Raw genomic sequence first — 144,179 nt, 5'->3', positions numbered from 1 at the left:
AAATAACACAAAGTGTCTTCTCAGACCATATGGAATTAAACTAGAAATCAATAAGAGTAACACAATAGGGAAATTTCCAAACACTTGAAAATTAAACTATGCACCTTTCAAATAATCCATGGGTCAAAGAAGATATCTCAAAGGGAATTAGAAATATTTTGAACTGAAAGAAAATAAAACTATTCATACATCTCAAAATGTGTTGGGGGAGACCTTCCACATGGTGGAGGAGTACGACGTGGAGATCACCTTCCTCCCCACAATACATCAAAACTACATCTACAGGGCTTCCCTAGTGACACAGTGTTAAGAATTCACCTGCCAGTGCAGGGGACATAGGTTCAAGCCCTGGTCCGGGAAGATCCCACATGCTGCGGAGCAACTAAGCCCATGTGCCACAACTGCTGAGCCTGTGTTCTAGAGTCCACGAGCCACAACTACTGAGCCTGTGTGCCACAACTACTGAAGCCCACCTGTGCTCCACAACAAGGGAAGCCACTGAAATTAGAAGTCCATGCACCACAAGGAAGAGTAGCCCCTGCTACCTGCAACTAGAGAAAACCCCACACAACAATGAAGACCCAACACAGCCAAAAATAAATAAATAAAATAAATAAATTTATTTAAAAAAATACATCTACTTGTGGAACAACTCCTACAGAACACCTACTGAAGGCTGGCAGAAGACCTCAGACTTCCCAAAAGGCAAGAAACTCCCCACGTACCTGGGTAGGGCAAAAGAAGAAAGAAAAATCAGAGACAAAAGGATAGGGACGGGACCTGCAACAGTGGGAGGGAGCTGTGAAGGAGGAAAGGTTTCCACACACTAGGAAGCCCCTTCGCGGGCGGAGACTGCGGGTGGCGGAGGGGGAAGCTTCAGAGCCACGGAGGAGAGCGCAGCAACAGGGGTGCAGAGGGCAAAGCGGAGAGATTTCCGCACAGAGGATTGGTGCTAACCACCACTCACCAGCCTCACAGGTTTGCTGGCTCAACCACCGGGGCAGGGAACTGAGGCTCGGGCTTCAGAGGTCAGATCCCAGGGAGAGGACTGGTGATGGCTGCATGAACACATCCTGAATGGGGGCTAGTGTGCCACAGCTAGCCAGGAGAGAGTCCAGGAGAAACTCTGGACCTGCTCAAGAGGCAAGAGACTATTGTTTCGGGGTGCACGAGGGGAGCGGATTCAGAGTACCGCCTAAACGAGCTCCAGAGATGGACGCAAGCCGGAGCTATCAGCAAGGACACCAGAGATAGGCATGAAAGTTTAAGGCTGCTGCTGTAGCCACCAAGAAGCCTGTGTGCAAGCACAAGTCACTATCAACACCTCCCCTCCAGGGAGCCTGTGCAGCCTGCCACTGCCAGGGTCCTGTGATCCAGGGACAACCCTGGAGAACACACAGTGTGGCTCAGGCTATTGCAACCTCACACTGGCCTCTGCCACTGCAGGCTCACCCCGCATTCCGTACCCCTCCCTCCACTCAGCCTGAGTGAACCAGAGCCCCTTAATCAGCTGTTACTTTACCCCGACCTGTCTGGGCGGGAAACAGATGTCCTCAGGCAACCTACATGCAGAGGTGGGGCCAAATCAAAAGCTGTACCCCAAGAGCTGTGTGAACAAAAAAGAGAAAGGGAAATCTCTCCCAGCAGCCTTAGGAGCAATGGATTAAATCTCCACAATCAACTTGTTGTACCCAGTATCTCTGGAATACCAGAATAGACAATGAATCATCCCCAAATTGAGGCAGTGGACTTTGGGAACAACTGTAGACTTGGGGTTTGCTTTCTGCATCTGATTTGTTTCTGGTCTTATGTTTATATTACTTTAGTATTTAGAGTTTGCTATTATTGGTAGATTTGTTTATTGATTTGGTTGCTCTCTTCCTTTTTTATATATAGATATATAGTTTTTTCTCTTTCTCTTTTGGTGAGCGTGTATGTGTATGCTTCTTTTTGTGATTTTGTCTGTATAGCTTTGCTTTTACCATTTGTCCTAGGGTTCTGTCTGTCCTTTTTCTTTAAAAATAGTTTTTAGCGCTTGATATCACTTGTGGATTTGTTTGTTGATTTGGCTGCTCTCTTCTTTCTTTCTTTCTTTTTTTAAATTACTTTTTTTTTTTTTTTTGAGGTACGCGGGCCTCTCACTGTTGCGGCCTCTCCCATTGCGGAGCACAGGCTCCAGACGCGCAGGCTCAGTGGCCATGGTTCATGGGCCTAGCCACTCCACGGCATGTGGGATCTTCCCAGACTGGGGCACGAACCCATGTCCCCTGCATCGGCAGGCGGACTCTCAACCACTGCGCCACCAGGGAAGCCCTATTTTACTTATTTTTAATAATATTTTTACTTTTTATTTTAATAACTTTATTTTATTTTTTCTTTCTTTTTTTCTCCCTTTTATTCTGAGCCATGTGGCTGAGAGTGTCTTCATGCTCCAGCCGGGTGTCACACCTGGGCCTCCAAGTTAGGAGAGACTAGTTCAAGACATTGGTCCACCAGAGACCTCCCAGCTCCATGTAATATCAAACGGTGAATGCTCTCCCAGAGATGTCCATCTCAATGCTAAGACCCAACTCCACTCAATGACCAGCAAGCTACACAGCTGGACACCCTGTACCAAACAACTAGCAAGACAGGAACACAACACCACCCATTAGCAGAGAGGATGCCTAAAATCATACTAAGCCCACAGACACCCCAAAACACACCACCAGACGTGGTCCTGCCAACCAGAAAGACAAGATCCAGCCTCATCCAACAGAACACAGGCACCAGTCCCCTCCACCAGGAAGCCTACAAAACCCACAGAACCAACCTTAGCCACTGGGTCAGACACCAAAACAACAGGTACTACGAACTGTAGCCTGCAAAAAGGAGACCCCAAGCACAGTAAGTCAAGCAAAATGAGAAGACAGAGAAACACACAGCAGATGAAGGCACAAGGTAAAAACCCACCAGGCCAAAGAAATGAAGAAGAAATAGGCAGTCTACCTGAAAAAGAATTCAGAGTAATGATAGTAAACATGATCCAAAATCTTGCAAACAGAATGGAGAAAATTCAAGAAACGTTTAACAGGGACCTAGAAGAACTAAAGAGCAAACAAACAATGATGAATAACACAGTAAATGAAATTACACATTCTCTAGAAGGAATCAATAGCAGAATAACTGAGGCAGAAAAAAGGATAAGTGACCTAGAAGATTAAATAGTGGAAATAATTACCACAGAGCAGAAAAAAGAAAAAAGAATGAAAAGAATTGAGGACAATCTCAGAGATTTCTGGGACAACATTAAACGCACCAACATTCGAATGATAGGGGTCCCAGAAGAAGAAGAGAAAAAGAAAGTGACTGAGAAAATATTTGAAGAGATTATAGTTGAAAACTTCCCTAATATGGGAAAGGAAATAGTTAATCAAGTCCAGGAAGTACAGAGACTCCCATGAGGTTAAATCCAAGGAGAAACATGCAAAGATACATATGAATAAAACTATCAAAAATTAAATATGAAGAAAAAATATTAAAAGTAACAAGGGAAGTTCTCTGCCATTGGGTGAGGCGCGGAGGGAAGTGGAAGGCCGCCCAGGTGGGGCCCGGGGGACCCGGCCAAGTGGGTGCTGGGAGTTGCGAGAAAAGAAACGTCATCATACTCTTCAATGTGGAAGGTGAGCTTTTCGAGTTATCGAAAGTGTTCAGAGAAGACGCATTTCCTATAGCTTAATCATTCAACAGGCACTTATTAAGTGCAAAATAAAGATGGGTACTTTGATGCTGAATATGCGGAATCTGTTTGAGCAGCTTGTATGCCGGATGGAGATTCTCAGTGAAGGAAATGAAGTCCAATTTATCCAGTTGGCCAAGGACTTTGAAGAATTCCGTAAAAAGTGGCAGAGAACAGATCACGAGCTGGGCAAACACAAGGATCTTTTGATGAAAGTAGAGACTGAGCGTAGTGCTCTGGATGTTAAGCTGAAGCATGCACGCAATCAGGTGGAGGTAGAGATCAAACGGAGACAGCGAGCTGAGGCTGACTGTGAAAAGCTGGAAAGACAGATTCAGCTGATTCGAGAGATGCTCATGTGTGACACATCTGGCAGCATTCAACTAAGCGAGGAGCAAAGATCAGCTCTGGCTTTTCTCAACAGAGGCCAACCGTCCAGCGGCAATGCTGGGAACAAAAGACTGTCAACCATTGATGAATCTGGCTCCATTTTATCAGATATCAGCTTTGACAAGACTGATGAATCGCTGGATTGGGATTCTTCTTTGGTAAAGACTTTTAAACTGAAGAAGAGAGAAAAGAGGCGCTCTAGTAACCAACAGTTCATTGATGGTCCCCCCGGACCTGTAAAGAAAACTCGTTCCATTGGCTCCACAGCAGACCAGGGAAATGAATCCATAGTTGCAAAAACTACAGTTACTGTTCCCAATGATGGCGGGCCCATTGAAGCTGTGTTCACTACTGAGACTGTGCCATGTTGGACCAGGAACCGAAGGAAAACAGGGACTTTACAGCCTTGGAATAGTGACTCCACCTTGAGCAGCAGGCAGCCAGAGCCCAAAACCGACACAGACGGCTCCAACACTCCACAAAGCAATGGAGGGATGCGCCTGCATGACTTTGTCTCTAAGACGGTTATTAAACCCGAATCTTGTGTACCATGTGGAAAGCGAATAAAGTTTGGCAAGCTATCTCTAAAGTGTCGAGACTGTCGTGTGGTCTCTCATCCAGAATGTCAGGACCGCTGTCCCCTTCCCTGCATTCCTACCCTGATAGGAACACCTGTCAAGATCGGAGAAGGAATGCTGGCAGATTATGTGTCCCAGACTTCTCCAATGATCCCTTCAATTGTTGTCCACTGTGTAAATGAGATTGAGCAGAGAGAGCTGACCGAGACAGGCCTGTATCGGATCTCAGGTTGTGACCGGACAGTAAAAGAGCTGAAAGAGAAATTCCTCAGAGTGAAAACTGTACCCCTCCCCAGCAAAGTGGATGACATCCATGCTATCTGTAGCCTCCTGAAAGACTTCCTTCGAAACCTCAAAGAACCCCTTCTGACCATTCGGCTAAACAAGACCTTTATGGAAGCAGCAGAAATCACAGATGAGGACAACAGCATAGCTGCCATGTACCAGGCTGTTGGTGAACTGCCCCAGGCCAACAGAGACACATTAGCTTTCCTCATGATTCACTTGCAGAGAGTGGCTCAGAGCCCAAGCACTAAAATGGATGTTGCCAATCTGGCTAAAGTCTTTGGCCCTACAATGGTTGCCCATGCTGTGCCCAATCCAGATCCAGTGATAATGTTACAGGACATCAAGCGTCAACCCAAGGTGATAGAGCACCTGCTTTCACTACCCCTGGAATACTGGAGTCAGTTCATGATGGTGGAACAAGAGAACATTGACCCCATGCATGACATCGAAAACTCAAATGCCTTTTCAACACCACAGACCCCAGATGTTAAAGTGAATTTACTGGGGCCTGTGACCACTCCTGAGCATCAGTTCCTCAAGACTCCTTCATCCAGCTCCCTGTCACAGAGAGTCTGCTTCACCCTCACCAAGAACACTCCCAGATTCGGGAGCAAAAGCAAGTCTGCCACCAACCTAGGACGACAAGGCAACTTTTTTGCTTCTCCAATGCTCAAGTGAAGTCACATCTCCTCTTACTTGCCAGCGTTTACTGACTACAAGGAAGGGCGCACCTGTACTCTCTGCTCTGCAGCCTCCTGTACTCATTACTACTTTTAGCATTCTACAGGCTTTTAATTGAGTTTAATTGTGCATGGGGGTTTTATGAAAACTATTTATATCTCCTTCTCCTCAAGTAATGTAATATCAACACCTTGTGCTGTCTTCGGGAGCTTTTAGATGGGAGGTCTTTACAGGGGTAGAAGTGGGGTATGGAATTCGCTGTGATTCTTTTGGGGGCTGGGGATACATCCCTTTGGCTTAAAGCCAAATTCTCTCATGTAATGACCTTTCTCTGGTGTAATTTCCATGAGACAGTGGTAGAAGCCCTACCTCTTTGGTAAGATTGACTTGTCTCAGGGTGGGGAGTGGGAGGGCAGGGTAAAGAAAGGTTTTGACAGAAGATTTAGGATGGCTCCTTCGAGAACTTGGAAATTCCCCTTCCCCCATTATGAACTGAGCTATAACACGGAGCCTTCATAGAAATGGGGTACGGTGAGGACTGAACTAATAATGGGAGTGTGCTTAGCTTTAATTTGGATTGATTAGGTTTAATAGTGTTAAGTGGCACAACCTTGTAAAAGTGATACTACAATTTATATTTATTTCTAATTGGCCTCTGGCTGGACTTTGGGTTTGGTTGGGGTCAAAGCCAGTTTGTTCTTAAGTTGAATTCATTCTGATGCTTGACAGCCCCCACCCCCTTGTCCATTTAGAAGCCCTGCTTCTAAAAGTCAGTGTTCCATCTGTTTGGCACTCAACTAACAATTAAGAGTAGGCTATAAGGGAGGATTGTCAATATTTTGAGTGGCAAGAAAAGCCACAGTCATTTTGTCTTTGCACTTTGGATACTGAAATCTTCCTGTGTAACATAGCTACATCTAGATAAATGTGAGCTTTTTCTTCTATGAAAATTATTTCCAATGTCTATCAAAATGCTTTCTTTTATAGAATGTTTCTGACCCGTAGTGGCCTATAAAACATGTATTTGGAATAATATTTGGAAAAAAGTAAATAGTTTTTTTTCAAAATGAAAAAAAAAAAGTAACAAGGGAAAAACAACAAATACCATACAAGGGAATCCCATAAGGTTAACAGCTGATCTTTTAGCAGAAACTCTGCAAGCCAGAAGGGAGTGGCAAGACATATTTAAAGTGATGGAAGGGAAAAACCTACAGCCAAGATTACTCCACCCACAAGAATCTCATTCAGATTTGACAGAGAAATTAAAACCTTTACAGGCAAGCAAAAGTTAAGAGAATTCAGTACCACAAAACCAGCTTTACAACAAATGCTAAAGGAACTTCTCTAGGCAGGAAATACAAGAGGAGGAAAAGACCTACAATAACAAACCCAAAGCAATTGAGAAAATGGTAATAGGGACACACATATCGAGAACTACCTTAAATGGATTAAATGCTCCAACCAAAAGACATAGACTGGCTGAATGGATACAGAAACAAGAACAGTATATATGCTGTCTACAAGAGACCCACTTCAGACCTAGGGACACAGACAGACTGAAAGTGAGGGGATGGAAAAAGATATTCCATGCAAATGGAAACCAAAAAAAAAATGGAGTAGCAATTCTCATATCAGAGAAAATAGACTTTAAAATAAAGATGAGGGCATCCTTGGTGGCACAGTAGTTGAGGGTCTGCCTGCCAATGAAGTGTACATGGGTTTATGCCCCAGTCTGGGGGGATCCCACATGCTACGGAGTGGCTGGGCCCATGAGCCATGGCCACTGAGCCTGTGCGTCCGGAGCCTGTGTTCTGCAACAGGAGAGGCCACAACAGTGAGAGGCCTGTGTACCACAAAAAAGAAAAAAAATTTAAAAATAAAGATGATTACGAGAGACAAAGAAGGACACTACATAACGATCAAGGGATCAATCCAAGAAGAAGATATAAAAATTGCAAATATTTATGCACCCAACATAGGAGCATCTCAATACATAACGCAAATGCTAACAGCCATAAAAGGGGAAATTGACAGTAACACAATCACACTAGGGGACTTTAACACCCCACGTTCACCAATGGACAGGTCATCCAAAATGAAAATAAATAAGGAACACAAGCTTTAAATGACACATTAAACAAGATGGACTTAATTGATATTTATAGGACTTTCCTTCTAAAAAACAACAGAATACACTTTCTTCTCAAGTGCTCATAGAACATTCTCCAGGATAGATCATATCTTGGGTCACAAATCAAGCCTTGGTAAATTTAGAAAATTGAAATCATATCAGGTATCTTTTCTTACCACAACGCTATGAGAATAGATATCAATTCAGAAAAAATCTGTAAAAAATACAAATACATGGAGGCTAAACAGTACCTACTAAATAACAAAGAAATCACTGAAGAAATCAAAGAGGAAATCAAAAACACCTAGAAACAAATGACAATGAACACATGACGACCCAAAACTTATGGGATGCTGCAAAAGCAGTTCTAAGTGGGAAGTATATAGCAATACAATCCTACCTCAAGAAACAAGAAACATCTCAAATAAACAGCCTAACCTAAAGCAATTAGAGAAAGAAGAACAAAAAACCCCAAAGTTAGCAGAAGAAAATAAATCATAAAGATCAGAACAGAAATAAATGAAAAAGAAAGGAAGGAAACAATAGCAAAGGTCAATAAAACTAAAACGTGGTTCTTTGAGAAGATAAACAAAATTGTTAAACCATTAGCCAGACTAATCAAGAAAAAAAGGGAGAAGACTCAAATCAATAGAATTACAAATGAAAAAGGAGAATTAACAACAGACACTGCAGAAATACAAAGAATCATGAGAGATTACTACAAGCAACAATATGCCAATAAAATGGACAGCCTGGAAGAAATGGGCAAATTCTTAGAAAAGCACAACCTTCTGAGACTGAACCAGGAAGAAAGAGAAAGTATAAACATACAAATCACAAGCACTGAAATTGAGACTATGATTAAAAATGTTCCAACAAACAGAAGCCTAGACCCAGATGGCTTCAAAGGCAAATTCTATCAAACATTGAGAGAAGAGCTAACATCTATACTTCACAAATTCTTCCAAAATACAGCAGAGGGAGGAACACTCCCAAACTCATTCTACGAGGCCACCATCACCCTAATACCAAAACCAGACAAAGATGTCACAAAAAAAGAAAACTAGAGGCTAATATCACTGATGAACATAGATGCAAAAATCCTCAACAAAATATAGCAAGCAGAATCCAACAGCACATTAAAAGGATCATACACCATGATCAAGTGGGGTTTATCCCAGGAATGCAAGTATTCTTCAATATACACAAGTCAATCAATGTGATAAACCATATTAACAAGCTGAAGGATAAAAACCATATGATCATCTCAATAGATGCAGAAAAAGCTTTTGACAAAATTCAACACCTATTTATGATAAAAACCCTGCAGAAAGTAGACACAGAGAAAACTTATCTCAACATAATAAAGGTATATATGACAAACCCAGAGACAACATTTTTCTCAATGGTGAAAAACTGAAACCATTTCCTGTAAGATCAGGAACAAGACAAGGTTGTCCACTCTCACCACTATTATTCAACATAGTTTTGGAAGTTTTAGCTGCAGCAATCAGAGAAGAAAAAGAAATAAAAGGAATCCAAATTGAAAAAGAACTAAAGCTGTCACTTTTTGCAGTTGACATGCTACTATACAGAGGGAACCCTAAAGATGCTACCAGAAAATTGCTAGAGGTAATCAATGAATTTGGAAATGTAGCAGGATACAAAATTAATGCAGAGGAATCTCTTGCATTCCTACACACTAAAGATAAAAAATCTGAAAGAGGAATTAAGGAAACATTCCCATTTACCATTGCAACAAAAAGAATAAAATACCTAGGAATAAACCTACCTAAGGAGACAAAAGACCTGTATGTAGAAAACTATAAGACACTGATGAAAGAAATTAAAGATGATACAAAGAGATGGAGAGATATACCATGTTCTTGGATTGGAAGAATCAACATTATGAAAATGACTATACTACCCAAAGCAATCTAGAGATTCAATGCAATCCCTTTCAAACTACCAATGGTATTTTTCACAGAACTAGAACAAGAATTTTCACAATTTGTATGGAAACACAGAGGACCCCAAATAGCCAAAGGAATCTTGAGAAGGAAAACGGAGCTGGAGGAATCAGGCGCCCTGACTTCAGACTATGCTACAAAGCTATAGTAATCAAGACACTATGGTACTGATACAGAAATAGAAATATACATCAATGGAACAGGATAGAAAGCCCAGAGGTAAATCACACACATGTGGTCACCTTATCTTTGATAAATGAGGCAAGAATATACAATGGAGAAAAGATAGCCTCTTCAATAAGTGGTGTTGGGAAAACCAGACAGCTACATGTAAAAGAATGAAATTAGAACACTCCCTAACACCATGCACAAAAATAAACTAAAAATGGATTAAAGACCTAAATGTAAGGCCAGACACTATAAAACTCTTAGAGGAAAACATAGGCAGAACATTCTGTGACATAAATCATAGCAAGATCCTTTTTGACCCACCTCCTAGAGAAATGGAAATAAAAACAAAAATAAACAAATGGGACCTAATGAAACTTAAAAGCTTTTGCACAGCAAAGGAAACCATAAACAAGACGAAAAGTCAACCCTAAGAATGGGAGAAAATATTTGCAAATGATGCGACTGCCAAAGGGTTAATCTCCAAAATATACAAACAGCTCATGCAGCTCAATATCAAGAAAACAAAAAACGCAATCCAAAAATGGTCAGAATATCTAAACAGACAATTCTCCAAAGAAGATATACAGAATGCCAACAAATACATGAAAGGATGCTCAACATCACAAATCATTAGAGAAATGCAAGTCAAAACTACAATGAGGTATCACCTCACACCAATCAGAATAGCCATCATCAAAAAATCTACAAACAATAAATGCTGGAGAGGGTGTGGAGAAAAGGGAACCCTCTTGCACTGTTGGTGGGAATGTAAACTGATACAGCCACTATGGAGAACAGTATGGAGGTTCATTAGAAAACTAAAAATAGAACTACCATACAATCCAGCAAACCCACTATTGGGCATATACCCTGAGAAAACCATAAATCAAAAAGAGTCATGTACCACAATATTCATTGCAGCTCTATTTACATTAGCCAGGACATGGAAGCAACCTAAGTGTCCATCAACAGATGAATGGATAAAGAAGATGTGGCACATATATACAATGGAATATTCCTCAGCCATAAAAGAAACGAAGTTGAGTTATTTGTAGTGAGGTGGATGGACCTAGAGTCTGTCATACAGAGTGAAGTAAGTCAGAAAGAGAAAAACAAATACCGTATGCTAACACATATATATCTAATCTTAAAAAAAATTAAATGGTTCTGAAGAAACTAGGGGCAGGACAGGAATAAAGACGCAGACATAGAGAATGGACTTGAGGACACACGGAGGGGGAAGGGTAAACTGGGACAAAGTGAGAGAGTAGCATTGACATATATACACTACCAAATAGCTAGTGGGAAGAAGCTGCATCGCACGGGGAGATCAACTCGGTGCTTTGTGACCACCTAGAGGGGTGGGATAGGGAGGGTGGGAGGGAGACACAAGAGGGAGGGCATATGGGGATATACGTATATATGTATAACTGATTCCCTTTGTTATACAGCAGAAACTAACACAACATTGTAAAGCAATTATACTCCAAAAAAGATGTTTAAAAACATGTGTTGGATGAAGGTAGAATAGTGTTAATGTGGAAATTTATAGCATTGAATGGTTATGTTTGAAAAGAAGAAATGTCTGAAATCCATCATCTGATCTCCAACCTTGAGAAACTAGATTAAGAAGAACAAAATAATTCTAAAACAAGGAGAAAGTAAACAATAAAGATAACAACAGAGGGAACATAACTCAATATTTTGTAATAACCTATAAGGGAAAAGAATCTGAAAAGGAATATGTGAATCACTTTGCTGACCACCTGAAACTAACACAACATTGTAAATCAACTATTTCAGTTTTAAAAAAGAAAAAAAAGATACAGCAGAATTCAAAGAGATTGAAAACAAAAACATTAGAGAAACGTGATAAAACCAATAGCTCGCTCTTTAAAAATATTAACAAAATTTTGAAAAATTTAGGAAGACTGGCAGAGAGAGACAGGAGATGTAAACAACCAACATCAGGGATGAAAGTGGGACTATAACTACAGAACCTACAGACATTGAAAGAGGAGTCAGAAAAATATTATCTTTTCTTTTGAAGTATAGTTGCTTTACAGTGTTGTGTTAGTTTATACTGTACAGCAAAGTGAATCAGCTATATGTACACATATATCTCCCCTTTCATGGATTTCCTTCCCATTTAGGTCACCACAGAGCACAGAGTAGAGTTCCCTGTGCTATACATTAGGTTCTCATTAGTTATCTGTTATATACATAGTATCAATAGTGTATGTATGTCAATCCCGATCTCCCAGTTCATCCCACCCACTCTTCCCCCTTGCTATCCCTACTTCTGTTCTCTATGTCTGTGTCTCTATTTCTACTTTGCAAATAAGATCATCTATACCATTTTATTAGATTCCATATATATGCATTAGTATTTTTTTTTCTCTTTCTGACTTACTTCTCTCTGTGTGACAGTCTCTAGGTCCATCCACATCTCTACAAATGACCCAGTTTCATTCCTTTTGATGGCTGAGCAATATTCCATTGCAAATATGTACTTCGTCTTCTTTATCCATTCCTCTGTTGATGGATATTTAGGTTGCTTCCATGTCTTGGCTATTGTAAATAGTGCTGCAATGAACATTGTAGTGTATGTGTCTTTTTGAATTATGGTTTTCTCTGGGTATATGATTAGTAGTGGGGTTGCTGAGTCACATGGTAGTTCTACTTTTAGTTGTTTAAGGTACCTCCATATTGTTCTTCATAGTGGTTGTATCAATTTACATTCCCACCAACACTGCAAGAGGGTTCCCTTTTCTCCACACCCTCTCCAGCATTTATTGTTGGTAGATTTTTTGATGATGGCCATTCTGGCCAATGTGAGGTGATACCTCATTGTATTTTTTATTTGCATTTCTCTAATAATTAATGATGTTGAGCATTTTTTCATGCATTTGTTGCCATCCATCTGTCTTCTTTGGAGAAATGTCTATTTAGGTCTTCTGCCCATATTTGGGTTGGGTTTTTTGGTTTTTTGATGTTGAGCTGCATGAGCTGTTCATATATTTTGAGATTAATCCTTTGTCCATTGCTTCATTTGTAAATACTTTCTCCCATTCTGAGGGTTGTCTTTTCGTCTTGTTTATGGTTTCCCTTGCTGTGAAAAAGCTTTTAAGTTTCATTAGGTCCCATTTGTTTATTTTTGTTTTTATTTTCATTACTATTAGCGGTGGGTCAAAAAAGATCTTGCTGCGATTTAAGTCAAAGAGTGTTCTTCCTATGTTTTCCTCTAAGAGTTTGATAGTGTCTGGCCTTAACATTTAGGTCTTTAATCCATTTTTAGTTTATTTTTGTGTATGATGTTAAGGAGTGTTCTAATTTCATTCTTTTACATGTACCTGTCCAGTTTTCCCAGCAACACTTATTGAAGAGACTGTCTTTTCTCCATTGTATATTCTTGCCTCCTTTGTCATAGATTAGGTGACCATAGGTGTGTAGGTTTATCTCTGGGCTTTCTATCCTGTTCCATTGATCTATATTTCTGTTTTTGTGCCCATACCATACTGTCTTGATTAATGTAGCTTTGTAGTATAGTCTGAAGTCAGGGGGCCTGATTCCTCCAGCTCCATTTTTCTTTCTCAAGATTGCTTTAGCTATTCGTGGTGTTTTGTGTTTCCATACAAATTGTGAAATTTTTTGTTCTAGTTCTGTGAAAAATGCCAGTGGTAGTTTGATAGGGATTGCATTGAATCTGTAGATTGCTTTGGGTAGTATAGTCATTTTCACAATATTGATTCTTCCAATCCAAGAACATGGTATATCACTCCAGCTGTTTGTGTCATTTTTGATTTCTTTCATCAGTGTCTTATAGTTTTCTGCATACAGGTCTTTTACCTCCTTAGGTAGATTTATTCCTAGTATTTTATTCTTTTTGTTGCAAAGGTGAATGAGATTGTTTCCTTAATTTCTCTTTCTGATCAGAAAAATATTATCTTAAAGACAGACAGCAATAGAGAACCTCAAAGGACTAATGAACTCCTATCCACCCCACAAATTCAGGGGGAAAAGCTGTCTGTCCTCTAAAGCTTTCCTTCAATACAACAGCATTTCATTCTTCAATACAACAGCATTTCATTTCATTCTGACCCCCCAAAATATGTTTTATCTATCCTACTTTTTAGCAACTTAACTACCAATACAAGGCACTGCAGTGAGCAAACAAGTCTTAGGTTCCAAAATGGCTTTTATTGTTCTTTTCTGTATACCTGTATCTCCAACAGAAACTGTTTAAAACAATGTTTCTCAGATATTGGGGACCAAAAGTGATTTTAGTTGAGTAGAGGGAGGTGGCACTTCAGTAACATCAAATCATTTCTCATTTATCCTTCTGATTAAGGGGAAAACCCTCATGTTAGTGTGAACTTTTAACACCTAACACTTGTCAATCACCCCTTCTTATTTTAATTAACATCAAGCTTGAGACCCACCACCTTCAGCAGACAGTACTAGTTAGCAAGAATAAAACCATTACTTTGCTTCATTTATATATTCTTTCTCTCACTTCTATTTGTGGAAGTGATATTAGTTTTTCATTTCACTGTTGGGATATAGCTTCTTTTTCTTTCTTTCTTTCTTTTTTTTTTCTTTTTTTTTTTTTTTTTTTTTTTTTTTTTGGATATGTTGGGCCTTCGTTGTTATGCACAGGCTTTCTCTAGTTGCAGTGAGTGGGCTGCAACCAGAGCACTCTAGTTGTTGTGGTGCATGGGCTTCTCCCTGTGGTGGCTTCTCTGGTTGCAGAGCATGGGCTGTAGGTGCAGGGGCTTCAGTAGTTGCAGCATGTGGGCTCAGTAGTTGTCGCACACAGGCCATAGAGCCTGCAGGCTTCAGTAGTTGTGACTCACAAGCTCTAGAGCACAGGCTCCATAGTTGAGGCACATGGGCTTAGTTGCTCTGCTGCATGTGGGATCTTCCCAGACCAGGGATCTAACATATGTCCCCTGCATAGGCAGGTGGATTCTTTTTTTTTTTTTTTAACATCTTTACTGGAGTATAATTCCTTTACAATGGTGTGTTAGCTTCTGCTGTATAACAAAGGGAATCAGCTATTCATATACATATATCCCCATATACCCTTCCTCTTGTGTCTCCCTCCCACCCTCCCTATCCCACCCCTCTAGGTGGTCACAAAGCACAAAGCTGATCTCCCTGTGCTATGTGGCTGCTTCCCACTAGCTATTTATTCAACATTTGGTAGTATATATAAGTCCATGTCACTCTCTTTGTCACTTTGTCCCAGCTTACTGTTCCCACTCCCCATGTCAGCAAGTCCATTCTCTACGTCTGCATCTTTATTCCTGTCCTGTCCCTAGTTTCTTCAGAACATTTTGTTTTCTTTTTTTGTTTTTTTAGATTTCATATATATGTGTTAGCATATGGTAATAGTTTTTCTCTTTCTGACTTACTTCACTCTGTGTGACAGACTCTAGGTCCATCCACCTCAATACAAATAACTCAATTTCGTTTCTTTTTATGGATGAATAATATTCCATTGTATATATGTGCCACATCTTCTTTAGGCAGGCAGATTCTTAACCACTGCACCACCAGGGAAGTCCCTACTTTCTTTTTAAAATATGTTGAAGTAAAAAACAGAGAAACATTTAAAAAAATCATCCCATTTCCGTACAAATAGTACTTGGATATGGCAAAATTATAAAGGTACTTGAAGAAAAGTTGGTGTAAGGAAATAATTGAAGTCTGTGGAAAATTGAATTAAATAATATTATCAATATGTCAATTTTACCTAACAGATATTTAAGTCAATTAAAAGGAAAGTAATATTTAATAGTAGGGCTTCTTTCTTTGTCTCCCCATTAAGTTGGAATAAAAATCAAACGTACTTGCTGAGTCTTTAGCATTTCATTAAAAGACACTGGAGCAATAGTGAAAATAAGTGATTTTAAATGTCTTTCCAAAGAATTCTGGAGAATCTGTGTTAATTTGCTATCTTGATAGCTTATAAAGCCACTTGACATTATCCACAGTTTTAGTAATCAATCTCTCTAGGTAATCTATCCTAGATCAAAAACCTAACAAAATTTCTTTTTGAATTTTATTTTATTTATTTTTTTATACAGCATGTTCTTATCAGTTATCCATTTTATGCATATTAGTGTATATATGTCAATACCAACCTCCCAATTCATCACACCCCCACCCCCACCGGCTGCTGCTTTCCCCCCTTTGTGTCCATACGTTTGTTGTCTACATCTGGGTCTCAATTTCTGCCCTGCAAACTGGTACATCTGTACCATTTTTCTAGGTTCCACATATATGCATTAATATACGATATTTGTTTTTCCCTTTCTGACTTACTTCACTCTGTATGACAGTCTCTAGATTCATCCACGTCTCTACAAATGACCCAATTTCATTCCTTTTTATGGCTGAGTAATATTTCATTGTATATATGTACCACAACTTCTTTATCCATTCGTCTGTCAATGGGCATTTAGGTTGCTTCCATAACCAGGCTATTGTAAATAGTGCTGCAATGAACATTGGGGTGCATGTGTCTTTTTGAACAGTTTTCTCTAGGTATATGCCCAGCAGTGCGATTGCTGGGTCATATGGTAATTCTATTTTTAGTTTTTTAAGGAAGCTTCATACTGTTCTCCATAGTGGCTGTATCAATTTACATTCCCACCACCAGTGCAAGAGGGTTCCCTTTTCTCCACATCCTCTCCAGCATTTGTTGTTTGTAGATTTTCTGATGATGCCCATTCTAACTGGTGTGAGGTGATACCTCACTGTAGTTTTGATTTTCATTTCTCTAATAATTACTGATGTTTAGCAGATTTCATATGCTTCTTAGCCATCTGAAAGTCCTCTTTGGAGAAATGTCTACTTAGGTCATCTGCTCATTTTTGGATTGGGTTGTTTGTTTTCTTAATATTGAGCTGCAAGACCTGTTAATATATTTTCGAGGCTAATCCTTTGTCCGTTGATTCGTTTGAAAATAATTTTTCCCATTCTGAGGGTTGTCTTGTCATCTTGTTTATAGTTTCCTTTGCTTTTCAAAAGCTATTGTTTCATTAGGTCCCATTTGTTTATTTTTGTTTTTATTTCCATTACTCTAGGAGGTGGATTAAAAAAGATCTTGCTGTGATTTATGTCAAAGAGTGTTCTTTCTATGTTTTCCTCTAAGAGTTTCATAGTGTCTGGCTTTACATTTAGGTCTCAAATCCATTTTGAGTTTATTTTTGTGTATGGTGTTAGGGAGTGTTCTAATTTCATTCTTTTACATGTAGCTGTCCAGTTTTCCCAGCAACACTTATTGAAGAGGCTGTCTTTTCTCCATTGTATATTCTTGCCTCCTTTGTCATAGATTAGGTGACCATAGGTGCATGGGTTTATCTCTGGGCTTTCTATCATGTTCCATTGATCTATATTTCTTTTTTTGTACCAGTACCATATTGTCTTGATTGCTGTAGCTTTGTAGTGTAGTCTGAAATCAGGGAGTCTGATTCCTCCACCTCCATTTTTTTCCCTCAAGACTGATTTGGCTATTCGGGGTCTTTTTTGTCTCCATACAAATTTTTTTTTTTTTTTTTTTTTTTTGCAGTACGCGGGCCTCACACTGTTGTGGCCTCTGCCGTTGCGGAGCACAGGCTCCGGATGCGCAGGCTCAGCGGCCATGGCTCACGGGCCCAGCCGCTCCGCGGCATGTGGGATCTTCCCGGACCAGGGCACGAACCCGTGTCCCCTGCATCGGCAGGTGGACTCTCAACCACTGCGCCACCAGGGAAGCCCCTCCATACAAATTTTGAGATGATTTGTTCTAGTTCCATAAAAAATGCCATTGGTTATTTGATAGGGATTGCAATGAATCTGTAGATTGCTTTGGGTGGTATAGTCATTTTCACAATATTGATTCTTCCAATCCAAGAACATGATATATCTCTCCATCTTTTGGTATCATCTTTAATTTCTTTCAACAGTGTCTTATCGTTTTCTTCATATACCTCTTTTGTCTCCCTAGGTAGGTTTATTCCTAGGTATTTTATTCTTTTTGTTGCAGTGGTAAATGGGAGTGTTTCCTTAATTCCTCTTTCAGATTTTCCATCATTATTGTATAGGAATGCAAGAGATTTCTGTGTATTAATTTTGTAAACTGCAACTTTACCAAATTCATTGATTAGTTCTAGTAGTTTTCTGGTGGCATGTTTAGGATTCTCTATGTATAGTATCATGCCATCTGCAAACAGTGAGAGCTTTACTTCTTCTTTTCCAATTTGGATTCCTTTTTTTTTCTTTTTCTTCTGTGATAGCCGTGGCTAGGACTTCCAAAACTATGTTGAATAATAGTGGCAAGAGTGGACATCCTTGTCTTGTTCCTGATCTTAGAGGAAATGCTTTCAATTTTTCATCATTAAGGATGATGTTCGCTGTGGGTTTGTCATATATGGCCTTTATTATGTTGAGGTAGGTTCCCTCTGTGCCCACTTCCTGGAGAGTTTTTATCATAAAAGGGTGTTGAATTTTGTCAAATCTTTTTCTGCATGTATTCAGATGATCATATGGTTTTTATTCTTCGCTTTGTTAATATGGTGTATCACATTGATTGATTTGTGTATATTGAAGAATCCTGGCATCCCTGGGATAAATCCCACTTGATCATGGTGTATGATCCTTTTAATGTGTTGTTGGATTCTGTTTGCTAGTATCTTGTTGAGGATTTTGGCATCCATATTCATCAGTGACATTGGTCTGTAGTTTTCTTTTTTTGTAGTATCTTTGTCTGGTTTTGGTGTCAGGGTGATGGTGGCCTCATAGAATGAATTTGGCTGTGTTCCTTCCTCTGCAGTTTTTTGGAAGAGTTTGAGAAGGGTTGGTGTTAGGTCTTCTCTAAATGTTTGATAGAATTCGCCTGTGAAGCCATCTGATCCTGGACTTTTGTTTGTTGGAAGATTTTTAATCACAGTTTCAATTTCATTACTTGTGAGTGGTCTGTTCACATTTTCTATTTCTTCCTGGTTCAGTCTGGGAAGGTTATACCTGTCTAAGAATTTGTCCATTTCTTCCAGGTTGTCCATTTTATTGGCACAGAGTTACTTGTAGTAGTCTCTTAGGATTCTTTGTATTTCTGCAGTGTCAGTTGTTACTTCTCCTTTTTCATTTGTAATTCTATTGATTTGAGTCCTCTCCCTCTTTTTCTTGATGAGTCTGGCTAATGGTTTATCAATTTTTTTTATCTTCTCAAAGAACCAGCTTTTAGCTTTATTGATCTTTGCTATTGTTTTCTTTGTTTCTATTTCATTTATTTCTGCTCTGATCCTTATGATTTCTTTCCTTCTGCTAACTTTGGGTTTTGTTTGTTCTTCTTTTTCTAGCTTCTTTAGGTGTAAGGTTAGATTGTTAGATTTGAGATTTTTCTTGTTTCTTGAGGTAGGCTTGTATAGCTATAAACTTCCCTCTTAGAACTGCTTTTGCTACATCCCATAGGTTTTGGATCGTCATGTTTTCATTATCATTAGTCTCTAGGTATTGTTTGATTTCCTCTTTGATTTCTTCAGTGATCTCTTGTTTATTTAGTAATGTATTGTTTAGCCTCCATGTGTTTGTGTTTTTTTCGTTATTTTCCCTGTAATTCATTTCTAATCTCATCTCTCTTGTGTTCAGAAAAGATGCTTGATATGATTTTAATTTTCTTAAATTTACTGAGGCTTGATTTGTGACCCAAGATGTGATCTATCCTGGAGAATGTTCCATGTGCACTTGAGAAGAATGTGTATCCTGCTGTTTTGGTTTGGAATGTCCTATAAATATCAATTAAATCTCTCTGGTCTATTGTGTCATTTAAAGCTTGTGTTTCCTTTTTAGTTTTCTGTTTGGATGATCTGTCCATTCGTGTAAGTGAGGTGTTAAAGTCCCCCACTATTATTGTGCTACTGTTGATTTCCTCTTTTATAGCTGTGAGCAGTTGCCTTATGTATTGAGGTGCTCCCATGTTGGGTGCATATATATTTATAATTGTTATATCTTCTTCTTGGATTGATCCCTCAACCATTATGCAGTGTCCTTCTTTTTCTCTTGTAACATTCTTTATTTAAAGTCTATTTTATCTGATATGAGTATTGCTACTCCAGCCCTCTTTTGATTTCCATTTGCATAGAATATCTTTTTCCATCCCCTCACTTTCAGTCTGTATGTGTCCCTATGTCTGAAGTGGGTCTCTTTTAGACAACATATATATGGGTCTTGTTTTTGTATCCATTCAGAAAGCCTGTGTCTTTTGGTTGGAGCATTTAATCCATTCACGTTTAAGGGAATTCTTTCCAAAGAATTCTGGAGAATCTGTGTTACTTTGCTATTTTGATAGCTTATAAAGCCACTTGACATTAGCCACAGTTTTAGTAATCAATTCTCTCTAGGTAATCTCTCCTAGATTAAAAACCTAACTAATTTTTTTAAATAAAAAATAAATTCAATAGCTGAGACACATGTATTAGAAATAATACATGCTCAAAAATCACAAAAGTTTTCTACAATATAGAGAAATCAGTACACTTATTGAGCCTTCCTGAATATTATAATTTCAATCCAATGAAAATGTCACACATTAAAAGGTAAGTAGAGGGCTTCCCTGGTGGTGCAGTGGTTGAGAGTCTGCCTGTTGATGCAGGGGACACAAGTTCGTGCCCCGGTCTGGGTGGATCCCACATGCCACAGAGCGGCTGGGCCCGTGAGCCATGGCCACTGAGCCTGCACGTCCGGAGCCTGTGCTCCGCAACGGGAGAGGCCACAACAGTGAGAGGTCCATGTACTGCAAAAACAAACAAACAAAAAAAGGTAAGTGGAAATGAAACAGACTTACACAAATTATTTATCCCTGAATTTCTTGATCATTTCCCCCAAATAAATAAGATTTGATTCACATTATAGTATTATTTTGAGTTGCATACCAGAATTTATTGAACAGATATTTATTAAAACTAGAGTTATTTGTAAGTAGAGTTCTCAAAATTAATCTATTAGTTGATGAACTTATTTATCAGTAAATTATGTGAAAAATTAAAAATGCCCACTGCTAAATTCTCTGCATGGCTCACGACTGAGCCCCCCTTCATATCAGTGTCTGTTATTCTTCCCACCTATTAAGTGGAGGAGAAAGGTAATAAGCCAATAGAAAAGACAGACAGAAAAAAGGAAAATGTGACTGAGAAGAGAATGACACCAGAAACTTCATGTCTCCTAGAAGATCTCCTTTAACGCCTCAGTTCAAATCCTTCTTTTTAGAAACCTCTTAAATGTAGGGGACCCTGGACTTTGAACTAAATTAGATCCTAACTTCTTATTTTTTAGTTATATATTTACTTGTTTTTACATCATAAATATACCACACACTTCAAACATCATTTTTTTTAATTTTCAAAAAGATATAAATTGAAAAATATTCTCATTGGCTTTGCTGATAATTTACTGACAAATAAGTTTATCAACTAGCAGATTAATTTTTCCCACCCACAATACAAATTTTAAAATCACCTTAAATAGTTAAAAACAACAACTACTACAAATATTCCTAATGACATTTTTATTTGAGTTGAGTTTAATCTAGGAAATTACCAGAGAAGTTTAGTATTTTTATTATTTTGAATCTCCCTATTCAAGAGCTTAGTAACTTTCCAATAGTACAAGTATTTGTTCTTTTTTTCAAGTCTGCTTAACAGTTTTCTTTATAGGTCTTTGTGTTGGGGGGCTCCCCACGACCACGATCAGGTTAATGATTCACTAGAATGACTCACAGGACCCAGGAAAGCTGTTATACTCATGGTTACTGTTTATTACAGCAAGAAGATACAGATTAAAATCAGCAAAGGAGCACAAAATAAGTCTTAATAAATTTTAAAAGACTAAAATCATACAGATATAATTTCTGTTCAAAATGAAATAAAACTAAAAATTAATAAGCATAAAGAAAACTGAAATTTTCAAAACCATGTGAAAATTATAAAACACACCTGTAAATAAACAGTGAATCAAAGAAGAAATCACAAGGGAAATCAGAAAATACCTTGAGACAAGTGAAAAACCCAAAAAACGCAGCATAACAAAACATATGGGATGCAGTGAAAGCAGTGTTAAAGGAAATATATGGCTCTAAATGTGTACATTAAAAAAGAATAATCTAAAAAAATCAATAAACTAACAGTATATTTTAAAGAAAAAGAATAAACACAAAGCTAGGAGAAGGAAGGATATAATAAAGAATAGAATGGAGCGAAACAAAACAGAGAGTATGATAGGATATCATATGATATTGCTTATATGTGGAATCTAAAAAAATGATACAAATGAACTTATATACAAAACAGAAATAGAACCATAGACATAGAAAACAAACTTATGGTTACCAAAGGGGAGTGAGGGGGAAGGACAAATTAGGAGTTTGGGATTAACATACACACTACTATATATAAAATAACAAACAAGGACCTACTGTATAGCACAGGGAACTATACTCTCTCTCTCTCTCACTCTCTCTCTCTCTCTGTCTATATATATATATATATATATATATATATATATATATATTTTTTTTTTTTTTTTTTTTACAGTACACAGGCCTCTCACTGTTGTGGCCTCTCCCGTTGTGGAGCACAGGCTTCGGACGTGCAGGCTCAGTGGTCATGGCTCACGGGTCCAGTCGTTCCACACTGTGTGAGATCTTCCTGGACTGGGGCACAAACCTGCATCCCCTGCATCGGCAGGCGGACTCTCAACCACTGCGCCACCAGGGAAGCCCTATACTCAATATTTTGCAATAACCTAGAAGAGAAAAGAATCTGGAAAAAATATATATATATATATACATATATATATGAATCACTTTTTTGTACACCTGAAACTAACACAACATTGTAAATCAACTACACTTCAATTTAAAAAACAAAAGGGGGCTTCCCTGGTGACCCAGTGGTTAAGAATCCATTTTGCAATACAAGGGACACTGGTTCAATCCCTGATCGGAGAGCTAAGATCCCATATTCTGCAGTGCAACTAAGCCCGCGTGCCACAACTACAGAGCCTGAGTTCTGCAACTACAGACCCCATGAACTCTGGAGCCCATGCACCACAACTAGAGAGAAGCCCGCCTGCCACAACGAAGAGCCCATGAACCACAACAAAAGATCCCCAATGCAGCAACTAAGATACAGTGCAGCCAATAAATAAATAAATAACTATTTAAAAAATTAAAAATGAAAGGATATGGTTAGCCCTAAAAGAATAAACCACTGACAAAATCAACAAAGTTGAAATTTGGTTCTTTAAAAGATCAACAGAATTGACAAATTGACAGAATCAACAAATGTTTAGCTAGACTGACAAAGAAAAAAGAGAGAAGACAAATTACTAAAATCAGAAATGAAAGTGAGGACATTACTACTGACCTTACAGAAATAAAAAGTATTATAAGAGAATATTATGAACAATTTTACAAACAACAAAGTGAATAACCCAGATGAAATGGATAAATTCCTAGAAAGAACTATGAAAACTGACTCAAGAAAAAATAGAAAATCTAAATAGACCTATAACTAGTAAGGAGATTGAATCAGTTATCGAAAACTTCCCAGAAAGAAAAGCCCTGGACATAATGGTATCACTGGTGAATTCTATCAAACACTTAAAGAAGAACTAATACCAATCCCTTTCAAACTCTTAAAAATAAAAAAGGAGGACACACTTCTTAACTCATTCTATGAGTCTAGCATTACACTGATATTAAAGCCAGAAAAAACACTACAAGAAAATTACAGGCCAATATCCTTTATAAATGTAAATGGAAGGGAAGAGATATGGGAATATATGTATATGTATAACTGATTCACTTTGTTATAAAGCAGAAATTAACACACCATTGTAAAGCAATTATACCCCAATAAAGATGTTAAAAATAAAATAAAATAAAATAATTCATGAAAAAAATATATATAGATGCAAAGATCCTCAATAAAATACTATCACGTTAAATTAAGCCGGACTTCCCTCGTAGCGCAGTGGTTAAGAATCTGCCTGTCAATGCAGGGGACATGGGTTCAATCCCTGGTCCAGGAATATCCCACATGCCAAGGAACAACTACGCCCATGCACCACAACTACTGAGCCTGTGCTCTAGAGCCCGCAAGCCACAACTACTGAGCCCATGCACTGCAACTACTGAATCCTGCGTGCTCTAGACCCACGTGCCACAACTACTGAGCCCGCATGCTACAACTACTGAAGCCCATGTGCTTCGTGCCTGTGCTCCACAACAGAAGAAGCCACTGCAATGAGAAGTCCACACACCACAAGGGAGAGTAGCCCCCACTCGCTGCAACTAGAGAAAAGCCCGTGTGCAACAACAAAACCCAATGCAGCCAAAAATAAAATTAAAAATTAAAAAAACCTAAATTAAGTCACATTTTAAAAGGATTATATACCATGTCAAGTGCAGTTTATCCCCAGAATGCGAGGGTGGATCAAAACATGAAACCCAATCAATGTAATACACCACTTTAATAGAATGAAGGGAGGAAAAAACACTTTATCATCTCCATTGATGCAGAAAAAGCATAGAAAAAAATCCAACACCCTTTCATGATTTAAAAAAAAAAACCCTCAACAAACTAGAAAGAAACATCCTCAACATACATGAAAAACCTACATTATACACAATGGTGAAAGACTGAAAGCTTTTCCTCTAAGATCAGGAACAAGACACAGATTCTTATTCTCACCAGTTCTATTCAACATAGTACTGGAACTTCCAGCCAGAGCAATTAGGCAATATAAAGAAATAAGAGACTCCCTCTTGCGAGAACACCAGAATCACAACTAGCTGCTGGACAGTCATCGACAGGAAGACACTGGAACTCACCAAAAAAGATACCCCACATCCAAAGACAAAGGAGAAGCCACAGTGAGATGGTAGGAGGGGCACAATCACAGTAAAATCAAATCCCATAACTGCTGGGTTGGTGACTCACAGACTGAAGAACACTGATACCACAGAAGTCCACCCACTGGGGTGAAGGTTCTGAGCCCCACCTCAGACTTCCCAACTTGGGGGTCTGGCAACAGGAGGAGGAATTCCTAGAGAATCAGACTTTGAAGCCTAATGGGAATTGATTGCAGGACTTCGACAGGACTGAGGGAAACAGACTTCACTCTTGGAGGGCACACAAAAAGTAGTGTGCACATCGGGACCCAGGGGAAGGAGCAGTGACCCCAGGGGAGACTGAACCAGACCTACCTGCTAGTGTTGGAGGGTCTCCTGCAGGGGCAGGGGGGAGGGCTGTAGCTCTCAGTGGGGACAAGGACACTGACAGCAGAAGTTCTGGGAAGTACTCCTTGGCATGAGCCCTCCCAGAGTCTGTCATCAGCCCCACCAATGAGCCCAGGTAGGCTCCAGTGTTGAGTTGCCTCAGGCCAAACAACCAACAGGGAGGGAAACCAACCCCACCCATCAAGAGTCAAGTGGATTAAAGTTTTACTGAGCTCTGCCTACCAGAGCAACAGTCAGCTCTATCTACCACCAGTCCCTCATATCAAGGCCCTTAGATAGCCTCATCCACCAGATGGCAGAGAGCAGAAGCAAGAAGAACTACAATCCTGCAGCCTGTGGAACAAAAACCACATTCACAGAAAGATAGACAACATGTAAAGGCAGAGGGCTATGTACCAGATGAAGGAACAAGATAAAACCCCAGAAAAACAACTAAATGAAGTGGAGATAGGCAATCTTCCAGAAAAAGAATTTAGAATAATGATAGTGAAGATGATCCAGGACCTTGGAAAAACAATGGAGGCAAAGATCAAGAAGATGCAAGAAACATTTAACAAAGACCTAGAAGAATTAAAGAACAAACAAACAGAGATGAACAATACAATAACTGAAATGAAAACTACATTAGAAGGAATCAATAGCAGAATAACTGAGGCAGAAGAATGGATAAGTGACCTGAAAGACAGAATGGTAGAATTCACTGCTGCAGAACAGATTAAAGAAAAAAGAATGAAAATAAATGAAGACAGCTTAAGAGACCTCTGGGACAACATTAAACGCAACAACATTCGCATTATAGGGGTCCCAGAAGGAGAAGAGAGAGAGAAAGGACCAGAGAAAATATTTGAAGACATTATAGTCGAAGACTTCCCTAACATGAGAAAGGAAATAGCCACCCAAGTCAAGGAAGCGCAGGGAGTCCCATACAGAATAAACCCAAGACACATAGTAATCAAGTAGGCAAAAATTAAAGACAAAGAAAAATTATTGAAAGCAGCAAGGGGAAAATGAAAAATAACATACAAGGGAACTCCCATAAGGTTAACAGCTGATTTCTCGGCAGAAACTCTACAAGCCAGAAGGGAGTGGCATGATATACTTAAAGTGATGAAAGGGAAGAACCTACAACCAAGTTTACTCTACCCAGCAAGGATCTCAATCAGATTTGATGGAGAAATCCAAAGCTTTACAGACAAGCAAAGGCTAAGAGAATTCAGCACTACCAAGCCAGCTCTACAACAAATGCTAAAGGAACTTCTCTAAGTGGGAAACACAAGAGAAGAAAATGATCTACAAAAACAAAGCCAAAACAATTAAGAAAATGGTCATAGGAATATACATATCAATAATTACCTTCAACGTGAATGGATTAAATGCTCCAACCAAAAGACACAGGCTTGCTGAACAGATACAAAAACAAGATCCATATATATGCTGTCTACAAGAGACCCACTTCAGACATAGGGACACATACAGACTGAAAGTAGGGGATGGAAAAAGATATTCCATGCAAATGGAAATCAAAAGAGAGCTGGAATAACAACACTCATATCAGATAAAATAGACTTTAAAATAAAGAATGTTACAAGAGACAAGGAAGGACACTACATAATGATCAAGGGATCAATCCAAGAAGAGGATATAACAATTATAAACATATATGCACCCAACATGGGAGCACCCCAATACATAAGGCAACTGCTCACAGCTATAAAAGAGGAAATCAACAGTAGCACAACAATAGTGGGGGACTTTAACACCTCACTTACACCAATGGACAGATCATCCAAAATGAAGATAAATAAGGAAACAGAACCTTTAAATGACACAATAAACCAGATAGATTAAATTGATATTTATAGGACATTCCATCCCAAAACAGCAGATTACACATTCTTCTCAAGTGCGCATGGAACATTCTCCAGGATAGATCACATCTTGGGTCACAAATCAAGCCTCAGTAAATTTAAGAAAATTAAAATCATGGCAAGCATCTTTTCTGATCACAACGCTATGAGATTAGAAATGAATTACAGGAAAAATAATGTAAACACAAACACATGGAGGCTAAACAATACATTACTAAATAACCAAGTGATCACTGAAGAAATCAAAGAGGAAATCAAACAATACCTAGAGACTAAAGATAATGAAAACATGACGATCCAAAACCTATGGGATGTAGCAAAAGCAGTTCTAAGAGGGAAGTTTATAGTTATACAAGCCTACCTCAAGAAACAAGAAAAATCTCAAATAAACAATCTAACTTTACACCTAAAGGAGCTAGAAAAAGAAGAACAAACAAAACCCAAAGTTAGCAGAAGGAAAGAAATCATAAGGATCAGAGCAGAAATAAATGAAATAGAAACAAAGAAAACAATAGCAAAGATCAATAAAGCTAAAAGCTGGTTCTTTGAGAAGATAAACAAAATTGATAAACCATTAGCCAGACTCATCAAGAAAAAGAGGGAGAGGACTCAAATCAATAGAATTAGAAATGAAAAAGGAGAAGTAACAACTGACACTGCAGAAATACAAAAGATCATGAGAGATTACTACAAGCAACTCTATGCCAATAAAATGGACAACCTGGAAGAAATGGACAAATTCTTAGAAAGGCACAACCTGCCAAGACTGAATCAGGAAGAAATAGAAAATATGAACAGACCAATCACAAGCACTGAAATTGAAACTGTGATTAAAAATCTTCCAACAAACAAAAGCCCAGGACCAGATGGCTTCACAGGCGAATTCTATCAAACATTTAGAGAAGAGCTGTCACCTATCCTTCTCAAACTCTTCCAAAATATAGCAGAGGGAGGAACACTCCCAACTCATTCTACGAGGCCACCATCACCCTGATACCAAAACCAGACAAGGATGTCACAAAGAAAGAAAACTACAGGCCAATATCACTGATGAACATAGATGCAAAAATCTTCAACAAAATACTAGCAAACAGAATCCAACAGCACATTAAACGGATCATACACCATGATCAAGTGGGGTTTATTCCAGGAATGCAAGGATTCTTCAATATATGCAAATCAATCAACGTGATACACCATATTAACAAATTGAAGGAGAAAAACAACATGATCATCTCAATAGATGCAGAGAAAGCTTTTGACAAAATTCAACACCCATTTATGATAAAAACCCTGCAGAAAGTAGGCATAGAGAGAACTTTCCTCAACATAATAAAGGCCGTATATGACAAACCCACAGCCAACATCATCCTCAATGGTGAAAAACTGAAAGCATTTCCAGTAAGATCAGGAACAAGACAAGGTTGCCCACTCTCACCACTCTTATTCAACATAGTTTTGGAAGTTTTAGCCACAGCAATCAGAGAAGAAAAGGAAATAAAAGGAATCCAAATCGGAAAAGAAGATGTAAAGCTGTCACTATTTGCAAATGACATGATACTATACATAGAGAATCCTAAAGATGCTACCAGAAAACTACTAGAGCTAATCAATGAATTTGGTAAAGTAGCAGGATACAAAATTAATGCACAGAAATCTCTGGCATTCCTATAGACTAAGGATGAAAAATCTGAAAGTGAAATCAAGAAAACATTCCCATTTACCATTGCAACAAAAAGAATAAAATATCTAGGAATAAACCTACCTAAGGAGACAAAAGACCTGTATGCAGAAAATTATAAGACACTGATGAAAGAAATTAAAGATAATACAAATAGATGGAGAGATACCATGTTCTTGGATTGGAAGAATCAACATTGTGAAAATGACTCTACTACCCAAAGCAATCTACAGATTCAATGCAATCCCTATCAAACTACCACTGGCATTTTTCACACAACTAGAACAAAAAATTTCACAAGTTGTATGGAAACACAAAGACCCCGAATAGCCAAAGCAATCTTGAGAACGAAAAACGGAGCTGGAGGAATCAGGCTTCCTGATTTCAGACTATACTACAAAGCTACAGTAATCAAGACAGTATGGTACTGGAACAAAAACAGAAATATAGATCAATGGAACAGGATAGAAAGCCCAGAGATAAACCCACGCACATATGGTCACCTTATCTTTGATAAAGGAGGCAGGAATGTACAGTGGAGAAAGGACAGCCTCTTCAATAAGTGGTGCTGGGGAAACTGGACAGGTACATGTAAAAGTATGAGATTGGATCACTCCCTAACACCATGCACAAAGATAAGCTCAAGGTGGATTAAAGATCTAAATATAAGGCCAGAAACTATAAAACTCTTAGAGGAAAACATAGGCAGGACACTCTATGACATAAATCACAGCAAGGTCCTTTTTGACCCACCTGCTAGAGAAATGGAAATAAAAACAAAAATAAACAAATGGGACCTAATGAAACTTAAAAGCTTTTGTACAACAAAGGAAACCATAAACAAGACGAAAAGTCAACCCTCAGAATGGGAGAAAATATTTGCAAATGAAGCAACTGACAAAGGATTAATCTCCAAAATTTATAAGCAGCTCATGCAGCTTAATAACAAAAAAACAAACAACCCAATCCAAAAATGGGCAGAAGACCTAAATAGACATTTCTCCAAAGAAGATATACAGACTGCCAACAAACACATGAAAGAATGCTCAACATCACTAATCATTAGAGAAATGCAAATCAAAACTACAATGAGATTTCACCTCACACCGGTCAGAATGGCCATCATCAAAAAATCTAGAAACAATAAATGCTGGAGAGGGTGTGGAGAAAAGGGAACACTCTTACACTGTTGGTGGGAATGTAAATTGATACAGCCACTGTGGAGAACAGTATGGGGGTTCCTTAAAAAACTACAAATAGAACTACCATATGACCCAGCAATCCCACTACTGGGCATATACCCTGAGAAAACCATAATTCAAAAAGAGTCATGTACCAAAATGTTCATTGCAGCTCTATTTACAATAGCCCGGAGATGGAAACAACCTGAGTGTCCATCATCGGATGAATGGATAAAGAAGATGTGGCACATATATACAATGGAATATTACTCAGCCATAAAAAGAAACAAAATTGAGCTATTTGTAATGAGGTGGATAGACCTAGAGTCTGTCATACAGAGTGAAGTAAGTCAGAAAGAGAGAGACAAATACCGTATGCTAACACATATATACGGAATTTAAGAAAAAAAATGTCATGAAGAACCTAGGGGTGAAACAGGAATAAAGACACAGACTTACTAGAGAATGGACTTGAGGATATGCGGAGGGGGAAGGGTGAGCTGTGACAAAGTGAGAGAGAGGCATGGACATATATACACTACCAAACGTAAGGTAGATAGCTAGTGGGAAGCAGCCGCATAGCACAGGGAGATCAGCTCGGTGCTTTGTGACCACCTGGAGGGGTGGGATAGGGAGGGTGGGAGGGAGGGAGTCACAAGCGGGAAGAGATATTGGAACATATGTATATATATAACTGATTCATTTTGTTGTGAAGCTGAAACTAACATACCATTGTAAAGCAATTATACTCCAATAAAGATGTTAAAATGAAAAAAATAAAAGAAAAAGAAAAGCTGTTACAGTGGAGGATTACTGGACTGAATGTCAATATTATGACATAGTATGAGTGTGTTTCGTGTTTGATAATTGCAATCATTGTTGCTTTTGTTGTGGTCATCCATTTACAATGCTTGGTGTCTGTTTATTTATCTCTTGTAAAAATAAAATACAGTGTGTGTGTGTGAAAAAAAAATAAAAATAAAGCCAAAAAATAAATAAATAAATAAAAGCCACCCAAATTGGAAAGGAAGAAGTAAAATGATCTGTGTTGATGGTATGATCTTATATGTAGAAAACCACAAAGATTAAATAAATAAATGCAGAAAAGTTTTAGGAATCAAAACCAGGAGTGAATCAGGGCTGATCCAAACTCTGGGATACTCAGAGTTAATCCTTTACTGCACAGGCCATCCCCTGACATTTAGCCTAGATTCTCTTACAACAAAATGATCATATTTGTCTCAGCATCTGTATCTAGTATAGCATTTATGAACCAGATAGCAGAAGTCTCAATACAAATATGCCAAACATTTGGGGGAGTCAGTGTGGGGTAAGGATAGATTGAAAGAACAACCAACTTATTCTAGAAAGCCATTACATACATTTTCAAATTTCTGTACTAATTTACTGACATTTCTCCCGTTGATCCACCAGTATTTGCACCTTAAGATCATCTGAAATAGACATTTAGCATAGAAATTAGCTTATAGCTAACTAAATCCAGTTCTTCCTCAAGCCCATCATTTTTCATTGGTATTACATCTTGAGGAGGTTTTAACTCAATGTCCCAATACTTTTGATCATCAATATGAGGATTATCACATGATTTATCTGAGTACAGTTGTTGAATCTTACCAACAATGCCAGTGTGACACCTTATTGCAGTGTGGATGTAGTACCATTCAGTTTCACTAAAGAACAAACAGAGTAAGAATTTCAGTGGCATTTACTAAGCCTTCTCAACAAAATAGGCCCATGCCCGCATACCAGATAACATTATGGACAGGCATCATTACAACTGGCCATGACTCAATTATTTCTGGGTCCCAAATCAACGAGGATGTTGTGGGTCACTCTGCCTCCGTTGACAGACTAGACTGAGACTGGTTTCCATTGCGTGCTTTTATTACTTCTTTTCTTCTTTTGAGACTAGTGTGATCTTTTTCTTCTTACTGAGGTATACCTGATTTACAATATTATATAAGTTTCAGGTGTACAACAAAGTGATTCACAATTTTTAAAGGTTATACCCTATTTAAGTTTTTGTAAAATATTGGTTATATTCCCTGGGCTGTACAATATATCCTTGTAGCATATTTATTTTACACATAGTCGTTTGTAGCTCTTAATTCCCTACATCTATCTTGCCCCTCCCCCTTCCTTCTCCCCACTGGTGACCGCTACTTTGTTCTCTATATCTGTGCTTATTGTGGATGAAGACGGTTTTACTACTTTTTCTTTTACTCTTCCTACTATCTTTGTGCATAGATGGTTTTCTACCTTTTACTGTATATTTGCCTTTACCAATGAGTTTTTTCCCTTTCATAGTTTTCACGTTTCTAGTTGTGGCCTCTCCTTTTTCACTTAGAGAATTCCCTTTAACTTTCTTGCAAAGCTGATTTAGTGATGCTGAATTCTTTTAACTTTTGCTTGCCTATAAAACTTTTGATCTCTCCATCAGACCTAAACAAGAGCCTTGCCAAGTAGAGTATTCTTGATGATAGGTTCTTCCCTTTCATCACTTTAAATATATCATCCCACTCCCTTCTGGCCTGTTGAATTTCTGCTGAAAAGTCAGCTGAGAGACTTATGGGAGTTCCATTGTATGTAACTTATTGCTTTTCCCTTGCTGCTTTTCATATTGTCTCTTTAGCTTTAATTTTTGCCATTTTAATTACAATGTGTCTTGGTATGTTCCTCTTTGGGTTAATCCTATATGGGACTCTCTGTCCTTCCTGGACTTGGATGTCTGTTTCCTGTCCCTGGTTAGGGAAGTTTTCAGCTATTATGTCTTCAGGTAGGTTCTCAGCACCTTGCCCTCTCTCTTTTCCTTCTGGGACCTCCATAATGTGAATAGTAGTGTGCTTGATCTTGTCCCAGAAGTCTCTTAAACTGTCCTCATTTCTTTTTTTCTTTTTCTGTTCAGTGTCAGTGATTTCTATTACTCTGTCTTCCAGCTCAGTGGTCTGTTCCTCTGTATCATTTAATCTACTGTTAACTCCTTCTACTTTATTTTTTATTTCAGTTATTGTATTCTTCATCTCTGTTTGATTGTTCTTTATATTTTCTAACTCTTTGTTTAAAACTTCTAACTTCTTGTTCTGTGTATCCATTCTTCCCCTGAGTTCTTTGATCATCTTTGTGATTATTACCCTGAACTCTTTCTTGGGTAGATTGCCTATCTCCACTTCACTTCTTCTTCTGTGATTTTATCTTGCTCCTTTGTTTAGAGCATGTTCCTCTGTCACCACATTTTGCCTAACTTGCTGTTTTTATTTCTATATATCTGGAAGGGTCGGTTATGTTTCCTGACCTTGGAGAAGTAGCCTCTTGTAGGGGACATCTTATGCATCGCAGCAGCACACTTCCCTCTCATCACCAGAGCCATATGTTCTAGAGGTGCCCCTTATGTGGGCTGCATGGGTCCTTTTGTTGTGGTGAGCTGACTACTGTGGGCAGTCTGGTAGGCTTTGTTGGCCCCTGGTCTAGTTGGTTGCCAGGCCTTGCCTTATGTGGAGGCTGCCAGCTGCTGTTTGGCAGGGGCAGGTCACAAGGCAGCTGACTGCAGAACCCCAGGGGAGTCTGGGGCTAGTGCTGGCTCACTGGTGGGTGGAGTTGGGATCCAGGAGATCCTGGTGCTGGTTCCCACCCACTGGTGGATGAAGCCTGGAGCTAGTGCCTGCCCACTGGCAGGCAGAGCCAAGTCCTGGGATCTGGCTGCAAGGCTCAGGGGTCCCAGAGCTGGTGTCACACTGCTGTGGGTGTGGCTGGTTTCTGACACAGCTGGTTGTGGGGTCCAGTGTGTCCTGAAGCTTGTGTTGGCCTGCTAGTGGGCAGGGTCAGGGCTCAGCCAGTCCCAGGGCTGGCGCTGGCCTGCTGGTGAGTACGCTGGGTCCATAGGTTGTGGGACCATGTTTGTCCTGTGGCTGGTGTCTGCCTGATGCTGGGTGAGGCTGGCCCTGAGACTAGAACAGGTTTGCTTATTGGGTGGAGTCTGTGCCCAGCTGGTCCCAGAACAGTCCCAGAGCAGGATTTGGCCTGCTGGTGGGTGGGCTTGGTCCACAGGTTACGGGACCGTGTTTGTCCTGCAGTGAGTGTCTGCCCACTGTTAAATGAGGCTGGTTCAGAGGCTAGAAGAGGCTTATTGGTGGGGGCAGCGATCTGGAGCTGGTACCTGCCCACTGGTGGGTAGAGCTGGGTCCTAAGTTCTCTGGCTGCAGGTCCCTGAAGGTCCCAGTTCTAATGCCTGTGCACTGGTGTGTGGGGCCAGATCCCGGGCCCTCTGGTAGCCAAGGCTGTGTCCAAGGACAGCTGTGGGCTCAGAGAGTCTTCAGGCAGCCTGTTTGCTGGTTGGTGGAGCTGTGTCACCAACCAGTTAGTTGCTTGTCCTGAGGCATCCTGGTACTGGTGCCTACAGGCTGTAGGGCAAGGGTGGGGCTTGGTCTGAGGCTGCTAAGCCAGAGGGAAGATCCAAAATGGCACTTGGCAGCAGCAGTGTCCCAACAGAATAAGCTCCAAAAAGGGGCTTCCACTGGTGCCTATGTCCTCAGGGTGAGCTGCAGTTGCCTCCTGCCTCTCTAAGAGACTCTCCAGATCAGCAGGTAGGTCTGGCCCAGGCTCCTTTCAAATTACTGCATCGGCCCTGTGTCCTGGGGCATATGAGATTTCGTGTGCACCCTTTAAGTGTGGTGTCTCTATTTCCCCCAACTCTCTGGGACTCTTGAAAGTAATCTCCACTGGTCTTCAAAGCCAAACATTCTGGGGGCTCATCTTCCCAGTGCAGGACCCCCAGGCTGGCCCCTCTCACTCTTTTGGGAGGACGTTTGCAATTGTAATCATTCTCCTGTTTGTGAGTCACCCACCCAGGGGTATGGGACCTGACTACATAGCAACTCTGCCCCTCCTACTTGTCTTGTTGTGGTTCCTTCTTTATATCTTATATCTTCTTTATATATTATCTGATAGGTTGTGGTCTTTTTCATCAATTGTTTTTCTATAAATAGTTGTAATTTTGGTGTGCCCATGAGAGGAGGTAAGCTCAATGTCTTTCTATTCTGCCATCTTGGCCAATCCCTCTTGTGTGTTTTTACATACCAGGGCTTTTCCCTCCTACAGGAACAAAGAACTATCAATTCACTATTAAACCGCTGTTCTGAGGATTGTATGCAACATTACATGTCCACTTATTGAGGCGTCTCTTTGCTTATGTGTGTCGTAAAGTGAGTTCCTTGGTCTGAAAAATGTGACTTGGCAGTCAAAATGGATACAGTATCTTCTGTTTGGTTCCTTTATGGTATTTTGAGCATTTGCATCTACCAAAAGGTAAGAAAAGCCCAGTCCAGAGTCAGTGTCTATTCCTGCCTGGACCCATTTATACCCCCTGAGAATACTGGCAGTGATCTCATATAGTCCACTTACAGCTGCATGTGGGATCTCCAAATGGGCATCAACATGTTCTACTTTAATGTGCCCCTTTAGTTCCTAGAGTGGTTTCATAGGGCCATGCCCTACATTAACATACATTTAATAGTCCAATTTTCCATGGCCCTTCTGCCTAGTTATATGTCAAGTTTATTGTCCACTGCCCATGAGTCAGTAAAAACCCACGTTGAAGGGCTTTTATCATTTGTGTTTCAATTATTTCATTACAACAAGAGAACAGCATGCGGTTCAGCCCATTGAGCTGATTTGTTCTCCAACTAGAGTTTTTCCATCAGTCAATCGTAGTGCACTGACCTTCCAGCCACTATGCTGTCTGTCTACCTTGGCACTGCCATTTGTAAACTAAATGGCTCTTTATTAGTCAATAGAGAGCTGTGGACCCAGCAGGTGCTCAGGTGGTTCCAAAGCTGCCTTAAAGGAAAGAAGGCCACCTGCCCATGAATATGATGAGTACTTCCTTCCCTTCCCCCACAGCACGTTCCTGTATAAACCATTTCCGTATTATTTTGGAACTCTTCTGGGCACTGCCTTTCTTGTATTAGAGTGTGTCTCTAATATCACCCAACATATTATGGGTATTTCAGGTTTCAAAATTATTTTATACCTTCACTCATAGGGGTAGCGTCAATTAATAACAAATCACAAGCTAGTAATTGTGTCTCAAACAGAATACATGGTACCACCATGCCTGGAAATTTTCCAGTCCAAAATCCCAGTGGTTGCCACTGGGTGGCACTCATGGGCTTTTGCCATGAGCTCCAGTCTGTGTTAATGCTCCATGAGCAAGCATGCCATCCTCCTTCTCCATGGGCCACACAGGGCTATTGTACAGAGAATTTTTAGGTACCAGGACTCCAACTTCTAATACGTCCCTAAAGTGGTCATCTCTTTGTCCACCAGACATCCAATACTGTTTCAAATTAACAACCTGTATGGGCTCAGACAATTCCGTATTTCCCATTAATACAGTTTTATGTCTTCTGTTTTACAATACTAGGTAGGGGAAATGACTTCCAGTCAGACATACTATCCATTGATAAATGCATTTAGGTAAAAGAGATGCAACAACTTCACATAAAGTCCATTCAAACGTTCCAATTTTCCTCCAAATTTTCATCTATCAAACTATCAATCATTTCTTCCTCTATCCTCCCAATCTAACTGTAGCCCCCATCAGGACCTCACCACCAAGTTTTGAATCACAGTGCACAGGGGTCCCAATGTCAGGATGTCCCAGAAAAGTTTCTTCTCCAATGCCCGGCCAATTTTCCCCCATATATCTGCATGGCCTTGAGACCCTAAGTGGGGACTGGGTCAGAAGACACTGATCAATACTGATCCAGAATAATTTGCTGGACCATCACCTCCAGTGACTCAAGATTAGATTTCTCATAGTCATCTTTGTCTTCTGGTTTTTAATTCCTCCAAAGTAGAGTAAATAGAGCATATTTGTTTAGGTCTCTTCAATGTTGGGGGAGTAGCAGGGGTTCCTGTTGGTCCATCCAACCTCCATTAGTGTTGCATTAAGACTTTTGTTTCAACTCCATCAATGTTCATTTTATTCATTCTATTTCTTAACTGTTTAAAGATTTCCATGCTTCTGGGAAAAATCCCTTGACTATCCCCAAATTACTGGTTTCAATAATTTCTCTGTGTTGTCTCCCTGCCACCTGGACTACCTTCTTGGTTATCAGGATTCTTAGAAGTGCTTGTTATTTTTTGTTCCAAAATAATTTTTCCCTTTGGTCATGTCCCTGAGGCTAGTAGCCATAGCTCAGATCAGCTGAAATACAAGCTTGACAAACAGCATCAGGTTCCCCATTCAAAACTTTCCTTTAATTTCATTTTAGCTATTCAGACAATTGTATAATTAACTTGTTTTTCTCATTATTTTGCATTTTCTTATATATTTAGTAAGCCAACTTCTCAGGCATTGGGTCTATCAGCTCTAAATTCCATTGGTAACTTTTACCTCTAGTAATTGATCACAGCACAGCTACTGCTTCATACCATGGGTATCAAAGTTTCATCAACACCACTCCTTCAGCCTTCCTCTTCCAAAAGGATGCTTTCATAGTGTTTCAGTAAGTCAGGATCACTACAGCCCAAACCCCACTTCTGATACCAAGTGTGTCAGGGATTTCCCAAGGCCACCCTCAGGTTTGGTGATTTGCTAGATGATCTTACAGGACATAGAAAAGTTGCTATACTCACAGTTATAAATTATTATAGCAAATAGATACAGATTAAAATCAGCAAAGGAAATAGGTACATAGGTAGAGTCCAGGAGAAACCAGGTGCAAGCTTCCAGTTGTCCTCTCTCAGAGGAGCTGCACAGACAGCACTTAACTATTCCTGCAATAATGAGTGACAACATGTGTGAAGTGTTACTAATCAGGGAAGTTCACCAGAGCCTTGGTGTCCAGGAATTTTATTGGATGTCTGTCATGTAGGCAGGGAGCACCTTAGTCTTCAGCCCATCCGGATATCAGACTGACATAGCATATCCCAGAGCCCCAGGCAAACAAAAATAGCATTCACTATAAACCACACTGTTAGCATAAATTATCTAGCATGGCCCAAGATCCTGGGTAAACAAAGACATTCTTATCAGACAGGATAGTCCAAGGGCTTAGAAGATATCTGCCAAGATCCAGTCAAGGGCTACTCATTTCCTTGGAATGTGCCAAGTTTAAGCATCCCAAGATTTCTGAGTTAACCCCTTACTACACAGTATTGAATACTTGTGGTTAGCTTCCTACTAGGTATTATATATTTTTATTTGCTAACTCTATTACTTATATTATTAAAGCTATTTGTGCATATACATTAATATACCACACTACTTTCTGAATTCCCTTACTAGTTGTTAAATCTGGTTTTCATGGGTTCCCCAGGTACACAATTCTGTCACTTCCAAACACTTATAGTACAAGTTTTCTGATTGCTGCCATAGGCTAAAGTAAAAAATCAAGAAAGTATAGTTCCTGATATTTATGTTACAAATTCTTGTCATAAGATTATTTTATAATCATTGATATTCTATTAATTTCTAGAATGCCAGATATCACTTTCATTCTTTAAAAGTACAGGAAGGCGGGCTTCCCTGGTGGCGCAGTGGTTAAGAATCTGCCTGCCAATGCAGGGGACATGGGTTCGAGCCCTGGTTCGGGAAGATCCCACATGCCACGGAGCAACTAAAGCCCGTGCGCCACATCTACTGAAGCCCGCGTGCCTAGAGCCCATGCTCCACAACAAGAGAAGCCACTGCAATGAGAAGCCTGCGCACCGCAACAAAGAGCAGCCCCCCCTCGCCGCAACTAGAGAAAGCCCACGCACAGCAACGAAGACCCAACACAGCCAAAAATAAATAAATTTATAAAAAAATAAAAAAAAAATTTAAAAAAAGTACAGGAAGGCATTGAGACCAACACAGTTCATGAGTTTTCACTACCTTTAGCTCCTGTGTGAATAACATTTTTGCTGCTTTCAGGTTCAACCAGAGTCTGTATATTTAATGTTAGATGGATAAAAATAAGGCTCTAGAAAGGTTACCTTGAAAATAATAAAATCTAAACCTACAGAAGAACATTTTAAATACACAGATGATTTGACCATGCCATCTGCATCCTTGTCTCCTTCTCCAATGTCTTGGCTCACCCCCTTTCTAGGAAATCAAATCATAGCCTTAGCCGGCCTCTATTTCTCTGGGCCTTTACATCTAAATAATACTCCTTTATGCTGTATCCTACATGTATTGCCAGAGCATCATTCTAAAACACAAGTCTGATTATGCTCTGAATTCTCTATTTCTTATGTAAAATTTAAATCTTAGCACAGTACAGAACTTTACAACCGGACACTAGCTTTGTCCTATCCAGTACCTACTCTTATCATACAAACCTACTCGATATTCCCCAAACATTTCATGCATGTTGCTATGGACTGGATTGTGCCCTCCCCTATATTCATATATTGAAACCCTAACCTCCAAAGTGATGGTTTTGGAGATGGAGCCTTTGGGAGATAATTAAATTTAGATGAGATCATAAGTGTGACCCTCACAATGGGATTAGTGTTTTTACAAGAAGAGACACCAGAGCATTCTCTCTCTCTCTCTTCCATGTGAGGACACAGTGAAGACAGCCGTCTATAAGCCAGGAACAAAGGCTTCACCAGAGAGTAACCATGCTAATACTTTGATCTTGGGCTTCTAGCCTTCAGAACTGTGAAGAAATAAATTTCTGCCGTTTAAGTCACCTAGTCTATGGTATTTTTTTATGACAGCCTAACAATTTTCTACCAATTTCAATGTGTGTGTGTGTGGAGGGAGAAGAGTGGTTTCACCACCAACAAGCAAATCTTGGACACCAGCTGAAAGTCCTACAGTTTAACCCAATTCTGACACTATTTACTTGGAGATAGCATCAGATTCCACAGGGTAAGAGCTCAGTCCCACATGACCGCCCTCTAGTTCAGCTGTCAATTGCAAGCCCGTGTTGTCACCTGCACTTCTAACCGTCTGGCTACAGAATGGAGGTTCCCATGACTCCCTCCTAAGATTTGATTAACTTGCTAGAGTGGCTCATAGAGCTCCAAAAACCTGCTTATTCACTGGATTACCAGTCTATTACAAAGGATATAAATCAACAGCCAAATGAAGAGATACATAATGTGAGGTCCTGAACAAGGAAGCTTCTGTCCCCGTGGAGTTTGGGATCCAGCGTGGTGGCATGTGGAACCATTCTGGTTCTCCAACCCAGTTCTCCAAAGCCCCTCTTTTTGGGTTTATGTGGAGCCTTCATTATATAGGCATGATTGATTAAATTGTTGGTCTTGGGTTTTTCTTATAAATCACAATATTGCACAGCTGAAGCTGACCAAGAAACACGTTTATATCCCCCAGAAGGAGTGTTTGCTGTTCCTCCTGTTTATTTCTGCCTAGAGGTCCCTACTCATTTTCAAGACCCAGGTCAAATGTTACCTCCGTGATGTAGCTTTCCTGACTTTATTTTTCCTCCCACACATACAAGGACCTGCAACATAACTGTGGCCCAGTACAAATGAAAATTCATGACCTCATATTCAGCAAGCAGCAAAAAAGTGCTGTGAAAGGTACCAATACAGAAAGTGCTTTTCTTTCTTCTGCTTTCTCTTGCTTGTTTTTATTTGCTACCTAATGTCATTCTAAGTAAAGAAAAAATAAATTTTAAAATTATAGTATGAATTTTACCATTTGTCTTTATATTATGTGATGCCAGTTTTAAATGCAAATATAAGAACATTCAGCTCATATGCAGGATCACTGAAATTACACAATCCATTGCTCATACGTGCGTACAGATTCCATTCTTACCTGGGCAGAGGAAATGCTACACAAACTTAGGTCAACTGTTTCTATTTCACTTCTTGATACACTCACATTCTGCCAACTCTTTCATCTTTCTAGTGAGTGAGGGAAAACTAAAAGAAAAGCATCCGTGAGCAGCCCTGTCTTCCCCTTTCCTTCCATGGCATCATTTTCAGCTAAGTGGTTGGCCAACGTGGGGGAAGAAACACAGATAAGAAAGAATAATGATAGGTCATTGATGTTCCCTTGAAGCCACTGTCTTCTTTCTGTGTTTGAAGCAAGTTCTGTATTTAAAGAAAGTTCTGCTTGAAGTAGCTCTCAGGCAGTTCCCCCCAAAGCCCAGTTCACCCAGCTGTAGCCTTCACAGGCTTACCTCATACTTCTCCACTTGGCTCCTTTGGCTGTACACCCAAGCCCTCTCCATGCATGACTACACCAGACTTGTTCTGTTGGGCAAGAGATGCGTCTCTCACTGGGCTTCTCTGAGGGCCTGGCCCTGTCTTTCCCTTCATGTGCCAGGCACTGTGCTAGGTATGGGCATGCAGCTGTCAGCAGCATGACCAAGGCCCTGCTCTCATGGGATTTGTGTTCTATAAGGACAAGCTGGAGGTCGATGGAAAGGAGAAGAGAGAGAAAATAGATAAACAAAAAAGCATGGTAAGTGCAGTACCACTGCTCCCCAAACCATGCAGGGTGTCAGGAGGACAAGGCAGCAGCAAGAGGTCCCATGAAGCTCGGACAGGAAGGCAGAGAGGAGGAGCCATCAGAAAGGTTGAGATGAGCATCCTGCTGGAGGAACACAGCACCCATATCCCTAAGTGAGTGGCAGCTGGTGAAGTGGAGCATGCAGGAGGAGAGGGGTCCGTCCAGGCCAGGCAGGACCTCTGAATAAGGATAGGACCCTCAAGCTCCTTCTCAGAGCAGTGAGGGCACTGAGGGATGTAAGCTTCAGGCCTTCCACCTGCCTTATTTTTTGTGTGTCACGGTAACTCCTGGTGGGGAAAGCATGGAGAGTCAGCTCAGGAGATCTTGATGGTGAGCTGGCTGAAGAGGTGGCAGTGGAGATTAGAGAAGGGGAAGGAATCCTGTAGTCAGCACACTGTGGGCACCACAAATACTCTGAGTGCATCGCAGTAAGGTCAGAGCTGTCAAGCACTTCTCTCTGGGTAGACTTTCTAAGTTGGGCAGGTAGTTATATACTCCTGTCTTCAGTCCTCCCTCAGATGCTTCTTCCTCCAAAATAGGGGTTGGCAAAGCACAGCCCAGGGCCAGAGCCAGCCTGCCACCTGTTTTGGTTCTACCTGTGATATAAAATGATTTTTACATTTTAAAATTGTTGGAAAAAATTAAAAGAAGAATATTTCATGAGGTGGGAATTATATGAAATTTAAATTTCAGTGCCTTTAAACAGTTTTATTGGAACACAGTCACACCCATTCATGGACGTACTGCCTATGCCGCTTCGTGCTAAAAGGACAAGTTGAGTAGTTTGTGGTCCACAAGGCCTAAATATTTACTCCCTGGCTCTTTACAGAAAGTTTGTCAATGCCGCTCTAAAACCCTGGGAGAAGGCAAATCTTTCCTTCTCACTTAGTAACGACCAGAGATGAACATAAGGAAAGAACACAGTGGTACAGAGGACACCATGCAGATAGGAATGAGGTCAGTATCCACACACACCAAGAGCTCACTCTGTAAGAAAGACCCTGTGGGGACTTCCCTGGCAGTCCAGTGGTTAAGACTCCATGCTTCCAAAGCAGGGGGCACAGGTTCAATCCCTGGTCAGAGAACTAAGATCCCACATGCCACAGGGCATGGCAAAAAAGAAAGAAAGAAAGAAAAAAAAAAGATAGGCCTTGTGGAGGAGGGAATGAGAGTAGATGGGGTGAGTGGGCCATGTCTTTTCAGGAAGGGGCAGAAGAAGGTGTTGTTGTGGTACCATTTGCAATCTGAACCATGGGCTTAATGTGGAAGCCAAGCCACAGAAGGTCTCAGGAGGCCACTATGTCATTCCAGCAAGATGTGAGATCCTAAAGGGGCAGATGAAAGATGTATCCAAAAGTGGAAGCAATAAGAATTGGTTCATCTTCAAGGAATTCATGGAAAAGACTCTGACAAGTACAGGTTTCTGGTAACTGACTATACTGCTGAACTGAATGAATAAGCATTTTCAGAACTCTAATGGAAAACTGATGAATTCATAAAAGTGCTAACAGAAGATCAAGATGAAAAAAAAAATTAATTACATGAGACTGAGTGAACTGATGAGGATGATTATAATTTTTGTGACTTTCTGTTTGAATAAAAAAAAAAAATCCCACAAGGACTCAGAGGCAAAAACTATACAAATCAATTTTCACTGCAAAGTAAAGGCGCTGTTACAGTGGAGGGTTACTGGACTGAATGTCAATATTATGACATAGTATGAGTGTGTTTCGTGTTTGGTAATTGCAATCATTGTTGCTTTTGTTGTGGTCATCCATTTACAATGTTTGGTGTCAGTTTATTTATCTCTTGCAAAAAATAAAATACAGTGTGTGTGTATGAGTTGTGGAAAAAAATTTTAAAAAGGTTAAAAAAAAAAAGAATTGGTAACTGACTGCTTAAAGGGAAAGAGAAAGAATTGAGTCAAAATTGACTCTAGTTTCTAGCCAAGTTTGAACTGGGGAAAAAGGATTCGCCACAGAGAGAAGAAATAAAACTGGTTTAGGTACAATGGAGGTGAGGTAACAGTGAGACAATTAAAAATATCCTTTAAGCAGACATGAACTAGAAGTCAGGACAAAGAGTCTAGATAAAATTCTAGGCAGCCATCAATTAAGAAACAAATGCAGTCTCCAGGGCAAGAACTTGAAGCAAGGAAAGCCACAGAATAAGCCCCGGTTTCTATTAGAAGGTTAGAGGGGAAATCCATAGGAGGAAAGAGAAGAAGCAGAGACCAAAGAATCTGGATATTATCACAGCACAGAGGCAGAGGGAAAAGACCCTCAAGAAAGGGCCATCACTGTAGGGGTCAGAAGGCATCCTGCAAGGAAGACTTCCTGTCAACACCTTGCAGTTAAGTGTGAGAAGGAAGGTGGAGCAGACAATATGGAGGTAGATAGTCGTGACCAATGATGGCACATGGAGAAGAATAAGGGGGAAATCACCAACACGAATGCAAGTGTGTGAAAAGAATATTAAAGTTAAATTACTAAGTGAAAAGTTAAAATTGTAGTCTAATATCTCACAGTAGAGGAGAAAAGCAAAACAGATTAGAGTTTTTGTTTTTTGTTACTAAGAAAAAGATTAAAGTCACACTATAACAAATTTTAGACTTCCATAAGAAAATAACTGACAGAGATGAAGGTTGAATTGAACATTACATAATTAAGAATCCAATTTTACTGGACCTGATACGAATAAATAAAACATATACCAGGTTTATTACTTTTTTCCCTTAAGTTTTCAAATTGAACAGGGTAATCTTAAGTTATATCCCACATTAAACTAAAGAATTTAGGTTTAAAAGCTGGAAAATAAATTAACAAGTGATAAGGGATAGGACAGAGGTCAAAGACAAAGAGAGAACACTGATATCACATAGACAGATGGAGAGGGATCACTCACATGGAAAGCAGAGTATTTGCATAATGCTTACTTGCTCTCAACACACATTCACTGAATGTGAACTACACACAATGTACAAATTAAATGAGATATTGCTCTTCCTTCAATAGATTTACTGTCTAAAATGCTGTATTTATAAAACAGAACCTATTTTCTTAGTGAATCTGAGAAAGAACTCTAGTAACCTGATTTACTTTATAATCATTCAACCTAGGTTTTTGTTGACTCCATAATAGCAAATCTACTGGTTGGAACCAAGGGGGTAAAAAAAGCACAGTCTAAAACGTAAATTCCATAATGATTTTAACTCTCAGCCGTGTATGAAGAAAAAATCTTCGTTTTGTGCCAGGAAAAGCCTAAACTCCTAAAGTTCTTACATCTGAATTGTGGAAGACAGAAGCCCTGATGTTATCCATATTCAGCAAGAGGAACATCTTGAGAGCTCCTTCCCAGTTAGAAGCTTTGCTCTTCTCTCTACTTCTCAAATACAGGCAGAAAAGATAACTTGTAAAATGTAAAAACTAAGTAATTGGAAGAGAGAGAGAGAGAGGAAGGGAAAAGGGAAAGAAGGGGGAGGAGGAAGAGAAGGAGAAAAGAAGAGAGAACACTACCTAACACCCTAAAATGATCTGACGAGGACTTTTCCTTAGATTTATTTTTGTTTCCTTACCATTTCTGTGGTCTTCAAAAATGAGTCATAATTCAGCTGCACACATTAAAACCCCCACAAAAACACTACATTTTATTTCAGCTTGAAAGTAGACATGTGATTTGGAGTTTTAAAGTAATATAGAACCAAGTCATACTTTCTCCCTTCAAGATCCACTTCAAAGCTATTTATGATGTGTCAGCTCTGGTGTGAGGTCAGCCATTTGCACATCATATGACACAAGTTTAATTATGGGAATGTTAGAGAAATATAAGTAAATTAAAACTGTGCATCTCAGAAAGAAGGTGCACATTCCCACAGAATTCATTTATGATTCTTTTATGGAAGTTATGTCACTGAGTCCAAGCTCACACTGCACGCTGCATGACAGGCCGATAAATCGGGAGATGAGGTGTTGAGGCAAGGAATAGGACTTTATTTGGAAAGCCAGCAGACCGAGAAGATGGCAGACTAGGGTCCCCCACAAAAAAATCTTACGGGTTCTGGATGCCAGTTTCTTTATGCGGTGAATAAGTTAAGTAAAAAGGGCCATCAGTCTTGCAAAACATCTCCTGGAATGGCCAGCCTTGGGGAGGGGATGTGTTAATTTCTTCCTTTCCGCAGCCATTCACAGGTGGGCAGGGTCAGATTGTCTCCCTGTGAGCTGAACAAAGGCACTTTAGTTTCATACTCAGGCAGAGGGGCAGGGTTCCCTGAGGCAGACCATTATGTATGATTATAATAACAAAAGGAATGAAAAGCAAAGGTTAAAGTCAAAGAAACAGATCCAACATGGGGTCGAAATTGGCTCATCCCTGTTACAGTTAGACATTGAAAATGGGATATATTAATCTGTAGAAAGATAATTGTCCAATCTATGAATAGTCACAATTTATTTCCTATACTAAGGAATGCCAAATCCTAATTAGATGCTCCCCTTTTGCTGTTTTTAGGCATTTATACAAAAATACTAAAACTGTCAAGATTTTTTTAAAATGGAACATAATTTTTAAACTGTGCTTAGCAGCTAGATCTCTGAAAACACCTTTCAAAATAGAAATAGGACATTTTTGAAAAGTGATATAGAAATTAAAATTAGCTGTTTAAAGAATTATTTCTGCTTCTAAAATGGAGTAACACAAAAACAGATGAAGTATATGAAACAATTATTTTTCTGACATTGGCTCTCAAAGGTGAAGGAAAATGACCCTGAGAGAGGGGAGGCAAATAAGGAGAGACTTATGACTGTCCACAGTTCACTGCCTGGAGAGACCATCCAGGGTGCAGCAGGAGGAGGTGACTCCAGGGGGCACAGGTGGTCCACCTGAGTTGAGGAGAAGGAACTGAGAGTCTGGGGAGAACCAAGCCACTAGAGTTTACAGAGCACAGTGCACAAGAGGAGAGAACTACATGGAGAAAGAGCTCTGAAGAATTCCAGAAGGTTCCCTTAGAATACTGAGAACTGAGCAGTGTGTGAGTGTGGGGATGCCAGCCAAGACTAGGGAAAGAAGCACGAGTGAGGAGTGAGAGAACAATCACCAGAGATTTGCAAGCCTGGGAATAGTTCCTGCTCCACCAGTCAGAAGAGAAAACATTGCAATTCTCAGGCTATTAGATAGGGTACTCAGGAGGGTACTTCCTTGGTGGTATAGTGGAATCAGCCCTAGAACAAAGGTTGCTCCGGTTGTTACCGAATGCAATTCATGTGCCTGACTCACAGTGAGGCCAAATATACCAATACATCAGCATTTAGAGCAGAGAAAAGTTTATTGCAAGGCCAAGCAAGAAGAATGTGTGGCTCATGCTCAAAATCCCTGAACTCTCTGATGGTTTTTAGGGAGAAGTTTTTATAGGCAAAATTTGGAGTGAGGGCTGCAGGGTGTGTGACTTTCTTCTGACTGGCTGGTGGTGAGGTAACAGGGCAGTGTTCCAGGAATCTTATGTTTAGCCTGAAGTTACCATCCTCTACCTGGGTGAGGGCCTTAGTTCCTACAGAAGAACTCAAAGATATTGTTATGTATATTCCTTGAGGAGGAACCAGGACACTTCCCCAAGGTTACACTATTGTTTCTTGACTGCTCCTCCTTTCTTTCTGCATTCCCTCCCTTCCCTAATTAGCAACAATTTGAATCTTCCCTTTGGAACTCAGGGAAAGTCAAGGAGGCTGAAGCCTTTTGCCTGCAAATAAGAAACGGGGGACACAGAAGGGATTTGTACCAGGGAAGGTCCCACAGGGTCTTGCTCCATTTCATGGTCTTACATAACATCTCTCAAGAGCAAACCTTGAAAGATCAAACTGTTACCAAGTGACTTAGCTGCATCTCTAAACAATGTTCACTAATGTTCACAGGAACCCAAAATTAGCCAGCATTCAGCAAGGTAAAACTCACAGTGTCTGGCATGCAAAGAGTTAGGAAAATATGACCCATAATGAGAAGAAAAAACCCAATTAATAAAAATAAGCCCAGAGATGATACAGTTATTAGGATTAGCAGATAAGGACATTGAAATAATTATCGTAGCTGTATTCCATGTTCAATGTTCAAGAAAGATTGCACAGGTTATTAGGGATAGGAAAAATATGAAAAATACCAAAATCAAGCTACCTAAAATGAAAATACAATCTCTGAGATGAAAAATACTGGATGGGACTAACAGCAGATTAGACAATAAAGAAGAAAAAATGAGTGAACATGAAGAAATAGGAGCAGAAACTATCCAAAGTGAAACACAAAGAAAAAAGATTGAAAAAAATTAATGGAGCATCAGTGAGCTGTGGGGCACATTCAGTCAGATTAATACACATATAATCGGAATGAAACAGGAGGGAAGGGGGCAGGGCACAAACTTTAAAGGAATGACATAGCCCAAGGACATGACATAAACTGATTAGAACAAAATGGGTCCAAGATGGCCGACAAGTTGACTTCCATTAGACCTGAGCCTCAGTATATGCTCACTGTAACACATCAGCAAGCTAAATGACACACCCACAGGCACCATGACAGTTCCAAGGCCTACCATAAGGATAAAAAAGTGGGCAGTGCCCCATTTGCTGGAAATCCCCACCCCTTCCCAAAATGGCTGGAATACTCCTCCCATTTATTAGCCAATGAAATTACCCACCCCTATAAAAACTGAAAACCCCATACCCTAGTGCCTTTCTCACCTTCTGAGATGGCCCACATTCTGTCTGTGGAGTGTGTTTCTCTCTAAATAAATCCACTTCTTACCTATCACTTTGTCTCTCACTGAATACTTTCTGAGATGAGACATCAAGAACCTGAGCTTCATTAACTCCTGAAACCAGGTGTGTGATTTCGGTTGGCAGACTGTGGGTTTTGGCCGGGTTCGAGCCCCAGTCAGGGTTTTGGCCAGGTTTGCGTCCTGGCCACATGGGTTTGAGTCCCAATCAGGGTTCTGGCCGGGTTAGAGTCCTGGCCTCGTGGGTTCAAGTCCCAATCTGAGGTGCACAGTTTCAGGAGTCCCTGTAGGAAAAAAGAGGTAAGGGGAACATTATTGGAAACAATAACATCCCCCAAATTTCCAAATCTGATAAAAACTCTAAACCAGTGGTGCTCAACTGGGGGTGACTTTGCCCTTGAGGACATTGGCAATGTCTGGAGTCATTTTTGGTTGTCACAGAGGAGAATAATACTGGAATCTAGTGGGTAGAAGCCAGGAATGCTAAACATCCTATAATGCACAGACAGCCTCCACCAGGCCCCATAGTGCTGAGACTGAGAAACTCAGCTCTAAATCCGCAGGTCCAAGAAGCCCAATCAGCCCCAAGCACAGAGAGAGAGTGGGGGAAAGAGAGAGAAGAGAACAACATGAAGGCATGTCATAATTGGATTGCCTTAATCTGTGATAAAGAGAAATCTTAAAAGTAGCCAGAACAAAAAGGCATATTATGTCACAAAATCAAAGATAAGAATGATAATGAACTTCTCTTCACAAGCAATGAAAGCCAGAAGATAGTGCAGCAACATCTTTAAAGGACTGGGGTCTAAATGTGGGGCTGTAAACCTACATTTCTATAATCAGCAAAAATATTTAGAAAACTTAGGCAAAACAAAGACTTTTTATGATATAGTGAAACTGAAAGAATTCATCTCCAGCAGATTTGTAGTATAGGACATAATTTTTAAAGTTCTTCAGGAAGAAGAAAATCATACCAGGTTGAAATCTGTGAGGAGAAATAGACAAATCACAATTGTAACAAGAGATTCCAACACCCCTCTCTGAACAACTGAAAGAATGAGTAGGCAGAAAATCAGGAAAGGCATAGAAGACTTGAACAATATTATCAATCAGCTTGACCTAGTTGACATTTATAAAATACTCCACCCAACAACAGCAGAATACGTATTTTTCCAAGTGCACATGGGATGTTTACTGAGACAGGCTACATCTGGGCTATAAAACAAGTCTTGATAAATTTAAAATAATTTAAATCATACAAAGTATGTTCTCTGATCACAATAGAATTACCTTAGAAATAAATATTAGAAAGATATCTAGAAAATCACCAAATACTTATGAAACCAAGCAGGACCCTGTGGGACTCTTGGGCACAAAAGACTATCTATGTCCCCCATTTCTTGTAGGGAATAGACTCCAGCCTCCATGACCTTACCTGAGTTCCAAAGGGCAGATTCGAACAGTTGCTAATCTGGGAAGGGAGGGGATGCAGAGACAAGGGAGGAGCAGCCAAGAAACAATAGTGCAGCCTTGGGGCAGGGTCCTGGTTCTGCCTCAAGGGACACACATAACAACACCTTTGAGCTCTTTACAGAGCTAAAACCCCCAACAGGTAAAAGATGTTAGCATTCTTCATTCCAGAGAAGACCACCTGAGGCCAGATTAAAGGAACCAGAGAAGTTCATCAGGAGACTACCTGAGACCAGATTAGAGTGCAGGCCCCACACACACCCTAATCCTTATCAGCAACCCTGCCCTTGAACCGTTACTATAAAACTCCTCACCAAATCCTCCTGGGTTGGGACACACAGTTTTGAGAGGCATGAACCCACTGTGTCCCCCTTTTCCTGGCAAAGCAATAAAGCCATTCTTTTCTACTTCACCCAAAACTCTGCCTCTGAGATTTGATTCGGCACTGGTGCACAGATGCCGAGTTTTCAGCAGCAGTTCTAAGTCAAGGTTAATTTTTTCCTATGGATATCTGATTGCTCTAACACCATTTGTTGGAAAGACTATTTTTCCTTCATTGAAATGCCTTTGAATCTGCATTAAGAATCAGCTACCCATACTTGTGGGGTTATTTCTGGAGAATCTCTTCTGTTCCATTGACCTATGTGTTTATTCTTGCACCAGTACCACACGGTCTTGGTTACCATAGCTATGTAAAAATCTTAAGATTGCTTCCCAATTTATTCTCCTTTTTCAAAATTTTATTAGATATTCTAGTTCCTTTGACTTTCCAAATACATTTAGAATAATATCATCTATATTGACAAAATCTTGCTGGGATTTTGATAGAAATTGCCATAAATCTGTATATCACTTTAGAGGCAACTGACATCTTTACTATGTTGAGTCTTCCAAACATGAACATATTATATCTCCATTTATTTAGATGTAGTTTGATTTCTTTCTTCAGAATTTTGTAGTTTTGAGCATTGAAGTTCTGTGCATGTTTTCTTATGTTTACACCTAAATATTTCACCTCATCTTGAGCTATTGTAAATGCATCCTTAAGTATGATCCTGTCTGTAGGTTTTGTAGATAACTTTTATGAGGTTGAAGAAGTTCCTTTTACTCCTACATTGCTGAAAGTTTTTATCATGAATATGTATTGGGTTTTCTCAAATGTTTTATTTTTTGCATGAATTGAGATGAACTTATGATTATATATTATTCTATTACTATGTATTACATGAATTGATTTTTAGATATTAAAATCACTTTAGAATAAATCTCACTTGGTCCTGGTGTATAACCCTTTTTATGTATTGCTGAATTTGACTTGGGAATATTCTGGCTGTGATAAGACTGGATATTGTACTAAATTTTTTTTCTTGTGATGTCTTTGTCTGGCTTTGGTATCAGGGTAATAATGCCCTCATTGAAGAAGTAGGGAGTCTCCCTCCTCCTCAACTCTCTGAAGAATTTGTGATATACTATTATTATTTCTTCTTTAAATATTTGATAAAATTCATCAGTGATGCCATCTGGGCCATGCTTTTCTTTGTGGAATTTTTTTATTCCTAATTAAATAATTCCTACTTTCCTTGTTATAGGTCTATTCAGATATTCTATTTGTTCTTTTTTTAAAAATATTTTTCACCTCCTTTATTTTAGCATTGGTGTTTTGACTATAGGTTTTTTTCTTTTTTTAAGAATTGGGGACTTCCCTGGTGGTCCAATGGTTAAAAATCTGCCTTCCAATGCAGGGGACGTGGGTTCAATACCTGGTCGAGGAACTAAGATTCTACATGCCATGGGGCAACTAAACCCATGCACCACAACTAGAGAGCCTGCATGCTGCAACTACTGAGCCCATGCACTCCGGAGCCCGTGAGCCACAACTAGAGAGAAGCCCACTCGCCACAGTAAAGAGCCCACTCGCCACAGAGAGTGGTCTGTGTGCCACAATGAAAGATCCTGCATGCTGCAAGGAAGATCCGGCACACCACAACTAAGACCCAATGCAGCCAAATAAATAAATAATTGAAGTACAGTTGAATTACAATCTTGTGTTAATTTCTGCTGTACAGCAAAGTGATTCAGTCATATATATATATATATATATATATATATATATATATATATATACATACATATATATTCTTTTCCATATTCTTTTCCATTATGGTTTATCACAGGATATTGAATATAGTTCCCTGTGCTATACAGTAGGACCTTGTTGTTTGTCCATCCTATATATAACGGTTTGCATCTACTAACCCCAACCTCCCACTCCATCCCTCCCCACTGCCGTTGGCAACCACAGGTCTGTTCTCTATGTCTGTGGGTCTGTTTCTGTTTCGTAGGTAGGTTCATTTGTGTCATATTTTAGATTCCACATATAAGTGATATCATATGGTATTTATCTCTCTCTTTGTGACTTACTTCACTTAGTATGATAATCTCTAGTTCCATCCATGTTGCTGCAAATGGCATTATTTCATTTTTTTTAATAGCTGAGTAGTATTGCATTGTATATATGTACCACATTTTCTTTATCCATTCTTCTGTCAATGGACATTTAGGTTTTTCAGATATTCTATTTCTTCTTGACTCAATTTTGGTTATTTGCATCTTTCTAGGAACTTGTCTATTTTAACAAAGTTGTCTATTTGTTGCTATAATTAGTTCAGAATATTCTCTCATAATTGTTTTGATTTCTGTAAGGTCAGTTGTGAAGTCCACTCTTTCATTTCTGGTTTTGGTAATTTGTGTCTTGTCTCTTATTTTTTTGGTTAATATAACTAAGTTTTGTCAATTTTGTTGGCCTTTTCCTAGCATCAAATTTGGTTTCCTTGATTATCTCTATTAATTTTTTTCTGTGTCATTGATTTCTGCTTTTAATATTTATCATTTCTTTCCTTCTATTTGCTTTATAATTGTTTGCTCATTTTTTCTAGTTTCCTATGGTGAATGCTTGAGTTGTTGGGTTGAGATACCTTCTTTCTTTTTTGACTTAAGGCAGTAAATTCCCCTTTAAGCACTGCTTTCACTGAATCCCCTATATTTTGATTTGTTGTGTTTCTGTTTTAATTGAGTTAAATCTTTAAATTTTAATCTTCTGCTATCTTTTTGGGGGCCATGAATTATTTAGAAGTTTAATTTACAAATACTTGAAGTTTTCCCAGATTCTTTCAGTTATTGGTCTCCATTTTAATTCCATTGTGTTCAGAGAACATACTTTGCATAATCTTTATCTTTTTCAACTTAGTGAGGCTTGTTTTGTGTCTCAACATATGATCTATGCTGGAGAATGTTCCATGAATTCTTGGAAAGAATATGTATTCAGCAGTCATTGGTGTATGTTCTGTAAATGCTACTTAAGTCAAGTTGGTTGATAGTGTTGTTAAAGTCTTCTTCATCCTTTCTGATTTGCTGCCTGGTTGTTCTTTCAATTGCTGAGAGTAGAGTACTGAAATTTCCAACTATTATTTTTGAATCGTGTATTTCTCCTTTCAGTTCTGTCGAGATTTGATTCATGTAAATGGGGACTCTGTCATTAGGTGTGTGTATTTTTAAATTTTTATATGTTCCTTGTGTATTGATAATGAATTGCCTCTCTTTGTCTCTAGTATTATTTGTTTCCTCAAAGTCTACTTTGTCTGATTTCAAGACAAACTAGAATATAGGCCTTCCGGTTCGCTTGTGGTTATTATATGCCTACTATATGTTTTCCACACAAATTTGTTTGAATCTAAGATGTGTCTATTGTAGAAAACAAAGTTATATCTTGATTCTTCATCCAGTCTCACTATCTGTGCCTTTTAAGTTGGATGTTTAACACACTCATATTTAATGTAATTATTGATATGCTACCTTTTTCTACCTTTTTTTTGCTACCTTTTTTCTATATGTCTCATATCTCTTTTCTTCTTCCATTCCTCCTTTACTATCTTCTTTTGTTCTAAATGAAACTTTAGAGAGCACTATTTATTCCTCTATTGACATTTTAACTATTTTTTTAGTTATTTTATTAATGATTGCTCTAGGGATTACAATATGCATCTTACCTTATCACAGTTTACTTTAGAATAATACTAACTGAAATTTGGCCAAATAGAGAACATCTGCTCAAATTTATCATTTCTTTCCCTGGCCTTTACACTATTATTGTGACATTTATTGCATTTATATATATTATAAATCCAATAATATAGCTTTAAAATGTTATGCATTTTAATTAAGAGAAGAAATGAGAAAAAATACATATAGAGCCTTTGATATTTACTTATGTATTCCTTCCTTTCTTCCTGTGTATTTCAAGTTACTATCTGGTATCATTTTCTTTCAGTCTGAAGGACTTTTTCTGTATTTCTTGTTAGGCCAATATGCTAGCTCCTCTTGATCTTTATTTATCTGGAAAAAGCTTTTCCCATCCTCATTTTTAAAGGATAGTTTTGCTGGATATAGAATTCTTGTTTGGCAATCTTTCCTTTGGCACTTTAAATATGTCATTCTACACTTTTATGTTTTCCATTGTGTTTGATGAGAAGTCATTTTCTTATTCAAGTGTATGTCATTTTCCTCTTGCTTTCAAGATTTTCATTTTGTATTTGGCTTTCAACTGTTTGGCTATGAAGTGCATGGTGTGGATCTCTTTGTGTTTATCCTTCTTGGATCTGTAGGTTAAAGTTTTTCATCAAATTTTTGAAATTTGGCCCATTATATCTTCAAATATTTATCTGTCCCTTTCCCTTTCTCCTCTCCTCTGAGACTCCCATTACAATTATGTTGGTACACCTGATGTTGTCTCACAGATACCTGTGGCTGTCTTTAACTTTCTTCAATCTTTTTTTATCTTTGTTTTCAGATTAGACAATTTTTATTGATCTATTATGCTTGCTATTTCTCTTTTAGGCATCTTAATTCTGCTTCTGAGCCCCTTTAGTAAAAGTTTCATTTCAGTTATTGTAATTTTCCATTCAAGAATTTCCATTTGGTTCTTTTGTATAACAACATCTTTATTGAGAGTCTCTAGTTGTTGAGTGATTGCTGTAATGCATTGCTCTAGTTATTTAAATATGGGTTCCTTTAGCTATTTGAATTTATTTACAATAGCTGTTTTGAAGGCTTTGTCTGCTATATCCAATATCTGGGGATAACCAGAGCCAATAGCTATTGACTCCCTTTTTTCTGAGTATGGGCTACACTTCGTTGTGCCTTTGCCTGTCTTATGATGTTTTATTGAAAATATAATGTATTGTAGCAACTCTGGATTCCAATTCCCTTCTCTCATGCATTATTGTTGTTGTTTTGTTTGTGTACTCTGTCTCCCCAACAGTGTATGGTTGCTGATGTATCTGCTCAGTTGTTTGTTCTTATTTTTGTGTTTAAGCCCTCTTTCCCAGGTTTTGTCCTGGTGACTGCATAGCTTAGCATTCAGGTAAAGGTTAATCAGATTGTTCTCAGAGCTAATGAGGTTTCCACCTTCTGCTGATGGGTCTGTGTATGGGCAGAGGAGCACCTTCTAAGCTCAAGTGACTTTCAAGTGTACCTTGGCTTTCACATTCCACTGAAATCTCTTGCATCTTCACTCCATAAAAAGGCATACTGTGATGGCTGGAGATGTGCAAATGTCTTCAGTCTGCTGTAGTCTTTCTCATACATGTGCACACACTCTGGGATATGTTGAGTTATCAAGTTCCCATTGCTGTCTCACCTCCTGGAGCTCCCTAGTAAATTCTCAGCTTTCCTTCTGGTCCATTGCTTGCTCAAAACGGTCCTGAACTGTTAGCAGAGCTTCAGGTCTTCCCTGATCACTTGCTAATGAGATCTACTTTAACTGAAATAACTCCAGATCAAGTGAGATCTCTCTAGCAGTGGAATCAAAGGTGATAGTTTTCTTGCCCTGCCTCCACATTTTAAAAAATAAATTTATTTATTTTTGGCTGCATTGGGTCTTCGTTGTTGTGCGTGGGCTTTCTCTAGTTGTTTCGAGCAGGGGCTACTCTTTGTTGTGGTGTGCAGTCTTCTCATTGCAGTGGCTTCTCTTGTTGTGGAGCACGGGCTCTAGGTGCACGGGCTTCAGTAGTTGTGGCCCATGGGCTTAGTTGCTCCGCGGCATATGGGATCTTCCCGGACCAGGGCTCAAACCAGTGTCCCCTGCACTGGCAGGCAGATTCTTAACCACTGCACCACCAGAGAAGCCCCTGCCTCCACATTTATTGAACTATGATGATGGGAGGTGACAGCAGCTTCCCCAAGAAAGAACGTCCATGCTCTTGCTGTTTGTAACTGAATTTCAGTAGTTTTCATTGATAAAATTTTCTCAGTTTGATGTGTGCACTTGGTGAATTTCCAAGCACTGAAATAGTTGTTTGACAGTTCTGACAGTTTTCTCCGGCTTTGATAAATGATTTTTGGGAAGAGGATGTGTGGACTTGCTAACAGGATCATGTCAAAAATCCAAATAGCAAGTGTGCAGGCCTATCCCAGCGGTCAGGGGGCAGGCAGGGCATGGGCATCATGTGGCTCATGTACCTGCTGAGCTGGCTGTTGCTCTTCATCCAGGTGGCCTTCATCATGCTGGCCATTATAGCCGGACTCTACTACCTGGCAGAATTGATAGAAGAATACACAGTGGCCACTAGTAGGATCATAAAATACATGACCTGATTCTCCACAGCTGTATCGATTGGCCTCTACATTTTTGAGTGCTTCCCCACCTGCATGATTGGCATGGGTCTCTGCACCAACCTTGTCTACTTTGGTCTCCTCCAGACCTTCCCCTTAGTCATGCTGACCTCGCTTAACTTCATCCTGTTGTATGGGTTAGTGGTGGTGAATCATTACCTAGAGTTTCAATTTTTTTTTTTTTTTTAACATCTTTATTGGGGTATAATTGCTTTACAATGGTGTGTTAGTTTCTGCTTTATAACAAAGTGAATCAGTCATACATAAACATATGTTCCCATATGTCTTCCCTAGAGTTTCAATTTTTTGCAGAGGAATATTATCTTTTCTCAGAGGTCCTGGCTTATTTCACTTTCTGCCTGTGGATAATCCCATCTGCATTCTTTGTGTCACTGTCGGCTGGGGAGAACATCCTGCCCTCCACCATGCAGCCAGGAGACGATGTGGTCTCCAATTACTTCACCAAAGGCAAGTGGGGCAAATGCTTAGGAATCCTGGTTGTCTTCTCCTTCATCAAAGAAGCCATTCTACCCAGTCGGCAGAAGATATACTGACCCCCTGGGGAGGGGATGCTGGGGCAAGATCAGGAGAGTCAGGCCCCTGGGCCTCTGCACTAGGTGGGGGCCAGTAGCTAGAAGGCACCTTCCCCCAGCCCTGGCCCTCCTTCCCTGACTCCCCCAGATGCCCCCATCCCCACCCTCCTCAGGAGGTTCAGCTTGGCTCAGATCTGATGCTGCCAGAGGCTGAGACTTCAGAGAGCACTAGGGAGGATGCTGTGCCTGCTTAGCCAGGAGGCCGTGGTCCACCTTTGGAGGGCAAAGGCTGAGCTCCTGTGGCCCTCCCGCCCCCTCCTGTGATGGGTCTGGAGTTCTGGCTCAGCCAGGGCAGGCAGGGCAGGGGCCGTGAAGCTGGAGAGCAGATGGTGATAATTGCTGTGGCAGATGGCCGTAGGGAGGGGCCGTGGCTTAGCACTCGTAAGAGAAAGTTTCTGCTGTTGAACTGCGATTTCTGTCCAAGTGCTGATTGCCATTTGAATAAAGATGCTAGATGGCACTGTTTGCCATAATACCCTGAAAAAAAATATCCAAAGAGTACTTTTGTTGCAAGAATTCTCTTGCAGTGCTAGACATTGTTTATCTTTACTCACCATCCATTTCTACATTTATTCTTCTACTCCTTGTGAAGGGTGGGAAGGTTAAAAACTACATCTCCCAGAGACTTTTGCCCTTAGGAGTCTGGATTGATTGACTTGGGTTCTGCCAATAAGATGTGATTGCATGAGATATGGAAGGCAGAAGGGAGGAGGGTGCCATTCTCTTGGCAGAGATGGCACTGATGTGTAGGTTCTGGCAGATGTGAACTTTTGCAATGGCCCAATTCCATATCCCACTCACTTTCACCCAGTTTCATGGGTGTGGCAGCTGTGACCTTGGCAATGGTTTCATGCAGCTTCTTGATCTCTGGATTACAGCTGCTATGGCAGGACTCTGAGGCCTAGTCATAGCCCCACCGACTTCAAATCTTAAAGTCCTTTCCATGATTTTGCAAGCAACTGATTCCCTGTATTAAATCCCTATCTGTTTGAAACATCTAGAGTGATTTCTATCTCCTGAACTACAACTTCATCTATACAATTATATTTTGGAGACTTTGGGATGATTAAACTCTTCTTTTAGGCAATGGTTACTCTCCCTTGAGGGGCTATTATCCAGGTCTGACTGAGAAAATCACATATCACCCATAGTTCCTGGACTGGGATGTGGCAACCATATGAGACTTGGATTGTCTTCATTGGGCAGGGTTGATATGTATTTTATGTAGGTGTGGGCATTATTTAAAGTGTGTATATGGGAAAGGGGTGGTGAGAAGAGTTGTTTGTTGGTGAAATCTCAAACATTTCAGCCCAGATGCCCAGATCCCAGCTGCATGGAGCCTGGGAGGTGAGGATTGGCCCCTTGTTTGAGCTTCAAAACTGGGAGGTTGGCCCATCTTCCATCAAAACTCACATGATGGGGGAATTCTCCCAACACAGGAAAGGGTTCTGATCCTAGAGGCCCAGAAATAACACAGATTTTTCACAGTGGTAGTTGGATGAGAGCCTGGAAAGATGGGGAGGCCACATGGGGGAGCTATGTTTAACACAGCCTTGGAAATTCATCTGGAAATGCCGTGTTGGCTGGGGATCCAGGAGGACCCAGAGGTGGAGTAAGACATGAAGAACAGTTTAGGTGGCAGTGGGGTGATGATGATGAGTGAGAGTGTAGATTCCCCTCCCGATCTCCCAGAGCTCAGGGGTTCAAACCCATGGCCATATCATTCTCTGTTCCTCAATTTCCTCATCTGAAAAATGGGGATAATAGCTAGGCCATTAGGCTTTTGTAAGGATTAAATAAGATAAAGCAGGCACATGAGAGCAACCAATGGATTCATTTAAAACAAGAAGTAGGTCGAAGCAGGAGGTCAGAATTCATGTCCACTAGCAGGGACAGCCACCCAGAAGTCAAGTGGCACTCAGATGATAGCTATTCAGAGACAGGTAAATGACTTTTTTTTTTTCGTCTTCTCATGTTTTATGAAGGTAATATCATTACAACATTAAAACACTTGAAATTTTTTATCTTAAAAATTTCAAAATAGACCCAAAAGTCAAGAGCATAATGTAGCACCCACCCAGCTTCAACTACCATCAACAACTTCTGAAATTTCATTATCCTCATCTCCCCTTTTTTCTGGAGTATTTGAAAAAATATGTTAACCATCATGTTCTCCACTTGTACATACTTGCAGGTGTATTTACATCCAAACAGTCATTTTTCTACATAATCACACTTTAAATTAACAATAATTCCTTTATCAAAAATGTTTAAAGAAAAACAATTCCCCATACTCCCATCACTATTTAAACCACAGCGACTCCACTTCTCTTCCAGTTCTGCAGGAAGTGTGCAAGGCCCAGCTCCAAAGTTCCAAGCACAGGAACTCTCTCTTCTGTTTCTTCCCCCTCTTAAAATTGTATCATGTTCAGTTCCATGTAGCCCCACTATCTTAACCAGGGGAGCTGGGTGAGTTAATATACCTTTAAAAATACCTTACGACCATTTAGCTCTTATGAATATTGATGCAAAAATCTACAACGAAATACTAGCCAACCAAATTCGGCTGCATATTAAAAGGATTACACCATGACCAAATGGAATTTATTCCCAGAATGCAAGGATGATTCAACATATGAAAATCAACCAATGTATCACATTAACAGAATGAACAGGAAAAAAACCCCACACACATGATCATTTCAATTGATGCAGAAAACCTTTTGACAAAGTCCAACACCCTTTCATGATAAAAACACTCAACAAACTAGGATAGAAGGGAACTTCCCCAACATGATAAAGGCTATATATGAAAAAATCCACAGTGAACATCAAACTCAATGATGAAAGACCTAAAGCTTTCCCCCTAAGATCAGGAGTAAGACAAGGATGCCTGCTTTTGCTACTTCTTTTCAACATAGTACTGGAAGTTCTGGCCAGAGCAATTAGACAAGAGAAAGAAATAAAAGGCATCCAAATTGGAAAGGAACAAGTAAAATTATCTTTGTCCATATCTTATACATAGAAAATGCTAAAGATTCCACACCAAATAAACAAACCCCGAAACCTATTAGTGCTAATAAGCAAATTTAGAAAAGTTATAGGATACGAAATCAACACATAAAAATCAGTTGCATACAGTAACAATGAACAATCTGAAAAAAATATTTAGAAATTAACTTAACCAAAGTGGGTAAAAACTTACAGACCGAAAATTACAAAACACTTCTAAAAGAAGTTAAAGAAGACATAAATATGGAAAGACATTCTGTGTTCATGGACTGGAAGACAATATTGTTAAGATGTCAATGCTACTCAAAGCATCCTATAGATTCAATGCAATTCCTATCAAAATCCTAATGATTTTTTTGCAGAAATTAAAAAAAAAATCCTAAAACTCATATGGAATCTCAAGGGACCCCAAATAGCCAAAGCATTTTGTAAAAGAACAAAGTTGGAGGATTCACACTTCCCTATTTCAAAACTTACTTCAAAACTACTGTAACCAAAACAGTGTGGTACTGGCATAAAGATAGACATACAGACCAGTGGAAAAGAAATTCTAGGGAATTCCCTGGTGGCTCAGTGGTTAAGAATCTGCCTGCCAATGCAGGGGACATGGGTTTGATCCCTGGTGTGGGAAGATCCCACATGCCGTGGAGCAACTAAACTACTGAGCCTGCACTCTAGAGCCCATCTGCCACAACTACTGAGCCCACACACCACAACTACAGAAGCCCACACACTCTAGGGCCTGTGTGCTACAACTACTGAAGCTGTGTTCTGCAACTACTGAAGCCCACGCACCTAGAACCTGTGCACCACAATGAAGAGTAGCCCCCGCTCGCCACAACTACAGAAAGCCCATATGCAGCAATGAGGACCCAATGCAGCCAAAAAAAAAAAAGGTCCACATCAAAAAAATAAAATTAAATTAAAATAAAAAAATAAGAAGAGTGTAAAAAAAAAAAAAAGCAAAAAGAAAAGAAAAGAAATTCCAGAAACAACCCCTTGCATATAAGGTTGATTGATTTTTGACATGGGTGCCAAGACCATTTAACGGAGAAAGGACAGTCTTTTCAACAAATGGCACTGGAAAAACTGGATATACGGTATATGTCTGAACCCCTAAGGCCTGGCACAGAGTTTATCAAATGAATGACATTTGGGTCAAAGACTCATCCTACATTACACAATATGAATACGTGGGGGATGCCGTGCCATTTACTCTGCTATCAGTTGAGCTAAGTATGCCTAGGCAGGGAGTCACCAACAGGGGATGGCTTTGCTCCTTGGTCTACAACCAGATAGCCACAGGCAGAGAGGAGACAGGATTCCAGGAGGAGGAGGGACGTTTGTGAGCACCCAGAGCTCCTGAGCAAATAGCAAAAAAGGGAACCTAATAGCAAATAGCCTTTGAGCAAATAGCTTTGGTAGCAAAAAAGTGGCCACATCTAGGCCAGGTCCCAGCCCGGACACTTGTGTGCATAAGCATCCTGCCCCTTTGCCCTGGATGGGAGGAGTGGGGGACCCGGAGCCTTTGCTTATGAAGGTAGAGCGGGTTTCTGAGAAGATATCACTTACCTTTGCCTCCAGGCTAATGGTCACCCAGTCATTCTTGGCAGGGGGGTGCACCATGGGCACCCAGCACCCCAGTGTGACAAAGGCCTCCATTCTCCCATGTCTTCCATCCTGGTGAAGGGGTATAGGGTCCAGGGAGGGGGATAATAAGGACAGCCTGGTCTCTGCTGAGTCCTGAGCCCCTGCAGGACCCTGGCTGGAGGCCCTGGTGTGTGGGTCAGGAGACTGCTGAGGCCTGGTCAAGGTCCCTGCCTCCTGGAGCTGACATTCCAGGAGGAGACAAAGGTGCAAACGTGAATAAGCACAACATGCAGGATGCCACGGAGGAAGATAAAGCCAGGAAGGGGAACAAGTCATGAGGGCAGAAGGGCCACTTCCCAGAATGTGAAGTGTCTTGGGGGGTGGCTGCTGTAATTAGGCTTTGCCTCTGGGAGGGGGCTATGATCTTAAGTTTTGTACCCCACCAAATTCACACATTAAATCCTAACCCCCAAGGTGATGGTGTTAGGATGGTGGGGTCTTTGTGGGTGATTCGATCACGAGGGTGGAGCCCCCATGATAAGTGGCCTTATAAAAGAGACCCCAGAAAGCTGCCTCACCCCTCCTGCCATGTGAGGACACAGTGAGAGAAGAGGAAGCCAGTTCTCACTAGACACTGAATCTGCTGACACCATGGTTTTGGACTTCCAGCACCTTAAGAAATAAATGTCTTTTGCTTATAAGCCTCCCAACCGTGGTATTGTTACAGCAGCCTGAATGTACTAAAGGAAAGAGTTTTGAGCTGAGGGGGTATGACTTGCCTTGGGCTAAGGATCCTACTGCTGCTGTTAGAGAAAATATAGGGTGAGGGGGCTGGGGGAAGGCCAGTGAGAAGATGACTACAATAGTCCAGTTGGGAGGCAATTGGGTTCGAGCCAAAGAGGGGGCAGTCAGGAAGGCAGGAGGCCAAGGCTAGTTCTGAGTCTGTCGTTTGCTCACAGATTGACAAATCAGATGGAGTGTGTAAGAAGCCAAAGGTGATAACTAAGGATTTTGCCCTGAGCCTGTTTTCTCATTTGTAAAACATGTAGCATAAGCCCCACATCCCGGGGTATTGGGAGGACTCGATGAAATGATGGCGGGCAAGCACCTGGCAATGTTGGAGGCCCAGTTGGAGCCCAAAAAGCAGCAGACCTGCTTCTCTTATCTTTGCCAATCCCCTATTCCAGCAGCCTCACTGGCCACTTCCTGTGCATCTTCTGGGTCTCCACTCAGGTGTCATATCCTCAGGGAATCTCTTCCTGATGACTATTCCCCCAACACTGTCACACATCATGGCTCCTCCAGTGACAGGTCCTCTGTCCCCAGCACCTATGAGAGTCCTTGCCTGTCCCCTTCCACCACCACCCTGTCTCCAAGTTCTAAGCTCCGTGGTCAATGCCTGCCTGCACCAGATTCCCACAGCCTTTTCTCTTCTCCCTCCTCAGGCCAGCCTCATATGAAGGCATGGAGTTGGGTGGGGGTTTGGAGTTTGGCCAGTTTGGGTCAGAAGGGGCCACCAATTCTCAGAGCATCTTCCTCTTATGTTCCTTCTCCCTTCTTTTCCCTAGCATCTCTCGCACTTAGACTGAATGGTGAGCCTAGGCCTGAGGGTTTCCTAGGACTTGGGACTCTCAGCTAAGACAAGGACAGACAGGCTGATTGGGCATCTCACTCCTACTGTGATTGAATGCCCTAAAAATTATTATTTAATTTCACAAGTAAAATTATGACATATTCTCCTCATACAAATAAAACATGAAACCACTAAAAGGAATCAGGGCTCCTTGGAGAAATGGCTGATTCCAGGTCTGGGCCCAGAGTACAAGATGATCCTGGAACAACTTTGCTAGAATGTAAGAAAATTCTTAAAAATCGTGACATGTTGAAAGGATACAAAGCCAGCTGGTGGAGCTCCCACTGGCCAAATCTGCCACATCTGAGCATCTAAGTGAATACGGAGAGTAATGGATTATAACTCATTAAGTAAAATAAGAATCCACAGATCCATACCACTAATGAATGTAGTATCTTCCCTAGAGTACAAAGTTAGTAGGTGGAAAAGGAATGATGGAAATAGAATAGTCTGATATATACACAACCAAATATAAAATAGATAGCTAGTGGGAAGCAGCCGTATAGCACAGGGAGATCAGCTTGGTGCTTTGTGTCCACCTAGAAGGCTGGGAGGGAGACGCAAGAGGGATGAGATATGGGGATGTATGTATATGTATAGCTGATTCACTTTGTTATACAGCAGAAACTAACACACCATTGTAAAGCAATCATACTCCAATAAAGATGTTTAAAAATAATAATAAATAAATATATAGAAAAGAATAGGCTAGTAATAATTCCTTTAGGCAAGAAATATCAATGAAAACTACTGAGTTAAAAGTTTAAGGAGCTCAGCCTAAGCCATTTTGTGATCTAATCCTGGCTACAGTGCTTGCCCTTGAACAGGTCTCAGTAATTAATGATCTTAAGGGAACAAAAGAATGCAGAAACATTACCTGCTATCAGGCAAGAGAAGTAACAATAGCAAAGATAATATATCAGTTGTGAAGACTGCCAATTATCTTTCAGTGGTAAAGGTTAGCCTGAAGCACTCAACCACCAGATCAACCAGAACCTAAGGGATGATGATGTTGACCTTTTCTGACCCTGGTGACTTCAATCAACTAAAGTTTGGATTCTGTCAACTGTCAGCTGAGCCCCTTCATGAATATGCATGTACCCTCAGCTTACAACCTCCCCAATTTTACTGTTCTGGGACATGCTGCTTTAGGAAAGATCCCCGGTGTTCTCCTTACTTGCTGCAAGTAATAAATCCTTTCTTCTCCTGATTAAAAAAAAAAAAAAAAAAGTCTGAGGAGCTCATATAACTCAATATCAAAAAAACAACCCGATTAAAAAATGGGCTGGAAACTTGAATAGACATTTTTCCAAGGAAGACATACGGATGGCTTACAGGCACATGAAAAGATGCTCAACATTGCTAATTATCAGAGAAATACAAATCAAAACAACAGTGAGATATCACCTCACACCTGTCAGAATGGCTAGCATCAAAAGACTACAAACAACAAATGTTGGTGAGGATGTAGAGAAAAGGGAACCCTTGTACACTGCTGGTGGGAATGTAAATTGGTGCATCCACTGTGGAAAACAGTATGGACGTTCCTCAGAAAACTAAAAGTAGAACTACTACGTGATCCATTAATTCCACTCCTGGGTATATATCCGAAGAAAATGAAAACACTAAATTTGAAAAGATACAAAGTGCCCCAATGTTCCTAGCAGCATTATTTACAATGGCCAAGATATGGAAACAACCTAAATGTCCATCAACAGATGAATGGATAATGACAATGTGGTGTATACACACACACACCCCCCCCCCCAATGGAATGCTATTCAGTCATAAAAAAGAATGAAATTTTGCCATCTGCAACAACATGGATGGACCTAGAGGATATCGTGCTAAATGAAATGAGACAGAGAAAGACAAATACTGTATGTTACCACTTTTACGTGGAAACTAAAAAATAAAACTAGTGAACATAACAAAAAAGAAACACTCACAGATGTAGAGAACAATCTCTACATCTGGGAGAAGGATGTACATCTGGCGAGAAGGAAGGGGGGAGGGACAGGACAGGGGTAAGGGATTAAGAGGTACAAACCACTACGTATAAAATAAAGCTACAAGGATATATTGTACAGCACAGGGAATATAGTCAATATTTTATAATAACTATAAATGGAGTATAATCTTTTTTTTTTTTTTTTTTGCGGTACACGGGCCTCTCACTGTTGTGGCCTCTCCCGTTGCGGAGCACAGGCTCCGGACGAGCAGGCTCAGCGGCCATGGCTCACGGGCCCAGCCGCTCCGCGGCATGTGGGATCTTCCCGGACCGGGGCACGAACCCGTGTCCCCTGCATCGGCAGGCGGACTCTCAACCACTGCACCACCAGCAAAGCCCGAGTATAATCTTTAAAAATTGTGAATCACTACATTGTACACCTGAAACTCATGTATTATAAATCAAGTATACTCAATAAAAATTTTAAAAGCTTGAGGAGTGACAGGATATTTGCAAAGTCTGAATTGTCTTCTCACAGGATAGTATCAATGATTACAAAGGAGTATCCAGCAGCATCCGGGCCATGGGTTTGCGAGTCTCCTGACAGGATTCTGTGAGAATTTAGCACCACCTCGTTGATATTCCAGCCAAAGTGCATAACCTAATGTAACCGTGGGGATGCATCGGTGTGTACATCTCTGGCCTGCACGCCTCAGAAAGGTCAAGATCATAAAGACAAAGAGGGAGAAAGTCTCCCAGATTGAGGGACAGTAAGGACACCTGACTGCCATTTGAGGCGTGACCCAGAACCGGGTCCCGGACCAGAACCCACGCTACGAGGGTAGCGCAGGGAAGCCATGCTGGCTTCGAGGCCCCGTCAGTGTCGGCGGTCCTGAATTGGATCATCGTAGGACGCATGGAAATGCCTAATTCTTAGGAAACACGCACGAGGCATTTCGTATTTAGCTGGGGCGAAGGCGTCTCTTCCGCTAGCGGTTTGACCATCTCCCCAACTGGATACGTCCTGGGCTCCGCAGGCCTCGCCCGTCTGAACCGTCGGGTTATAGTCCCCACCGCCACCCAGCCCGCCGTCCCCGCGACGCCCCGAGCGCTCCACGTAGGGTGGTTCAGACCGGTGGCCGGCTCCACCCAGCCCCTGCACATCGCAGTCCGCGTCCTGCCGATGACCTACCGCACCACCTACCCACACCTCGCAGGCCCGGGGGCGGGCACCGGAAAACACCAGTTTCCGGCTCCGCGACGGCGGATGCCCTGGCCAATCACGGGCGGGGGCGGGCGGGCGTGTGGAACTAAGGGCCTTGTAGTCGGAGCGCTGGTGGGACTACGACCCCCACAATGCTCCGCGTGGCAGCAGCGGAGGCTACAGCATTGGAAGGGGCCTCCCGGCACGGGGCGCGGGCCAATCACGGGCGGGGGAGGACGGGCGCTGGGCGTGACGGGCCTTGTAGTTGCCGCGGGCGGGACTATGGCCCCCACAGTGCCCCGCGCGGCGGCGAGCTCACGGCGGCTGCGTGGCGGCGGCGGCCGGGGCGCCGTCGGGTTGGGCGGCGGCGGCGGCGGCGGCGGCGGCGGCGGCGGTGGCGGTGGGGAACCCGGCCTGAGCCTCGGAGCGAGTGGCGTGACTCCGGCCGTGGTCACCATGTCCGCGCCGTCCGAGGAGGAGGAGTACGCGCGGCTAGTGATGGAGGCGCAGCCGGAGTGGCTGCGCGCGGAGGTGAAGCGGCTGTCGCACGAGCTGGCCGAGACCACGCGTGAGAAGATACAGGCGGCCGAGTACGGGCTGGCAGTGCTCGAGGAGAAGCACCAACTCAAACTGCAGTTCGAGGAGCTCGAGGTGGACTACGAGGCCATCCGCGGCGAGATGGAGCAGCTCAAGGAGGTAAGGAGCAAGGGCCGCCGGCGCCACGCCCTCCGCGCCCCCGGCCAATCCCGACCCCGGACTGACCTCAGCTCTGACCTCAGAGCCGGCCCTTGACCGTGGCCAAGACTATCCCCGAGCGGACCCCCAACCAGCCTCCGACGCAGGCCAAACTGACCCCTGACCCTGGGCCGGGTCGACTCCCCAGCCGACCCCTGACCCCAGGCAGCCCGGATCAGCACCGGGGCGCCCAGCGTCAGTGTGCTTGGCCGGCCGGGAGGCGGCCCTGCGGTGGGTGGCGGGCCCCAAGTGTGGTGGGCGATGCGCGTTCTAGAAACTCTGGCCTCCGCGGCAAGGGCTGCGGTGGAACCGTGTGGTCAGCTTTTCTGCTACTGATGGCAGGTCTCGGGCACGGTGGGATGGCGTCCTCTGCGGTGTTTGATTTTCTGAGTGCGGGGGATGGGGACGTGGGATGGATGCAGGTGACCGGCTGGGAAAGACCGGGCGTGTGTCTCCATCGTCTCCAGGCACATCACCTCCTTTCTCTGGGCGCAGCTGCCTTCAGAGGTTTCAGCGCCGGGAGACCAGGAAAAGGCGAAGTCGGGGGCTTGCCTTGCATGTGTTCATCACAGCTGGCGGGAGTACCCCACAGCCTCTCCCCATGCTCAGCTTGCAGACCACCCCGCTAGTTACTTCTCTGTGATGCAGTGCTTCTGTCCACTTCCCGTCCTGGTTGCCCTCCCAGGCCCTTCCCTGAAGTTGGGGGACAGGTCTGTGGGTGTTTGTCATGGATAAGCCTTGTGTCTCCTGTGTGATTTTTACTCCGGGGTGAGCAGATTGGACCCCCAGGCTGCCAAAGAGCCTTGCAGCGAGAGAGCTGTGCAGTCCTGCCGTGAAATAATTCTCTTGGGTGATTTAAGCACCATTTTCTCTCAATCCTCCTTGCCTCGCCAGCCTTGTTGTGGGGGTGGGGAGGGAGAAGTTGCTTCCTGGGTGGAACACCCAGGTTTGGATCCAGGTCTTGCCTTTTGCTGGTGATGTGGCTATGAGCAAGAACCTTAGCTTCTTCCTCTGCAACATCCCACCCAGAAAGGGTTCGTCTGAGGCATATTTAAAAAGCCTGGACAAGGTGTTAGGTATCTAGCCTGTCAGTGCCTGAGATAGTCTGCCCCTTCCCTACTTGATTCTTATCTTGTCCAGGTAGGCTCCTGGCCCTTGGTCTCAGGATCCACCATGCTCGCTGCTTCCCGGACTGCCCACCTCCCAGCACCCCACTCCCAGTGGCCTCAGGAAGGTGCCTGGGCTATTTTGAGCCTCCGTGTCTCACTGGGTAGACCAGTTGGGTCCCCTTCTGATAGTGCAGGGAATTAATTCATGAAGGTACTTAAATCTATGCTTGGTGGAGCAGGTGCCCTGTAGAAGACAGATAGGGGCCCCAGGGAGGGTGATGGTGGAGCTCATTCGACCCGAGGTCTTGTATCTGTCAGCAGGTATTGGTACCTACTCCAAGCCAGGTTTATCTGGCACTAGATCTACAAGAGGGGTGACATGTGACCCCTCTGGCAAGGGCCTCATCTTAGTGTGTGGGGTAGGGGAATGTGCCCAAGATGGAGGGATGCTGAGGGGGCCTTGAGAATATGGAGTGGGAGACATTAGGCTCACCCTCTGCAGCTCAGAGGTGAGCCTGGTCTTCCCTAGCCTCTCCCCTCAGAGTTCATAGTGAGCTCCCACTGGCAGCATGTGCAGTCCCCTTCTGTGTTCACAAGCTCGAATTCACGTCCGCTGCAAGAGCAGACCAGAAGGGAAAGTTGCACAGGAATTAATCATTCCCTGCTTAGGGACCTTTCAGTTGTCAACTCTTTACTGTCACAGACATTTGGCCAGTGTAAGAATCTTGACTCAGTTTTGTGGCATGTGTCTGGAGGATGGGTCCCCAGGGGAATTGGGAAGATGGTATATCGGTCTCCACAGGTGTTCTTCAGGTGGCTGCTTGCTTAAGTTTGATGTTACCGTCTGGCTCTCGCACACACTGGCCACATGGCCTTGGACACATTGTCCCACTGTCCTGAACTTCAGTTTCCCTCATTGTAGGTGGGATGAGAACAGTTCAGCTGGAAGTCTCAGCAGAACTAGAGGAAGGTGCATCAGAGTCTCAGTAGATGTTGCCAGAAACCTCACACCAGTTTACTCAAAGCCATGCCAACACAGGCTCTTGTCAGCCTCTCTTAATTCTTGTTATTATTATACTTGGAAATATTTACTCTTATTTTAAAAATCAAGATTTAAGGAGACCATATCTGTTGGGTCTTTTTAAAATTTTATTTGTTTTCTTCTGTAGAGAGATGAGCCATCTTCATTCTTTTAAAACTTTATTTCTTTAACTAAAGTGGGTTCAGTTACTAACAAATTATGCTACGAACAGAGGGGCCTGTATTCCTGTTGAGCATTTGTAGATAATACTGTTTTAGAGGGAGAGAAGCTGGCTGGTCTGTCCCAGGTGACTGGGTTGTGACCAGACCTGAAGGAGGGTCCTCTGTGGGGCCAGTGGCAGTGGTGCTGGCCCTGCAGCCTTTCTCACATGGTGAGTGTATGTGTGTCTGTGTCCTACTGACACCATGGTGTGCGGGAGGAAGGGTACCCACTGGCCCATTTTGCCTAACCATTTTGCTAGTGATTGAGCTTGGCTTAATAAGGGCGCTGTATGTCACAAGTTCTGCTGTGCCCCCTTCCCCACCATGGTGACAGATTTTGGTCAGCCATGTGATGTTTCCTGTCCTCAGTAGCCATGGAACATCTCACTCTGTGTCCTTAGCTGCAGTTTGAAAAGGACAGGTGTGCTGCCCTTTTCAAGACAGTTCCTGCCTGCATGGCTCAGGCAGGTACCAGGAGTGAGTGGTCCTTGTAGGTTGGGAATGTGAGGGCAATGGAGGGCATGCCGCAGGCAACTGGTGGGGGTCGTGGTGCAGTCTCAGCCCCACCCTCGCTTGGCTCCCAGAGAGAGCAGGAAGACAAAGTCTGGATGCCCTTGCTGACTTATGTGCTACCTCGGGATCTTGTCTGTGCAGTATACTTATATCCCAGGGAAGCCGCGGGTGGAATTTGGTGAGCTGAAGCCTGTCACAGGCTGGGACTGGTACCTGGCACACAATAAGTGCTTACGCAATAAGTATGTGTTGGCTGGTGTCATTAGCTCCTTCCTTCCCTCCACCTCACCCAGGCCTGGATCCCCTCCCAGCTGTCCCTGTAGTCACCTTGTCTCTGCTCCTTGTTCTCGCAAGGTCTGGAGTGGCCCTGCTTCGTGTCCAGAGGGCGGCCTGAGCCTGCTGCCTGGGGCCTCTGGCCTGGCTCAACCTACACTGCTCTCTGCATTCTGGTTGCCTTCACTGCCCTCACCATCCCTGCCTCTTCCCAATCTTGGATCTTGGAAGCTCTGCCTGCCCTTCAAGGCCTGGACACTTTTCAGAGCCTCCTCTGGACTTGCCTGAGCCCAGCTCCCAATACCTGGATATCCCTCCCATCCTGCAGGCTCTGGCTGCATGAACAACTGTGGCAGAGCTGGTGGGAGCAGCTGCTCTGTCCTCTTTGCTTCCTCCTTCCCATCCCTCTTGTAATTTCCTCTCTCAGAGGATGGGGAAACCAAGGTAGGGATGGGTGTGAGTGATTGAGGAAGGTCCAATAGCTCAGACCAAGTTGGAAGTTTTCTTTGGGCACCAGGTTCCTGTCCAAGTCTGTGTAGAAGTTCCGGCCATGAGCTGGCTTCACAGAGGAGGGTGGTGTGAGGGCTGCCGCTCAGGCCTCGCCCCTGTTGGTGAGCTGTTCCTGCCATAGCCTCCGCATGCCCCACCGACTCCTGCAGTCCTCATGCCATCCCTTGGAGTCACCACCCTGTTATGTCTGTTGTACTGCTGGGGAAACCGAGGCATAGAGAAACTGAGTTTCACTCAAGGCTCTGAGCCTAGGAAGCCTGTCCCCAAGAGAGCAGGCACCTGTGGAGGAGGGAAGGGCAATTGGAGGCCTCTGTGCAAGGCGCATCCTTCTCAAGTGTTTGTTTTGAGACAGGAAAAGTCCTGATTTGGACTAAACCCTGTGAGGATTCTGCTCATCTGATACCACCCTAGAACTTGGAGCAGAGAGCCATTGGGGGTTGGGAGACTCTAGGAGACCTGTGGGCCTTTCAGGGCAAGCTGTGTGGTGGTCTGCTGTCAGCATGAAGAAGCCTGACTTGTGGTGGAAGTGGGGATCCAGGGAATCCTGGAGGTGCTGAGACAGCCCTGCTCCCAGGGGTCTAACAGCTGGGAGAGGCAGCTACCAGCATCCAAAGGCAATGACCACACGCCCCACTGTGGCTGCATTGCTGGGCATTCCCCACTTTCCTGCCTGCAGAGCTTGTGTCTGGCAGGGCGTTGTGAAGCAATCTTGAGGGATCTTCCATTTTTAAAAATTCCCAAGACTCCCGTGTCACCTGGCATTCTGTCTTCCTGCAGGGCCTGGGGGTTAAGCAGCTGTGTACCTCAATGTTCTCAGGGTGTGACTTTGGATGGGTGGTTGGACACACTATGAAGGAGCTGCTTTTCCATAACTGGTGCAGGAGGGAGGCCAGGCCAAAGAGTGGCACTGCCTGGGCAGGTGAGGAGGTACTGCATGTGCTGTCCAGGGCTGTGGTTTCTACACTTTGGCTCCAAGGGAGCAACTGGACCCTTCCTGGGCCCTCAGGAGCTATGTGGCCCTGGAGGAATGGCTCTTCCCTCAGGATCAGGCTGGTGTACCTGGGGCACTTGGGCAGGTAGTGACCGAGGCTCCTTAAGTTTGAGCAGCTGCCTCAGAGAGAGCCACGGCCAGGTAGACACAGACTCCTGCTGGGCCTTCCCACCTCAGGGACCCCAACCTCTTACTGTGAGGGAGGAGAGATCAGTTTACCCTTGTCAGTTTGGGGCAGCCACCCCTCAGTCAGACCTGCTTCTCCACATCCGTGCACTGGATAAAGGGCCACTACACATGCTGAAGGTAAAGAAAGATTTGGTTTCTTCTTAGACAGCGAAGCGAAGGTGGCTAGCAGGCAGGGGCTGGCCAGGACTCTGCAGGCTCTGATGGATGAGACTCTCCTGGGCCCCAGGCCCCATACTGTCCAGTGTTTGAAGTGTGGCCCCTCAAGCTGTCCCCCAGAGCCGGAGAGGGCCCCGTGTGACTGCCCAGCCGCTGTCCTGGGCATCAAACCTTTCTGTCCCAGCCCTGCTGTGCCATGGGAGGTGGACTGACAGATGGGGCTGCAGGGGCAGGGTGTGTCTCGGGGACATGTGGTGGAACAGGCAGTCCAGGCTCAGGTAGGTGATGACATCAAGGAGTATCGGGGCCTGGCTGCTTCTTTAGAGCTTAATATGCTTAAAAAAATTGTTCATTCACTTTAAGAACATCAAAATGTAGAAATGAGCATGTCTCTGTAGGAATTATGGAGTATGTATGGGGAACTACCGGGTTTTTCTATTTGCCAGCTTTTTTCTTCCTGTGTATGTAGGTGAGATACATATGATCTATAAAAACTAGAAAGTGCTTTGAGCATCTATAACAGTTGTTTTTAAAAAGACACAGAGTTTGGTGTTATTCTTTGAGTTGCAGAAAAGTAGGTTTCATTCAAGTGGTCGAAGACATGGAGGTTTCCATGGGTTTGGAAGGTTCTGTGCACTTCCAGTCTATTGTTGTATCATGTGAAATAATTGTCATAGTTAGAGTTTTATGGGTTTGCTTTTTTAAGGCAGTTTTTCTGCACTGTTCCCCTCCTAAAGGTCTTCCATCTTTAGGGGAAGTTGTAAGCATAACCAGAGCAGAGAGATTGGCCTGCGTGTTTTCGCGCCCACTTTGGCAGCTCCAGCTTTGGCAGCCTCCGTTCTGTGCCTCACTTCTACTGTAAGTACATTGGTGTGTTGTGTTGAGAAATTAATCTGTGATTCTGTTTTTTTATAAAAACAGAATCACAGATTAATTTTCATACCTCACAAGATTAACAGTGACTCTTTAATGTCATCTTCTATCTGGTCAGCGTCCGGATTTCCCTGTTTGGCTCATAGTTGCTTTACAGTTGTTCTGTTTGCATTGGGAGCCAAGCAGGGTCCACTTGGTGCACCTGGCTGAGGGCGCCACTGCTTACAGGGCCTCATGTGACCATCCTGAGGCTGCCCGTCCTGCTTCCCCACTGGCAACCTGGAGTAGCTGTCCCCGCCCCCATGCAGGCCAGGCACCTCACTCTTGTCTTGTCTTTTCTTTCTCTTTTTTAGGAAATTGGCCATAGTGCTACCTTCAGCTGATACATGGCCTTGCCCTTGCACTGCTGGGTCATTGTTGCCCATCCAGTTCATTCATTAGACCAGCGTTTATTGTGCCGCTGAGGCTCGTGGTCACCTGTCAAGTGTATTCTGACTGTGGTGCTGAGAGGTGTCCAGCTCTCTCTGAACCAGGAGGGAGGAGCTCTCTTTGTCCCAGTTCCATAGGTGAGGATGCTGGGGCTCAGAGTGAGGGCTAACATCCCACACTGTGTGCTAGCAAGGCTTGACATGATCTTGAGTGGTCCTCTCCCTGGGCCTTGGTTTCCTTGTTTTAGGCCAGCACATCCCTGAAGCCCTGGCAGTGGACCAGATTCTCCCTCAGTGATGGTGTCAGGGCAGGCCTGGGACCTCACCCTTCTAGCTCCTGGGGTCCCCTGGGCATTCTCCTCCCACCTTCCCCCTCACATCCTGCCCCAAATTCTCTGCAGGGGTCCAGGCTTGTCCACCGACCTGAGAGATTCCCTGGGTATTGTAGAACTGTGACCCAGGATGATCAGAGGGGATGTAGGCCCCTGGAGTTGCTGCGCCCAACAGTCATGAACCCGAGGCAGTACCTAATGTTGCCCCATTGCCGGTTTGGAGAGGCTGGAATTGCAGTGAGTCCAGCAGCAGCTGACAGGCAGGTCTGCATTCTCATCAGCACTTAGTGTTGTTGGTTTTGTCATTGTGGCCAGCATGGTGAGGGAGAAAGGGTGTCTCAGAGGGTTTGATTTATTTCTTATGGGAGCAGTCAGTTCTGCCATAACACTGTTTTTTTTTTTTTTTTTTTTTTTTTGCGGTACGCGGGCCTCTCACTGCTGTGGCCTCTCCCATTGCGGAGCACAGGCTCCGGATGCGCAGGCTCAGCGGCCATGGCTCATGGGCCCAGCCGCTCCGCGGCATGTGGGATCTTCCTGGACCGGGGCACGAACCCGTGTCCCCTTCATCGGCAGGTGGACTCTCAACCACTGCGCCACCAGGGAAGCCCCATAACACTGATTTTGAAAATGCAAATTTTTTCCAGAGTGATTGATATTTGAGGGAACAATATGAGCATAATAAGAGTTATGTGTGATTTTGTCCTCAGAAAACACCAGGTGAACACAGAACCTGCACCCAGTGACCCACCCACCTGCATCTGGTGTGACTTTCCCTCTCATTTCAGAAGGCCTGCTTTCCCCCTCTGGAGACATCATATCCACGGGCAAACCTCAGGGTTTTGTCAAGATAAAGTGCCATGTGTTGCAGCATTTATGTGTTTTTAAACTACCTGACACTTCTAAAACTCTGCTGCCTTTTTTCATTAATTAAAAAAAATAAACTGCTTTAGGGCTTCCCTGGTGGCACAGTGGTTGAGAGTCCGCCTGCCGATGCAGGGGACACGGGTTCGTGCCCTGGTCCAGGAAGATCCCACATGCCGCGGAGCGGCTGGGCCCGTGAGCCATGGCCGCTGAGCCTGCACGTCCGGGGCCTGTGCTCTGCAACGGGAGAGGCCATGGCAGGGAGAGGCCCGTGTACCGCAAAAAAAAATAAAAAATAAAAATAAACTGCTTTAGATCTCCTGGCTGAGGTGTTTGTCAGGCATCTCCACTTCAAGGTGCTCTTTCATCCTTTCCAAACTGCACAGCCGCCAGCCTAAGGAGAAGGCGGGGGCAGGAGAGGGTCATGCTCACTGCCTTGAGGGGAAGCATGTACATACATTGTTCGGAATCTTTCCCCATGGGAGACATGTCTCTTCCCAATTTACTTGTTTATTCATCCATTCATTTATATTGGTACGGACTCACGGATATTTATTTTATATTTGGGCTTTATTTTGTTGCTTAGCTTGTTACAGCTTTGGCCCCTGGCAGCTCTTTCATTTGGCTCCTGTGCCCCTTCAACATACCTATCATTGTGATTGTTTCCTTCCTTCCTCCCTTCCTCCCTCCCTCCCTCCCTCCCTTCCTTCCTTCCTCCCTTCCTTCCTGAGAGCCTCTTTACTTTCTGGTGCTACAGGGTTCTCCAGAGGTATCCTGTATGTTCCCTGCCCCAGTACAAGAGTAAGCATTCTCCAAGGAGTCCTGGTTCCTTTTATTGGAGAATGGTATTAGAAGCCAGGATCTGGGTGCTGGGTGTTTGTTGCTGCTGGAGTGTCCCTGCTTCTAGGCCCTCTCAGCCAACAGAGGCAGGAGATAGATCTGGCCCACATATACACACACATCTATAAACATTTCTAGATGTAGTCACATGTATTTATATTAAGCTGAACATGAGTTCCTACTGATGTCTCCAGCTCTGATGTATCACCAATAGATCATTCCCACCACCTCCCCTTGCTTATCTGTATGTAACCTCCCTCCACCAGAGAGACACCTGGCTTCCCCATCCCCCACACAGCTACATAATTGTTCCATTCCAGCACACATCACAGTAGTGTCAGAACTGTTGACCTATACCCCTTTGTGAAATAATTTATCAACTAGAGTATAGTGCTCACGTGCTGTTCTTTTTGACTTCAGTCTTATATACTCCACTGATTTCCAAATACATTACTTAAGCAAGCACCTTATTTGCTATCCCCTTCAGTGAGGTGGTTTCATCTATCTGTAACGCAGTTAGATTGTTTTACCACATTCTGTGTTCCAGCCTAGGATCCCCATATGTCCTAAATGATTTTTTAAAAAAATTTTATACATTAAGGTTCACTCTTTGTGTGGCAAAGTTATCTGGGTTTTGACAAACAAGTAGTGTCATTTATCTACCATTACAGTATCATACAGAATTGTTTCACTCTGTTAAAAAAAATCCCCTGTGCTTTATTCAACACCACTCCACCCCAAAAAAAGAACCCCTGGCAACCGCTGATCTTTTACTTTCTCCATAGTTTTGCCTTTTCCAGAATGTCGTATAACTGGAATCATATAGTATGTAGCCTTTTCAGATTGGCTTCTTTCACTTAGCAATATGTGTTTTTTTTTTGTTTTTTTTTTTTGCAGTACACGGGCATCTCACTGTTGTGGCCTCTCCTGTTGCGGAGCACAGGCTCTGGATGCGCAGGCTCAGTGGCCATGGCTCACGGGTCCAGCCGCTCTGCGGCATGTGGGATCTTCCCGGACTGGGGCATGAACCCGTGTCCCCTGCATCGGCAGGCGGACTGTCAACCACTGCGCCACCAGGGAAGCCCCAGCAATATGTGTTTAAGATTGATCCATGTCTTTTCGTTGCTTATTAGCTCTTTTTTTTTTTTTTTAATCACAGAATGATATTTCATTGTTTAGATGTACCACAGTTTGTTTATCCATTCAAAGTGGGCATCTTGGTTACTTCCAGCTGGGAGCAATTATTAATAAAGCTGCTATAAAACATCCATGTGCAGGTTTTGTGTGGACATAAGTTTTCAGCTCCTTTAGGTGAACACCAAGGAGTGTGCGACTTGCTGGATCACAGGGTAAGAGTATGTTTAGTTTTGTAAGAAACCGCCAGACTGTCTTGCAAAGTGGCTGCACCATTCTGTATTCCTACCAGAAATGAATGAGGGTTCCTGTTGCTCCACCTCCTCACCTGCATTTGGCAGTTACTAGAGTAGGTGTATAGGGGCATCTCATTGTTCTCATTTGCATTTCTCTGCTGACATATAATGTGGAACATGTTTTCATGTTTGTTTGCTGTCTGTGTATCGTCTTTTGTGAGGTGTCTGTTCTGATCTCTTGCTCATTTTAAAATTGAATTGTTTGTCTCCTTATCGTAGAGTTTTAAGAGTCTTTTATCTATTTTAGATACAAGTCCTACTTTGCAAATAAATAACCCAGTCTGTGGTTTGTCTTTTCATTCCCATAATAGTGCCTTTCACAGAGCAGTTTTTAATTTTTTTTAATTTATTTATTTTTATTTTTGGCTGTGTTGGGTCTTCGTTACTGCGAGTGGGCTTCTCATCGCGGTGGCTTCTCTTGTTGCGGAGCACGGCCTGTAGGCATGCGGGCTTCAGTAGTTGTGGCTCGCAGGCTCTAGAGCTCAGGCTCAGTAGCTGTAGCTCATGGGCTTAGTTGCTCCGTGGCATGTGGGATCTTCCCGGACCAGGGCTCGAACCCGTGTCCCCTGCATTGGCAGGCGGATTCCCAACCACTGCACCACTAGGGAAGCCCAAGAAGTTTTTAATTTTAATGCCATTTTGTTTTCATGTTAAGATTGTCCTCACCAAACCCAAGGTCATATAGATTTTTTGCCTATGTTTTTATCTAGAGGTTTTATTAGTTTTGCATTTTATATTTAGATCTGTGGTTCATTTCAGGTTGATTTTTGTGAGAGGTATAAGGTCTTTGTCTAGATTCATTTTTCGCACATGGATGTACAGTTGTTCCAGCGTCATTTGTTGAAGAGACTGAACTTTCTTTATGAAGTTGCTTTGCTCCTTTGTCAGTGATCAGTTGGCTGTATGTGTGTGGGTCTACTCCTGGGAGTTCTGTTCTGTTCCAATCATCTGTGCAATTATCCTTTTTCCAACACCCCGCCCTCTTGAATGTATGTTGCTTATTTTATTAGGTTTCTGTCTTTTTATGTGTTAATGGTGAATCTTTCCCTTAAGCCCTGTGGTTTTTGTTATGTGACTCGGCACACCTGACTGGGATCTGCTGGCCTAGGTCTTCAGCCCTGGGTTGGCAGGGTTGGTCCTGGTCATCATCAATTGGTGGTCCTTTTTTTTTTTTAAATCTTGAGAAAAAGTAAAACCAAAAATCACTAGTACAGTTGGTTAGATTTTTGATAGAAGATGAGTATGATACTTCTCTGTGTCTTTGTGTCACTGTTTTTAAGGTGGTCCATGGGACCTTCTGTTTGAGCAGCTCAGTCAGGGTTGACTTTACTCCTGGGAAACCACCCAGAAAGCTGCTTAACTTACTAGCCTTATGCATTTGACCCAGGCAGTAGTTAGGGGAGGGGTGTGGACTCAGCCACTGCTCAGACCTGGGTTTGGGTCCCAATTGGCCGTTTACTAGCTGCTTGCCCCACAGGCAGAAGCTGGTGGCTAGGTCCCTCCAAAACTGTGACAGACGCATCCCCATCTTCGTTTCAGGTACCTTCACTATTTCAGGTGCTCACCACCCTGTGTGAGCCGCTTTCCAGCCTGCCAGGCCTCTAGGTCTGGCCCTCTTCTCTGGTGCTAGGGTCAGACTCCACCCCAGAGATGCCCGCCCAGCCTTTCCCTATGCCAGCTCTGACTCTTCACTACCTTTGGAACAGGTCTGTAGGGACCCACAATGGATTTACGGTAGGTGTGGGTGGTGTTTACGTGCCAGGCCGCCAAGTCTGCATCTCTCGCAGACTCTCACTACCAAGCACACCTCTTTTTCCTCATGCTCTCTCAGCATCAGTGTCTCACCTCCACTGTGGGGTGCCCCTTTGTGCCTGTACTGGTTGAAGTCTGGAACACATCTCTGTTTTCAGGACCCACAGGAGCCTGTGAGGCTTTGGGGAGAGGTAGCGTGCCTGGGCCAAAGGCGCAGGGCGGAGGGTCAGGTCCTGATGTGGCACTTTCTTTGGCTGCGATTTGCACAGTGGCTGCTGCAACTTAAAGCAGTGTTGGTGCTGTTGTGATTGGGCTGAGAAATGGCCCCGGGCAGTCTACTGGAGGGTGTCCAGGATGAGTCAGGAGTGTTAGGCTTTCATGCCCAAGCTATGATGAAGTGAACCATGTGTGCGTGTGTGTGCATGTGTTCACATGTGTGTGTGTCACAGACAGCACAGGAAGGATCCCTGCAGGCCTCACTCTTCTGGGTGACCTCGATGTGTGCAGGTTGGAGGGGCGAGGCTGGGAGACCAGGTACCTGGCTTCAGTACAGGGTCTCAGCCGCCCACCCTGAGCCTCAGATTCTCACCTCTTTTCATGAGCAGTGCAGCATCCTTGGTTCCTCGGGGTGTGGGAGTCCTTCATGACAGGGACTTACCCTGCCAGGGTGACTGTGACAGAATGCCAGACATGGGGGACACTTGGCTCCTGACACCCTTTATCTCATCATGGCTGCAGCTGCTGACAGGCCCGTCTGCCTTCCAGAGCCTCTTAGGGCAGATGTGAGAATTGAATCATCATTGCGGCCCATGCCCATACATAGTTCCATTGGCTCCACTCTCGTCTCTAAAGCTGCAGACCTCTGGGTTCTTGAAGGGACATGGCCTGAGTTAGAGTCTCTGGCTACTTGCTGACTGTGAGGCTTGCTGGATGTCCCTTCCTAAATGGGGCTAATAACGTGAGGACATGTGTTGAGATTAGAGATGAGGTGAGAAACCGCAATCCACTCTCCTGGTGTTTCCAGCCGGGTATAGTCGCGGCTGCTCTGCCTACCAAATGTCTTCTGAGGCTTGGGATAGATGGGAGCTGGACAGCTCCCTCGACTGCAGTCCATTGAATAGAGGTTTGTGTCGGGTAGCCAGCTGCCTCGGAAGACAAGGGCTTGTCCCCATGCCCCAGGATTGACAGAGGAGCCAGGGTCTGTGGGGTGTGCCACTGGCTACAGGGCTCAGCTGGCCAGAAGCCTGTCTGCTGACACTGGGGCAATTAGAGTGTAATCTTCTCTAAATGGCACCGATTCTGGCTAAATCCCTCCTGCTCAGGAGTGGATTCCCAGTTTTCTAAAAGCAGCTTAGTGTTTGGACACTGCCCAGGGCAGCTGGGCTTTGTGGTTGGTGATGGGATGGATGTGGACCTGTGGGACAGGCGTGGGGGTTGGGGGTGATCCCTGGGTGAGTACCACCCCTTGGGGCCAGTTTTTCTGATCCCTACAGCCAGTGTGCAGGTGCTCTGATGGGAAACTAAGACAGGAAGCCACACAGTGGGAAGGGCAGGCCAGTGGAGAACAGCTGTCACACACGTGCCCCTCCTGGGCCTTTGGAGGGAGTCTGGGACAGGGTTGGGCCCTTGGCATGCTGATCTGATGGATGAGGCTTGTTTGCTTGGGCAGGGTGTATGCAGGTGTGCTTGTAGCCTCTGTTCTGCTCCAGTTCCCAGGTGGAACCCTCATCCCCAGGAGGCCCCTATCCTCTCCTGCAGGGGAGATCTGTGCAGCCTTCCCCAGCTCCTCCCTGCCCTCCTGCCAGGTGAGGCTGCTGGGGGCTCCTTGGAGCCCAGCTCCACCTTCATCCCACCCCGCCCTTCCCAGCTCTGGGAACTACTTTGCTGCAAAGAAGAAAAGTTGTTTTTGGAGTGAGAAGCCCTGTGGTGCCATTCAGGGGAATCATCTGACCTCGCTGAACCTTGGTTTGCTCACCTGTGAAATGGGAGTGATAAGTTTCTACTTTGCGTGGCTGTTGTGAAGATCAAATAAGATTCACACCCACCTCGGTCACCTTTGTGGGGTAGCCAGGCCTTCCCAGGCTGCCTCCAAAAATGTCTAGAGGCCTGGGGCCATGCCTGCCACCACCTGTCTGTTCAGGAAACCTGTGAGACAGGGAAGAGGGAGTGGGTCTGGGGTAGGTCCTTCTTGGAATGGAAGGTGGGAGCAGATGAGAAGAGCTGGCTGAGGGTGGTGAGCTGAGTTCTCCCATGGAGTGCATGGGGTGTCCTTTTGTGTGGGTTTGCAGGTCTCTGAGGGCCTGTGTAGGGAATGGGTCTGTTTCTGGTTTCTCAGCTGGCTTGGGTTCCCTGGGAAGCTCATGCAGAGCCAGTGTGGTGTATTGAATTTCCTGCACGCTAGGATCACCAGGGAGCTTTCAGAAATTCCAAAACATTGGCCACACCCAGAAGGATCAAACAGTTTCAGGGTGGGACTTGAGCATCAGGAGATTTCATGTTTCTGGAAGGATCCCAGTGGGAAGATGCATCTGGGAAACCTATCATGTTACTGCAGCTTATGCTAGGGATCTGAACCCTCCCTGGCCACATGGGTGGACTGTCATTCTGTACTTCTGCACAGCTACAGGATTTATCCGCATCTCTCCACCTTGGTGCACAGTGGGGGCCCAGGAATGCCCTTGGCTGTGTCCACGTGCTGGCGGGAGGGCCTGCCTCTTTGTCTGCTTCCCACGGCCAGGTCATGGGCCACTGGCTACCCGGGGCTGGCCCTGGAAAGGACCCCTCTCTGGAGGTGTGCATGAGCCACAGGCAGACCCAGGTAGAGGGGTGAGCCTAGGAGCTATTCCTGCTGCCAGGTCATGGGGGTGTGTCTCCTGCTGGCTGGGGAGGAGCGGTAAAGAGGAGATGCCTGCAGGACCCACTTCCCAGCTCCCGCAAGCACCAAGCCTCACCCAGCACCCCTACCACCTGTCCATTCACTGGACCTTCTGGCCCTGTCCACCCACTTCTGATGTGGCCCTGTCACCCCCTTGCGGTGTCCCCACATCCTCCCTATTCTCCTGTCAGTCTGCATATATTTACTGAGTGCCATTCTCTCGCTGGGAGTGGGCTTGCCCACTCCAGGCCTATACCCAACTTAGGAGGCACAGACTCCTTAGGCACAGGCCAGGCATGGGGTGCCGTAAGGTGCACCACTGCTTGCATTCCCACAGGCCCACCTTCCTTGTGTGAGAAGCCACCTCACCCCCACTGCCCTGGCCTGCACTATGTGTCCAAGGGGTTTGAACCCTGCCTCCCCCCAGCCCAGCTCTGCATCTGTGAACTCAAATGGTAGAGCACCAGCCCTAGGATGGCTTTCTGTAGGGAAGGTGGAAGGTCCCAGAGTAGCCCCTGACACTTTTTTTTGCCTGTCCCCTGCTGTCCCTGGGGCTGACTGCCCTGAGTGCCCCCCCAACCCAGGCCCCCTTGACCCCTGGTGACACCCTAGGTCTGAGATATGGCCTGATAGGGACCCAGTGGGGATGTCACAGGGCTCTGTTCAGCCCTCCAGAAGGTTCTGTCCTTGTGTGTGAGTTTGGCATGTCATCCTCCCTCCCCACCTTGGTTTCTCTTCCTGGAAGCTGCTCCTGGCCAGTTTGGTCTCACCCACCTGTCGGAATTTGGGTGATTCACTGCGAGGCGAAGCTGAGCCCCTCTTCCCGTGGCAGACTGCATTGTTCAGGTACACCTCTGACAGATGCTTCTGGAGTGACAACTCTGGCTACTGCCCAGAGGATTCTGTCTGTAATCAGCTCTCATTTTAAAATTGGGGCATAATTTACCTATTACAAGACACAGAGTTGTTTGTGCTCCTGTGGCTGCCCTGCCTGAGGGTTGTCCTCACATGCCTTCTAGTCCACCCCATCCAAGACAGCCCTGCCGACCTTCTGCTGCAAGTGATTAGGTTCTTTTCTAGACTTGCATATTGACGGGCTGCACCCAGGTGGCCTTTTTGTCTGGCTCCTCTGAAAGGTATCAGAGCTGTGAGTGAGTGTTGGTGGTGGCTGTTCTCTCTGAGCAGCAGTGCCTGAGTCGTATGCCTGAGTCACCAACACCTCCCCTTGGAGGACATCAGGGTCACCTGTGCAAGGCTCTGTGTGGACCTGCATTCTCAGTTTCCTCGGTGACACCCGAGGAACAGAACTCACTTCCTTTTGTCTAGGACAGATACACACAGTTGGCCACCCTGGTCCCTTGGCCAAAAGGCCAGCTCCTCTGCAGGCTCTGCCCCTTTATTTAGGTAGTGCTTGAGGGTGGCAGGGCTGTGCCAGGAGAGAGGTAATCTCCATAAGTTATGTGAAGTAGGACCAAGGACCAGCACGACCAGCCTCGGCCAGATCTGGGGATTAACAAGCACTGCCCCAGTAAGCTGGAACATTCCAGATTCCAAGCTTGAGACTGGCAGGGCTGACTGGCAGGTGGGCCTGTACTTGGGAAGGTACATTTCTGGCTCCTGGTGTGATTCTTAGGTGTGGGCAACTGAACAGCAGAGTCATGGGTCCAGGTGCTGGTTCTGCCTTCCAATCTGTTACGCCTCTTTCCTGCCTTTTCTGGCAGTCCCACCTGGGAAGTCATATGGGGTTGCTTGTTCTCAGAGTTCAGTTTCTTACCTGTGAAAGGAGATCCCTCCTGTGAGAGAAGCTAATGGGCTCATGTTGACACAGATTGTGAAGTGCACAGGCCTCGGGTTATTGCCCACCCTCCTGGGCCTCTCCCACCTGGTTCATCTCTTCCCTGGACTCCCATCAGAGCTGGAAGAGGGGCCTGGGAAAATGGGCCTTGGAGCCACTCTGTTTCTGTGTGCTGTGTGATTCTCAGGGTCTTTCTCAAGGACATCTGTCCTGGATGCATCCTTATTGATTGCCAGCTCTAGCCCTTTTTATGCCCCTCTCTCCCTACCCCATCCGGTCCCCCATCCAAGCTGGTACTTTGTAGCTGTTGTAACTTGTTTCTCTCCAGTTGCCAGCAAGACTGTGTTCCTGCATGGGGCAATTGGAAGCATATGGCCCAGAGTGAGCATGCAGTCCATTTTTTTGTCCCATTTCCTGGCTGGACCTTGCATTCTTATGTCAGGTTTTTGCTGAAGTGCATTTATGGAAAGTTGATCTCTCATTGTCTCTCTGATACCTTGTTTCATTAGTAATGAGTAATTGGTCTCCCTGGGCTATATTGAGATCTGGGGTACATTTGGTTTGGGTTTTGTTAATCTTATAATTGTAATTACATACAGTAAAATGCACAGACTTTAAGCGCATGTGCACACCAACCCAGGCACATTTGCATCCTGCTTCCTGTTCTTTCTCATCACCAGGAGTGGTGGTAGCTAAGGTTCTGAGCATCTCACCTCTAGCATTGTACATTTAGATAACATTGCAGATGTTGCATCCTTTTCAATGGTTTGTTTCTATTTCAGTATGCAGTTTCATAAATCATTTTGTTTACTTTTTGAGATATAGTTTACTTCCTATTTATTTTTAAGCCCTATTATAGTTTTGACAATGGTTAAAATTAGTTTTTATTGGAGTATAAAATATAGAAACTACACAGATCATACTTTTACAGTTTGATGTTTCCATGCAGCTCCACAGATGGAGCAAGGAGCATGTTGTCAGCATCCCAGAGACTGTTCTCTAATGCTTGTTCAGGGTTAATAATTCAGACACTGCCCCATACATTGATCTTACCTGTTTTCAACTTACTCTAGACAGTCCTACAGACCTTGGGTTTTGTGTGTTCACTCAGCATTTTCTATCTAGAGACACTGTTGCCTGAATTTGCAGATTGTCGGCACTCATCACTGGCAGGGGTCCATGTGGACACACCATGCTTCCTTACCCAGGTTTGTGCTGTTGGACTCTGTGCCTCTGTGAGCATGCATGTAGATAGCACCCAGGGTGGGCACTGGCATTTTCCATGTTAAATTCTGGCCTTTCTGATCTGTGTGTCCTAGTCGCCATCCTGATGCTAGTTTGCATTTCCCCATGGACCTTTCCTATGTTGACTGCCTATTTGGAAACCCTTTTTTGTGAGGAGCCTGTTCAGGACCTTTACCCTTTTTTCTGTGGGGTGTCCACTTTTTTCTTCCTGGTGTGTCAGAGTTCTTAATATATTCTGGACATGGATCTTCCTGCCCTCCAGCAATAGTTCTGACACTGGTGCAGCAGAAGGAGCTGGTGTGAGGGGGTAGGGATGGCCCAGAGTCCCAGCTGTGCTTCTGCCCAGGATAGCTGAGCATGATAGCTGACAGCTTGACATGGCCCCGGCCTCTGGGACCCTTAGTTTCTTCCTCCATAAAATGGGAACCAGAATTCTCCTGAGAACTTTGAGCTAGGCATTAAGTGAAATAATAGATTTAAGGAAAAGTATAAGAGTGGTAGCTATTATTGTTACTAATATTAATCTTTTTTTAAATGGGAGGAGACCTTACACCTACTAGGACGGGTAAAATCAAAAGACCAACAATAACAAGTGTTGATGAGGCTGTGAAGAAATCAACACTGGAATGGAAAATGATACGCTGCTTTGGCAAGCAGTTTGGCAATTCCTCAAAGTGTCAGACATCGAATTACCATGTATATGTACCATCGGTTCACTCCTACATATATACCCAGGGAAATGAAAATATGTGTCCACACAACAACTTGTATGTAAGTGTTCACAGCAGCATTATTCATAGCAACCCTAAAGTGGAAACAACACAAATTGTCCATCAGCTGATGAATGGATAAATAAATGTGGTCCATCCACATTTACTGTATTGTAATACTATACAGTGGGATAGTATTTGACAGTAAAAAGAAGTGAAGTGCTGGTACACGCTACAACATGGATGAACCTTGAAAGCATTATGCTCAATGAGAGAAGCCAATCACAGAAGATAACGTGTTGTGTGGTTCCCTTTATATGAAATATCCTGAATAGTCTAAGCCATAGAGACAGAAAGTACATTGGTGTTTCTTAGGGTCTGGGGGAGGGGAGCTGGGGAGTGAATGCTAATGGGGAATGAAAATGTGGGTTATGAAAATGTGAAATTAGATGGTGGTGATGGTTGCTCAACCCTGTGAATCTACTAAAACCCACTGAATTGTACATGTTAAATGGGTGAATGTTATAGTATGTGAATTATACCTTAAATTTTTTTTCATTGGAGGCAAAGGGGAGAGAGTCTCTTTGCTAAATCATCTGGATAAATTGCACTATTGCTCTCAAGTAATCCCAGAGGATTTGGGGCAGCTTCCTTCAGCCTTATAGCTGTGGTGTCCCAGACACATGAGCTCCAAGTGACAAGTCAGGCACCTTACTTACCCTTTTAGGTTCAGCCCTTCTTGTTAGCCTATTTATCATTTTCTTTGAATATCATTTTCTGGTTAAATTAATATTCAAGGTTAATGTTTTTTTTTTTTTTTTTTTTTTTTTTTTTTGCGGTATGCAGGCCTCTCAGTGTTGTGGCCTCTCCCATTGCGGAGCACAGGCTCCGGACGCGCAGGCTCAGTGGCCATGGCTCACGGGCCCAGCCGCTCCGCGGCATGTGGGATCTTCCCGGACCTGGGCACGAACCCGTGTCCCCTGCATCGGCAGGCGGACTCTCAACCACTGCGCCACCAGGGAAGCCCAAGGTTAATGTTTTTTGATGTTGAGATTATAAATGTAATTTTTTTTTTTAAAGTACGTTTTCCTAGCCTAATTTAACTTGGGAGGATTGGAGATTTCTAAATGACCTTTTTGGAGGTGTTTCTTAGCGCATTTTCTGGAGAAAATTAGACGATCAGACCTGCAGACAATACGGAATTAACATATCCTTTCTTCTGTTTCTTTCTTCCAGTCTCTGAAGTGTGGTGGGAGGTTATCTTGCCTTGTCCTTTTAAGTGGAGTGGCTCTAGTGCTTGTCCATTATTTATTAACGCGTTCTGTTCCTTGTTAAGTTGGCTCTCATTTTAAATCTGTCTAGGTAGATTTACTGCAGCTATAGGTGCTCTTTCTATGAAATTAAGAAAGAAAGTTACCATATCCATTTTTCTAAAACTTCAGTTGAGGAGTGGATTGAAAGCATCTTTGTGCAGATGACATTCTTACATCCTTTCTAAACATTAGTTTGTCTGTGACAGGGATGTTGATAGTTCACCTTCTGACAGCACTATATGGTTTACTTACTGTGCTTGCTTATCCTGATCCTGGACAGGCGCCAAAGCAATTTTTTAAAATTGAATTAAATTAGTGCCTCTGGTTTTGTGTTCCTGGGGCAGGTGACTGATTCTCAAGGTGGTCTGTTGGCTTCTGTTTGCTGAGGTCTCACCTAAGTTTTTGCATGCACAGTCAGCCCAGGTGTCCTCGGACACCCCCCCACCCCCACCGGCTTTTGAAGGAAGGATTTGTGGAGCTCCTCTATGAGTTACAGGGTGTCCATTGAGCCTGTGATGACTGCCCCTCCCTCCCCTCCCCCCATCCTGTCTTGTGCTGTGAGTGAACGTGGAAGTGGACAGAGAAGTCCCAGGTTCCAGTCCTGCAGCACAGTTCAAAGTTCCAGGGAGTGGGATGGCAGGGCAGAGGGGACTGGCTTACAGCTCCCTGGTGCTTTTCCTATGGATATAATCATCACCAGCTTGAGAAAATACACTAACTTAGTGGCTTTTCTTTTTTCTTTTGTTTTGGGTTTTTGTTGTGTTACTTCCCCTTTCTAAGACCTTTGCCTCATTACTTTGTTCAGTTTCTGTTTCTTTTTATCATCAATATGGATTTTTAGTGTAACCCCTCCCACAGCACGGTACTGCTTTGGCAGTGATCCCCAAGTTCTGATATGAGATGTTTTCTATTTTTTGTTTATTTGGTTTCCTGTTCTGTATGCCCTCTCTGGTCCAGACATTACTTAAGAGATCAATTTCCATGTGTTTGGGTGTGAACTGATTTTATTTAATAGCTTTTATCTTCTAGAACAGTTTTAGATTTACAGAAAACTTTTTGAAATATATTTAAAAATTTTTCTTCTACAGTGATGCACACGTATATGTAGTTATATTCCCTTTGTCAGATTACTGTGATATCACTCTGTCCCATTGTGATACCATTTCCTTAGGAAAAAGCTTGAAAGGAAGCGTGTGCCCTTCAGCCTTCCGTTGAGTCTTCTTTACGTTGATGCTAATTCTGACTCATTTGAACCCCAGTCGAGTTCTTTGCCAGTTGACACATTCTTGCATGTCTACCATTATACAGTATTTTGTACCCGGCTGTTTTGGCCAGTGAATTAAGTGTTGATAGGTTTAATCAACCTTTGAGAGACTTTAATCTCCTAATGCTATAAAATCTTTATCTCATAATGTTATAGAGCTTGTTATCTGTGTCCAGTTCATAAGCCTTAGTCCCGTTTTGAGGTTAATGAGGCTCACGTGGTTTCTTGGGGCTGACAACCTCGCACAGAGAGTGTGTGGCCCCACATCACAGGTCCCCCCATCCTGTCTTCTTTCCATTTCTCAGAGTTGCCAGATCCCCCTTGACTCAGCCGAGTGGTGAAGCCCTGTGGTTTGTATGTACTAGTTTTGGGGTAGGGGGAAATCCATCAGCCGTCAGTATCTGCTGAACAACTTCTGCGGCAGTCTGCACTGAACTTGAGTTACTGGTTCCTCTTCCTTACCTAGCTCCCTGCATAAGGATTGGGAGGGAGGCCAGCTCCCAAGGCTGCTCCTTCCTGCCTCAGAGCAGAAGCAGACAACTACAGCTTTCTACTGATTAGTAAGTGCTCTGTGCTCCAGGTGGGGCTGAGCCTGGGCCGCGAGGTCCAGCAGGCACAAGTGTGCCAGCAGATGGTGACCATGTGGAGTGATGACTGGAGGGAGTCCTCCCTCCCTGAGCACCAGCTGCCATGTGGCCCAGCTCTGCCCCAGGCTGGTGCCCTGCACCTTGGGGTTCTCAGCACACATTTGCTCTGAGGAGCTGCTTCCCAGGGTGAGGTTCTGGTAGGGACACCACTTAGAACCAGAAAAGAAGTGAGGGACACTTTAGGGACTTCTCACTCTGGTTGGGGGATAGAGAGAGGCTGTGGTGCTGACTGGTTATAGTAATCAAGACCATTCGTGAGCTGAGGGTGGGCAGTGTTTCTGTCCATTCAAGTGGTTCCCCAGGATGCCAGGCTTTGGAGTCCCAGCTGGGATAGAATTGGGTCCTGAGGGCCTGACAGTGTTGGCTCTCCTGGTACCACTGGCACCCACCTGAGGCCAGACACTCAGTAAGCATGCTCTTGCTAAAGGCAAACTGAATGCTACCTGGAAAGGTCCTTGTGAAGCTAGCCAGTGGGGTTTCCTATAAGCCTGCACAGGAAGACGATGTGGGGTGGGTACATAATGACCATCCCCAGCCCCTGGTCCCAGGAACAGGATTAGGAAGGAAACCCAACAGAGGGGCCTGGATGGGCAGCTAACAGAAGTCGGGAATTTCCAGGATGCCCACACCCTGCTTGGTAGCCCTTCAGGAAGAGGTGGGAACTGCTGTGAGTGGATAGGGCTGGGTAAGCCCAGGAATTCCAACAAGCAAGTTGAGAATCCCAAATCCCAAGCTTCATTGTGAAAACTGCTTCCTGGAATCACGCCTTACCTCCTGGAAATGCTTATTAGTCCGGTTCTCCTCGTTTGGCATGTATTGTGCCTGCTGTATCAGATCATCACCCGAAAAACTGGTTCACCTCTTGGTGGATATCAAGCCAAAAGACACGACCAAGCCAAAGAGCAGGAGAGGGAAGGGTTTATTACTTGGCAGCAAGTAAGGAGAGTACCAGGGATCTTTCCCAAAGCAGTGTCTCCCTGAACATCAAAATTGGGGACGTTTTTTGTTTTTTTCTTTTCTTATTCAATATTATTTTCACTTTATTACTCAAGAATATTTCTGAGCTGGATAGTGTGGCAGAACCCCTATCAGATTTGTCAGTGAAAAGAGGCAAGAGGAAATGTAATTCTGCAGGCAATATAATAAAGATACAGTTTTAAAGAAAAAGGGCAAAGAAAATGTAAATGTGGTCTGTCTTCTTACCTATAAAGAAGGTAGGCACAGGAGTAAATTATTTTTTATGTTACATTTATTTCTAAAGGTTTATAAGATATGATTTTAAAATGGGTGTATTTTATGGTTTCTATATTAATTGATACAGACATAGCAAAATACCTATGTGTATAAACTATTTGGCCAGTATCTGCTCACTTCATACCTTTAAGAAAGAGTATGTAAGGTTATTTGCAATAATAATTAACTAGTTAATAATATAAAGCAAGCTAAGATAATTTTTTTTTTTTTTTGTGGTACGTGGGCCTCTCACTGTTGTGGCCTCTCCCGTTGCGGAGCACAGGCTCCGGACGCGCAGGCTCAGTGGTCATGGCTCACGGGCCTAGCCCCTCCGCGGCATGTGGGATCTTCCCGGACCGGGGCATGAACCCATGTCCCCTGCGTTGGCAGGCGGACTCTCAACCACTGCGCCACCAGGGAAGCCCAAGCTAAGATAATTTTTAAAGAATGTTGACCTGAAAAAGTGTAATGATTCTCAGTGTAGGCGTTCCTGTGTGGAACAAATTATGTGTGAATTACAATACAGTTTAAAAGTACACATGCATATAACTATCCTCTAAAGAGCCTTATAATTTTTGAAGATAAATCTACCACATTTCTGAATAATGTGTTTCAGTCCATAATAATCATCAAAAAACGATCAAGGCTGCCTTCCACATAAGGCGCCCTCTGCCGGACAATATGGGGAAATGAAGAGCTCCATCAAAATGACACTTTGCCATCTGCATTGTGAGATTATGCTGCACAGAAAAGAAGTTCAATTCCTAAGTGATGTTACACTGTATTGAACAAATATAGAGAATTCAACAATCATAAAATTCCCTCAAAAATTGAGGAAGTTTTGGGCTTCCCTGGTGGCGCAGTGGTTAAGAATCTGCCTGCCAATGCAGGGGACACAGGTTCGAGCCCTGGTCCGGGAAGATCCCACATGTTGCGGAGCAGCTAAGCCCGTACACCACAACTACTGAACCTGCGCTCTAGAGCTCGTGAGCCACGACTACTGAGCCCATGCGCCGCATCTCCTGAAGCCCGTGTGCTCTAGAGCCCGTGCTCCGCAACAAGAGAAGCCACTGCAGTGAGAAGCCCGCACACTGCAAACGAAGAGTAGGCCCCGCTCGCCGCAACTAGAGAAAGCCCGCACGCAGCAACGAGGACCCAACACAGGCAAAAATCATAAACAAAAATAAATAAATTTATTTTTTTTTAAATTGGGGAAATTTTAAGATAATGGCACATGCATATTCATGAAGGGGCTTGGGCAGTGTATGCATATTCATAAAGGGACCAGAGCAAAGGAGAAATCAGCATAGAATTGGGGCACAGCTCGATAGAGTCCAAGCATTAGTTGGAAGTCACAAGGGTCAGAAAAGGTCCATATCATCATCCCTTAGGTTCCATTTGATCTGTTGGTTGAGCACTTCAGGCCAATCTTTACCATTGAAACAGAATTGGGGGTCTTTACAAATATATATTATCCTTGTTATTATTACTTCTCTTACTTGATAATAGGGAATAATTTGTTCCCGCATTCTTTTCTTCCTTTAAGATAATTACTGAGACCTGCTCAAGGGCAAGCGCTGTGACCAGGCTTAGATCACAAAATGTCTTTGGCCAGAAATGGCTTCTCTTATGTCAAGAAAGCCATGCCTGATTCTTTCTCCAGGGACCCTCTACCCTCTCTGCTAACAAGATGGCCAGGCTGGGTCAGGAAGAAAGATCCTCCAGAGCAGCCCTGTTTGCAGCCTGGTTCCCACTGCTGCTTCTGCCCTGCTAGGGTCAGGAGCCAGGCTTGTGCTCAGTCCCCTCATGCAGACTTGTTTCTGGCCCCTTGTAGGTGTGTCAGAGACTAAGGATCAACCTCTTTGAGCTAGGACTGGTAACCCGTGCTCATTGCAGAAATGCTCACATTGTTCTCTTGATGGGAAGGGGAGTGGGCAGTGAGGACACTGCAGAGCAGACTCTCACCCAGGGTCACTCTTCAAGCCCTGGCAGTCTTCATAAGTGGGCTCAATGGGGCTTATTTCACCTGGGGCTCAGGGCCCATCAGCTGGCTTGGGACTGGACATTCTACACACAGCCCAGTTTACAGTTGGGCTCAGCGAGGGGAGGGACTTGTCCAGACTCACAGCCAGGATGGAGCAAAGGCAGCAGATGCCACAGTACTCATACCTTCTTTCCTGCCCAGTGAGTGCTAGGGTCTGCCGTGGCCGAGGAGGAAGGGGCCTTCTTGTTCAGGGCTCAGAGGCATGGCATAAGGACCCAGCTCTCCTCCTAGCCCACCTTGTCCTGCCCTGGGCTTTCGTCATGCCCATCCCTGCACCTGCAGCACCCCTCATCCTTCCAGGCTCTGATCCGATGCACATTTTCTCCTCTGCACCTGGCTTAGGGATGGGCCCCTTCAACATACACTTAATAGTTTTTCTATAGTGAGCCACAGAAAGTGGATGCCAGGTGATGACGAGGTGCTGGCCCAGACTAGGGGTCAGCAAACTGCTGCCTGAGGGCCATATTTGGCTTTCAGTCTGGTCTTGTAAATAACATTTTACTCATTTTTGCCTCTGTTGTCTACGGCTGCTTTCACACCACAGCAACAGAGTTGAGGGTCCTTGCAACACACCCCATGCCTGTGTGATGGTTAATTTTGTGTGTCAACTTGTTTGGACTAAGGGATGCCCAGATAGCTGGTGAAATATCATTTCTGGTTGTGTCTGTGAACATGTTTCTGGAAGAGATTAGCATTGATTCAGTAGATGCCTCCTCAAGTGTGGGCGGGCATCATCCAATCCATTGGGGGACTGATTGGAACAGAATGTGGAGGAAAGGTCAGTTCACTCTCTGCTTGAGCTAAGATGTCCACCTTCTGCCCTCAGGCACCGATGCTGCTAGTTCTCTGGGCTTTGTACTCAGACTGATTACGCCACACGTCTACAACTTGCAAACAGTAGATTGTGTGACTTCTCAGCCTCCGTAACTGCCTAAGCCAACTCCTATAATAAGTCTCCTCTTATGTGTGTCTACATATATTCTCTTGCTTTCATTTCTCTGGGCATCTCTGACTAATACAGATTTTGGTGCTGAGAGTATGGAGCTGTTTCAGCTCTCTTCCTGTTTGACTCCCTGTTCCCTCCCTCCTGTCCTTGTCTCTGCCCTGGATGCCCCACCCAGAGAGCCTGTGTGGCAGCCAGGGCTTCTCTGGAGGGACCTTCTGTGTCCGAAGGGTCCTGAGGTCTGTGCCCTGATCCAGGCAAGTTAGGGAGAGGCAGATGGGGCCTTTTACCTGGAAAGTCCACAGACTCCCTGTGGACACCAGGCTCTTGGTCCCTGTCCAGTCGCTGACCCCCGTGTGGGCCATGGGGGCCTCACACCCATGGACTGAAGGCAGAAGCCCCAGCATCATGCTAGCCTGCTTCAGCTTTCCCATTTAGCTGCGCTCCAGTACAACTTTAGCTGTAGAATGAGGCTTGGACCAGACATGGGCCACAGTGTGCTGACCTCCATTCTTCTCATCAGGTGGAAGAGGCAGGAGGGGGGCTGTTTGTCTACTGGTGGGTCCCAGCCCTTGGTGGAAGCAGAGGTTTGGTTTGTTGCATGAATGTCCTCATGGGAGTCTGCTCCCTGCCAAGACCCCACCCTCATAAACAGTTGATGGTCCGCTAGTTGTCACCCTCCCTGCACTCACTCCATCCCCTCTGTGTCCTGCTCTCTGGGTGCCCTGTGCTCTGGACCATGCTGCCCTCGATGCCTCACTGCCAACACACCGAGATTGGTGGCTGCACTGGACAGCAAGGTGGGGCCGCCCAGAGCCTGAACTTCGTGACAGGAACTCATCCTCTCTTGTCTCTAAGGGCTCCCGCAGTGAGACTTCAGGCTTGAGGGAGGGAGGGTCAGGGTGGTACCGGTCTCGTTTACCAAGGTGTGCAAGTGCCCTGGTCTCTGAGCCCTCACCACTGTTGCCACTCCACAGAAACTAGGCAGCATGCTAAGTTACTTGGGGAAGCCCCCAGGCCTGACTCCCATCCCCACCCAGCCCCTCTGCTCCCCACTTGGGTCTTCCTGCCCAGGCTGTCCCTGTGGTCTCTGAGACTCTCAACTCTTCCATTCTCAGAAAGCGGCTCCTGATACTTCCCAGAGAGCCTGGGATCTCCTGCCTGGCATGTGCTCACACCGTTCCCCGGGCTTTGGCCCCTCTTCCCACCACATTTGGCTTTGAAATCTTACCCCTGGAACCCTGCAGCTCCCCTTCCTGGGCTGAAGCTTGCCCTTGGCCCCCTTCCCATTTGGCACATGCAGCCTCCCCCACCATGTCTGGTTCTGGCTCCAGGTGTCCACATAAATGTGGACGTACTTGAAGCAAGGCCCAGCGTGACCTCACAACTGAGCTCACTGGGCCTGGGAAGCTTCGGAGCAGTGGGCAGGGTATGGGCTGCAATCCTGTGTCAGGAACAGTGTCAGCCGGCTCGCAGCTGGAGCAGCCCTGAGGGGACATCACAAAGGCACTACCACCGCTGCCTCAGAGTCAAAACAGGCACGCTGTGGTCCAGGAGGTCATTGCCTTTCTTCCCCAGAGTGGCCAGGGAATTTTGTGGACAGACCTGGGATGGAGGCCAAAGCTGGGCCCCTGAGCTGCCCAGAAACTTTTGGAGGCCCTCCAATAGGCACCGGCCTGGGAAGTGTGCCGTGAGGCGAGGACAAGCATATCCGCAGCTGGACACCCCAATCACATGGTAAATGGTGCTGCTCTGAGCAATTCCTGGGATAGGGAGGCAGGTTTTGAGATAGACTCAAGCCTGCACATGATGGTGCAAGGTAGGAGTAAGGATGCTTTGGTCAGAAGAAATTCAGACAGGTGGGCTGAGTGACCAGGGGCATAGATAGTCTCCACTTCTCCCAACTTCAGCCTCCTGGCCTGTGAGCTGGGGCAGTGAGCATAAGGGTGAGGTCTCCAGGTTGATGCTTCAGAGACATCCAGGTTTTTGTCTTAGCTTTATTGAAGTATAAGTGAAATACAATAAATTGCATATATTTAAAGTATTCAGTTTGGTAAGTTTTCATATAGGTGTATACTCATGAGGTCCACAGTGTGATCGAGATAATGAAGGTATTCATCATCCCCACGTTTCCTCATCCCCATTTGTAATTTCTTTCCTCCTCATCCCCAGGCGACCATGACATATACATTTGTTTGCACTTTCTAGTTTTAAATAAATGGAATCATACAACACATACAATTTTTTTTTTTGGTCTGACGTAATTTTTAGGTGTACCTTTGTTAATGTGCATATCGATAGCTATTCCTTTTTGATTGCTGAGTAGCATTCCATTGTGTGGCTGCTCCACACTTTTTTTTTTTTTCCCCACACTTTAAAAAATCTATTTTCCTATTGATGATCATTGGGTTGTTTTGAGTTTTTTGTTTTGTTTTGGCTGTTACAGATATACACATTCCTATATGAGTCTTTGTATAGACACTATGCTTTCATTGCTCTTGGGTAAATACCTAAGAGTGGATGGCTATGCCATATGTCAGATGTATGCTTAACTTTTTAGGAATCTGCCAGATTCTTTGCCAAAGTGGTTGTACCATTTTACTCTCCCCATCAGCAATGTAGGAGAGTTCTAATTGCTCCACCCTCATGCCAACCTTGATAGGGTCAGGCTTTTTTTTTTTTTTTTTTGGCGGTACGTGGGCCTCTCACTGTTGTGGCCTCTCCCGTCGCGGAGCACAGGCTCCAGACGCACAGGCTCAGCGGCCATGGCTCACAGGCCCAGCCGCTCCGTGGCACGTGGGATCTTCCTGGACCAGGGCACGAACCCGTGTCCCCTGCATCGGCAGGCGGACTCTCAACCACTGTGCCACCAGGGAAGCCCCTCTTCTGCCCATTTTTTATTGGGTTATTTTTCTTACTGAGTTTTGAGAGTTCTTATATTCTGGATACAAATCCTTTATCAAATGTCTGATTTGCAAACATTTTTTTCCCAGTCTGTGACTTGTCATTCTCTTAACTTGCCTAACAGCACAAATTTGTAGTTTTGGAGTCCAGATTACCAGTTTCTCCTTCTGTGGGTCATGTCCAAAGTCACCAACATTTTATCTTGTTTTCCCCTGGAAGTCTTATATTTTCAATGTTTGAGCCTATGATCCATTTTAAATTACTTTTCATATATGCTGTAAGGTATGGATTGTAGCTCATTTTTTTATATAAGGATATTCATTTATTCCATCATCATTTGTTAAAAGATTATCCCTTCTTCACCAAATTGCCTTTGTACCTTTGTCAAGTCAGTTGGCCATACGTATGGGTCTATTTCTCGATTCTCTGTTCTGTTCAGTACCTCTGTTTGTCCATCTTTATGCCAATAGTATGCTCTCTTAATTACTATAGCTTTATAATATTGAAATCAGTTAATGTTAGTCCTACTCCTTTGTTGTTCTTTTTCAAAGTCATTTTGATTGTTCTAGGTCCTTTGAATTTCCATAGGAATTTTAGAATGAGATGTTCAATTTCTACCAAAACAAATACTGGGATTTTGATTGGCATTGTGATGAATTAAAAGATCCACTTGTGGAGAATTGACATCTTAACAATATTGAGTCTTTTGGCCCATGAATAGGTATATCTCTCCATGATTTAATTTCTCTCAGCAATATTCTGTAGCTTTTAATGTATAGGTCTTGCACATCTTCTGTCAGATTTAAGCATAAGCATTTAATATTTTTAATGCTATTGTAAATAACATTTAAAATTTTTTCACTTTCTGATTGTTCAATCCTAGCATATAGAAATAAGCTTGATTTTTGTATATTAATCTTGTGTCTTGCAGCCTAGCTGAACTCACTTATTAGTTCTAGTGGCTTCTTTGTAGAATTCTTTGGATTTTCTATCCAGACTGTTGTGTGATGTGTAAATAAAGACAGCTTTAGTTCCTCCTTTCCAATCTAGATGCCTTTGGTTTTTCTTGTTTCATTGCACTGTAGGCTGGGAACTCCAGTGCAAGGTTGAACAGAACCAGGGAGACTCAGTTTTTCGTCATTAAATATTAGCTGACAGGTGTTTGGAAGATGCCCTTTATCAGGTTGAGGATGCTCCCTTCTGTTTGCTGAGAGTGCTTATCAGGGATGAATATCGAATTTTGTCAGGTTTTCCTGCATCTTTTGAGATGATCCCATAGATTTTCTTTTTTTGTCTTAATATACTGAATTACATTGTTTTTTTTCTAGTGATTGCTAATCAACACTACATTCTTTGGATAAACCCCTCTGGATCATGGTTCCTTATCCTTTTTATATATTGGTAGATTTTTTTTGTTTTGTTTTGTTTTTGTTTTTTGCGGTACGTGGGCCTCTCACTGTTGTGGCCTCTCCCGTTGCGGAGCACAGGCTCCGGACGCGCAGGCTCAGTGGCCATGGCTCACGGGCCCAGCCGCTCCGCGGCATGTGGGATCTTCCCGGACCGGGGCACGAACCCGTGTCCCCTGCATCAGCAGGCAGACTCTCAACCACTGCGCCGCCAGGGAAGCCCTATTGGTAGATTTTTGTACTGTCTTTGGTTTTGGTTACAGGATAATGCTGGTCTCATAAAATTAGGTGGAAAGTATTCCCTGCTTTTCAGTTTTCTGAAAGAATCTGTGTACAGTTGGATTTATGTTGTTCTTATATGTTTGGTAGAATTCACCAGTGAAGCCATCTGAACCCAGAATGTTCTCTTTGGGGATTTTAACTACACATTCAATTGCTTTAGTACATATAGGACTATTCAGATAATCTATTTCTTCTTGAGTGGGCTTTGGTAGTTTTTGTCTTTCAAGGAATTTGTCCATTTCATCTAAGTTGTCATGTTTGTTGGCATAAAGCTGCTCGTGACATTCCCTTATTATGCTTTTTAATGTTTGTGGTGCTCCTTACCCCCACCCCAGTTATTCTGGCTAGAGATTTATCAATTTGATTAATCTTTTCAAAGCACTTGCTTTTGAATTAATTTATCTATATTTTTTCTATTTCATTCGTTTCTACTCTGATCATTATTACTTCCTTTTTTTCTTTGAATTTCATGTGCTCTTCTAGTTTTTTGTTTCTGTTTTTACTTTTCATTGAGGAAAAACATACAAAGCACAAAGCATAAGTGTGAACTTCCAGATGCTAAACACACCCATATAACAAGCACCCAGATCAAGAATCAGAACATCTCCAGCCCCAGAAGCCTCTTTCAAGGGCCCTCCCCCAACCCAACGGTCACCACTGCCCTAATACTAGCAGAGATTAGTTTTACGTACTCTTGAAACTGTATATATAAATGGAATCATACAGTATATCTCTTTTGTGTCTGGCTTCTTTCACCCAATATTATATGAGATTCGTCTCTGTTGTCTAAATAGCAGTAATTCACTCATTTTCATTTCTGTGTAGTATTTCGTCATGTGACTATATCATAATTTTTCCTTCTGTTGACAAAACTTGGGAACTTTCTGGGTTTTTTGTAAATAATGCTCCTATAAACACGCAGGGTCAGAGAACAGGTGTGTGCTTAGTGTTAGTAGATAATAGTTTTCCTAAGTGGTTGTACCAGTTACACTCCCACCACCAGAGGATAAGAGGTCATGAGGGCTTTAGGCAGGGCATAACAATATGTGTCCTAGTCCACCATCCTGCTATCCAGTGTTTGTTGAGCAACAACAAACAGTGAATACACAAGCACACAGCTGAAAAGAGAGACAGTTCTAACTGGGGCTGGCTGAACTCTCATCACATACCATGTGGGCCCAAAGACTAGCCGTAAACAAGAAACAGCTCCTCCCCTAAGTAAAACACAGTCTATAAGGAGGGTTTAAAACCATGCTCCCAGCGGGATTTATAGGGTCTGTGTTTAGTACAGAATATGTGTCTGGGACATAGAGGTGAGGAACATGGCAGCCACCAAGCAGGACTTGAAGGCCTTCATCCCTCGGTCTGTAGAAGGCCCAGAGAACGTTTGGGCTAAGGCCTGGAGGAGTGTTGTCTGGAGAAGACGAAGCATGGTGAGCTGGGGTGAACGTGGGGCTCTTAGGAGCTTTGCACCTGGGGCCTAGGCTCTTAGCCTTGTGAGCCTCAGTCGTCTCATCTGTTAAAAGGGCTTAACCCCACAGGGCTTGTAGCTGTACCTTGAGCTTTGTGTCCATTACCTGGTCTAGTTTTTAAGATGGAAGTGAGGTTATTGATTGGATTGGTGTTTGGTTTTGTTTTTTGGGGTTATTTTCCTGTAACATACTCATTTAGTGCTATAAATATCCTCCTAAGTCCTTGCTATAGTGGCATCCCACAAATTCTCACATTCATTTCATTTTCATTTAGTTAAAAATACTTTCTAGTTTCACTTTTGATTTCTTCTTTGACCCATGTGTTGGTTACGTGCCAAATATTTGAGGATTTTCTAGAGAGCTTTACATTATTGATTTCTCATTTAATTCCCTGTGGTTAGAGCAAATTCTCTGTATGGCCTGAATCCTTTTGGGGCATGTTTAATGGCCCAGAATATGGTTTGTCTGGGTAAATGTGTCATTGAAAAGAATGTGTGTGCTGCTGCTGTCGGGTGGGAGATTCTACACATGCCAATTAGGTCAACCTAGTTAATAGTGTTGTTCATGTCTTCTGTGTCCTTACTGATGTTCTGTCTACTTGTCCTATGAAATCTTGAGAGAAATATGAGGAGTTGGATGTTGAACTCTCCCAACTATAATTTTGGATTTATCTATTTCTCCTTGCAGTTCTATCAGTTTTTTTTAAATTCTATAGTTACTCTGATGTTTTTTTTTAAGTTATCCTTTCTTTTAATGTATGTATGTATGTATTTATGTATGTATGTATGTATGTATGTATGTATGTATGTATGGCTGGCTGGCTGGCTGGCTGTGTTGGGTCTTCATTTCTGTGCGATGGCTTTCTCCAGTTGTGGCAAGCGGGGGCCACTCTTCATCGCGGTGCGCAGGCCTCTCACTATTGCGGCCTCTCTTGTTGTGGAGCACAGGCTCCAGACGCGCAGGCTCAGTAGTTGTGGCTCACGGGCCTAGTTGCTCCGCGGCATGTGGGATCTTCCCAGACCAGGGCTCGAACCCGTGTCCCCTACATTGGCAGGCAGATTCTCAACCACTGCGCCACCCGGGAAGCCCAGTTCTATCAGGTTTTGCTTCATAGAATTGTAAGGTTCTCTTTGTGACTTAGACTCCTTTTTTTGGCTGTGTTGGGTCTTTGTTGCTGCGCGCAGGCTTTCTCTAGTTGTGGCGAGCGGGGGCTGCTCTTTGTTGCGGTGCATGGGCTTCTCATTGCAGTGGCTTCTCTTGTTGCAGAGCACGGGGTCTAGGAGCGTGGACTTCAGTAGTTGTAGCACGCGGGCTCGGTAGTTGTGGCTCACGGGTTCCAGAGAGCAGGCTCAGTAGTTGAGTTGTTCCACGGCATGTGGGGTCTTCCCGGACCAGGGATCGAACCCGTGTCCCCTGCATTGGCAGGCAGATTCTTAACCACTGCGCCATCAGAGAAGTCTCTAGACTCCTTATTATTATGAAATGACCCTCTTTGTTGCTGGTGATATTCTTTGCTTTGAAATCGACTTTATCTGATATTAATAGAGCCATTTCAGCTTTCTTTTGATAAGTGTTAGCGTGGTTTATCTTTTTTCATTCTTTAACTTCTTTGAACAACTTTAACGGCTTTATTTATTAATATAATTCACTTACCATACAATTCACTCATGTAAAATGTATGGTTCATTGGCTTTTATATTCAAAGTTGTGCATCTATCACCACAACCAATTTTAGCACGTTTTCATTAGCCCCAAAAGATACCCCTTTAACTGTCACCCACTCCAACCTCCCAACTCTACCCCCCACCATGGGCAACCGTTGATATGCTTTCTATCTCTATAGATTTGCCTGTTTTGGACATTTCATATAAATGGAATCATAAAATATGTGGCCCTTTGTGACTAGCTCTTTTCACATAGCAGAATATTTTCAAGGTTCATATATGTTGTACCGTGTATCAGTAATTCATTTTATTACCAAATAATACGCTATTGTATGGATAGACCACATTTTATTTATCCCTTCGTCAATTGCTGGACATTTGGGTTGTTTCCACTTACTGGCTGTTATGAACATTTGTGTACAAGTTTTAGTGTGGATATATATTTTCTTTTTTTTTTTTTTTTGAGTCTATACCTAGGAGTGGAATTGCAGAATCATATGGTAATTCTGTGTTTAACTTTCTGAGGATCTGTCAGGCTGTTTTCCAGAACAGCTGCACCATTTTTCATTCCCACTAGCAATGTATGAGGGCTCCAGTTTTTCCATACCTTCACCAGCACTTGTTATTTTTCTTTTTTTTATATTTTATTTTTCAATTATATCCATCCTAGTGGGTGTGAGGTGCTATCTCATTGTGGTTTTGACTTGCATTTCCCTAATGTCTGCTGATGTTGAGCATCTTTTTATGAGCTGATTGCCTTTTTTTATATGCTCTGGATACTAGACCCTTATCAAATGCAAAATTTAAAAATATTTTCTACTGTTGTATAGGTTGTTTTTTCACTTGATAGTGTCCTTTAATACACAGATTTTTAAATTTTTATGAAGTACAATTTATCTGTTTTTTTCTTTTGTTACTCATGCTTTTAGTGTCGCATGGAAGAACCCATTGCCAACAAGGTCATGAGGATTTATCCCTATTTTCTTCTGAGAGTTGTAGTTTTAGGTCTTCCATTTAGGTCTCTGATCCATTTTGAGTTAATTGTTATATATGATGTAAGGAAGAGATCCAGCTTCATTCTTTTGCATGTGGATTTCCATGTGTCCTAGCACCATTTGTTGAAAAACTATTCTTTCATCACTGAATTATTTTTGCACCCTTCTCAAAAATCAATTGACCACATATATGAGTGTTTATTTCTGGACTCTTCTGTTGGTCTATATTGTCTATCCTTATGCCAGTACCACACTGTTCTGATCACTGTAGCCTTATATTAAGTTTTGAAATCTTAAGTTTGAGAATTTCAAAACTTAATATGAGTCCTCCCACTGTGTTTTTTTTCAATATTGTTTTAGCTGTTCTGGGCCCCTTTCAGTTCTGTATAAATTTTCATTTCTGCCAAAAAAGGTCATTGGAATTTTGATAGAGATTGCATTGAATCTCTTAATTATCTTTTAAAGGGATTTACATAAGAAGAAGAACAAGTCTTTTATATTTACTCACGTAGTCACCATTTCTGGTGCTTTTAACTCCTTGTAAATCTAGATTTCCATCTGGTATTGTTTTTCTTCTTCTGAAGGATTTTATTTAGCACTTTGTAATGCATATCTGCTGGTGATGAATTCTTACAGATTTTATATGTCTGGAGTCTTTATTTCACCTTTATTTTTGAACAGTTCTCACTGGGTATGGAGCTACAGTTAATAAGTTTTTTGTTTTGTTTTTTCAAGATGTTGCTCCACTGTCTCCAGGCTTGTCAGAGAAATCCTGTGTCATCCTTATGCTTCCTTCTCTATAAGTACTGTGTCCTTTTTCCTCTGACTGATTTTAGTTTTTTTTTTTTCCTGCATCACCGGTTTTAAACAAGTCTGTGATATGTTTAGTGCAGTTTTCTTCTTATTTCTTGTGCTTGGAGGTTGATGAGCTGCTAAGATTTGTGGATTTATAGTTTCCATCAAATTTGGAAAAATTTCAGTCATTATTTCTTGAAGTTTTTTTTTATCCTCATCTCTTCCTCTCCCGTAGGGACTCTTAACTACCCGTGTGTTGGGCTCCTTGCAGTTATCCCACAGCTCGCTCACACTGTGTTTGGTGTTTTAGTCTTTTTTTTGTCTATGTGTTTTATTTTGTGTAGTCTCATTGCTGTTTCTTCAAGTTTACTAATCTGTGTTGTGCAGTTTTCCATTAGTCCCATCCAGTGCCCCTTTCATCTCACACCTTGTAATTCCATCTCCTCTATCTTTGGTTGCTGCTTGGCATGGCTCAGTGTTCCTGAGCCGGTAGAAGTCAGTCCCGCCCTGTCTCCCGGCTCTGTCACTGTGTCACTCTGTCCTCTCCTTTCCTCGTGGACTGGCCAGTGATTGGGTGCCAGGTTCTGGGTTTCAGTGTGTTGGGAGATGGTGCGGTTGTTCCTGTGTGTGTTCATGTGCTTTATTCTGGGATATAGTTTGATCCTTTCAGGTTTTGCCCTTAAGCTTTGTTGGTCGGGACCAGAGAGCATTTCCCCAGCTCCACTTTGCCCTGACCTGCAAGGGCTCTACCTGCTGCCTGTGGGTTAGGGCTTCCCTCTTGCTGGTAGGAACAAGTGCTGCTTACAGCCTCTGTCCCTATGGGTGGCTGTTTCCTGGCTTCGGTGGCTTCCTCACAGGCTTGCACTGACTGTCCCCTGCGAGGACTGAGGGCCCCTCTGTTCAAAGGTCTACTGCCTTCACTGCCTTGTCCACTCACTGTCTTCCAGTACCACCTCCTTCTCTCAGTCCTGCCAGGCCTCAGTTTCTTTCTGCACGGTGGCTGAAGTTCCTTCGCGGAGGAGTGGGGGGTGTCATGGAGCTTACCTGTGCCCTGCCTCTCACTATCTGGTGTTCAGTGACTTGAAAACTATTGCTTAGTCACATAAACTTCCCAGTTGTTTTTAGTTTTCCACATGGGAGGGAGATCCAGACTCTGTGAGTGTCTTGTCTTGGCAGGGAGGTGTAAGTCTCCAGCTCCATTGTCTTTGAAAAGCTGCCTGGGTGCTCATGGGCCCCAGGCTGGGAGCTGGGTGGAGGTGAAGATTCAGGCCAAGGTGTGAATGTGTGTGTGTGTGTGTGCGCACGCGTGTTTAGCCATCCCACCTCAGGATAGCCTCTGAGGATGACATGGTGCCTCAGGAGATGTCGGTGCCCCAGCTCGAGATTCAAGGGCGTGTTCTGCTCTGTTTACCCGGTTAGGCTTGTCTCGATGTTTGGAGAGACACCCATGACCTGGCTGATGCTTTCCAGTACACCTGCCCCATGGGTTGGGTTCTTCCTGCACTTCTGGCAAGTTCTGGTTCGCCCAGGGCTGGTGTGCAGCTGGGGGTTGGGGCTGCGACCCAGGATACGGCAGGTCCTATGTAGACACAGATTTGTGCTTTAGACTTTCCCTGGGACCAGGATGGAAGAGGTGGAGGACAGCAACAGAAATCATAGAGCTGAGCTGACTTGATTTAAAAAGGAGCCTGTGTCTTCACAGAGCAGGTTGTCAGTGGCTGAGAGCAGATGAACAAGACTCACTCTTGGGAGGGAGACCAGTTACCCTGACCATACCCTACCCAACTTTATTTAGCCAGTCCCCTGCTGACAGAGAAACAAGACACTTTCTACATTTTGATTTTTTATATTACAAACAGTCCTGCTCAGTAACATCCTTATACATGGCGTTGCACGTTTTCCCAGTTGTTTTCTTGGACTAAATTCCTAGACTTCATATTAAATAATAAGTGAATGAAAATGTTTCTCTTTCTCTCGAGATAAAGGCATCATTTTCTTTGCTCCTTAGGAGCCCTCTCTCTTTTATTTCTCTTCTGTGAGCCAGGAGCCCTGTAAAGAGACAAGGTCTCCCCTCAGAGGCCTGCATGGGGTGGCCAGTGGGAAGGGAGCCCCTGGGGAGGACACACACTACAGGCCTATGTGGGTCACGTCCTGGCTACTGTGATGGTGCAGGGTGAGAGGGAAAGAGAAGCAAAAGTGCTTACTAGGGGCCGTGACACCTGGGGGGACACGGGACGATGGCAGGTCCAAGCCAGCCGGGACCTGGGGCATGGACTTGGGCAGGCCAGCACCAATCCTGGTTGTACTTGCCCATGGGGGCTCCTCCCTGAGCCAGCCACATGCTCCTTTGCCTCTTACAGCCCAAAGCTCTTGCTGGGTCTGGGGATGGTGGGTCCTCTCTCCTCTGGTATTTTTATCTCTGTGCTCAGGCCCTGGACAGGTGGGCAGGGTCTCCTGACTAGGACACACATGGGGACCTGTTGGCTGATTCTGAGTGTTCTGGTTCACACTCCTGTCCCCTCACTTGTGCCGGGCTTGGGCTTCCACCTTCCCAGGCCTCCCCAGGCACAGGTGTCTCCCAGGATGAGTGAATCAGGATCAGGCAGGGGAAGGACACTTCCCTGAGTCTCGGTTTCCATATCTGGAGGGAGACCTCAGACGCACCCTGGTTCTGGGGACTTCCCTTCCTGGCCCCGAAGTGGGGCCAATCTGCTGATGGGAGCCACACTGGCAGAGATGGTGGCTGGGGCTTCCTATCCCTGCCTCGCCCCAGTTCCTCCAGCCTGTCCCTCTATCCCATCCCACCAGGGCTCCTCATTAGCCCCACTCCCAGCTCTTCTATAACCTCACAGCCCTCGTGTAGCCCTTAGGTATCTTGCTCCTCCTGTGTCCCCTTCTTCCCCCACGTGTCTGGCCACAGGGTTGCCTCCAGGCTCCCTCTCAAGAGCATCTCATCTCCTGCAGGCATTTGGACAGGCCCACACGAACCATAAGAAGGTGGCTGCGGACGGCGAGAGCCGGGAGGAGAGTCTGATCCAGGAGTCAGCTTCCAAGGAGCAGTACTATGTGCGCAAGGTGCTGGAGCTGCAGACAGAGCTGAAGCAGCTGCGCAACGTGCTTGCCAACACGCAGTCAGAGAACGAGCGCCTGGCCTCAGTGGCCCAGGAGCTGAAGGAGGTAAGCAGCAGAACTAGGGTGGGCTGCTTGACTGTGGGTGAGTGGGAAAACAAGCCAGTGCTTCCTGGGGGCAAGGCCACCCACAAGTTGTTCCACTCCCAGCCCAGTTTTATGTGGTTCATGGTGGTCCAGGAAGGGCTGAGGGTGGCAGGATCCCAGCTCTGCCCTTGGGCTGATGTGAATCCTGGGTTCCTCATGTGAACAACAGAATTATAGTGTCCACCTGCCAGCTCATGACAACAAAATCAGAAGGGACCACCACAGATAGCTCCTAGGATCAGCTCGGCCCCTGACAGGGGCCTGGCCATGAGAGGCCTGGGCCGGTGGAGAGGGGAGGGCAGGCATCTAGTGCCCTCTGAGAGAGGTGGGAGGGTGGACCACCATTCGCAAGATGGGGTGGGACAGCATCAGGGGAGCAGCAGAAGTCTACATGAGCTGCAGTCCTGGCTGTGGCCTTGGGGGGGGGGGTCCCTGGTTGTTAGAGCCCACAAGTTCTCATTAGGAAGGGCAAGAAGCCTTGTTCTGGGCTGTGGGAAGACCCACTCTCTGGCCTCTATTCTCCTGGGTTGGGGCGGGGGGGGAGCAGTGACAGGTGACCAGAACAGCAGATGGTTCTGAGCGGTGGGCAGCTCTGAGGTCGACACCTCAGATGTGAGGATGTATGACAGTCAAGGTCCCACAGGGCTGGGAGGGGACACTGGCAAGGTTTGGGGCAGAGCCCAGGATCCGGCAACAGTGGGGAGTAGTCACCCACCCTGGTTTGGGATCAGAGATCACCAAGGCTTGTGGGCCTGGGAGGAACTTGGCTGGGTCCAGGGGGAGTGCATGATCTCATTTCCTCCCACAGGAGCATTCTAGTCAGGGTGGGGAGAAGGGGCCATTGGAGCTGTAGATTTGACCACCCAAGTTGGAGACTAGACTCTTTGCTGGCTAAGCACCCTTTTCCGGAAGAGCTGGTAGAGGTGCTCTGCCCAGCCCAGACTCATTCTGCTCCTTCACCCTTCTAGAAGGGGGCAGTCAGGAGCGTGGCGGGGGACTTGCTGACTACTGGCTTTGGTGTCAGGAAATGATCTCAGCCAGTCCCACACACTGCTATTAAAGAACAGGTCTGGTTGGGCCAGGATTCCTGCTGTTTCTGTTAGTGCTTCAGGAGGAAGCCTTCCACTCCCCACCCCCATACATCCTCAGTTCATCTTTCTCCTGAGGCCCCACCTGTGCCCCTGATCACTGTAGGAGCTCTGTAGGATCACTGTGGAGCCATGCCAGGTTCTTAGTTGGAGTGGAGGCTCTCCATCACTGCCTACTCAGACTAGAGCCCTGGTCAGTGTCCCCATGATTGCTGGCTCTGTCTGTACTCCGCGCCCATCCCACTCAAGTTATTCTTCTGCTGGTCCTGGCCCTGCTGCTTCTGCCTGAGCTGCTCTGCTGAGCTCCTCCATGGCCGTCCCCCATCCTACAGGAGGCTTGCGCCAAGGCTTGGGCCTGGCTGAGGAGCCTGGATCATGAGGACACAACACCAAGCACTGTCCCTGATAAGCACCAACCTATACCTGTCTTGGTGTGACCCAGCCGAGGAGGCTTTGCACAGTCGCCATAGGAGATGCCCCTTCCACAGAAGGTCATTTCCCTCCCTGTGCCTGGTCCTGCTGCCGTCCATGTTCAGTGACTGATGGGCCAGCTGTGCTGTGCCCTCTGACCCCCACCCCCATCCTTCCACCCTGCGATAACTGGCTTAGGGGTTCAATCCCCCATGCCCAGCTCTCCAAGAGAAACTTGTGACACGTGTAGCAAACATGCTCAGCATGTGAGACAGTTCCAGCTACCCCATAACTTGTCCTCTCAGTGACGCTGTGGGCATCCAGTTACTTCCCTCATCTCACAAATTGGGAAGCCAAGGTGCAGAAGGTTTGGCTGCATGCCTAAAGTCAGTTGGTCTTGACCTCTGCACTGTGAATGGACGGGCCCTGTCGACTTCTGTCCTGGGACATGGCCTTGGGCCCCATTTTGCAGATGGAGAAACAGAGACCCAAGGAGCTGGGCACAGCCACAGCTGGCTGGAGGCAGAGTCAGGTCCTTGGCACGTGCCAAGGCCTTCCACGGATTTGCCTTGGGAATGGAGGAGTGAGGGCTTCCTGGCGAAGCAGGACTGTGAGTTGTGGAGGGGTCAGCAGCATCTGCCCAGTGGGACCCCCCCACTAGGAAAAATCTTTCTGTCCCATTGGACCCTGGCCTTGCTTTCCTGGTGGACTCTGCACATGTCAGGCCCTGCACAGGCCCAGGAGTAAGTGACAAAGATGTCCCAGCAGAAGTCATGTCGGCTGTCATCTCCCCTGTCCTGGCTAGGAGCCAGGAAAAGGCTTATTTCCTGCTGTGGTGGCATCTGGGCCACCAGGAGCTGCTGGAAGAAAGCAAGGTGTTTGGCCACAAAGTGAGGTGGTGGGTATTGGGTCAGGGGCAGCAGCCCCGTGCTCCAGCGTGGAGTGGACAGGCTTGGACAGAAGGACACCTGGCTCCAGAGCCAGGGCATGGAGTTGTCACATGGGCAGACAACCCAGAGGTTGCTAATCATCCAAGTTCCTCGCTTACTAATTCTGCCTTCCACCCAGCCCTGGTATACAGCTCAGGCTGGTTTTCTACCGCTTTACAGCAAGGACCGCCTTTCCACTGTTCCTTGTTCCCTCCTAAGGCTTTACTGGGAGCATTTCTAACTAACATTCGTACCTCTTCTAGTGTTATTTTGTGATGGTATATGCATTCCCTAAGGCAGCTGAAGATTTCTCTGTGACTCTTCTCTGAGCCTCACCAGAGTCACCTGAAACAATTACATTTCTACCAATAGTCTCAAGGCAGTCTGGCCTTTTCCTGTCCTCCTCAAAGCTCTTCCAGCTTCTGGCCATCACCACCTCCACAGCCACTTCCACATATTCAGGTATTTGTTACAGCAATGTCTTTTTCCTGGTATTAAACCTATATTTGTATATTTGTTCTTTCGGGCCACCATAATAGATTGCCACAAACTACTGGCTTAAAACCACAGGATTTTATTCTCTAAGATTTTCTGTATCTGAAATGAAGGTGCTGGCAGGACCGTGTTCCAGGTGGAGCCTCTCCAGCTTTTGGGTGCCAGCAACCCTCAGTGTTTCTTGTCTTGTGTTCACATTGCTCCGGTCTCTGCCTCTGTCTTCACCTTTTCCCTGTGCAGGCTCCACAGCTCTGGCGGCGCTGGGGCATCCCTTCCACCTCCACCCTGGCCTTACATGGGGCCACAGGCCTTTCCTGGGGCTTGGGCTATGGCCTCATGGCTAAACATCTTGTTCGTTCCTCTGAGGGAAAATACTGACCAGCTTTGGAGCGCTCCTGTGCAGGGCAGTGCTCCCTCCTTGTGCCTTAGTTCCAGCTGTGCCATGATGGAGCTTCTGCAACATGGGGTACTGGCTGCTCTGCATTCCAGACTCCCAGACCTGACTTCAGTACAACACCCCTCCTCACTCAGGGCCTCACTCAGCAGCAGCTGACACCAGTTGGCAATGTGTGTGCTGTGCGTGGGCGACTATACACGTGCCTCAGTGAACAAGACAGAGCCTAGAGCAGCACCTAGCACAGTTGGTACTCAGTAGTGAAGGAGTGGGTGATGCCCCTCGGGGCGGTCAAGCACCAAGTGCAGTGCCAGTATGGAGACAGCGCCAGTGAAAGTTTTTCTGAGCTACACAGAGAGGCCACATGTTGTTCAGGTCCGTTTCTGTGAAAGGCAAATCCACAGACTGAAAGCAGATTGGTGGTTGCTAATTGGTGTGTGGTTTCTTTTTAGGGTGATGAAAATGTTCCAGAACAGGTAATGGTGCACAGCTCTGAATAAGCTATAACCACTGAATTGTACACTTTCAGTGGGTGAACTTCATGGTATATGAATCATATCTCAATTAAAAAAACAAAGACGATTCCTGTGCAGGAAGACTGTGCAAGGGTTCAGCTCAGCAGAGGTTTCTGGTGCAGCCTGGGCACATAGGTTCTGGGGTGCAGAGGGCTTCGGCCTAGGCAATCAGGCTGGCCCGTGGTCTTATCTCTTTCTATGTTCTTTCTGTCCACCTCAGGACCACTTGTTTTATTGAGGGGAGTTGTTAAATTTTAAATAAAGCCCATTTACATTGTTCGTGACCAACAGCTGCCCCTGCCCGCTGCCCCTGTCTCACCATCTTACCTCCTGTGTCCTCCCATACTGAGAGTGGGCAGGTGGTCTCAGCAGGTGCATCAGGCCAGAGTGGGCTGAACCACACCAGGTGGGGAGCAACTAGCTTGCCTTACACAAGGTGGATGCAGCAAGCATGGTTCTTGTATAGCAACCATTGTGTTAGCGAGGACTCTCCAGAGAAGCAGACCAATAGGGGTGTGTGTGTATAGAGAGAGATTTATTGTAAGGAATTGGCTCCCTCAGTTGTGGGAGCTGGCAGATCCAAAATCTGCGGGTTGTGCCAGCTGGCTGGAGGCCCAGGGAAGAACTGATGTTGCAGCTTGAGTCTGAAGGATGTCTTTTTTTTTTCCTCAAGGCCTTCAACTGACTGGATAAGGCCCACCCACATTATGGCACGTCATCTGCTTTACTCAGTGGGTCTACTAATTTAAATGTTAATCTCATCTAAAAGATACCTGAATGGCGACATCTAGACCGGTGTTTGACCAAATATCTGGATGCCAGGACCTAGACAAGTTGACGCTAAGATTAACCATAACAGTCAGTTGGGTGGTTAACAAGGGAAATGGCCAGAGTCGAGGTGTATGCAGAACTTTGTTAGGAAGCAAGTAAGTATATGGTTTCTTCCCATTGCCACTCACACTGTTATTTTGTTTATTTTTGCCTAATAGGAGTTTTGCTTTCCGGGGGCCTTGCATTTCTCCAGTCAGTAACTTGGTGTGTTTTTTCTGGTGTTGGCTCTTGGGTACCTCCTTGGGTCACTTATTGAGAAGACTGCATCAGTCCATTTACTGGAGATTTTGGTAGTGAGCGTTTGTCAGGAGTGCTTGATACATATAATGACTCACTCCCCTCTCTGTTGCTTTCTTGAACTTTTTTTCTTATTGGTCCTATTTCATTTTACCAATCCAACATTGCTGTTCCGTGTGTACCTATATGGAATCTTAGTGTATGCACGGATGTGATCACAAGAAACCTCAGCACCAGCAGAGAGGCCAGTGTGCTGGGTGAGGAGGACAGAGTGAGCTGTGGGGCCCAGTGGGTGATGGCGCTTCTAGCCGAGGGTCCAGGTGGGGTGGTGTTGGCCTGGGGGGGGGGGGTGTTAGGTCTTTGCAGGCATGTGGGGGAAGCTGCTTGGATTGTTGGGAACAGGGATGTGGGGAGAGATGGAGTTTGTCTAGGGGATGATTCTGCCCCCATGGCACACTGGCCATGTCTGGAGGCAGTTTCAGTGGTCACAACAGGGGTGGGGGCTGCATCCAGTAGGCAGGGCTCAGGTCGCTGCTAAGCATCCTACAGTATACAAGATGGCCCCAGAATGTGGGCCAAGGGACCCAGGTCCTGGCACACGGCGCATAGTAGCAGCCAGTTGAGAATTCCCACCAGTCTTGAGTGCACAGTTAATGACAGGTCTGCACTGGCCTCTCTCCGTGCATGATATTTGAATCCTCAAGGCACCTCGGAGGCAGGAACTCTTTTTTTAACAACTTTATTGAGATAATTTATATCCCTTACAACTCACCCACTTAAAGTGTACAGTCAGTGGAGTTTAGTATATTTACAGATTATGCACCATCCCAAATCAATTCTAGAATATTACATCATTCCAAGAAGAAACCCCATTAGCAGTCACTCTCCATCCCATCTTCTCCTTGCCCCCCAGCGACCAGCCATCTGCTTTCTATCTCTGTGGAATTGCCTATTCTGGACATTTCATGTAAGTGGAATCTTACAATACAATACATGACCACTAACACCTCTTCTTTTACTCATGTTGTTTTCAAGATTTATTTGTGTTACAGCATGTTATCTCATCAGTTGGGGGACATTTGAGTTGTTTCCACCTTTGCTATTGTGAATAGTGTCTGAACATTTGTGCACAAGATTTTGGTGGACGTGTGTTTTCCTTTCTCTCGAGTGCATGCCGAGGAGGGGCATTGATGGGTCAGATGTTAACTCTGTGGTGAACTGTTCGAGTAGCTGCAGACTGTTTCCACAGCACTGCACCATTGTACATGCTACCAGCAGCATGTGACCGAGGAACTACTTTGAACCCCATTTTACAGATGAAGAAACCAAGGGTCAGAGCAGGCTGAGATCCTGCATTGTTCACTGCAATACCTCACAGCCCAGGGCCCCAGCTCCTCGCCAGGTGGCCACATCGGGCACCAGAGCAGGCCTGGGATTCCAAGTCCCAGCTGTATGGCCACTATGGTGGGCCTGGCTGCACTGAGCTCCTTCTGCCCCAGGGGTGGTGAGACCAGCTAGGGCAGGCTGCTCACACCTGCCTTCCTCCTGGCAGATCAACCAAAATGTAGAGATTCAGCGTGGCCGCCTGCGGGATGACATCAAGGAGTACAAGTTCCGGGAGGCCCGCCTGCTGCAGGACTACTCGGAGTTGGAGGAGGAGAACATCAGTCTGCAAAAGCAGGTGTCTGTGCTCAGGCAGAACCAGGCAAGTATCTGGGCTGGGCAGGTGGGACAGGTAGGTTGGCTCTGGGCCATGGCCCTGGCCTAACCCTCACTTTCACTTGGCAACATTTTAAGTCACCTGACAAATTGGCAGTGTGGATGTGTTCTGATTTCCGTGGCATCTCTGGTGATGAGCAAGTCTCATGCTTCTGCACTGTTCATACCACGTGCACGTGTGTCCCAGGTGTGGGCTGACCATTTCCTGTGTGCACCTCATGCCTGTAACCCTCTAAGCATCCGTGTCTTCCCAGCTGTGTAGTCAGCACAATGGTGCTTCTTCCCCATTCCTCAGGCATAGAAGAGTGTTGACCTCTTTCACAGGTGGAGTTTGAGGGTCTCAAGCATGAGATCAAGCGTCTGGAGGAGGAGACCGAATATCTCAACAGCCAGCTGGAGGACGCCATTCGGCTCAAGGAGATCTCAGAGCGGCAGCTGGAGGAGGCGCTGGAGACGCTGAAGACAGAGCGGGAGCAGAAGAACAGTCTGCGCAAGGAGCTGTCGCACTACATGAGCATCAATGACTCCCTCTACACCAGCCACCTGCACGTCTCCCTGGACGGCCTTAAGCTCGGTGATGACGCCGAAGCCCTGGCCAATGGCTTTGAGCACGGTGGCCTGGCCAAGCTGCCGCTGGACAACAAGACCTCCACGCCCACCAAGGACGGCCTTGCTCCACCTTCCCCCAGCCTCGTTTCTGACCTCCTCAGTGAGCTCAACATCTCTGAGATCCAGAAGCTTAAGCAGCAGCTAATGCAGGTGAGCGGGTGGGTAGCCCCACCCCACCCAGGTCTTGTCACAGCCCCAGGCCTTGGGCCCACGTGCACCATTCCCACCTCCACTCCTGTCCCCCATGGTGTTGGCCAGACCTGCTCGTCACCAGGACAGCGCTTTCCTGACACTTTGTCAATGCTATGCACCTTCTTTTACTTACGTTTCTTTTCCATAGGTAATTCTGTATTGTTAACCTAAGTGGAATTGCAGCATGATAGGTGGAAGGTGCCCAGAGAATTAGGTTTCTGGTTACAAGTTTGGGCACCACCAGAGGTTTTCTTATGTCCCTCTGAGGTCCCTGTGTGTAGTTTCCCATGCTGTGTCCTGTAGACACATCACGTCAGGGTTTCCTCCCCCGACTGAACAGAATCCCAGGGTCTGCACCACAGCCCCTTGGTTCACTGCGTGTCTCTGAGGAGGGACTCACCAAGCCCCGCAAGCATCTGGGCAGGGGGAAGAGCCATCATAGCCCCACACATGACACCTCCACCCGAATTTATCACAGAGAGGCTAGCAGGGTGATGGTCATGGCATGGATGGGGTCACTCCTGGGACTGTCCAGGGGTCTTCTGAGCGCAAGTACTCCTGTGGGCTGTTGATGGGCCTTTTCTGTGCCTTCGCAGATGGAGCGGGAGAAGGTGGGCCTGCTGGCAACGCTGCAGGACACACAGAAGCAGCTGGAGCAGGCCCGAGGGGCCCTGTCGGAGCAGCACGAGGAGGTGAGCCGCCTCACAGAGAACCTGAGTGCTCTGCGGCGCCTGCAGGCCAGCAAGGAGCGGCGGACAGCCCTGGACAGTGAGAAGGAGCGAGACAGCCATGAGGATGGTGACTACTATGAGGTGGACATCAATGGGCCTGAGATCCTGGCCTGCAAGTACCGTGTGGCCCTGGCAGAGGCTGGTGAGCTTCGGGAGCAGCTGAAGACGCTGCGCAGTGCACACGAGGCCAGCGAGGCCCAGCACACCGAGGAGAAGGGCCGGCATGAGGCCGAAAGCCAGGCGCTCACTGAGAAGGTCTCCCTGTTGGAGAAGGCCAGCCGCCAGGACCGCGAGCTCCTGTCCCGGCTGCAGATGGAGCTGAAGAAGGTGAGCGACGTCGCAGGCGAGACACAAGGCAGCTTGAGCGTGGCCCAGGACGAGCTGGTGACCTTCAGTGAGGAGCTGGCCAACCTCTACCACCACGTGTGCATGTGCAACAACGAGACGCCCACCCGTGTGGTGCTGGACTACTACCGAGAGGGCCCGGCTGGCGCCGGCAGCTGCAGCCCTGAGACCCGTGGGCGTCGCTCACCTGTCCTGCCCAAGGGGCCGCCTGCCTCAGAGGGTAGGGCCAGGGACAGCAGCCCCTCACCTGGCTCCTCACTGCCCTCGCCCCTGAGTGACCCACGCCGGGAGCCCATGAACATCTACAACCTGATCGCCATCATCCGTGACCAGATCAGGCACCTGCAGGCAGCCGTGGACCGCACCACAGAGCTGTCGCGGCAGCGCCTGGCCTCACAGGAGCTGGGCCCAGCTGCAGACAAGGACCGGGAGGCACTCATGGAGGAGATCCTGAAGCTGAAGTCGCTGCTCAGCACCAAGCGGGAGCAGATCACCACGCTGCGCACGGTGCTCAAGGCCAACAAGCAGGTGTGCATGGCGCTCGGGTCCATCAGGGGCGGGCATGTGGGCGGGGGGTTTCTCACCCTCCCTGGCCTCCTGTCCCGTGCTGTTCCTGCTACTGAAGGAAAGATGTGAGAAAACCTCACCTCAGTGCTGCGGGGAGGGGCTGAGGCCTTTGAGAGGGCTGGCTGGGGCCTTGGTCTGTGGCACTGAGGCAGCAGACCCCTCCTGGCGCCCCTCACCTGCCCGTCTTTTGCATCTCTGACCCCCTAGACAGCAGAGGTGGCCCTCGCCAACCTAAAGAGCAAGTACGAGAACGAGAAGGCCATGGTGACCGAGACCATGATGAAGCTGCGCAACGAGCTCAAGGCCCTCAAGGAGGACGCGGCCACCTTCTCCTCACTGCGTGCCATGTTCGCCACCAGGTAACGCTCACTGCTCCTTTCGCTGCTCAGCAGCCCAGGGACCCAGTTTTGTCTCCCCTTTACGCCTAAGATGAGAAAGTTGGAAGCAGAAAGCTGAAAGAGTGGGTCCTTATGGCCAGGCTGGAGGCATGAGCTTCGAAGGAGAAACAGGCAAGTGGGCAAGCCAGTGATAACAAATGAGTTTGCCCCCAGAACTTGGTGGGAAGTTCATGTATTTAGAAGGAAGGTTTCCCTCCCAGCAGGGGCGGGGTCCCAGTGCTGCCCCTCTGACCCTACCAGTTAGAGTTTGTGGGGGTGGCGCGGCGTCTTTCTTTAGGCCAGTCCTGTGGTCAGGAAGCCGGGCAGGTGCAGAGCTGGAGGCTGCTTTTGGGGCCTGCTTGTGGGTGTTTCCCTACTCAGAGAGGCATGGTGCCATCTGCTGGCCAGTGTCAGTCAGGGTTGGGAGGCTGAGACTCTGGGTTAAACAGCGTTGAAACTGAGCTCAGGGCCTACTTTGCCTTGTGCCAGGGTGCTGGGCACTCCCTGCATTTCAGCGATGTGGGAGGAGGGGGCAAAGACAAAGAAAGAAGCTTCCAGGCCTCTCTGGAAGCTTTCTTTCCTCCTGGGCAAAGATCTCAGTTAGTCCTCAGCACATAGTATGTTGACCCTTGCTTCCTCAACTTGTTTTATTTAAAAGCCTGACTTGTCAGATGGTGCCAAGATTGCAAACCTCGGAGCAAGGGTTAAAACTTGCTGATGGTCCTTGGCCTTGGTGGATGGGGGTGTAGGGTGGGTGTGCCCACCTTCCCCTTCACCCAGGCCGCACTCCCTCCCTCAGGGACAGGCCCAGGATGGGCATTTCTCTCCCAGCTCCTTACCTAGGTGGGGAGCATGTGCCACAGCTCAGCAGATACTAAAATAGGGCTGTTTATGACATCCACATGTGCTTTTCCCAGGCTCTGGTTAGCCGTTTGTTCTAGACTTACTGAGCACCTACTGTGTGCCTGGGCTATTCCGGGAGCAAGCCAATTCCTGCCCTTGGGTTTATCCCCACATCCTGAGAGCCAAGTGATATCACACCTCCAGCCCGCTGCCCCTGAGCCACCTGGAGGCCTTGAAGGGCAGCCACCACCTCCTTTAGTGAAAACTGGCTTCAGAGAGCCCCTCCCAGAGAAAGCCAAACCTCAGAGGGGCACATCCTCTTCGTTTCTACCCCAGTGAGCAGATGGGGTCTGCTCACCTTCTGGAGCCCTCAGTACGGGAGCCATGATCACACACGCCGCTGGCTCTCCCAGGTCCTTCAGCCACGCTCTCGCCTCTTGCGTCCCCGCAGGTGTGACGAGTACATCACACAGTTGGATGAGATGCAGCGGCAGCTGGCAGCTGCTGAGGACGAGAAGAAGACGCTCAACTCGCTGCTGCGCATGGCCATCCAGCAGAAGCTGGCGCTGACCCAGCGGCTGGAGTTGCTTGAGCTGGACCATGAGCAGACCCGGCGAAGCCGCGCCAAGGCCACCCCCAAGGCCAAGCCTGGTACCCCGAGCGTAAGTCACACCTGCGCCTGCGCTAGTGACAGGGCTGAGGGTGCTGGGCTTGCTGCCCAGGTGCTCTGTGGCGAGAAATATAATGTTTACTGCGATTAGTGCCGCAAGGGTACACGCTGCAGCTAACCTGCCGCATATCACCTGTCCGCTTCACCTCAACTAACCTGGCAGCAGCGGGACCATGGTGCTAGGCTGGTCTTAACTGTGACTAATGCACAGAGGGAAGAAGTTAGCAGAGGCAGCCTGCTTCTCCACCTGGACACTGCAAGCTTTGTGTCTGTTTCTCCCCCCTCGGGACCACCCTTCACAGCAGCTGCTCTCTTGGAGGGGTGGTCAAGGTGGGGTTGGAGCCACGTGTCCTCACAAAAATGTGGCTTCCCAGGGCCCGCGTGCCATTGGCTCTCACTGGGAGGGGCAGAACTTGCATTGAAACTTGCATGTTCCCTGCATGTGTCTAATGCAGTTGTACTGCCCCGGCACCCAGAAACCAGTGTTAGAGGTTCCAGCCTGAATCCCAGGTGCGGCCTCGGAGGACACTCTGTGCTTGGTACAGACTACGGAGACAATTATTTTGTAGTTTGTGCGGCATCTCGTTACAGTTTATATTTGGGACAGAATTACAGAATTCCTTCCCCTAAACCCAGAGGAAGAGCAGCCCTGTGTCCCATGTCCTCCAGCCCAGGCGTACACGTGCTCAAGAGGCCCAGGCATACCTAACCACACCCCAGACCAGAGCTCAGCAGCCTCAGCTTCTCTTTCTGAGATTTGTACGCTTGTCCGGTGGCCTGCAAGGTGACAAATCGGCAGGCCAAAGGCTTGGGTTTTTTCTAATGAGAAAAGCTTCCCAAGTGCCTGGCCAGACCTCTGTCCTCACAGGAAGCCCATCCTTTTGTACTTAGTGTCCCCAGCTTCCAGTTGGATTTTTTCACTCTCTGCCCATTATCAGGCCTTCCTCTCAGGGGGCTTCAGACTGCAAGAAACAGGGCTGTGGAAACCCCCAACCTGAGCTTGAGTTACCAGCGGGCCAGGCTGAAATGAGGGACTGGGTTCCACACCTATTAACTGAAGCCCAGCCTGGTGTGGGAAAGGAACCTTGAATGGACCCAGGGCTAGTTTCAGGATTCACAGTAGGAGGAATATGGTTCTTGATCATCAGTGCAATTCCAGAGGTGGTGACAGGCAGGAAAGGCAGCCATAGTACTCCCCCATGCTCAGAAGCTGCACCCACACCAAGAGCTTTGGCAGCCGAACTTCTCTCAGTGTTTCTCTCCATGTCATCCTTGGGGCCCACCAGCCATGAAGGTGCAGTCTTCCTGAATAGCTCTTTGCCTCCTCTCTCTGGGGCCCAGAGGGGGAATTTTCATTGTCCCTGCACACTGGTATCTGCCCTCATTCCACTCTTTCCCTTAATTCCCAAGCATGTCTCAGTTCCCACCAGATGCCAGGTGCTACCCAGACCAACTTGGATTTGGCAAACTGCGGAGTGAAGATACACAGGATGGACCATACCTGTCCCTTCTGTGTGCCTATACCCAGCTCCAGGCTGTTTTGCAGATGGGATGTCAGATCTTGGATTCCCCTCCCACTTGAGAAGATGTCAGGCCATCTCCCCTCTGCAAGCAGGACTTCCAGGGGCATGGCTGCCTGCTGGTGCCGCCTACTGCTTCTGCCTCCTTGCCAAGCCTGGCACACAGCTTCTCTCCATACTTGTAAAGTAAAGGGTCTTCATGAGGTACTCGGGGCCAGCGGCGCCCCCTAACACATGCAGGTCTTCTCTGCTGCCAACTAACACACCCATGCCCTCACAGCTCGGTGAGAGCTTTAGTTGTCTGACGGGTGACCGGTTCTAACGTTGTCTTGTTTTCTCCCATTTTCAGCTGTAGAGTAGCTGCTGGGAGGACTCGGCCGCCGGCCCTGTCACACTGCAGCCCCCTCCCCTCCTCTCCCATGGGCCCACGCAGAGGAAGGAAGGGCAGCCTAAAAGTCCACTTAGAAACGTTTTTGGATATGCTACTGCAATTCTTTTCAAAATAGCATTCCCCAAGTTTTTAATGGCAGAGGAAATAAAAGCTTTAATGTTGAGAATGCCGGCAGCTGCTGCTTGGAAAGGCCTTTGTACAGGCACTGAAGAACCTGCTTGGACAGCGACCACCAGGCTTGCTTAGGAACCCTCTAGAAACACTCACCACTGGGGTCTCCCTATTACAGATACTCCTTTTTTACCCAATCCACCTGTGCACTTTTGATATTATATTTGCTTCCTTCATCCCTGGCGTAGAGATGGTCTCAGATGCCGTAGTCTGTCTCGTGGTCCTGTAGCTCCCAACGGTGTGTTGATCTGTTATCAGCACATGGCACAGGTGTGTCCTCCTAGCGTGTAGCTCTAGACTGTTTAGGTGAAGGCTTCAACTTGGTAAGGAGCCCGGCTAAATGTATCCATGCTGTGGTTCAGCAGCCTTTTAATTATACGGCATTGTGGTTCGTGTTTGAAATTACAGATTTTAAATGCCATGTTCATTAAGAAATCCAGGGTATTCGGATTCTGGGGTTTTTCATATTGTATTATTATTATTCTTAGGAATAGTTCAATGTAACAAGAAGAAAACTTGACCTTTGCTCTGGTTAAACAGTAAAAGGCACTTGAAAACAAAAAGATAAATTATTGAATGAGTAGTATTACCTACAAATTCCAGAATTTTCTGGGTTTTAGGACATTGTGAAGCATGACTGATTAACAGAATTTTATACAACTGTACCAGTGAAATTCCAAATTGGAATTGTTTTGTTACTCCGGTTGTTGTGCCAAATTGTGGTACACTTAGAAAATTCTACAGTCGTCGATTTTTAGGGTGTTATATTTCAACGCCTTTTTGTTAGTAATCATTGCCAGTAGTGCCTTCATCAGTTTAGGGAGGTGTTCCAGCGTAGTTTATTCTCTAAAATGGACAGTGAAGAGCTAGTTGGGAATGTTGAAGGCCAGTGTGGACCAATCAGTGTGAACAGGTGCACACCTTCTAACCTGACCCTGGGCATCTTCATTGAGGGAAAGAAAACAGCAATTGTGCAAAATTCTGTTAGTCAGTGATTCTTTACTGTGCAGATCCTTGCAAATTCAGGGGCTGAGAAAACGAAAGTGAACACAAACCTTGAGTGTGCTTTGGGAACCAAATGGACTTTATGGGACAAGCTAAGCAAGCTATGTGAACAACACGCCACGTTTGTGAAGAGTGGGGCGGGTGGCAGGGGAGCCGGCACCGTCGGCCTCGTGCATTGGGGTGAGGGCTAGCCATAGTATTCTTTGCAAATGTGAGAGAGAGACATTATATATTCTCTTGCTTGGTGTAACTAATCACTGTTAATTTCAGGAAACAGAAGTCACTAAAGCTCCTTAGCAAACCAGATCTGTGTCCTGTTCTGATTTGCTGAGTGAGGTTGTGCAAGTGGTCAAATTGGTACTCAAGGAGGAGGAAGAAAAAGTGTCCTCTCTCCTCCAAAATACAGGACAAATTATAATAATATAAGTAGCAAGAATAGAAGAATTCTGTTTCCTGGAATAAGCATTTTTATTCCTAGTTGTAGGGACCCCTATTTTTACCTTCTCTTACAGTGTTGATTCATAAGAAATAATGTTACATTTACAAAAACTTCATCTGTACGGGGTATTTATTTGCAATGATGTCTGTGTACTGTATTTTTTCTGTGCATTACCTTAGTGTCAGAATGTCTTTATTTTAAGATCATATGCATGTTCTCCTGCCAAGGAACCTTTACACAGACCCAAACAAACAAAAATGCCTTCAGATTCTGAGAAAATGAGGCACTGCATGGAAAAGGAATAGGAAGGAGAAATCAGTCACAACTTGGGACACAGACATATGGTGCAAATGTCTGTAAAGCCAGTGCACATAGGAACAGTGGGCCTGGGTAAAGGGTCACGTTGGTAGGACCAGTAAATAAAGAATAATAAAAAGACAAAGCACAAAACTTGTTCTCTGTGGCTGCTCCGACCCCCTGCTCCAGATGACTGTGGGTCCAGCAATGCACTATAATTCCAGCACCTAAAACAAGAAAACCAGCCTATCGTTAACCCTGGTGGTGGAAACTGGAAGCAACCTGAAGCCCATCTCAGGAGGCGTGGGGGGAAGGGGAGACAGGGGGTACCTCCCGTGACGGGCGTCAGGTGTCATGAGCACCCAGCAGCATGGCAGTGAGAACACATTGCCTTTGCATTGTACTGACTAGGAAGCAAAGAGATTTGCATGATGAGGGATCCTTCGCCCTCCAAACTCTTGCTCTTTGTGCCCAGGAATGAATAGGTGCAGGCAACAAGAGTTACTTGTTTGTTAGCACAAAACCATGTTCACCTGCAGGAATGTGTTCAAGGCACGCTGAGCCCGTCCCAGTGATTGCTTGTGAGTGTGAGCCTAGGGTACAAATCATGTCTGAGGGAATAGGAAGTCCTAGGGACAGTTTGCCACCTCTCCTTCTGATGGTCTCAGTCAGGCCTGAGTGATTTCACCCAAATCTCAGGGCTTCCCTTGGGGAGGCTGTCTGAGGTCAGGATCCTGCTACCCTGGCATCTCCTCTCCATCCTGAGTCTCCCTTGGCTTCATGGTCACTGAGAGGCCCCCTCCTTCTGACAATCCCCACCCATCCCGCTTTAGTAGCATGGACCCATGTTCAGTTTGAACCTTTCTTTCCAAAGAGAATTGTTTTTGTAACTCAGGAGCTAGAAGGAGTCTTCTTTCCCTACTGTCCTGTCATCCCAACAGTTCCCTGGAAGAGGTTGGGAAGAGAGCCTGCGACAGATCTGGAGGAGACCCCCAGGAGGAGGGGGCATTGGCAGTGAGCTGAGCAGGGCAGGCTCTTTTTCAGGTGGGGATACCACCCAGTCCTCAGCCCAGTCCTGCTTTTTGGGGTGTTTGATTTGCACAAGCGCATATGCTGAGGCCTTCCCTACCCCTCAGTGTGCTTCAGGTCCTTGAACATGTGCTTCTTCAGGAGTGGCAGGCTCCTGAGTGGGTGGGGTCCTGGGGAGCCTGTGGGAGGGGGCAGTTGGAGCTGAAAGGCTTTCCACTTGGTCTTCCTTTCCGAGAGGGAATGTCCCCATTCCTGCCACCTCCTCCATCTCCCTGCAGTGATTTTCACCCCCACACACCCAAGCAGGTTACCAGAGCTGGAAACAACAGCGCCAGCTTGGAGACACTGCCTCCTGCCTTTGGGAGCCTCCTGGAAAAACAGATATGCCTTCAGTCTGACATCAGACTGGTGTGGAATTTTGGCAGGGATCAGATGCCATCAGGTTCACCTCTGTGCTCATCTTTCATGTGTGCCCAAACAGAGCTGGAAGAGCGATGTGTTATCATTTTGTCAGATTTCTTGTGGGAAAGCACACTGGCTCTTGTGAGTTCACCTCAGTCATCCATGAACTTGCCTTGGTAAGCCTAGGTCCCTGGAGCGGAGGCTCCCTCCTCCCCGCCACCCCCCCACCCACACACACACACAGCTCCTCCTCCTAAGCAAATGGCAGTGCCACAGTACCTTACCCACAGAAAAGGCCTCCCTGCCTGGATAGTATGAGCACACCCCCTCGTGGGCCTCCATGAGAACAATAGGAATCAGCGGTCACACCCACACACACCAGGATCCATTTTCATCTCTTAAGGAATCAAGATTTGTTTTATTTACCCTAAAGTGTTTGTGAAGTATAGCACACATACATAGGAGTGCAAGCAAGTGTCCAGTGGCTGTATATTTGCAAAATGGACACACTCTGCAGCCACCATCCAGATGAGAAAGCAAATGAAGGCAGGCAGTCCCCCAAAGCCCTCATGCTTTCTGCACCCACTCCCTTTCAGGGATAACTCCCTGAGTCTGTCAGTTCAGGCCACTTGTGCCATTTTCTGTACTTTATATAAATGGAAGCATACAGTAGAGACCCAGACCTATAATAGATTTGCTTACCAAACTACATTTGATTTCTCACACCATCATCGAACTATGGTTGTCTCACTTTTGGTTCAAAGACATAAATCAATTGACTGTAAAATGACGGGAAAAGTTATTCCATGCAAACAGTATCCAAAAGAGAACAGGAGTGATTCTACTAATATTAGACAGAATAGACTAATTAAGACAAAAATTGTTACAAGAGACCAAGAGGAGCATTATATAATGATAAAAAAGTCAATTCACCAATAAGATATAACAATTATAAACATATGCAACAGACAACCGAGCCCCCAAATACAGTGATAATACAAATTACAGAATACAAAAGAATAGACAAATAGATCGATGGAACAGATTAAAGAATGGTACTGGAACACCTGGACATCCACATGCAAAAAGTTAATCTAGACTCAGACCGTAAACGCTTCACAAAAATTAACTAAAATGGGGCTTCCCTGGTGGCGCAGTGGTTGAGAGTCCACCTGCCGATGCAGGGGACGCGGGTTCATGCCCCGGTCTGGGAAGATCCCACATGCCGCGGAGCGGCTGGGCCCGTGAGCCATGGCCGCTGAGCCTGCGCGTCCGGAGCCTGTGCTCCGCAACGGGAGAGGCCACAGCAGTGAGAGGCCCGTGTACCAAAAAAAAAAAAAAATTAACTAAAATGGATTGAAGACTTATACATAAAACTCAAAATTGTAAAACTTCTAGAAGATAACATAGGAGAAAATCTAGATGACCTTGGGTTTGGCTTTTTAGATACAACACCAAAGGCATGATCCATGAAAGAAATAATTGATAAGCTAGGCTTCATTGCAATTAAAAACTTCTCCTCTGCAAAAGACATTGTCAAGAGAATGAGAAGACGGCTGTCTTCTGGAAAGAAGCTATTTGCAAAAAGCATAAACGTTTCATTTTGGATAAAATAAAAGGGAATACTCTTACACTGTTGATGAGAATGTAAATTGGTGCAGCCACTATAGAAAACAGTTTGGAGGTTCCTTAAAAAACTAAATATAGAGTTACCATATGATCCAGCAATCCCACTCCTGGGCTTATATCTGGAAAAGACAAAACTCTTAATTTGAAAAGATACATGCATCCCAGTGTTCATAGCAGGACTACAGTAGCCAAGACATGGAAGCAGCCTAAGTGTTCATCAACAGATGAATGGATAAAGAAGATGTGGTGTATATATATATGCAGTGGACTATTACTCACTATAAAAAAGAATGAAATAATGCCATTTGCAGCAACATGGATGGACCTAGAGATTATCATACTAAGTAAAGTAAGTCAGATAAAGACAAGTATGGTATCACTTATATGTGGAATCTAAAAATTAGTATAAATAAGCTTATTTACAAAACAGAAACAGACAGAAAACAAGCTTATGGTTACAAAAGGAATAGGGGAGTGTGTGTGTGTGTGTATTCTAATCACTTTGCTGTAAACCTGAAACTAACATGGTATTGTAGGTCAGCTATACTTCAATAAAAATAAATTCAAAAAAATATCAGAATACCTTAATACTGTAATGGTAGTGTGTAAATCACTTAACTCTAGTATAAAAGCTAAAAGACAAAATTTAGCCACAATAATTTGTTAATGGTACACAATATAAAAATATGTAAATTGTGATATCAAAAACATAAAATGGGGGTGTAAAGCAGTACAGTTTTTATGTGTGATCAAAGTTAAATTGTCAATTAAAAAATAACTGTTTTATGTAAGCCTCATGGAAACCACAAAGCAAAAACCTATAGTAGAAACACAAAAGATAAAGAGAAAGGAATCAAAGCACAACATTACAGACATTATCAAATCACAAATGAAAATAGGAAGAAAGGAACACAGGAATTACAAAGCAGTCAGAAAACATTTAGCAACATGGAAATAGTAAGTCCTTACCTATTAACAATTACTAAGTGTAAATGGATTAAGTTTTTTAATCAAAAGATACAGAGAGGCTGACTGGGTTAAAATTGAAGGAAAAAAAAAAAAAGACCCAACACCCTACAAGATCCTGCCTGTAATCAGTCCAGCTTTAATGACAGTTGTAGACTGAAGGCAAAGGTATGGAAAAAGATATTCTACGCAAATGGAAACCAAAAGAGAGCAGGGGTAGATATACTTCTGGCAGACAATATAGACTTTAAGTAAAAAAATGTGACAAGAGACAAGGTCATAAATAATGAAATAATGATAAAGGGGTCATTAAGAAGATATAACAATTGTAAATAGGTATGCACCCAACATTGCAGCATCTGAATATATAAAGCAAATATTAACATGTGAAGGTAGAAATAGATAGCAATGCAATAATAATAGACTTTAATATCCCACTTTCAACAGTAGAGCATCCAGACAGGAAATCAGTAAGGAAACATTGGACTTGAACTGCATTTTAGATCAAATGGACCTAACAGATATATACGAAACATTCCATCCAACAACAGAAGATATACGTTGTTCTTAAACACACATGGAACATTCTATCATACATTAGGTTACAAAACATAAGATCTTAACAAATTTAGGAAAACTGAAATCATAACAAGTATCATTTCTGACCCTAATGGCATGAAACTGGAAATGATTGACAGGAAATTTCACACATACAAAAAGGGAAGTTAACACACACCTGTACAACCAGTGGATCAAAGAAGAAATCAGAAGGAACATCAAAAAGTGTCTTGAAACAAATGGGAAAAAAACATACCAAACTTATGGGATGCAGAAAAAGCAGTTCTGAGTAGGAAGTTTGTAGTGATAAGTGTGTACATTAAATAAACAACCTAGGACTTCCCTGGTGGTCTAGTGGGTCAGACTCTGTGCTCCCAATGCAGGGGGCCCGGGTTGGATCCCTGGTCGGGGAACTAGATCCTGCATGCATGCTGTAACTAAGAAGTCTACATGCTGCAACTAAAACCCAGTGCAGCCTAAATAAATAAATAATTTTTTTTGCTGTACACGGGCCTCTCACTGTTGTGGCCTCTCCCGTTGCGGAGCACAGGCTCCGGATGTGCAGGCTCAGCGGACATGGCTCACGGGCCCAGCCGCTCCACGGCATGTGGGATCTTCCCGCACCAGGGCATGAACCTGTGTTCCCTAGCATCGGCAGGTGGGCTCTCAACAACTGTGCCACCAGGGAAGCCCCAATAAATAAATATTTTTTAAAAATAACCTAACCTTACATGTCAAGGAACTAGAAAAAGAAAAAGCCCAGCATTAACAGGAGGAAGGAAGTAGCAATTATAAGAGTAAAAATAAATGAAATGGAGATTAGAAAACAATAGAAAAGGTGAACAAAACAGCTGTTTTTTGAAAAAATAAAATTGACAAACCTTTAGCAAACTTACTTTAAAAAGAAGTTGCAAACAAAGTCAGGAATGAAAAAGGAGGCATTACAACTGATACTACAGAAATACAAGAATCATAAAATACTACTATGAACAATTATATGCCAACAAATTGGATAGCCTAGAAGACAGATATAAATTTCTAGAAACACAACCTACCAAGACTGAATTGTGAAGAAATATAAAATCTGAACAAACCAGTAACAAGGAGATTGAATCATAATGAAAAACACCCCAACAAAGAAAAGTTCTGTACCTAAGGTTTCACTGGTGAATTCTACCAAACCTGTCAAGAATTAATACCAATCTGTCTCAAGCTCTTTCAAAAAATTGAAGAGAAGGGAACACTCCCTAATTCATTCTATAAAGCCAGCATTACACTGATACCAAAGCCCAACAGGGACGCTATAAAAGAAAATTACAAGCCAATACCTCTGATGAACATAGATGCAAAAATCCTCAACAAAGTCCTAGCAAACCAGATTCAACAGCACATTAAAAGTTCATCAAGTTGAATTGGGATTTATCCCTGGGATGCAAGAACAGTTCAACTTACATAATAAATGTAATATACAACATTAACAGAATGAAGGAAAACACATGATCATCTCAACTGAGGCAGAAAAAGGGACTTCCCTGGCAGTTCAGTGGTTAAGACTCTGCGCTTCCACTGCAGGGGACGTGGGTTCAATCCCTGGTTAGGGAACTAAGATCCCACATGCTGCACAGCATGGCCAAAAAATAAATAAAAAATATAGAGGCAGAAAAGGCATTTGACAAAATTCAGTATCCTTTCACAATAAAAATAGCCAACTAGGAACAGGAGGAAACTACCTCACCATAATAAAAGCCATATATGAAAAAGCGACAGCAAATATCCTACTCAGTGGTGTAAGACTTGAAAGCTTTTCCTCTAAGAGCAGGAACAAGGCAAGGATGCCCACTTTCACCACTTCTATTCTACAGAATTGGAAGTTCTAGCCAGAGTAATTAGGCAAGGAAAAAATAAAACAAAAGTCATCCAAATTGGAAAGGATGGATTAAAATTTTGTCTGTTTGCAGATGATATAATCTCATATGTAAAAAAACTGAAACGTTTGCACAGAAAATACGGTTATAATTAATAAATGAATTCAGCAAAGTAGAATACAAAGTCAATACACAAAAATCAGTTTTGTTTCTATACACTAACAATGAATAATCTGAAAAGGAAATTGAGAAAACAGTCCCATTTACAATAGCATCAAAAATAATAAATACTTAGGAATAAATTTAACCAAGGAGGTGAAAGACCTGTACACTGAAAATTATAAATCACTGATGAAAGAAGTTGAAGAAGGCACAAACAAATGGAAGGAAAATCCTGTGTTTATGATTGCAATAATTATTCTTAAAGTATCCGTACTGCCCAAAGCAACCTATAGATTCAGTGAAATCTTATGAAAATTCTAATTTTCACTGAAAAAAAAATCCTAAAATTTGTATTGAACCACAATAGACTTCGTGTACCCAAAGCATTTTTGAGAAAGAAGAACAAAGCTGGAGGACTAACACTTCCTAATTACAAAGATATAATAAAATAATATCATACTGGGACTTCCCTGGCCGTTCAGTGGTTAAGACTCCATGCTTCCACTGTGGTGGGGCACAGGTTCAATCCCTGGTCAGGGAACTAAGATCCCGCCTACCACATGGTACAGCCAAAAACAAACAATATGATACTGTCATAAAAAGACACACTGACCTGAGAACTCTGTTCCATTAGAAAGTCCATAAACCCACACATATATCGTCAACTAACCTTCAACAAGGGCGCCACGAACACACAATGGGGAAATGATAGTCTCTTCAATAAATGGTGTTGGGAAAACTGGATACTTACTACAAAAGGATGAAACAGGACACATATCTTTCATTATTTGAAAAAATCAACTTGAGAGCGATTAAAGACTTAAATGTAAGTAAGTCCTGAAACCATAAAACCATAAAAAAAGCTCCTTGACATTCATCTTGGCAGTCATTTCTTGGATATGACACCAAAAGAACAGACAACAAAAACAAGTGGGATTACATTAAACGAAAAAGCTTCTTCACAGCAAAGGAAACGGTCAACAAAATAAAAAGGCAACCTACATAATGGGAGAAAATATTTGCAAACTATATGTCTGACAACGAGTAATATTCAAAATATGTAGGGAATTCAATGGGGAAAAAAAGTAACCTGATTAAAAAGTGGGCAAAGGACCTGAATAGACACTTTTCCAAGGAAGACGTAGGTATGCCATTAGGTACATAAAAAGTTTCTCAACATCACTAGTCATTAGGGAAATTCAAATCAAAACCACAATGAGATATCACTTCACACCCATTAGGATGGCTATTATAAAAAGACAACAGATAACAAGTGTTGTTGAGGATGTAGAAAAAAGGAAACCTTTGTACACTGTTATAGGAATGTAAATTGGTACAGCCATTAAGGAAAATGGTACGAAAATTCCATAAAATTAAAAACAAAACTGCCGTATGATCCAGTAATCTCTCTTCTGGGCTTTTATCCAAGGGAAACAAAATCAGTATCACATAGAGATTTGCAGTCCTGTGTTTATTACAGTATTTTTCACAATAGCCAAGATATGGAAACAAGTTAAGTGTACCTTGGCAGATGAATGAAGGTAATGTAGTACATACATACAATGGAATATTATTGATCCGTAAAAAGAAGGAAAGCCTGCCATTTGCAATGACATGGATGAACCTGGCAGGCATTATACTAAGTGAACTAAGCCAGGTAGAGAAAGATAAATACTGTGTGCTGTCATTCATATGTGGAATCTTAAAAAAAAAAAAAAAATGTCTCATAGAAGCAGAGTAGAATGGCGGTTGCCAGGGGCTGGGGCTGGGGAAAATGGGGAGATATTGGACAAAGAGTACAAACTTTCATTTATAAGATGAATAAATTCTGGGGATCTAATGTACAGTGTGCAAATTAAATATGTAAAGCTGTATATAATTGGATCAGCATATAGTATAGATTACTATAGTTAGGAATATTGTATATATAAAATTTGCTAAGGCAGTAGATTTGAAGCTTTCTCACCACACATACACACACAGAGGCACAAAAGGCAACTATGTGAGGTAATGGATGTGTTAATGGTAATCTTTTTACAATGTGTATGTATATCAAATCATTGCATTGTACACTTTAGATATATACAATTTGACTTGTCAATTATACCTCAATAAAGCTGGAAAACAAAATGACTGAAAGGGGAGAGGATAGAGGTGTAAAAGGAGCAAGCTTTTTTTTTTTATGTTATTGCAGTTAAGATGGTATAAATTCAGATTAGAATGGTATAACTTTAGGATGTTAAATGTGATCCTCTGGTAAACTTAAAAGAAAATATCTATAGAATATACACAAAAGGAAATTAGAATGAAATTTAAAGATTTTACTACCAAAAAATCAACTAAACATAGAATAAGACAAAAACACAGAAAATGAGGACGAAAAGGTTATAGGGCATAAAAACAAGCAAACAAAAAACTGCAATGACAGAAGGAAGTCCCTCTTTAATTACTCATTAATTACACTTAATAAGTAATTAAGTGTAAATGGATTAAACTCTCCAATCAAAAGACAGATATTGGCAGAATGGATTTTTAAAATGATCTGACTATATGCTGTCTATGAACGACTCAATTGAGATCTAAAAACACAAAAAGAAAAGGATATATGCAACAACATAGGAGGATCTTGAAGTCATTATACTAAGTAAAATAAGCCAGTTACAAAACGATAAAAATACTGTATGATTCCGCTTACATGAGGTACTTAGGGTAATCAAAATCATAGAGATAGAAAGTAGAATGGTATTGCCAGGGGTTGGGAGGAGGGGGCAAAAGGGAGTTATTGTTTAATGGGTACAAAGTTTAAGTTTTATGAGATGAAAAGAGTTCTGGAGATGGATGGTGTTGATGGTTGCAAAACATGAATGTACTTAATGCCTTTCTACTGTACACTTAAAAAAGGTTAAGATGGTGAATTTTAGGTTATGTGTATTTTACCACATTTTAAAAATTGGGGATAAAAAGATGCTCAACATCATTAATCTTGGGAAAATGCAACTCAAAACTACAGCGAGATACCATCTCATACCCATTATGATGCCTACTATCAAAAAAAAAAGGAAAATAATGTATTGATAAGGATGTGGAGAAATTGGAACCCTTGTGCACAGTTGGTGGGAATGTAAAATGGTGTAGTCAATGAGAAAAACAGTACGGTGGATACTCAAAAAATTAAAAATGGAAATACCACATGATCCAGAAATTTCACTTCTGGGTGTGTATACTCAGAATAATTGAAAGCAATATCTTATGAAGATATTTGTACACCAATGTTCATAGCAGCGTTATATTCGCAGTAGCTAAAATGTGGAAGCAACTCATGTCCCTTAATGGATGAATGGTTATGCAAAATGTGGTGTATGCGTACAATGGAATACTATTCAGCCTTAAAGGTAAGGACATTCTGACATGCTACAACATGGATGAAACTTAAGGACATTATACTAAGTGAAATAAGCCAATCATAAAAAGACAAACACTGTATGATTCCACTTATGAGGTACTCAGAGGAATCAAAATCATAGAGACAGAAATAGAATGGTGGTTGCCAGGAGGCTGTGGGTTGGGAAGGATGGAGAATTCTTGTTTAATGGGTATAGAGTTTCAGTTTTACAAGATGAAAAGAGTTCTGGAGGTGGGTGATGGTGTGGTACATAACAATATACTTAATACCACTGAATTGTACAATTAAAAATAGTTAAGATAGTATATTTAATGTTATGTGTATCTTACCACAATAAACCACTTTCAGTAATTGAAAGAACAACTAGGCAGCTAATTGGAAAGGATAAAGAAGATTTGTACAACACTTATCAAGCAACTTGACCCTAGCTGACACTTATAAAACACCCAACTGTAGAGTACATATTCTTTTCAAGTATTCATGGAACATTCTTCAGCACAGTCCATATTTTGAGACACAAAACAAGTGTTATAAGGTTGAAAAAGATAGAAATTATACAAGGTATGCTCTCTGACACAATAGTATTAAAGTAAAGGTCCATAATTGACAGTAATATGAGAAAGCTCAGAATATTTGGAAATCAAAAAACTCACTTCTTAATACTCTGTGTCCAAAGAAGAAATTAGAAGGAAATTTTAAAAATATTTCTAACTGAAAGAAAAGAAAAATGCAACAAATCAAAATATAGGAGATGCAGCTAAAGAAGTGCTTAGGGAAATGCTTTAAACACTTAAGTCAAAAAGAAAAAAACGTATGCCAAACTAACAATTGCTTCTGTTGTTAAGAAAGTATAAAAAGAAGTATAGAGAATTACCTGGAGATCCAGTGGTTAGGACTCTGCGCTTTCACTGACGTTCAATACCAGGTCGGGGTGACTAAGATCCCACGAGCTGCATGGCCAAAAACAAAAAAGTACATTTATCATAACGCAAATAGAATGAAGGAAATTATAAAGATAAAAAGCATAGGGAGAGAGCAAGATGGTGGAATACAAGGACATGGAGCTCACCTCCTTCCATAAATGCATCAAAAATATATCTACACGTGGAACAATTCTTGCAGAATACTGGATGCTGGCAGAACTCATACAACCAAAGCTGCAAGAAGGATCACCACATAACCAGGTAGAGCAAAAGAAAAAAAAAAGGAACCAGAAGGAGACCTGCACCCCTGGGAGGGAGCTGTGAAAGTGGCAACATTCCCTCACCCTGGGAACACCCTTCCCCTGCTGGGAGGTCAGCTGGGACAAAAAGGGAGCTTCAGAGGCTCAGAGGAGAGTGCAGCAACTGGCTTGTGGCAGGCAGAACAGAAAGAGACCAGCACAGATGGTCCTGGCCACCTGGCTGCACGCCCCAGCCTGAGTCGTGCATCTGCTGTTGCATGCAGGGGCTGGTTCCTGAAACTCAGGCTTCAGCAGACAAACCTGGAGAAAAGACTGGAGTTGGCTGCATGGAGACAGCCTGAAGGGGCTGGAGTGTGACTCAGGCCATAACTGGGGGTGTGCACAGGATGAAGCCCAAATCCCCCATAGAAACCCCATTGTTGACACACATGAAGGGAGGGGCAGGGCCCCACCATAGCAGTCTCATTTTCTGCGTGCTCACAGCAGGCACAGCTCCACCTCTCTGAGCTCTGGGAGCATGCCCATGGTTGCCCACACATGGAAGTGGGGCTGAAATCAACCGTGTCTGGTGGCTTTGCAACTTTGACTGATTTATGCTGCTGGTGCCTTTGTAAGCTCAGTGCCTGCAGGACATCTTAGCGAATTACTGGTGCCCCCACGGCTGTGGGAGGTCCAGAGTTAGCAGCTTCAGGCTTTGTGGGTGTACACACGCAGAGGTGGGGCCAGGGTCTATGCTGATTCTGTAGCACCTGTGGTGGGTCCAGATGTGCGACTATGCATGACTACAGTGGGTCCCAGTGCCTGACTTCAGTTCTGCGCTGGTGGATTTAGGAGCACAGTGCCTGAGAGACATCTGGCCAATTGCCTGCATTCCCACGGCTGAGGCGGGGCCAAGGGCAGTACCAAAAACAGTGTACTTTGTGCACGTGCACAATGGATAACAGATGACACAACAGAGCGCACTTCCCAGTGGAAACCTCCTGTGGAGGAATGCTCAGTGGCTTCTCTCCCAGCAGAAGTGCTCCAGTTCCACCTACTTCACACTGCAGCTCAGAAACAGATCTGTGGCTTCTACTCCAACAACTAGGGAGCAGACCCTGCTCCTGACAAGGCTATAACAGCCAAAGAGCAAAGAGGAGGCCCTACTCAACATCCAGTGCAAGCTCTATTCAACATAACACCAGTCACACCCCCTATCAAGGGGATAATGGCCAGCACACCCAGAGGAAAGATGTGGCAGGCAACCATACCTAAAACAGCCCTCACACCAAAAATGTTAGATTCATGCAGCCTACACAGGGACACTCCCACTTAAAAACAGCCCTTCAGGACCACAGTAGATAATTGTTTCTCCTAAACTCAGAGAATCAGAGAAATATAAGTAAAATGAAGAAGCAAAGGAGCCACTCCCAATTAAAAGAACAGGAGAAATCCCCTGAGAGAACAAAGAAAGAGACCTTTCCAGTCTACTAGATCCCAAGTTCAAAAAGGAAGTAATAAAAATACTGAAGGAATTAAGAAAGGCTATTGATAGAAATGTAGATCACTGTAAGAAGGAACTAGAAAGTATAAAGAGTAACTAAGTACAATTAGAAAACTCATTTGCCGAGATGAAAGCTGAGCTAAAGACAATAAATAGCAAAGTAATGTTGAAGAACGAATAAGTGATCTGGAAGATGGAATAATAGAAATCACCCAATCAGAACAGCAGACAGAAAGACAAATGAATAAAAAGAAAGAAAGCAATATACGAGATCTATGGTATAATATAAAGTGAGCCAATCTACGCATAATAGGGATCCCAGAAGAAGAAAGAGAATAGGGGATCAAAAAGTATTTGAAGAAATTATAGCTGAAAACTTCTCAAACCAAAGGAAGGAAATAGATATCTGGGTACTGGAAGCAGAGGGTCCCAAACAAGATGAACCCAAACAGACCTACACAAAAACATTATAATTAAAATGGCAAAAGTTTAAGATAAAGAAAGGATTCTAAAGGGAGCAAGAGAAAAACAAAGAGTCAGTTACAAGGGAACCCCCATAAAGCTATTAACTGATTTTGCTACAGAAATGTTGCAGGCCAGCAGGGAGTGGTGAGATATATTCAAAGTCCTGAAAAGGAAAAAACCTGCAATCTAGGATACTCTACAAAGCAAGATTATCATTTAGAATAGAAAGGGAGATAAAGAATTTCTCAGACAAGCAAAAACTAAAAGAATACAGCAGTACTAACCCTATCTTAAAAGATATATTGAAAAGTCTTCTCTAAACAGAAAAGAAGCCAGAATCTATAGGAAAGAGAAAATCACAACTGGAAAATAAATCACTTAAATAAGCCACTACATAGAATTTTAAAAAAATAAATTGTGAAAGCAATGATAACTACAGTGAACAGAAAAAGGATAAACATGAAGATGTAAAAGAGGACATTATAACAACAGAATGTGGGGGAGAGGCGTAAGAAAGTGTAGGTCTTTTTTAAAGAATGTGTTTGAGCCTATATGACTACCAGTCTAAAGCAAGTAGATATAGTAATTTGTTAATATACTCGAAAAACAGGGTCGCCACAAATCAAAAACATACAATAGACGTACAAAAACCAAAACTAAACAAGAGAACTCAAGCATAATACAAAAAGTAATCAAACACAGAAAGAAAAAAAGAAAAAGGAACAAAAAAGAAATACAAAATCAATTGGAAAACAAGGTTTAAAATGGCAATAAAACACATCTATCAATAATTACCTTAAATGTCAATGGTCTTAATGCTCGAGTCAAAAGACATAGAGTGGCAAATTGGATAATAAAACAAGAGCCTACATATGCTGCCTATAAGAGACCCACTTTAGGGCAAGGGACACACATAGACTGAAAGTGAGGGGATAGAAAAAAGATGTTTCATGCAAACGGAAATGACAAGAAAGCCGGGGTAGCAATACTCATATCAGGCATAATAGACTTTTAAAAAAAAAGGCCATAAAGAAAGATAAAGAAGGACACTATATAATGATAAAAGGATCAAGAAGAGGATATTACACTCATTAACAGATGCAGCCAATATAGGAGCACCTAAATACATAAAACAAATAGTAACAGCCATAAAGGGAGAAATTGACAGGAATACAATAATAGGAGACTTTAACACCCCACTGACCTCAATGGATATATCTTCCAGACAGAAAATCAGTAAGGCTAGAGATCCCAAATGAAACAATAGCATAATTGGACTTAATTGATATCTTCAGGACATTACATTTTAAAAAAACGAAAATACACATTCTTCTCAATGCACATGGAACATTCCCTAGGATAGACCACATACTAGGACACAAAAACAAGCCTCAACAAATTTAAGAGGATAGAAATTATTTCAAGCATCTTTTCTGACCACAATGGCATGAAACTAGAAATCAACCACAGAAAGAGAAACAAGAAAAAAATACTTATATGGAGGCTAAACAACATACTACTGAAAAACCAATAGGCCAATGATGAAATCAAAGAGGAAATTTAAAAATACCTTGAGACAAATGACAATGAAAACACAACCATACAAATTCTATGGGATGCAACAAAAGCAGTCTTAAGAGGGAAATTCATAGCCATACAGGCCTTCCTGAAAGAGCAAGAAAAATCTCAAATAACAATCTAACCTACCACCTAAAAGAATTAGGGAAAAAAAGCACAAACAAAAGTCAGCAGAAGAGAGGATATAGTAAAGATCGGAGAGGAAATAAATAAAATAGAGATTAAAAATAGAAAAAATTAATAAAACCAAGAGCTGATTTTTTGAAAGGGTAAACAAAATCAACAAACCTCTGGCCGGCCAGGTTCACCAAGAAGGAAAGAGAGAGGACCCAAATAGACAAAATAAGAAATGAAAGAGGAGAAATAACGACTGATACCACAGAAACACAAAAAAACCTTAAGAGAATACTATGAAAAATTATGTGCCAACAAATTGCATAACCTAGAAGAAATGGAAGGGTTTCTAGAAACATATAGCCCACCAAAACTGAATCAAGAAGAAATAGATAATTCAAACAGACCAGTTACTAGAAGTGAAATCGAATCTGTAATTTAAAAACCTCCCTGCAAACAAAAGTCCAGGACCAGATGGCTTCACTGGGTAATTCTACCAAACATAACAAAGAAGAACTTATACCGATCTTTCTCAAACTCCTCCAAAAGATTGAAGAGGAGCGAACACTCCCAAAGCCATTCTCTGAAGCCACCATCACCTTTATACCAAAACCAGACAAAGACACTACAAAAAGAATGAAGGAAGGAAGGAAGGAGGGAGGGAGAGAGGGAGGGAGGGAAGGAGGGAGGGAGGGAAGGAGGGAGGGAGGGAAGGAGGGAAGGAAGAAAGAAAGAAAGAAAAAAGAAAGAAAGAAAGAAAAAGAAAGAAAAAGAGAAAGAAAAAGAAAGAAAATAAATTACAGGCCAATATCTTAGATGCAAAAATTCTCAACAAAATATTAGGAAACCAAATCCAACAGCACATAAAAAGGATCATACACCATGATCAAGTTGGATTCACCCCAAGGTCACAGGGATAGTTCAACATATGCAAATCAATGTGATATGCCACATCAACAAAAGACAAAAACCATATGGTCATCTCAGTAGATACAGAAAAAGCATTTGATAAAATTCAACATCGATTCATGACAAAAACTGTTACCAAAGTGGGTATAAAGGGAACATATCTCAACATAATAAAAGCTATTTATGGCAAACTCACAGCCAACATAATACTCAATGGTGAAAAGCTGAAAGCCTTTCTGCTAAAATGTGAACAACACAAGGATACCCAGTCTCACCACTTCTCTTCAACATAGTATTGGAAATCCTAGCCACAGCAGTCAGACAAGAAAAAGAAATAAAAGGCATCCAAATTGGGAGGGAAGAGGTAAAATTGTCATTATATGCAGAATGACATGGTATTATATATAGAAAACCTAAAGACTCCACACAAAAACTACTAGAACTGATAAGCAAGTTCAGCAAGGTAGCAGGATACAAGATTAACAGAGAGAAATCTGTTGCATTTCTTTACACTAACAATGAAGTATCAGAAAGGGGAAGTAAAAAACAATCCCTTTTAAAAATTGCATCCAAAACAAAACAAAACAAAACTTTGGAATAAAACTGACCAAGAAGGTGAAAGACTTACATGCTGAGAACTATAAAACGTTGATAAAGGAAATTGAAAATGATTCAAAGAAATGGAAAGGTAGCCCATGCTCTTGGATTAGAAGAATTAATATTGCTAAAATGGCCATACTACTCAAAGCAATCTACAGACTTAATTCAATCCCTATCAAATTACCCATGACATTTTTTACAGAACTAGAACAAATAATCCTAAAATTTATATGGAACCATAAAAGTTCCAGAATTGCCAAAGCCATCCTGAGGAAAAAGAACAAAGCTGGAGGCATAACCCTCCCAGACTTCAGGCAATACTACAAAGCTACAGTAATCAAAACAGCATGGTATTGGCACAAAAACAGACATGGATCAATGGAACAGAATAGAGAGCTCAGAAATAAACCCACATACTCACAGTCAATTAATCTTCAACAAAGGAGGCAAGAATATACAATGGAGAAAACATAGTTTCTTCAGCAAGTAGTGCTGGGAAAGGTGGACAGCTGCATATAACTCAATGAGGTTAGAACAGTCCCTCACACCATACACAAAAATAAACTCAAAATGGCTTAAAGACTTAAGTATAAGACATGTCACTGTAAAACTAGAAGAGAACATAGGCAAAACATATTCTGACATAAATTGTACCAGTGTTTTCTCAGGTTATTTTCCCAAGGCAATGGAATAGAATAGAGAGTGCAGAAATAAAACCTCACATATATAGTCAAGTGATTTTTGACAAGAGTGCCAAAGATCTTTGATGGGAAAAAGACAGTATTTTCAACAAATTGTGCTGGGAAAACCCAGCACATGCAAAAGAATGAAGCTGGACCCTTACTAATGCCATATACAAAAATTAACTAGGAAGAGGATTCTGGGAAGATGGTAGAGTAGGAAGGACCAAGAATCTGTCTCCTCACCTGGACAACAGTTGCAGTGGCAGAATCTGTCTGATATTACTATATGGGACCTCTGAAGTCTGTTGAAGGATTGCAACTTCCAGGAGAAGGCTTAGATCATAAATTGCTATCAATTTCAGCTCTTAGCATATTAGCAGCTACCCATCAACCACCCACAGCCACATGGCAAGCAACTGTACATATGTTTCTAGAGCAGATTGCATACAGCATGTGGGAGCAAGGGTGGGTAAAAGAGACCCTGTCTTCCAAATACTGGAGATCTGTGTTCTGATTGCTGCTTCTGATCATAAACGTGCAAAGATGTGGGCAGCCATTGTTGTTCCATCTCCTCCCATTGTTGCAATTCCCTCCTCCTCTGGCTTAACTGACTTCCAGAGATTTAAAGGGCTAGCACTCTTCCTCCTGCCTCTTCTTTTTTTTTTTTTTCTTTTCCCCCTTTCAGGAACCAGACTTTCAAGACTAGGACATTCGAAAACAACTGCATATGTGAGGAAAATTACAATAGAAAGTGACTGTGCATGCCCAAGGAAAGGCTCAGAAAAGACCTAAAAAAACCCGTTAAGTTTACACCTCAGACTGATCCTCAGCACAGAGACAGCCTACAAGAATAAAAATAATTATAACAGAAAGTGGCAAACTCTGGGAGAGGGGGAAATCTCATTTAGCACATTTTTAGATTCAAATGTTCAGTGTTCAGCCAAAAAAAAAATCACAAGATATACAATGAAACAGGAAAATATGACCCATTGAAGTAAAAAAAAAAAAAAATAAGTTAACAGTCTGTTCCTGAAAAAGAATTAATGGTTGAGGGACTTCCCTGGTGGTCCAGTGGGTGAGACTCTGTGGTCCCAATGCAGGGGACCTGGGTTCATTCCCTGGTCGGAGAACTAGATCCCACATGTGTGCCACGACTGAGTCCACATGCTGCAACTAAAAAGGCCCCTCATGCCACAACTGAGACCCAGTGCAGCCTAAATAATAATTAAAAAAATTTTTTTTAATTTAAAGAAAGACATAATGGTTGATATTATAGGCAAAGACTTTAAAACAACTGTCTTAAAGGTGCTCAAAGAACTAAAGGAAGATGTGGAGAAAGTTTTAAAAAATGTGAACAAAATGGAATTATCAATAAAAAGATTTTAAAAACTGAAAAGAAACCTAAAAGAAATTCTGGAGCTAAGTGAAAAAGAAAAATTCACTAGAAGGATTCAAAGGCAGATTTGAACTGGCAGAAGGAAGAATCAGTGAACTTGAACATAGGACAATGCAAATTATTGAGACAGGAACAGAAAGAAAAAATGATTAAAGTGAACAGAACCTAAGGGAGTCCTGCAAATTGAAAGGACACTAGATAGCAACTCAAAGCAGTGTGGAGAAATAAAGTTCTCAATAAAGGTGAATACATGGGCAATTATAAAATCTAGTATTATTGTAACATGGTTTGTAACTATACTTCTTTTGTTCTACATGATTTAAGAGACTAATACATTTAAAGAAAATAAACAATTATTAGTGTAAAAGCTAGTATTACTGTAACTTTGGCTTGAAACTCCAAATCTTGTTTTCTAAATAATTAAGGAGACTAATGCATTTAAAAGAATTATTAGTTTATGTTTGGGCGCACACAATGTATACAGATGTAAATTGGTGATATCACAACTGAAAAGGATGGGGACAGAACTGTAAAGGAGCAGAATTTTGTATGTTATTTATGTTGCTATAAATTCAAATTAAAATGTTATAACTTTAGGATCTTATATGTAATCCCCATGGTGACCACAAAAAGAATAGCTAAGAAATATGCACAAAAGAAAATAAGAATGGAATTGAAACATTTCACTGCAAAAAAACAACTAAACACAAAAGAACACAGGATTACAGGAAATGAGAGACAAAAATAGCCATAGGACTATAGAAAACAGAGGTCTCTCCTTGTCAATAATTACTTTAAATGAAAAGGGATTAAACTTTCCAATCAAAAGATAGAGATTGGCAGAATTTATAAAAACACATGTTCCAACTATATGCTTCTATAAGAGACTCACTTGAGATCTAAAGACACAGACAAGATGGAATGTGAAAGAATGGGAAAGATATTACATGCAAATAGTAACCAAAAGAGAACAGGAGTGATTATACCAATATCAGACACAATAGACTTTAAATCAAAAAAGATTACAAGAGACAAAAGAATCTTAACAAAATACTAACAAATATAATTCAGCAGTTTATTAAAAAATTTATACACCATGACCAAGTGAGATATATTCTTGGAATGTAAAGATGGTTCAACGTATGAAAACTGATGAATGTAATGCACCACATCAACAAAATGAAGGGGAAAAGCATGTGATATCTCATTGAAGAAAAAGCAATTGACAAAATTCAACATCATTTCGTGATAAAAACACTCAAAAAATAGGAATATAAGGAAACTATCTCCACATCATAAAAGCCATATATGAAAAATCCACAGCAAACATAACACAATAGTGAAAAGTCTTTCCCTATAAGATCATAACAAGGCAACAATGCCTGCTTTTATTACTTCTATTCAATATAGTACTGGAAGTTCTAGCCAGAAATGTCAGGCAGGAAAAAGAAATAAAAGGCATTCAAATGGAAAGAAAGAAGTAAAATTATCTCTTTTTGCAGGTGATATGAACTTATGTGCAGAAAATCCTAAAGAACCCACAAAAAAGATCTGATAAACTGAGCAAAGTTTTAGGATATAAAATCAATGCACAAAAATCTGTTGCTTTTCTGTACAAGAACAATGAACAATCTGAAAACGAAATTACAAAAGCCATTTCATTTATAATAGCAACGAAGGAGGTAAAAGACTCCTTCATTGCTATTATAATTTAATGAAGGAGGTAAAAGACTTGAACAACAAAAACTACAAAACATTGCTGAAAGAAATTAAAGAAGACATAAATAAATGGAAACACATCCCATGTTTATGGATTGGAAAACTTAATATTGTTAAAATGTCAGTATTACCCAAATCAATCTACAGATTCAATGCAATCCCTATCAAAATCTCAATGACGTTTTTTGCAGAAATAGAAAAACCTACCCTAAAATTCATATGGGACTTTAAGGGACCCCAAATAGCCAAAACAATCTGGAAAAAGAAGAATAAATGTAAAACCTAAAACATTAAACTGTTAAAAGGAAACATAGGACAAAACTTCATGACATTGGATTTGGCAATGATTTCTTGGATATGACACCAAAGGCACAGGCAACAAAAGAAAAAATAGACAAATTGGATTTAATTTAAATTTTTTAAAAATTTGTATATCAAAAGTCTTTATCCACAGAATGGGAGAAAATATTTACCAATCACATATCTGATAAAGGATTAACACCCAGAACATAAAAAGAACTCCTAAAACAAAAACAAAAAAACAAACAACCCATTTGAAAAATGGAGAAAGGACTTGAGTAGACACTTCTCCAAAGAAGATTTTCCAATGGCCAATAAGCACATGAAAATATGCTCAACATCCCATCAGGGAAAAGCAAATCAATACTATGAGATACCAGCTCACACCCATTAGGATGGCTACTATCAAAAAACAGAAAAAAAAAAAAAAAACCACACAAGTGTTGGCAAGGCTGTGGAGAAATTGGAATCCTGTGCACTGTTGGTAGGGATATAAATGGTACAGCCACTGTGGAAAACAGAACGGAAAATGAAAAATTAAAAATAGAATTACCATATGACCAAGCAATTCTATTTCTGGGTTTATATATCCAAAGGATTTGAAAGCAGGTTCTCAAAGAGATATTTGTACACCCGTGTCCATAGCAGCATTATTCACAATGGCTGAAATGTGGAAGCAACCCAAGTGTCCACCACTGGATGAGAGGATAAACAAAATGTGGTATATACATATACTTAGCCTTAAAAAGAAAGGAAATTCTGACACATGCTTCAACATGGATGAACCATGAGGACGTTACTGAGTGAAACAAGCCAGAGACAAAAGGACAAATATTATGATTCCACTTATGTGAGGTACCTGGAGTGGTCAGATCATAGGGACAGAAAGTAGATAAGTGGTTGCCAGGGGCTGGAGCAGGGGAGAATGAGGAGTTATCACTTAATATGTACAGAGTTTCCCTTTCATAAGATTAAAAGAGTTATGGGGATGGATGGTGGTGATGGCTGCACAACAGTGTGAATGTGTTTAATACCATTGAATTGTACACTTAAAATGGTTAAGATGCTAAATTTTATATTATGTGTATTTTTGCCATAATAATTTAAAAACTAAGAAAAGAAAAGTTACGTTGAATCATATCACTCCCGTCTAAAAATTCCTCCACAGTAGCGGGGTAGGTTGTGTGTGTCTGGAACACATATGGGAACACTGTACTTTCTGCTCAGTTTCTCTGTAAACCTAAAACTGCTCTAAAAAATAAAGCTTATTAATTAAAAAAAAATTCTTCCATGACTTCTTAGTGCACTTAAACAAAGACCCCGCCTCCTCATCCTGCCTTCCTTTGCCCTTCCCGCCTAACTTCAGTCCTGCTGGCCTTCGGTCCCCTGAGCAGGCTTCTCCCTGGATCACTTCTCACATCCCTACTGTCGATCTGATACCCCCCTCCCCCATTATAGCTCTCATTCCTCTCTACTCTGGGGTGACATGCACAATGCCCCACCATGGGCCTCAGACAAACCAGTGGTATTTTTCTTCCTGGGAATGTATATACAGTGGTCAGTCTCAGGAGGGCAATTTCCACCCAGGCGGCATTTGGCACTATTTGGAGACATTTTTGGTTTGGGGAGTGTGCTACTGCCCCCTATCATAATCCAGCTCTTTTTCATTACTGCCTACAAGCACTTGCATTATCCAGTGATTCAAGGAAGTTCCATTGTGCTTTGGATCTTCTCCCCAAGTCCCCAAAACCTCCTCCCTCACCGACCCCTGCAGGGGCTGGCTCTGGTGACCTGCCTGCTTCTTATACTATACTGGCGAGGCCTCCTGGGCATCTTCTGTTCCCCCCTTCAGTCTCTTGGGGACTTTGCTCTGTTCCTGCCCTTCACGCACCACTAGGTCAAGCTGAGTTCTGAACCCAAGTCTCGACTGTGTATGTTTTCTGACACCGGGGTTTCATCCTCACTGCTTCAAGCGTGGGTCTTCACTCCACCCTGGTCCACTGCTCTCTGGCCCAGGCGAGGGCCAGTTGCAATCCTGCTGAACCACAGGCAGGCTGAGCTGTTTCCTGACCTTCTCTCGGCTATAGAGTTGCTCACCAACAGGGCGCACTGGCAGGGAACACAAAGTCCAGGGCACCCTGCTGGGCACGTGAGGCTCTTCCCTCCTTCACTTTTGCTAAATCAGGTAAATCAGCCAACACCCTCAGCCCAGTCTGCAGGCCACCATGTATCCCCAAGGATGGCCTTTGGCTCTGCCTTTCACAGTACCCCCAGAACAGACACCACCTCCTTCTCCCGATCTTGTGCCATAGTCTTCTACCACGCTCATTCTCCTTGCTCATCACTTCTTAGTCACTGACTGCCTGGAGCACTCCTGAGAAACACCATGCACACTCGGCGTGGCAAAGCGGCAGTGCTACATGCATGTCCCAAGGGGAGAGAGAGAAGAGTTTGGTTTCATTTACTCATTCATTCATCCATTCACTGGACAGGTATTTATTGAGTGCTTACTGAGAGCTAGGCATGGCTGGACACTGGAACACACGGGCACCGCAGTGGCTGGGCAGTTATGGGGTTAAAGTCCAGTGTAGGATGGCGGCAGACATTGAAGAAATATACAAACAGGGCTTCCCTGGTGGCGCAGTGGTTGAGAGTCCGCCTGCCGATGCAGGGGACACGGGTTCGTGCCACGGTCTGGGAGGATCCCATGTGCCGCGTGGCAGCTGGGCCCATGAGCCATGGCCGCTGATCCTGCGCGTCCAGAGCCTATGCTCCGCAACGTGAGAGGCCTGCGTACCACAAAAAAAAAAAAAAGAAAGAAAGAAATATACAAACAAAAAATGAACTTGTGTGGTGGTAGATATATACATCCTCCCCATCCCCTGGTAACCACCATTTTACTCTTTTTTTTTTTTTTTACAGCTTTGATTTTTTTTAAATTTTATATTGGAGTATAGTTTATTAACAATGTTGTGTTAGTTCCATGTGTACAGCAAAGTGATTCAGTTATACATATACATGTATCTATTCTCTTTCAAATTCTTTTCCCGCTTAGGTTATTACAGAATAACCAAGAAGGACCTACTGTGCTATACAATAGGTCCTTGTTGGTTATCTATTTTAAATATAGCAGTGTGTATATGTCAATCCTAAACTCCCAATCTATCCCTCCCTCACCTTTCTGCCCTGGTAACTATAAGTTCATTCTCTAAGTCTGTGAGTCTGATTCTGTTTTGTAAATAAGTTCATTTGTATCATTTTAGATTCCACATATAAGCAATATCATATATTTGTCTTTCTCTGTCTAACTCCACTTAGTATGATAATCTCCAGGTCCATCCATCTTGCTGCAAATGACATTATTTCATTCTTTTTAATGGCTGAGTAGTATTCCATTGTATATATTTACCACATCTTTGTTATCTATTCATCTGTCAATAGACATTTATGATTTTTTTTTTTTTTGCTTTTGCGGTACGCGGGGCTCCCACTGTTGTGGCCTCTCCCATTGCAGAGCAACAGGCTCCGGACACGCAGGCTCAGCGGCCATGGCTCACAGACCTAGCCTCTCCGCAGCATGTGGGATCTTCCCGGACCGGGGCA

The 144,179-nt window shown here is 43.6% G+C and overlaps 2 protein-coding genes, 1 long non-coding RNA gene and 1 pseudogene across 4 annotated transcripts; 3 read left to right on the top strand and 1 right to left on the bottom strand.

The window, feature by feature from the left end:
- The first annotated feature begins 3,531 nt into the window (after positions 1–3,531).
- LOC101285573 (rac GTPase-activating protein 1-like) lies at positions 3,532–5,726 on the top strand. Its single transcript, XM_033413653.2, has 2 exons — positions 3,532–3,583; positions 3,634–5,726. Exon 2 carries the CDS (start codon positions 3,754–3,756, stop codon positions 5,650–5,652), a length of 1,899 nt encoding a protein of 632 aa, XP_033269544.1. The 5' UTR covers positions 3,532–3,583; positions 3,634–3,753; the 3' UTR covers positions 5,653–5,726.
- Positions 5,727–56,168: 50,442 nt separating this feature from the next.
- LOC101285831 (protein TEX261-like) lies at positions 56,169–56,890 on the top strand (annotated as a pseudogene).
- A 9,749-nt stretch (positions 56,891–66,639) lies between these two features.
- BICD2 (BICD cargo adaptor 2) lies at positions 66,640–120,285 on the top strand. 2 transcript variants are annotated; one of them, XM_004284113.4, is made up of 8 exons: positions 66,642–67,015; positions 105,105–105,317; positions 111,809–111,961; positions 112,300–112,734; positions 113,373–114,380; positions 114,627–114,778; positions 116,091–116,301; positions 118,179–120,285. In XM_004284113.4, the coding sequence occupies exons 1-8, from the start codon at positions 66,776–66,778 to the stop codon at positions 118,182–118,184; spliced, it is 2,418 nt and encodes an 805-aa protein (XP_004284161.1). In that variant the 5' UTR covers positions 66,642–66,775; the 3' UTR covers positions 118,185–120,285. The 2 variants fall into 2 exon arrangements, with proteins under 2 accessions (XP_004284160.1, XP_004284161.1); XM_004284112.4 differs by having other exon boundaries at positions 66,640–67,015; positions 116,091–120,285.
- On the bottom strand, positions 119,399–131,494 carry LOC117198215 (uncharacterized). Its single transcript, XR_007478141.1, has 3 exons — positions 131,216–131,494; positions 131,021–131,096; positions 119,399–120,359 (listed from the first exon to the last, which is right to left on the bottom strand). It is a non-coding gene; the product is annotated as an uncharacterized LOC117198215 (long non-coding RNA).
- Between the last annotated feature and the right edge of the window lie 12,685 nt (positions 131,495–144,179).

This window comes from Orcinus orca, chromosome 6 (genome assembly GCF_937001465.1).
Source record: "Orcinus orca chromosome 6, mOrcOrc1.1, whole genome shotgun sequence".
Classification (NCBI taxonomy): Eukaryota; Metazoa; Chordata; class Mammalia; order Artiodactyla; family Delphinidae; genus Orcinus; species Orcinus orca.
The sequence above is the reverse complement of the archived record's forward strand: the minus strand, read 5'-3'. Positions and strand labels throughout refer to the sequence as shown.

Excerpts from the sequence above, each read along its gene's own strand:
- LOC101285573 (XM_033413653.2), top strand. The coding sequence starts at position 3,754 with ATGGGTACTTTGATGCTGAATATGCGGAATCTGTTTGAGCAGCTTGTA.
- BICD2 (XM_004284112.4), top strand. The coding sequence starts at position 66,776 with ATGTCCGCGCCGTCCGAGGAGGAGGAGTACGCGCGGCTAGTGATGGAG. Across the intron at positions 111,962-112,299 it reads CTGTGCTCAGGCAGAACCAG|GTGGAGTTTGAGGGTCTCAA; the intron begins GCAAGTATCTGG and ends CCTCTTTCACAG. Across the intron at positions 112,735-113,372 it reads TTAAGCAGCAGCTAATGCAG|ATGGAGCGGGAGAAGGTGGG; the intron begins GTGAGCGGGTGG and ends GTGCCTTCGCAG.